Below are 133727 nucleotides of genomic sequence, written 5' to 3'. Positions count from 1 at the left end.
AGCTGTAATGTTACAATTTAGCCAGGATACAATTATCCCAACAGCTGACCAGCTGATGACAGGGCTGTTTCTTTTTTTTTTTTAAGATGCATAATTTAAAATGTAATGACATGCATTGCCTCTTCTGTTGTTTCAAACATTAGTACTTTTCATACTACTGAGTTGCTTTACGTCAATCCCATCAACAGCTGCGGTATGACGATACCACAGTGGCACACAGACTGCTTTTGTTTCTTCAGGAGAATAATTAATAATTTGAGAAAACGACTGGTATTTGCTAGTTACAAATTGGTTTTATTACTATTTAGATGGAAAGTAGTCTGACAGGCAATTTATTCAAGCTATAGTATTTTGGTCATTACAGCATTTTTCAAAGCACTGTTTTATAGTATTGTGATTTAAACATCTGCTTTGTTTAACTTCATTTGCACATTTCCACATCTGTATTTTTTTAGTCTGGGGCACCCGGAATATCTTTGCGTGATTCACAGTTCAAAAATAACTGTTTTAGCTCCTGTCTCTTTAAGGCCCCCCTCCCGATGAGCCCACTATGTTCTAATTGGTTATTTCCAAGAATACACTACAACTCTGAAAGCAAACTAGTCCGCAACTCGTGCACTCAGATTTTTATTTTACGTGTTTACGGGTTGTTTTCAAACTTGTAATCAGGCTGAAGCCAAAACTGGTGTACCATACCGCAGTTGTTGCTCTGGTCTACCACATTGTGTAACAAATGAAAGCAGGGGGCACCTCGTTTAACCTCAGACACACATGCTCTCTTGCTTTGTGTGTGTACATCCGCCATCCATCCCACTGACCTATCAGTCACACTCTTTCCATCCTCATCAACCCTGAGCTTGGCACATAATCTTTGGCTGATCACCCTCTTGCACTTCTAGTGTCATGGCTCTTCATTTGCAAAAGAGGTTTATGTCCTCATGTGAACTGTCTCCTAAACTATAACCGTCTTCTCTCTGCTGCTGAGAGTGTCACTGCCACACCGCTGAAACTAGGTAATTGGTGTTGTTTTGTACTTTAAGCATGTCTCAATTTCCTGTGATGTTATAGGCTTGATGCTGTGCTTCATATTAAAGCTTTACACTTCATTCACCTCACTGCGAACTGGCCTGACAGCAGCACAGAGCTGCCAGCTGTCTCAGCATAAAACTGAGTGTAAATATCAGCCGTCGTTGATATTTCTCAGTCTTTGTTTTTTGTTAATCTATCCACACATAACGTGCTGCACAGGATTAGCGGACGGCCAGAGATAAAGATCTGGATATAAATGGTCCAAATGATCAATACGGTCCGACAACTACATGTGTGAAGCCTTTTTTCGAATCGACCAATGAGCTCAGCTGGAGATAGAGCATGGGTGTGGCCTGAGAGGCATGATGTGAACCTGAAATCACAGCATCCAATTGGTGGTCTCAAGTCTCAGTTAATTCAAAACTGCAAAAGGAACGTTCAGTGTGTATTAATGTGACTTTTTTTTAATGGTTTCTTTGATACCTGATCATCATTACAGGCAAAACTGAAGTTGTTTTTTCATCTTTAAGGAAAGTAAACCAGACTGGTGGAAAATAACTGCAGTTTTATTGGTCAATAAATCATTTAGTGAAGTCGAAAAAATATTGACTAGCCTGAGGAGGTATAACACAACTTCCTTAATGCGATTATAAATGTTGCTGCTTATTCAGTAAAAAACACAAAAATCTGGCCATCAGTTTGAGGCTGTTTTGTTGAAGCAGCTGGGAGATGTCAGCAAAGTCACTTTGTGGGTGCATTGTCAACAGCAGATCTGCACAACTTGAGAATGATGAGCAGAAATTGAGAATATGGTTAGTAAGATGTCTCAGAAATTGGTACTATAATGGCCTGTATTTACTTGTGTGTGAAATTTGATTTTGATGTATCCACTGATAGCTTGTGATTTAGTGTAGGTTCACACTACAGTACTTGCAGTTTCAGAGAGAAGCATTTATGTCAAATTTGATGCAAAAACAGCCTAATGAAATGCAAAAGTAAAAAGAAATGTGTGGCGTTTTTATCTCTACATTATTGCTGTACAGAATACTGTATCAGGAACAGTCACTGTGTATTAGTACGACTTTTTGAACAGTTTCTTTGATGCCTGATTATCCATATAGGCGAACGTTTTTTTGTTAATTTGTTTTACACTTTAAGAAAAGTATAGAAGAGTGAAGAATTACACATTTAACCTTTATGGAAAATGTTGTTTTTTGCTGTGGCCTTATTTGCTAGTGGACCATGGTGCTTGAACATAGTTTCCCTTGAGCATGTATGGGTTTATTTATGTCTAATCATTTGTATGAAATCTGAAATTGCTTTCTTGCTGAGAGTTAGATGAGAGGATTGATACCCCTCTCTTGCCTGTAAATATCAAGCTAGCGCCAGAAGCCAGTTAACTTAGCATAACACAAAGACTGAAAATAGGGGGAAATAGCTAGCCTGGCTTGGTCCAATGGTAACAAAATCCAGCCCCTTTAAAACTCACTTATTAACAAGTTGTTTATCAATCTGTACAAAAACGAATTAATTGTTGTATGCTGAACTGTTCCTTGTCCAGGGTCAGTTGCCAGGCAACCAGAGGACAATCTGGTAAATTACTGGTCTTGGACAAGAAATAGTCCAGTACCTCTGTAAAATCTTCCGTAAAAAAAAATGCATGGTGTTTTTTGGCTACCTGCTGGCAATATCTTTATAGTTAGCATACGGACACACATGTGAGTGGTACCAATTGTGTCGTCTTAACTGTCAGCACTAAAACAAACTGCACTTTTCCCAAGGTGTTTCCATTAAGCCATATGCCACAGATAGACCTACCCCGGTCTTTACTACTGTATAAATAGGTATTCTGTATACCTAAGACAAAGTAGCTCATAAAAACCAAAACGACATCAAAATATTGTAAAGCCATCCAAAAGCTGTGAGAGGTTCAGAATATAAATCTTCATATTTTGTGTGGAGCAAAAACTTTCAAGTTTAATTAACTGGTGAATTAAGTAGTACTTTAATAGATTATACATTCACACAACACTAAAAATGATGAGTGCTTCCTAACAGCCAAAGCGCCTACTGAGTGAATGTTGTCAGCATTATGATACTTGTATGAGTGTGAACAGCTCATTTAACATTCACATGCAGCTCTCAGCCTGTAATAGCCTGTAACTTACACAGGCTTGTTTTACAAATTATCTTTTTATTTTAACATGTTTTCTGACTTTATACCAACTGTTTTTGTTATATGCAAAAAACAGATGTGTGTGTTCAAAATAAATGTCAGTCCTCAATATAGTGACAACATTGATGGATGGTTGGTTGGCTCAGTCGATGACGGGTTGACTGATCAATAGTTGATGGAGAAAAGCATTTAGGGCTAGTGTGTGTTTATCTTTCCTCTTGTTTTGGGGGGAGGGCGACAGACCTATAATCTTCTTGGAAACAAAAATCAGAAATAATCAACAAACAATTGACTTGGTCCCCAAAACTCCTTGATGGAACCTGCTAGGGTCACATACTGTATGAGTTCAGTGAAATTAGAGCTGCAACAATTAGTTGATTAATCAAGCAGTCATCAACAGAAAATTAATTAAAGGAAAATTGACTGACAGAGAATTTGTGGGTCTTCCACTACAGTAAGATGAAAACTTTGTGGTTTAGGATTCCTGGTCAGACAAGACATTTCAAGATGTTACATTGGGATTTAAGTAATAGGAATGGGCATTCCTCACTATTTTCTGCTATCTTATAGACAACAAACAATTTATCAATTAATCAAGGAAATAATCAGCAGTTTAATCGATTTTTGAAAATAATCAATTTGTTGCAGCCCTAAATGGAACACATTCATTTATTTAGTTTGGTTCGTGATGTAGGATGAAAGACTGTCTATGTAACCTCCTTTCACTTAATACTGGAGTAATTACATAATTTTTTCTTCAATAAAAAAAAGTGTAGGCCTACTGATAATCGAAATCACAGATGAAGTCAGACTAAACAGTTAACTTCATTCAAACCAATTAGGCGTTGTTTTGACTTAAGTGTCATGAGCATTAGGCAATTAGCCAGCATTAAACTGGCAGGACCATATGACGGGCGTATTCAAGCAACTCTTGAATAAGTTTCCTTCACTGACGTCACTGCATGCGCAGGTGCCAGGTAATCGCTGTCAGCTTTCAAACGGTGGTGAGAAAAAATATTGTCTAATTTCCTGCAGGGCTATGAGGTATTCGCTCCTCCGCAAACTCCAGAGCAGCTGACTACACCTCTAGAGACGCGAGAATACTTGATGCATTAGTTCAGGCGATGCACAATGCAAATGCAGCCCCCCTACCCACTTCCCCTCCCCCCAACCCACCTCCCTTCCAGACGCGCTGTCTGCGGACTCTGTACTTGTCTACCGTGTGAGCTACACATTCTCTATCCCTCCCACCTCCTGTCGACTGACGCACGCACACACACACACACACACACACACACACACACACACACACACACACACACACACACACAGAGACGCGCAAAACGCAGGGGAAGTTAAAAAGCATGGTGACAATATTCAGACTCAAGGCTTCATCCATTGTCCATAACATGCTGCGTCTTATTCTCCCTAATTAAGCTACACACACAAAAAGTTAGAGGAGAAAACAAGCACCCCGTGAATACTGTGACTTCAAATCATATGGAGCACTGTGCATGCATACTGTGACTACTGTGAGCAGCGATACTAGTGCTGGATTGCCGGGGGGTGGGGAGGGGGGGTAAAGGAGGTGTGGAGAGGTAGCGCGTTCCCAGGTAGCGTTGAAAGCTACCTGGGAACTTTCTATTGATGGACAAAAGGAGAATTGAGAGAAATAAGAAGATATTAAGAATAAAAAGGAAGCATTAACCTTCTCTGTCTTTACACAAGTGGAAAACTGTAATATCATTTTTTTCTAGTATATGTTTTTAGGATGATAATATGACAGCGGGTGAAATTAAAAGTTTCAGTTATACAGAGAGGCAACCGAAAGAGTCCGAGTCAAAAACAAGCGTGATCCTACTCTTACGCGCGGTGATGATTTCTTTCATTAACTGGCAGCATCAAGTTTAGCGCACACATTATTAACAGCTGATCCACAATGAACCATCGGCTTTTGGTTTAACGCGGTGCCCATCCGTATCAGCGCTGGCGTCCACTTATCAAATAAAGAAAAGATAAGATTGTTCCTGAGAAACTGAGAGCAGCTTGTAAAATCTTCATCCCGGCGTGCTGAAGCATATCAGGTCCAAGCACCGACGATTTTTAAAAGCGTTATGATTTTTTTTTTTCAAGTGTAGATCAAAATAGGTGGCTTTTGTCTGGACCCACTTATCTATGAGCACGGACGCCTATCTGCGGTACCAGCATATGGTCTGCAGTTGCACATTTTGAGGATATGCCGAAGAGCCATGCATGGTTCACCCGGCTATAACTTGATCCTATAAGAAGATGACATCCCAACTTTCACCAGACTTCTACAAAGTATGATCCCCCCACTCCATCCCACCCCTCCTCCCTCCCCTTCCATGTATCTGCATATTTGCAAACACGGGCCCGTTTTATTCGCACCTACCAAAGCAGATCCAAGCAGAGGGGAGGGCTCCCACAGTCCGAGCGGTCCGTCTCTCAGCCTGCCGTGCAGAATGGTGACAAAAAAAAAGAAAGGGGCAGGGGGGAAACAGCTTATTCTCCGAGAACACAATCCGACAGAGTGCCTGTCTGTTAGGAACAAATGTGAAAAGAAAAAAATCATTCACCGTCAGTTATTTGGGAAAAGCGTACTTTCTCAGAGGCTGAACGCGTGGGTTCCCCCAGCTTTCTCGGTCCTTGCAATCCCACCTCTACATCCCCGCTTGCAGAGAGGAACATGCAAACACATTTCATAGATTTTTGGAGCTTAGCGGAAAAACCGAACTGGACTTTTCTGCGGCGCGCGCACTTCAGCTGAAGCAATAATGAACTGAGAGAGGCCGTGCGGTTCACTGAGATATCAGGACAGCTGAGGAGAGAGGTGTTATTTCATAATGAAACTGGGCTGAAAGAGGATAACTGTAATCTACTTCTATGATAACTGACTGCATATATTAGTCTTTGACGTTGATAATGCAGTGGCACACGTGGTGATGATTTTTACCAGGAATACATTGTTGTTGAAGCGACAAAAAATACCTGGATGAGCTGTTGTGATTTTTAATAGTTCTACAATTACATGTAGAACAATAGACCTAAAGTATTTAAATGTTAGTATCTGCTATATCATGTTGTTGTTTTTAAGTGTGCCACCTTTCACACACAGGAGTAACCTTTGTATAAAGTGGGATGCTGGTTTAGGATAATCACGGATGAACTCACTTCACTCATCAATTTATTTAGAGAACAGAGGTTATCCACCACGAAAGGCTGTCAAAATCAACCCGATCCTTTAGTCGCTCCTCCCCTCGCTCAGCCTCAGAGTCCACTCCACCTCTTTGGACTGTCCTGTCTGCTGGCAGGCGTCCAACACAAGTGTGTGGAAATGACACCGCCAGGGCGGCAGAGATTTTCCTTCATTTCTCTCCTTCCCGATCGCGGACTGGCTGACATTGGCTAGAAAGTGGAGCAGCTCGTCAGGGACAATCAATGCGAATCGATCGAGCTGTGCGGTTGAGGCTCCAGTGCAGTAAAATATCGCGGCAGCTGAAGAGAGAGAGAGAGAGAGAGAGGAGAGAGAAAGAGAGAGAGAGGAGGGGGTGTTCTACCAACTCTGCCAGTAGCCAACCAACCTCCCTGTAAACAAATATGCTCTGACTCTCATAAACATGACACTCACTTAGTAAATACTTAAGCCAAAGAACCAACCAAAGGCGTAATTACGCACGGTATTTGTGTTCCAAATAAAGATATGCACCTAAAATAAAAAATCATTAAAAAAAAAAAAATTCAAATTTAGAATACAATCTCAAAATAAATCTGACAGTGGGAATCAATTAGGCCGTTTTAGTATCTGATTTGATGCCAGAAAGACTCAACAGCAATTGATATAAGATAACACACATTGTCTATATACATTAAGTTATTTTGCATTATTAATATTTATTTAGGCAAATGTTGCTACTTGAAGTTCATCATTAAAAAACTCAGTATAAAAAACATAATTGATTCTGTCTTTAAAATAGAAGAAAATGTCTTCAGATGACGTCTACTTTCAATATCAAGCAATAATGTGCTCTAAACGGTAATGTTTTCTTTCCATCAGTCAGTATAAAGAGTGGGTGACATTTATTAAAATGATCTCCTTTTAGAAACTTCATAGTTTCACAGATATTGTTCAAAATCTAAAATTAAATCATCCCCAAGATATGTTTGTACTTCAATATAACAGGCTTTGTTTTATTACACCTTTTCCATTTTAGGCTATTAAAGATTGTCTGAAATTCCTGCCAAGAACCACAAAGTGATCACCACAAGTTAGCAGACACGTAATCCAATGTGGACAAATCAATGGGGGCAGAGGGGTGTGGGGGTCATTAGAGGATGAGTAACACATTTCACTTGCTTTCATTTTTAATCCACAATAGATACTTCACATCCTCCCTTGAAAGTAGCACAAAGCATAGCATACAGTATTTCAGTTGTGGCCCATATCTCATTGTTGACACACATTAGCCTAATAAATTTAAATATATTTATGACATATATCCAATAACGTGCGTTTGCTCTGAGCATCAAACCTTTGATGGTTAGGAATCCTCAGATTATCACGATACACATGAACCACTGTTATACTTGTGTGTATATTCAAAGTACAGCAAGCGACTCATACTGTAGGATATGAAGAAAAAAACTGCTGAAATCAACAAGATTTTGATCCAACAGCCGTAAAACGCTTGTCATATCTGTTTTTGTCTGAAACTACATGCCACCTGGATGGAAATTGACATTCAATAAATTGTCATTAGAAACTGGCTTTTCAATGATTTGGAGATTTTAAGGTGACCTGTGGTTGTGGTCATCAGGGGACATTGTGCAGCAACAACAACAACAACAACAATGGAGGAAATCCATAAGAAAACAATTCCAGCAAAGCATAACCAGTTGCAGAAAAAAACTCATTCAGAACCAGTTTCAAAAAGCTACTTTCAGTACTCATTGTCCCCTGTGTGTTCCCTGTCTGCTATTTTCACACCTATGATGTTTCTTTTAGGAAATTGATGCCTTTAGAAAAGCACCTCACCAAAAAAGCAAAACATTTCAGGGTCTGACCTTAATTTAATGGCAATTCTAAGTGAGAGGTTGGAGGAAAATGACTGTCATCATGATGTCCCAAACATTAGGATATTGAGAATAAAATGATTTTCATGTCCATTAGAAAAATACATTTTGGGGGGAAAATAATGCTGTCAGGATTCAATTTTTAATTAACAAATCAGACAAGATGCTCATATTGTGCATATCTGTAAACATTTCTTTGACACTCAGTTCAAGTTCAGCAGGACAGTCCTGTTCCCTTGTGGATAAGGCATGTATAAAGTTACATAGGGGAAATTTAGGGGCATATGGTGGTTGTGGTTAAAGAATTGCATGACACTGGATACAATGACACTGTGATAGTGACGTTAACACCTAGATAAACCCTTTTCATACAGGAACTGTATATAGCTGCTTATAATCATCACACTGCATTGGTGCTTAATGTTGCCATTAAGTTGCATCATATGAACATAATTCATATGAGACAACCATGACTAGAATTGTGACTTTATTATGAAAGCTGTCTGGGCTTGCTATAGCATCTATAAAGGTTATCCTCAAGCGATTCAGAGCAGAGTTCCTGATGTTACCGAAGACTCTTGTACTCTCTGTTCATTCTTGTCTGGTGATTTTCTATATTGTTCTTACTGTCAGCTAATCTCATGCAGAGCCAAACCAACAAAGAACTCACCCTACTTACATGTATTGTGTGTGTATCCAAGACCGGATACATCTTATTTCTCTGTGCCATAGAGCTCTGTTGGTGTCCAAAAACATGTTTCAGCTTATAGAGCTTCTCTAGCTTGTTGTGCTATACATCACAACCTCTTAACTTTGTGCTAATTTCTCACAGAACCTCAGTACCAAGTCAAGAGGTTGTGTTCTGCAGCACAACAAACTATCGAAGTTCTGTAAAGAGAACCGTGTTCCTGGCCGTACAAGGAACTTCTCTCCTGAGGGTTACAATCTTATTACTGTTGTTACTCTTTGGAGCTCTTTTTAAACAAACTACAAAAGCCATTGCCTTCAGGGCTCAGGAACATGTCACCTAGTGTAGCGGTGTGGCTCAATGACGTGTCTTTAATCATTTTTGGACCACAACAGAAGTCTACAGCACAGAGGCGTACAATATATCAGACTTTGGATACACACAATACCTGCATGTAGAATTGATTCATTGTTGGTTTGGCTCTACACATTTGGTGACACTAAGAAAAATATAGAAATGCGCCAGCCTTGTCCCATAAAACTACTTTGCTCTATTTGGAGCATCAAGTTGCCCTTACGCCCCCCCCCCCCCCCCCGCCTCTTTTCAGAACTAGTTTACCCGGTGTCTCACCAGGCCAAAAAGTTGATATGGAAACACATGGACAGAGTAACCCTCAACACTAGTACCTAGACCAGATTATCTCTTTCTCTCAACATCTGTAATGGTTGACTCATTTTAGGGACATTGATTATAGTGTCACTTTTGTTTTATTCTTTTCTACATTCTCACTATTTTTCCACTCAGGGTTTTACACTATATATTATTTCATGATACTAATGTAGTTATATTGAATAATGTAAAACGAACAGGAATAATTCTGCCTCTATAAAACTCACTCTAACCGTATTCTTTTGCTCTTTTGTATGTGTCCTCCCTTTTGACCTTCTAAAGTCCTCTATCTCTGCTATGAAACAGAGGAATATTACATTGTAGTCTGCAATCGTCCATGTCTTTCACAGGTTGAAAAGAGGGTCAAAGAGAAAAAAGCATGAGTGAGGGGGAGAGTCATGCATGGATAGAAGGGTAGGAGGAAGCAGCAAGCTGTGACTCTTGGACATGTTCTGGTGGGTGCACTGAACCCCGGAGGCTGCAGCCACACTCAGCTCTTTGTTGTTTTCATTCTGCACAGGGAGGCAGGGTACTTTCCTGAGCTGGGGAGGAGGATTAGCATTGCATGGCCTCCATCCCCGGCTGCACACATGACCGGCACCGTAGGAAAGCCCCCGAAGACGGCCCAAAAAGAGGTACGAAAGGGATGAAGGCGAGACATGAACAACGACTTTCTCCAATACTGAGCAATGTTGCAAGCCCTGTAAACTGTCCAAATGATCACTGTAACACACTTTCAACATCCCCTTATTTCTGAGAAGCTGGATTCTTGTTCTGTTGCTTGTGTCTACAGTGTCTTCCCCCAGTTTTCACACAGCATTTTTTTCTTTCTTTCATTGCTCAGCTGCAAAAACACATCTATCTGACTTTTGTAAATTGTACAGTACAGAAAGGTGCCTGCTGTGATTTAGCTGAATCATCATATGTTCCCCTTCAGTCCTGGTGAACTATTTTTTGTTCATAATAATAATAATGATGTCAACAGTAAAATGACAAAAGAAAATGCAATTAAAGTTAAAGTTAACGTGTGCTATACAAAACCAAAACTTGTGACATTTGCAGGCAACAAACAAGGCCGCCCTCTCTTATTGGATGGTCTTTGATGCCAGATGATGTCATTTCCTATAAAATGCCACAGATTGCTTGTAACAGATGTCCTAGCGGTTGAAGTAGAGTTTCTCAGTTGATGTTTCTTTTCACAGTGAATGATTTGAATTGATTTTTAGACACAAATAAGCACCAAAATGTTACTTAGGAAAAAAGATCCTGGACAAGAATGATTCTTTATTTTTATAAAGTCTCTAAGCACTTGTGTCACATACTCTTACACTATCAGTTTTGAACAATCAGTGTAACCACTCCACCATGCTGGGTGACTTCATCATTTATTAGATTTGTTAATCTCAACTGGCTAAACAACCTGCTTGACAGATAATTGATAGCTAATAAACCAGAAGGGTGACAGATTTTCTTAATTATATTTGCTTGTGACTTGGCAGCTAAAGCCACCTGCTTAATGTTACAAAGAAGTCATCATGTTTGAATAACCACTGCTACAGTAAACTAGATGCTAAGCTCTGCCTCCACTGCCAATGTGCCATCTCCCTGACCTCATCACCTTTTCACTGTAGTATGCTGTATGAGCTGTATGAACATCACACAACTTAATGCATTTACATTGAATGTTGGTTGCTGATCAAAACTGCAGCCCATCAATACTCAAACATTACTTCTACAGCATTTTATAACCTTAACATTAAGGTTTACTTAGCATGATGTTCCATAGTAACAATACATCCTGCTCAGAGGATTTAGGCATATAACAATGACAAATTGTAAATACATTCTGACAAAAATATGCAAAAAAATAAAAAGATTTTAAATATACCTCCAGATGCCTGAACGGCCGCCCACATCTCTGGTTTATTTCACTGAAATGGCCATTCTAGTCTAAAAAACTTCACAAGCAAATTGTAGAAGTGTGAAAATCAGATACCAGTGATGCTCCACTGAAGCTACGCTGGAAAACAACCATATCAGCCGCAGTATACCAGCTACAAGCTGCCCTGTAAAGGTCACTTCTATATCAACAAGATGGTAAATTCAACAAGGACCTGATGAATATTCTGGTGTGATAAAAGATACTCTCTCATGAATCATGTTTTTTAATCAATAGAATCAATGAGGGAGTGTACAATGTGTAATCTGTGCTAACTATATCATGACTGCAGAACTACGGTTACTACTAAATGTTTTAATATTGTAATGTACACAAGTTTCATGAGCTTGTTTCCAGCTGGTGACATGACCACTAATAAGTAATCCAGAGGCCATTGCAGGGCTTTTGTAGCTCTTGGATGTTTGGCCAACATGATAAAACAACTCTGCTAAATTATTTGTGTATTTATGAATGTGCTACTTTCAGAAATAATTTGTAAGTGCAAGGTAAATACATTTATAAGATTAATTTGCTGTGGAACCCAGATACTTTGTGCCATCAAATAAAACAAACTAAATCCAGATGAGCTAATCTGAAAGTGAATATGTCCTAATTAATTCTTAAAACAGGTTGTCGGGGGCATGACATTTGATTAAGTAACAACAACTCAGACAATGGGCTGTCAGAGTACCATGAAAAGAAAGATTAATGCATTCATGTGCTAATATACTTGTGCATTGTTAGGATTCATGAGCCGAGATATTTTGCTTGTGATGTAATTGAATCACACGCAACATGGCTCGTGAGTTAATTAATGGTTCAGGCTTGTTGACGTGACTGCAAGTAAATAACTGTGAGTTAATTATGTGGAAACGTACAGCTGGATAAGCTACAGTGAATAATGTTGGAATTGGTTCTTTCTTCTGTGCACCATTTTCTCCTACCGTTGTGCCAAGAAAGCCTGCCAGTAAAAACAGTACTTAAAGGAGGGGTCAACAAATTTGGCTGCCAACAGGTAGACTTTTTTTATAAAAAGTAAATTCCCTTTAAAATTAGTTTGGCACATTTGCCTCTGTACTGTACATGTGACAGTCAGCACTTCAGACTCCAAAGACTTGTCATTTTGTGCCACAATCAATGCAAGACTCGATAGTTAGTCATCTTTTTGTCTTTAATACTAAATAAAATATAGTTATACAGAATATTTTTGGTAATTTGGTCTCAAAACTGACACAAAATCCAGTTTAGTTTCAGTCTGCTTTCATCACCACTCTCTCGTTTATCTGTCCCAGCAATATTGGTAACTTCAAGGACATACCACATGCACTTAGGACGGGTATTGGACACTGTGCTATCAATTGAGTCCCTAAAGTGTTATGGATTTTGTGGCGTGTTTTCCTGTCCCATTGAACAGGCCTGCGTCAGTCACACCTTTCGGGAGCCTTGCAGCTTCAAACTGCAGAGGCCTGCTGCCTTGTGAGCAACACTGGCTCAATTTCTGGAGAATTATTACTCATCCCGCCACAAATCACATGCTCAGCCTCATCTGTCAGGAAGCAAGTGCTTCTGTTGTCTTGACTGACAGTATGAGGACAAAAAAAAGCATGACAAAATTCCATCAGCAACTCTTTAGCATGTGCCACTGAATGAGTAGTGTCACTGCCTTCTTAAATGAGCATGCCTGTTATTGTAAAGCAGCAAACACTGCCCCACATGTAACAGTCCCAGCAGACCAGCTGTTGCTGCTGTTACTGTAAAAATCAGAGTTAGGGCGCCATCTAGTGGTAAGTTTTCACATAAACTGCCTGAGAAATTGCCTTAAAAAAATGTGAATAAAGAAAGAAAATATCAATGTTGTGCTATTTTTAAGTAATAAACATAGCCTATAAATCATATTTTTAGTAATATTGTGCAGAAGGCAAAATAAATATCCAACTCTCAGCTTAAGAAGTAAGAATTTACTCTGCAATGCTCTTTAAGATCCCTACAAGTAATAGGTTATAGGGTAAATCCTAACCAGTTTACCCTATAAATACTGAAATCACATCCTCTTGATTTCAGTATTACCCTGTTTTATTCTTCCTCTTTTGTAAGTCAAAAGAAGCTCATCGGGGCCATCACTGAGCTTCTTTCTTCCTTCTGTTTGAAAAGAGCTGATGTTGTGGTTACAAATTCAGTGAATGTGATAGGATCTGGTTGAGTGAAACTTTGCCTCAGCCAGAGATGGACACCAATGCTCCAAGATTCAAAATGCAATACATCTACAGAAATGCTCGAGTGAGAGATATCCACTTCTGGTTTCCAAGGGTGCAGATTCAGCTTCTAATACCCATGCATCAACACATTACATTTTAGTATTCTTAACATGTTCAAGATATTGTCATTATTTATTTATGTATGTATTTAATAACACAGCTTGCATTTGAGAGTCAATTTAAACCTTTTACACTGACAGTTGAACTCTTTTTTAACTTGTTTCTGTTGGTGTGTATTAAGAATGCCCATAGTACTTAATTGTACCTAGTAGTGCAACACAGCAGTGATGTTGGCTTACAGTGTATTAACATCGGGATGGTACGGACAGCAACCAACACATTATTTTGAACCATTAGAATCATTTGAGAATTATTTGAAAAGGACAAAAAACTCCATGAATTTGCTGCTATAGTGAAGCTAGTACCACATTAGATCCAATACTAATATTGGTAATTTTCTGCTTGTCAGTTTGTCTCACACTGTTTTGGTTCCATGTGATCTCCTGCACACATCTCCTGCTGTCTCTTAAGGTCATCAGTATGTGATCCCTGGGTCACATGAATGTTTAAGCACCAAGTCAATGAGGTCAAACTCCTCAAAACACAATCAATGTGCAAAAATCAATACTAAATAAGTCACTTGGCTGAGGTCCAGTTTGATAAAACTGATGAAAATTTTATTATCACAAAAAGTCATCACCATGCAAAGTAAAGGACTCCACAAAGAAAACAAAGAGCTGCTAACAAGAAAAGTGGTGCGAGCAAACCTTTTATTGCTAGGAGAAATTATTAAGGTCAAAAGTCAATGAGCATCACAAGCACTCAAACAAGTCATGCACATGTTCATCATTTGTCATGACTGTTGCTGATAACAACAGTATGATGACTGTAACACAATAATGTAATCCCAAACTTTAAAGATTCAGTTGACTCAAATTAAACCTGAAAAAATGTCTGCTTCATATGTAGCTGTAACAGGCCATAACAGATAAACTGAGCACTGCTAAGGTACTTCAATTTGACACAACTAAATAAGTGACATTTACTTTATTTTACGCCTGCAACAATTTCTACTTAACCTGTTGCTGAATATTTCATTTTTTTTGTAAACATTTGATCAGTGACTCATTAAAACAAACTTTGTGATAAGTGATTATAATTTTTTATGAAATGATTATAACATATTACACCTATGAGAATAATAATGCACTTTACAACAAATGTCAGCAAGTGACCAGCAATTATCAAGTATTATATGTGAGCTTATGTCATTATAAAAATGCTTATAATATGTTGTGTTGTAAAGCATTATACATACATAAATACTTACAATTATACAGTGCTATAGGCACATTATAACTCATTATAAGTATGTTTATAATGCATTATAGACAACAGCTTCATATAGTGTTACCTATTTTTCTTATAAAGATAATAAAGATAAAAGGATGTCTGACATGGAATGATCTATTTCAACATACAATTAGTGTATCATAAAAATTGAAATAGTGAGCCTATTTCTGTTCAAATGAGAAGAGCAGAGAGTAAATATTGCCTCTACTGGTGGTCTACAGAAACAGCAGCAGGCACATGGCTCTCTCTGGGTATATTTACAGATATATTACTACAAACGTTGTATCTTCTAAGTGAAAACATCATCACCCAAAATGCAATATAAGGCTTGACTCTTAATATTTTTCCATTGTTGGGTACATATCATGCCAAAAGTAACTTGATTTGTCAAATGAATATGGTGTTCCAAACCAGTAGATTAATTTGTTAAAATTAAAATAAATTAAGTATTGTGGCTTTAGTTTGTGTACTGAGTCACTCTCTGTGGGGAGATGATGAAGGAGGGGCCAGTCAAGCATCTGCCTTACAGTCTACAATCAAGGATGAAAAATCATTTTTACTAGACACTGTATTAGATTGCACGAACATAAATAGCATATTTATGTTTTTTAATTCCGCTGTGCATGTTATTTATCAACACTGAACCACATAGATTTAATTTACAAATGATTACCCTTTTAAAATCTTAATAATTCAGGTTTGAGTTTATTTTGATACAGGTGATGTATCACTCTGGCAGAAAATCAATAGGTCGGCCACATCATTTCTAAAAATGTAAATATTGTCTTGAATAAATTGTGCAAGAATTTGAGTTTACATTGCATAGGCTACACTAAGTGAAATGTCTCTTCTACTGTTTAATGACAATAATCCAGCTGTCTGTATAATAACGAAGCTGTCTTGTTATCTGAATCATTAAGACAAGTAACCTATACGCTCTCATATTCGGACGTACCAACATTTCGAGAATACCGAAACATGGCGTGCCGTGCGTGCGTGGGGGCAACCCCGTCTCAGCCTCCATCAGATGGCTGCATCAGGCAGTCCCGTGAAACATTTGCGTGGGAGTTCCCTTCACCGCCATGTCGGGATAGTGCACATCTCTCTCTCTCTCTCTCTCTCTCTCTCTCTCTCTCTCTCTCTCTCTCTCTCTCTCTCCCACTGTGCATCCTCCCCCACATTAACCAGCTTAGCACAGCAGCAGCAGCAGCAGCAGCTCCCTCCTGCAGCATCCAGCATCCAGCATCCATCCCTGCCTGGGGAGCAGCAGTCCTACCCGGCGCAGCACCAACGCACGGAGGGGGCGCATCATCTAAGTGATGCCATAGCATCAGCCGCATTTTGACAACAAACACTGAGAGTTCATCCTAAAGGAGGGAGAGAAAACGCTTCAGCCTCGAAGACAGCAACTGCCCATGAAGATGTCTAACGCTGACATCGTCTTAAACGCCACCGATCGGATGGTGAAATGTAAGTTAGCCTACATTTTGGCTGTGGATATTATATAACATGTCACATGTTTGACTCCCTGTGGTTTGGCCTTTATTTTCCTGTTGTGCATTCATGGTGAAGATGCAGCCATCAAGTTGTGTTCATGGTGATCGTGGGGAGCTTTGATGTTGACAAACAATCCGGGTTTCTTTGCTGCACAGCCCACACGTAGATGGGCATAACGCGTTTAGCAGCAGCAACTGTACAAGGAGATATGGGATATTTTTTTTAAACTGCACTAATTTATTTATGTTTCAGTCTTTGCTGTCAAGATTGGACTGTATCTTGGCTTTGGCCCGAGAAGGCATGAGAGCAGAGAGGGGAAAAATAGCTGAATTGCCGGGCTTGTGGTAGAAGCTGGGGCAGTGATGCAGCAGGATTTCACAGGCTTTGACAGGGCCAGGGGAAGAGGAAGAGGGCATGAAATTGACATTTAATGTGTTATTTTTTCTTTCTTTTTATTTTTTGAACCAGGAGTGAGTCATGTTTTAACTTGATAAGAAGGGGTCTATAAGGAATCCCAAAAGCCATATATTCAGTAGATTCACTAGTCTGCTCTGTCAGAGAATTACTGAGGATACAACTTGGATCAATGGAGGATGATGAAGTGCTCACAGTTGTGCCATAACTCATTTAGCCCTGCTTATTTTGAACATGGATCAACTCGCAGTCAGCACTGTGCCTGAAATATATTCAGTGTATTATTGCAATGGCTGAAAAGCTCAGTCAGCATCAACAACTTTGTCCTTTAAGCTGCAGAGTTGTAGAAACAAATAAACTGCACACTGAGACACACTTATATCACAATGAGTGTCACAATGTGGGCTGTTAGAATGTAATGAGCTTTATACTCAGTCCTTTCAGAAGCACCCAGTCATTTTAATGCTAACAAGTTGATCATCAGAGTGATATAATGGAAAAAGGGTACTGTCACTGAGTAGTTTCAGATCATAAACTGATATTGAAGTTTCACATAAAACAAGCTTACACGTTATCATACTGCTGCTGACACATTTCATTATATTTGCCCTCTCAGCAACTACAAGAACACTTCAGTTTATTATTTTATTAAAACATGCTTCATTTCATCCTGTATTGCATCTCATTGAGCTGAGCTGTTTGTTCCACAATGGGATAATAACCAACCAAACTCTGAGAATGTACAATAGTAAGTCAGTCTAAAACAAAACTGTTATTTGTTGTTGTGTATTTAAGCAAGAATTCACAATCCAGATTTAAAAAATGGTTTCTCTGGCAAAGCTTTGCCGACAGCCAGACATTGAAACATATGCTAAACAAAGGTTGTATCAACACTTGCAGCACATCCAAGAATTCTGACTCAGGTTTTTGCTTTTGTAACATGATCATGTAACATTCAGATTTGGCTACAGTTTTGCAATAGTTTCTTGAACCCTTTTTTCCTGTTTGAGCAAAGTTATATATAGATATTTGTTTCAGTTCAGGCATTTACTGGCCTCAGGTTATGTAACTCAGAAACCTTGCTTAATATATTCATCTATTACTTAGTTGTCTGGATTTTTTTTGCCTAAAAATATGCAATTCAAAGGTAGTTAAATATTTGAAACTGAACATGAACAAGGTAATTCAATCTTACTTTTCAATTACCCCTCAGCAATGTACAAATTCATCATCGTTTCACCAAACCCTCATTTGTCTTGTTTCTAACTGCTGTCATGCCAGAGATTGACATGTATGTTCAAACATATATTCCTTGTGTCACTTTTATCTGTTCTTCTATTCCTGTATTTCACTTTGAAGAAGTAGTACAAGGTAAGTTTCATCACCAATTCCCAAAAGGCTTGAACATGTAAAGAAAAAAGAAAAAAAAGAGATGACAGAAACTGAGTCACGCATCCTTCAGGGGATCAAAGGCAGCTATCAAGGCGCTGGTGATTTTGATGACTTGAGACTGACTTTTCTCATAGTTCTTGTACAGTATTTGGTACATGTAGCAAACTGCTGATACTACAAACTACTCAAAGTTATTTTTATCCCTACATTTCTAACTGAAACTGCAGCAAATTTCTCACCTGGTCTCTTTTCTCTTACACATTTTAACCTGACAGAACATACCTAAAGAAATACAGTAACTGCTGGTCCCTGCAGTTTGTTTTCCACAGCACTGTCACTACTGTGCTGTGGGCATCAAGAGGCAGATTCAGGTCAGTTATTTCAGGGATGAGGCCTTTGTTACACCTGTGCTCTACCTTACCTTATTACAATGCATAGCACCTTAGGATATACATTGCTTCATATTTTTGAAACTGCTACTTAAAATATTGTCTTTGACATTAAGAATATTTGCCCTGATTTCACAGTCAGAGTCTGTCAGGGATTTTCAGAGTCCTGTTATTCTGAAAAAAGATGCATTATGTAAATCTGTAACAGTTTTATCTATTGTTTGAAGTTATAAAAACGGTATATTTAAATAAATACATATGCAACAATATGAGAGGCATTGTACTGAGACATAATATGTCTTTACTTGTAACAAGCTCAAACATTCACTCCAGCTTTCACTCGCAAACATGCAACTTGGTTCCAGCAACACTTACTGACATTAATTATTTATTAATGGTTATGACACAGCAATAGTTGGGCTTTGGCAGAATAGCTCTGCTTTCATCTACCCATTCAACAATAGTTGGGAAGTCTATAATCCCTCAAACATCACATAAAGCAGATTGTAGCAGGGGTGCTGTGGAGGGTGTAGATGAAGGCTCTCATGACATTATGTTAAAATCTTAACACTTATGTCTGTGTATGTTAAGTGGATCTCTTATAAACTCACACGGTTAGTTAATCCAGTTCATAGACTATAGATAATAATGGACATAGCCACCATGACTTCACCCATTAAACTGTGAACTCAAGTTTTAATTGTAACTGTCGCCAATCTTGGATTTTTGGAGCCAGAAGTAACCATATTTGGATGAGAGGGTGGAGCTGACCCTATTGCTAGCTGCTAGCTTGGTTAGCACAATGATAAAACTGTGATAATGATTATTTAAATTAATAATTAATAATTTTCACTAGCAAAAACCTGCTTAAAACCGTTACGGCAAAATGTATTTAACAGCAAAAAACTGAACATCCAAGTCTTTATAGGGTCTTTTAGTGTAACCAAATGCTTAACAAGACTTTTTCAGGCAACCGAAATATTATAATTAACTTTCATTAACTGAAAACACATAATATCTAAGGTTACGGCTGTGCTTCTGCTGAATCTGGGGTTTCACAATTGTTATGTCACCTAAACAACGTTGTTGCCATTGTTGGAACTTGCCTGTGACGGCAACCACCTGTCACTCAAGCACTCAAATAATTATGCATAACTTTAAGGCTTAATGAAATTAAGACAGGTGAGTTTTTTTTATAAGAAATTCAGCCCCCCATACAGTTGTCATGAATGACGAAATTAGCTACAGAGACCAAACCTGTTTTTGCTGTAAACATGGTTATTTTTGCTGTAAATTATGCATTTTAATATGGGGGTCTATGGGGATTCATTTGCTTTTGGAACCAGCCTCAAGTGGCTATTCAAGGAACTGCAGTTTTTGGCACCTCCGCGATGGCTTCATTTTTCAGCCAGTAGTTTCCCACTCGGTCGAGATGAAGCCATCAGCGTTTCCTGATTGAACCCAGAGTTGCTCATTAGTACACAATATTTTTTCAAGCTTGCAGATTGGAGAAACCGTAAATTATGTTGTTTTGGTATAAAAAGGTGGACAATACAGTCTGGACATCATCCTGAGACTCCTCTATTCAATATAGAACATTTGACATGTCTACCATATGTGCATTTCCAACAGCATCTATGTGAACCTCCAATGCAAATTGCAGTTTTCCGTGGCGGCACTGGCTGTACTCCAACAGTCAGCGGCTGCTGCTGCTGCTGTTGCTCGGCAACATACAGTATTTCATAGTTCAACTCTGCTTGGGTGCTATGCAGAAGTCAGCTTTTCATCTCCCCGCCATACATGTATATAACTATGCTTATCTGTGCATACATATGTGTGTGTCAGTGAAATGGTGAAATGCATTGTTAAAGATCATTTGTGAAGTATTTGGGTTACTTTTTAAACAGTTCTTTGTTATTAGTGAGTTTAATCCTTTGTTGCTCCATTCTCTGTTAAAAAAAAAAGCTAAGTGTAATGTCCTTTTCAAAACATCTGCTTATGGCTCCGTTTCAGTTCATTCTTCCACTAAAATGTGCTGTCAATCTGTATTGTGTGCTCAAGACCAGTTACAGTGTTATTTGGGTTTCTGTATCACATTTACCTTTTGTTAAGTGGCAAAAACTTCTGGCTGTTTTAGGATATTTTTCAGTTTGTGTTATTCTAGGACTCATTCATTCAGTGAGATTAATTCATGTTGCATCATCATGTAATCAGGCTGTCACTGCACTGTTTGTGTTAAAAAAAAACAGAGAAATCACATTGCAAATTTATCAGTGCACAATGACAATAACCAAACTGAAACTTGAGAAAACTTGAGCGATGACTGTGCAGAGTTTGTGCTAGCTGCTAATGTGTCAAAGCACACATCGCCATCACAGATACACACTGCGCACTGTGAAAAATGTTACTCCTCTATTAAGAACACTCGCTGGGACTCGCCTCATTGTCCCAGGAGCAGCAACTTTGAGATTTCTCCAGTCAAGCATTTATTATTAAAAAGTATGTTGATCATGTTCAGTTTAAGCCTGAGCTTTCATACTCTTCCTTTGTATTCTCCTCATTTGGCTCTGCTTCAAGTGCCCCTGTTTGTTATACACTGCACAAATCTGGCAAACATACCCTCACTCCTGAAAATACTACTGTGTTGTGTACATTTGTAACTGTGTGAACCATGTTTTCTAAGAATCTTTGCAACTGGAGTTCATGTTTATCTGACTTATTTTTCCTTTCATCTGAATTATTTACAGCTCACGACACATAGAAGGAGTTTTCTGTGTTAAGCCAGATGATCTATAGATTAACATCAATACATGGACCCTGAAAGCACACAGAGATCACATGGAGCACACAGAGATCAGCGCCAGATCTAATAAATAACCTTAGCTGCCACTGAAGTAATGATCTGTAGTTGGATTTCACAGTTTCACAGGCAGTTTGTCGGGTAGGTGACTGGTATATTTTAATGGCCACATGCTTCAGCAATCCAGAGAGAGTGCTGGATGACTAGAGCGCTTAGATATTAGCTGAGTTTTATCCAGCACTCAGACCAAGTAACCACACATCTGTACTGCAATGACTGTTATTAACTGACAGGTTTTGTGTTAATCTATTCCAGCTGCTGATCTTTGCCTGCTGACATTTACACTTACACTATAGCTTACAATGTCATATTAGCAGGAAGTAAGATGCTTTTTTTCTGTCCTATTCTTTGTCACTTTGCACTATTAATGCTACATTCAGTATAATTTAGATCTAATAATACACACTGAAACTGATTTGCATCTCTGACCCAGCCTTGGATAAAAAAACCTCAAAAGATTTGTAAATATAAACATCTGTGAAGCATAACAGTGTCGGACATGCTTCTAAATGGTTTAATATAATTCTGTGTACTGTTTAATTTGAATCAGTGGGTGCCTTCTCCCACTTTATTGTCCCCCTGCATATTAAGGCCAAAGCTATGTTTGTAACAATGGTTTTCATGCCAAAGATGCACATATCATGTAAGTCAACAAAGATGGATGCAGCAGCAGCAGTAGCACAATAATGCCTGCAGGCGAAACATAGATGAGGTTTTCTCAAATAGGATTTCTGCATGAATTCCTTGATGGTCTTCTCGCTGTATCGTTCTTGCCACTATTCTCTCACAATAGAGGTATTCACAGTAGTTACTTTGATGCCCACACTGCGTAAATCACCATGTGTCTGTGCTTTGTCCTCAGCTGTCCCCTTCCCCCTGAGCCACCGCCTTACAATGAAGGAAGTGTTTGACTGCGAAGGGAAACCTCGTGTGGATCTCCTGAAGGCCCACCTAACCAAGGAGGGCCGTGTAGAGGAAGCTGTGGCGCTTCGAATCGTCAGTGAGGGAGCAGCTATTCTGCGTCAGGAGAAAACCATACTGGACATCGAGGCGCCAGTCACAGGTATTAAACCTTTTAGAGACATTTACTTGTCAGCTGCAGGATGCCACACCTGGAGTACGATACACCTTGATATGATAGTGAATTATACCGAAAGGTGTTTCTAATATTTTCTCCCCCACAGAAGGCTGAAGTGTCTCATCTATGGATTTGGACATTGTCTTACTTACTACTCCGAACCACTTGGCTACTAGGACACCTTTGATGATATATTTGATAAAGAGTAGTTTTTCACGTATCCTAAATAAAGTCAGGTCAGGTTGTTGTGCTGAGAGTTTCACACCATGACCTAATAGCACGTGAGCGCCTGACCATCACATTGCACGTTGTCTACACTGAATCTGGATCAGACTGGAGATGTAACCACTAAAGTAAAAGATGGGAGAGTACTTGCTCCACTTTGTTTGTACTTTTTAAATAGAAAACACATGTTTTATATTGTGATATTTAGTTTCTTTGCTGGAAAATAGCCAACAAGCAAGAACCTTCCAGCTCTTTGGCGATCTCTCTCCAGTCAGATGCCACCTCATTTAGGTTTTTGGAGTGAAATGAGGAGGTATCATAGAGATAATTCCTTCATTTTAATCAGCTTTTTCTCATCCATGATGCACTTTCAACACGCGGGAAATAGAAACAGGGTGTCTGATAAAAGTTGGGCTGAAAACAGCATGCTGCGTTGCCAGTTAGGACATTCCAACAGAAAACAAAGCAATCGAACTGTTTTTGTCTCTACTTTTTCAGAAATGTCTTATTTTCAGTGTTAGCATTATCAAAACTTGAAGGAATTGCACCAAATGGGAGACAGATAACATTAGCAAGTATTTGGTAAAGTAAGCTAATGACCCCAATATTTTTCTCAGAAGTGGATGAAAACCAAACACAGCTAAAACAAGAGTGAATATAAGCAATAATATGTCAGAATAGGGCTTTGGGCTTGTAGTAGAGTTATTCTACCCCTAAGTGCAACTAAAAATTTAGCTAATAATCAAAATGTAGTTATTTAGCCTGCGAGTAGCCTTATACTGCAAGCAAGCAAAACTTTAATTATATGGCACATTTCACACATGTATATCAACAGGTGAGTCAGAGAAGACCACTGGTCGACTACAGAAGAACAAACAATTCCCACAGTCTTCTTCACTTGGAATTTAAAAAAGATTGTTTTGGTACACAGGGTATTTAAATTATAAAATAAACCTGATGGTTTGAAATGCTGTTCCCAATTAGTTTTTTTAATTGGAGGTGAGGAAGACTGTGTGCGGGAGGTCTTTGGACATAAATATAAAGTATAACAACCTCAGCACCTCCGGTTATATCTCTTTTTTCTGGAGTAGCTGCAGTCGATTGAAATGCTTTTTAGGTATACCTGTCAGCAGGGTTTGACAGTAGTCTAGCAGACTGGAAATGAAATCATGAGTTTATCTGTGTCCTCTTGGGATAAAAATCACTTACCTTTGTGATATTTCTTAAATAATAAAATTTGGATTCAATTATGCTGCTAATGTTGAAAGGAGGTTTCTGACCTGTGTAACACTTTCCAGAGACAGTTGTGACAATTTAAAAGAGATTTTCAATCTGTTAGCCCCTGACCTGATAACCAGGAATTCTGTCTTGTTACTGTTTTACTGTAAAATTAAAAATAAAATATATATATCATATATCATTCTGATAGCATGTCAACAGGGCTCATGTTATTGGTGGACAGGGAAATATATAGTTGCACATCATCAGCATAATTATGGTAATGTACATTGTGTTTCTTGACAAGCTGATAATGTAAGACTAATGTAACATTTAAATATGCATGTTTATGCTCCTATTGTTACAAAATTGAGTTCAAAAGTGTTTCCATGTAACTAAGCAGGATAGTAGAACCCTGCTTGAGTAACATATTAACCATTGATAAATCTATGCCTGTTTTATGATTTTTGAGTTTATAGAAACATTTTTTGTTTAGAAATAGTCTAGATGAGAAGATGATAATAGTAGGAAAAGACACATGAGAATTAAGAGTGAGTGAGCAGATGTGGACTGACATTGTACTGTTAAAATAAACACCTGACCGGAGCACAAGCTGAGATGAAACACAGGTAACCAAGGAATCTACAGGAATCTGAATTCTTAAAGCAGAAAACTGTCACTTTCTGGAATAATCCCCATTATTTTGAGTAAAATAGTTGTGCAATACTTCAGGAACACTGTATCTATCTTTTTATGTCTTCACCAAAGCAAAGTAGCGTAGAGTACTGCATTGATTTGACTTTGATTTGGTTTATTGTTCTTCACTCCTTGCACAAAATCAACTACTTTCTGGCTCAATATAATCTTGATCAACTCACATACGGGTAAATCACCAGTTTGTAACAATAGTAGCAGGTGGATTTTAAAACAGTTTTTTAAGTTATAGAAAGGGTGTAACATTTTTATTTAAACCAGCAACGTAAATATAAGTAAAGGGCATCAAGAGAGAAAGGAAAAAAATCTGAATTGCTAAAATCTTGTGGTATTTGCATGTCAGCAAATAACATTTTTTTTACCCGTCAGTCTTTCCCTCTGATCAACCTGCAGTGTGTCCTAGTTATGTTCTAAACTGAACACACCTGAATCAGAAGTATTTTTATCCTGCCCTGTGTATTCAAACATAGTTTCCCATCAAGATGAATAATCAAGAGACTTTTTTCTCCCTCAGGCTCACTTTATTGAACTGAATAGAATATATTTAGTAAATTACTGTTTAACACATAAACTTGTGAATTCAGATGAAAACAAACTAAAAGGTGATGGTAGGGCTCAACTAAAGCTGCAACTATTGGTCATTTATTCAAGTAGTTGATCATCAGAAAATTAATTGGCAGCTATTTTAATCATCAAATGTCACTGTTTCAAGCAAAAGGCCAAACATTTGATGATTCCAGCCTTTCAGATATGGCAGTTCATTGAATATCTGTATAGTCTGAATAGTTGAGAAAACTCAGGTAAATTAACATTTGTTTGAATGTTGATTAATGCAACATAAATAAAATAAAGAAAAAATACTTCTCTATCAAAGTATTAAAAACTGTCAAACACTGAAAGTTGGTATCAAATACCTGGTCAGCCTTCTTCTTGATCAGATATTTTCTGATTTGAATCAAGATTTTGCCAATTTAAAACTATTTTATTAAGTACTTTTATGGCTGCTTTTGTGTCAACAACATTTAGGCCAAAATGAAAACGTTTGCTTCTTTTGTTAAATGAATAAGGTTTTGTTTTGTTTTTTGAAAACCAAATTCATATTTCTCAAAACTATGGTATTGAAAATGGTGTCAATTTGCTATTGGTACTGAAACTCAAAAGAAACAAAATGGTATCTATACCTAACAAAAGAGTGGGCTATGTGTGGAGCAGTTCAGATTGAGTCCTTAAAATCAAGCATCTGCTCAAATCAAAGTTACAATTTTGTGTTTGTTTTTTACATATTCATGAAATCCTACAAATCCTCTGCCCCATTTGATTTTATGGCTGATTCATAAGGCTACCCATGTGACCTGTTTACTTTAGCATGTCATTCAGCTTCACCTGACACTGGAAATCCATCAGCTTAATTTTCTTCCTTAAAAGCAAGTGCAGTGTTTAACAGAAACAAAGGTGGCAAATGGATGAAACGCACATTGACTTCAGGAGAAGTCCCAGGCTTCTTGTCTTGACTTGTGTAAGGAAAATGGAGGCTTTATGTATCTAGCATGAAATATGGATGATGAGCTGAGTATTGTGTACGGGCATTCGTGAGCATGGAGGTCTGTTTTCTATCTTCGTGAGCTTGAGCTGTGTTTTAATGTCTCTGCAGCTGTGTATTTGTGTGTGCATTCACATATTATGAGGCATTTATGCACTCGCAAATCTTAACTTGCATGGATGTGTTACATGGTTGTTGGTGTGTGCGTGCGCATGTTATGTGCGCGCGTGTGTTAGATTGCTTTAGTCACACAAGCAGTCTCCCACTCACATTGCTCTAAGCTTTGAGTGGGCGAAGGCCACTGTGGAGCTGATAGGGGAGACAGAAAAGGGAGAAGAGATGGAGGGCGAGTAGGAGAGAAGGAGACAGAGAGAGATGATAATGAAAAATTGAAGGCAGTGAGGAAATGAGATGTAGGTTTGCGCTCCAGAGCCATACTGTTCAATACGAAAAAGTATGTATCTCCCCAGGGGTTTGAGCTTTTTCAACCTCTTTGAGGTGAATGTCTCATTTCTCTGTGTAGGAAAGGGGCCTTTCAGCCAAAGACTACAGAAATATCTCAGTATGATCACGACTTGAGGACAGGAGGAACCATCACGCTATTATACTATTATATTCTCGAATCACTCTTAAAAGTTCTCAGAATACTTTCAATATTATTATTTTTTTTTTTATATTTTCAGTATGGCTTTAACTGTAGATAAAACATGTATTCTTCCTTTGGAAAAATAAAAATTATTTTCATCACTTACAGCCTCTTCTGCCGACAGTATTTAACTAAGTCAGTCCATCTCCCCAAACCACTGGTTTTTACTTGATGTGTCTTATAGACATTTGAGAAGGGCTACATATTATAATGAAGAACATGTTTTCTTTGTTGGGAGAGGGTTAGCCTGTAGCATCTCCACAGTTTCATGCCTGTTTGTCCGCCTGTTTGTCTATTTATAAAGCTAACCTGTGAGCGAAGAGGAAGAAAAATAAGGTATACTCTGGTCTCTCTGTACTGCGAGAGATCCTGCCAGAATCTTCTCTACTGCCTCTCTTGTTTTCTGTCTTCTAACCTCGAGAACCAATAAAAGAGAGAAGTGGATTTCCTGCTCTCCATACAAATTAAGGTGTTTCCACATCTACATGAACTCAGACACCAGCAATGTAGCTTGTGTGAGAAGTTCTCAGAGATCTTTTTTTTTTGGAGGAAAAACATTCTGGATTTTTAGCATCATGACAATACATTTACAACTGTTTGCAATTATTTTTCAGCAGGTTTCAGAAAGCTACAAGGTCTGTTGTAGTATTACAGTTGATTCCCTGAACTGAATTCAAGAAATATGGCCAAATGATCATGTAGACCTGTGCTATGAACATGAAGTCTGCATTTGTTCTCTATCACACATGCAAAACAACATGGATGCACACACATACACACGAAACACAAAGATGCAGAGGCACATATTCAAAGAGATTCTTTGATTCTGTAAGGTTTACTGTCCTCTGGTTGTTTTCCAGTGTGTGGGGACATCCATGGGCAATTCTTTGATCTTATGAAGCTGTTTGAAGTTGGAGGATCACCAGCCACAACGCGGTACCTGTTCCTCGGGGACTACGTTGACCGTGGCTACTTCAGTATTGAGGTAAACCCATCATAATATCATGAATATGTTAAGTGCATGTTCATATAAACTGATGCTTGTAACTTTTTGGTTGGAATAACACTTTCTTTACATACTTGTCTCAACAGTGTGTTTTATACCTCTGGTCGCTTAAAATGCTCTATCCAAAGACACTATTTTTACTTCGTGGAAATCATGAATGTAGACATTTGACAGAATATTTCACCTTCAAACAGGAATGTGAGTATCTTTCAGCGTTAACCATATTGTTTTTCTGTTTTTTACCTCTCTGTCTTGCTAATGTCATGCGTTGCCTGGAGCACCTTTGCTAGAGATTATAAGTAATGCACTTGTCTGTCAGGACTGTCAAGTCAATTCTGAAGGACAGCACAAATATGGGGGTTGCAGTTGTCTGTAAACAACTGAAATTTGATAGTAAAGTACATGCATGTATTCATACAAATGCACACAAATGTATTTTTGTATCATCATGTTAATATTATTTTATAAATGCTTTTGTTATAAATATGACCTCATATGCACACGTGTGTGTGTGTGCAAAATAAACTATTTGTTTTATTTAATATATTACTTTATTTCAGATATATATTAAATTGTTATTGTACGTGCTTACTTAACACATAACAAAAATAACATTTCTTACATTTTTTCTTAGCCATAATACCCCTTTACACACATCCTCAAAAAGATTATTTTTTTTCACATACATATTTTAGAACCAACAACACTGATGCAGCTGATTATATTTCTGTCCTCTGTCAGGTAAAATCAAGTACTCAGAGCAGGTGTATGACTCATGTATGGATGCATTTGACTGCCTTCCCCTGGCTGCGCTCATGAACCAACAGTTTCTGTGTGTCCACGGTGGACTCTCACCTGAAATACACACCTTAGACGACATTAAAAAGGTAACAACCCTCTGCAGTAACAGATTTTACATTAATTGTTTGTGAACATAATAACAACTTAAATTACATTTCTGCTTCTTCACTTGCAGTTGGATCGATTCAAGGAGCCGCCAGCTTTTGGGCCCATGTGTGACCTGCTGTGGGCTGATCCTTTAGAGGACTTTGGCAATGAGAAAACCCAGGAATATTTCAGCCACAACACAGTGCGAGGCTGCTCCTACTTCTACAGGTGAGCTGTCTCTTTTCCCTGAATTATTCTGGATTATTATCATTTGAATACTGCTGTCTCACTCATACTCAGATTATTAAGATCCAGATTTAGTAAAAGATGCAATACAGAAACATTGTGTTCATGCATCTTGCATTCTGAGCAATCTCCTATAACAAGTACATATCTGATTTCATTAGTTTGACCCATGTTGCATTCTTGTAGGTCTTCAATTACAGTTACAGGTGCAGTGTGGAGTTTTAAATGCAGTGTTTCTCACTCCAAATGCATTGTGTGTATCCATGTGGTCTGAAAAACATATTAAGTTCAGTACTTTCCTCATAAAAGTTCTCAGTTTAGTCTCCACTGAAGTGAAGTTCACTTCGATATATTTTATAAGATCCAAATGGAAATCCTAAACACTTCCTACTGGAGTGACGAATGCAGTAACAACACTCTGATGCAAATACACTGAAATGCAGTTTAGTGTAATTCTTTGTCATTTCAGTTAAGACCAAAACTCGAAATATTATAGATTTTAGAATTAACCAGCAGGGCTTTAAAAAAACATTCAAGTGAAGTTGGTTGATTGCAAACCAGATGACATCTCATCACCATCATACTGTTTCTGCTTCATTAGACTGAGCATTTAGGAGACAGCCGAGGATGCATCGAGGGTCAACAGCAAAAATTATCAGAGGTGATAATTTAATTACTTCAAATTTAATCTTTCAAGAGTTCTGAAGCCTAGCAACAAAACTCGTAATAGCAAACGTAAATGTTAAAGTACATATTATTAGATGTCTAACAGTTATTGCTACCTGAGCCAAACTCAAAAATACCAGAACAAACAACTTAGCCCCCTATGATGGTAGTAACATCGGAATAAGACTATTAAGTCATATTAAGGATATTGAGTGATTTGCTAAAGGAAAAAAACTAAAGAATGAACAGGTTAACACTGTTAAAGCTCATAGATTGTGTCTATGTCTTGTGGTTAACAACTGTTTCTCTTAAGTGGTAATTTTTTGACTTTAAGAACAGGTTTTTACAGACAAAGTCTTATCTGGGTGAAACTGGAGTCAAATAAAAATAGACAGAGGAAGGAGACATTTTGAACATAATTGCAATGCAAATTGGGAATCACTTTGTGATGCAATTATTAAACCTCTGTGGAGAAGCTTGTAAAAGGGGACGGAGTGAGCACTGTCCTAATATTGTTGTGAAAAGGAACAGAGCTGTGGAAGTAGGTGGTGGTGAGGATAAGAGATTAGGTGACAGTTACCCTAATGCAGGTTCAGAACAGCACAGACCCCCCATGTGGGAGCCTCAGTAGAGTAAAGTCACATAGAGTCACATAGAGAAGTCACATAGAGTAAAGTCAGGATGATTTATTCCCCTGCAGAAGAGGAAATGACATCCTGGACAGTGCGTGCAGAATTATTGCAATTCAGATTCACATTACAACCCAACTGCAAGTGTCAGAGATGCCAATTGCTTAAAATGAAAAAGTCCCACCAAAGTGCAAAAGTTTCAGTTGCAAACTATATTTCCACATGGGCGAGAGGATCAGCCTGTTACTTTGAGATCAAACTCAAAACCATCCTGCTAACTTCAACTGCATTACTGCTGACTTTTTACCGAAGAATGGCAGGTTTTCAGATTTTTGAATATATATATAAGCAAGAGCAAGAGTCCACTTGTAGAGACATGAAGAGATCCCCATCCCTTGAGATCCATAACACTAACCCTAACCCTAACCCTACTTCAAGCAAGGTCTATCTGAAAACGGTCTACTTTGAAACAATAAAAGCAAAAAATGCTAATTTTGATGGATTGTCTTTTATAAAGCAAGTTTTAATTAACCAAAAGTTGATTTTATTACCACCCTGAGATGAACTGGAACCAGTGGTTTTGGAAATGTATCAACCTAAAACGTACAGCATAGGGAAATATTCTTTAGACAATGAAAAGCAAAGTATTTACACTGTATACAGGGTTAAAATCAAGCATAACTGCACACAACACATGATTGACAATGATGATGAGATTCATGCTGTGTTGATTGAGTTTACCAGTACCAATGGAGAGTATCTGATAGAGCAAACAGCAGCAGGTTGATGGGTCTTAACCTCCTCTCTCACCTGCTGTTAAATGGTCCCTGATATGAAGCCATCTATTCACAGAGAGAGAGAGAGGGAGAGAGAGAGTGAGAGGAGCTTACTGAGGATTATTTGGTAGATGTGTGGAGGATGCTGCTATAATAGTCATTTATCTCCCCATGGCTTTTCTCTGTCTTCACTCTCAAACGTACCTCTCCATCATTACGAGTCTTGCCAACAGTATGTACACAGCGCAGAGAACCACGCTCTCCTGGGGTTGCTGGGAGATGCAAGAAAATCTGAAATAGAAGTAGATATAACACTTTGAGAAAATCAAATACAGTGCACTGTAGTTATTTCATTTCAAGCTGCATACTGTCAGTGTTGTTATACATGAACTGTCAACTCCTCAACATGCGTCCATTAAAATCAATACTGTACATTTTTCACAATTGCTTGTTTCTCAGATTTAAATAATTGTAGAAACAAAAATACAATACTTACAGAGGAGGTTTGTAAATGTCAAGCATGCCTGATTTTAGTTTTACTATGATATTAGTTTTTTTTTTTTTGGGGGGGGGGGGGGGGGGGGGGGGCATTGTTTAGCAAACACAAAATGAGTATTTTAAAGAGGCCTTTTTATATAGCTTTTGCCTATTAACCATCTTATGTGGAATAACTGCACAACTGCAGGCCTATCCATTTCAATAATGTGATGTAGTCACATTGTTATGCTTTAACATATTCTTTGTTAAGGGTTTATGTTAAGTCTATTGTAACATTGGCTACACTACTGTATATGTTAAGTCATATATTGCTTTTAACAAAATAACTCTTTGTGAGTGGGTCTATGGTTATAAACATTTTAATTTTGCTTGACTACACATTGCCATGTCTTATACTGGGGGAAATGAGTATGATGACCAGAAGCCCAACAGATGGATTTTCCTAAAGGGTGGGGGAAAAAAACCCTCTCACTTTCACACTTGCAACACACCACTTCCATCTCTCTCAGACTCTTCTCGCTCATACACAGTTGTCAGATTTCACGCTCTCCCTCAGTCGCAGGCTCACCGACACATAATTGTGTGTTTTTCGCAAAGGGGAGCGAAGGATTGCGAGCTGCAGGCAAGCAATGTGTGTGTGTGTGTACACTGTTTTCTCTGAGTAATCAATAGATACCGTTGGAGTGAACAAAAAATAAACAGACACATAGTTTATATTGGGAAATGTATTTGTATGTTGTTACATGACATTTGTGTACCAGGTGTAAGATTGTAAAGCTAAAATACTGCTTTGTAGCCATGATTAACATAATTTTTAAGAAAAGTGCGATGCAAAAATTGCCCTTATTTCTAAGTTAGAGATGCATTGTGTTTTTAATAGAAACTGTTATATAAGACTGGCACTTTGCAGTTGTATCATGGTGTACTGTCAGCCATAGTGAAAAGAGTTACAGCACATTCATGTTAGTGTCGAACAGAACTATTCCTGTAATTTATATATTGGCCACCAAGGGAGTATTAGCCATGTGACCTAGATATATGAGGATGGCATAGTTTCGCCAGGTACTCAGGGCACTGCAGTCTCCTTGTTTTTCTTCTGGCACAAACCTTTGAACATGTAAATATTTTAAACACTTCTAAAAGTTTGATGGGTCTGTGGATGCCAGTGACTGTAAGGAAAGTGCAGGAAGAGATTATTGTTGCTGGGGAGGATGTAATGGTTGTTGTTGTTGTTGTACTGTGAGTCTGGAAAGAACTGGAAAGAACTGGAAAGAAGAAGAAGTAGCTCGTGCTGAACAAAATTAATCGATTATTCAGTCAACTGAGACAAAATTAATCAGCGGTTCTGACAAGTGATTAGTCATTTCAGTCAGTTTATCACATTTGCAGCTTTTCTCTAGTTTATCACTGTTTATCACCTTGGGCTCTAGGAAATTGTGAATGCCATTTTCACTATTTTCTGACGTTCTTTATTAACTTAAAGCATAATAGATAATTCAAAGTAATAATTGGCAGATTATTTGATAACAAAAATCATTGTTTGTTGCAGCCTTGGGAGTGACATTTTAATTGGATTTTATCAAACACAGCAGATCCTGGTAATAATTGGTCATCTAGGTTTACACAGTCTTGCAATCTGTGCCTGAGTTACTGTGTGTCTGGTTTCCACTGTCAGTCATTGACTTTATGTAAATATGAACTCCACTCCACTTCCTGCCACTATGTTAAAGTAAAGCCAAAATATCTCCTTTTTTTTCTTTCCCAGGATGGCAAAATCATGACCGACTCTACTCTGCCTCTGTTTGGCTAGTATTGGTTGCCTTTGTTGTTTGGGTTGGTTAGGATTAAATATCAGGGTAAGAGTAAGATAGATCATGACTTTGTCAAAATACCACTTGCTTGTGTGATGTTTGGAGTCAGTCTGCTCAGTAGAGTTAGGCGGTGGGCGCTTGATAGAGGTTTGAGAGCTGCTGTAACAGCTGTCAATCAACTGTATTTCACAGTGTGGAGTCTGAATTTGAAAACAGTGAAAATTGATTATTGCAGACATTGATTAGCCGATTGAGACTAAGAGAGCTTTTACATCTAAATCAGTAAGTCACAACATTTGGACCCAACACAGTGAAGTCAATGATGTCAACACCTAATTTACACCTTACAATTGGCATTTTGGCTAATGCTTTACCCAGAACATCTTGAACAATAAGTTTTTTATTCATTGGTGCTTTATACAACTCTACTTTATAGGATGTGCAGCTGCTCATATGACGCATTCACTTGACTAATGGCAGTTCATTTTTTTTGTCAAGAATTATCAAAAACATTACAGAAGAAATTATTTATAAATATGGTCAACATGCAACAAATCAGATCACAAGTAAACCGTTTTCCAAATTTCAGCACCTACCACTGATGGATTTAATGAATGTAGCAGTTGGTAAAAATAAAGGAATCACAAAGGATTTTTCAGGATTCATGGCTGGTAGGAAAGTTAATCAAATTGCAATCTATCATCTTTTTTCTAACCCAGGAGATACAGTTAAAGGGAAAGATGCAGTCTCTGAATGACATAACACAACCTTCTAGGTATTACATAACAACTGTGGTGAGCTGCTAAATGGTAGGCTACATTCCCACAGCAGCTGGAGGTGTCCCAGTTCTGATTATTCGTCCCTCCGTGTGACACAGGTCTGATGTTCTTTGTGCAGTGTGCAGTCTGAGCTTCTCATTTATCCCACTGGAAAAATATCTACTGTATGGCCATGCAAGTGCAGTCTGAACTGTCATGTTGGGAGTCATGCAGTTTTTATATTCTTTCCCCGTGGGACAACTCACTGTCAATCTGGCTAGAAAACATGGAGGACAACTTCAGCATGCAACTAGTGGAGATAATTAGTCTTCAGGAAATTGTTCAGTCACAAGCAGCACTAGAGAGATCTTGTATTACAATAATTCATTAATCAGTGTTTGAAACAAGTAATATCAATAACAGACAGATGGGATGACACATGTTCATTTCAACATACTGTTGTTTTTTTCAAGATGGAGGTTAGTTCAAACTGATATTGATATGCCTTTATTGATATCTTTTGAAAGTGAATGGTAACAGTCAGACAAAAAGAGCTGAAGCTAAAGGATCAGAATTGAGCTTGTAAAAGTGCAGTGTGAGGTATCTGTGTAAGGTAGTTTGATATGGCATGTTGATTTTTTAGTCATGGATTGAATTGGAATTCATTTATTCCCAGTTTACCTATTTGTAACCCAAGAAACTGTGGAAAACTACAGGTAAATCATGTAATAAACATGTAATAACCAGTCAATATAAAGACTCATGAATAGGATTTTTAAAAGGTTACATAGAGTAGATAAAACAGATTAAACAAGAGAAACAAATTTCAGTGCAGCCACACTGCCCCACAGAGACCTAGTTTGTAGCGAGCCAAAATAACACAACACAGGGTGAAATATGTTGCAAAAACAATTCAGATGCTAACACTCAGAGCTCATATTAGTAGAACTGATCTTTCAATATTAGACTATATGCATAAAAAGCATGCTAGCATTATGTTTATACCACACAACATTGAAAAGATAAATAAGTCAATTCAATACAAGACATTAATTCTCTATTTATATGCAAATAGTACACAGAAGTAAATTACTGAAGCATAACAGCAGTCAGCAGACACCAAGACATCACGTATAAAGATAATATTGGCAGTCTCTCATCCCAACATTTCAAAGCCCACAAACACAACAAAACAGACCCAAGACATACATCTGCAACATAAAAGCAGCAAATACTTGTCAATGTGGTTCTAAACATACTCCATCTCTGGCTTGATGTGCACCTTTGGTTGTTGACCAAATGACCAATGAATGGGGCTGTGACATTTCAGTCAGCAGCAGAAGGGAACAAAGGTGCAAGTTATTCCTCCAAAAAGTTGTCCTGAGGCAACATAGGCAGACTGTTAGGAGCGCTTGCAAAAAAACAGTATGTTTGCTGGATATTAGAGCAAAATAATGGATGGAGCATTGGCAGATTAAATAGACCTTCTTATTGCAAGTGATGCATTGGATGTACAGTATGTTGCAGCTTACATTGTGATTGCCTGGCTAGCTCTTTTTTGCTCCCTCTCAGGCATATTTCCTGTCAGCTGCTACTTACTGAGTTAGTTGGTTTTGTACTGCAACAGGTAGCAGTTGAGTTGGTTTTTCAAGCACTTGCATCATCCTCAGCAAGGTTTTATTTATAAATGCATTCATGAGTGATAAATCGTTGTTGTTTCATTTGCTGGTGAGTGAAGCTATATAAAATTAGAGATGACATTCAGTTGTGTAGGTGGGAAAAACAAATTTTGTCAATTTATGATAAGATTGTATGCTTAATTGAGTTGATTTGTTCTCTGTCATAAGCTGATGCTCGCTCTACACTTTACAGTTTACTGTATTTAAAGCATGACATTTTTTCAGCGACACTGCTTTACCCAATTTTTATTTTATCTTTTCCAGTTATCCAGCTGTATGTGAGTTCCTACAGAGCAATAACCTATTATCAATTATCCGGGCGCATGAAGCACAAGATGCCGGGTATGTCATCCCTACAACATGCATTCACATAAAATGACACACACAAACAAAAATGTACTAGATACATATTTACATGTCTAGGAACAAGCTCTGCCCATTTCTGTCTTTGTTTGAAGCTACCGGATGTACCGCAAAAGTCAGACCACTGGATTCCCATCCCTCATTACCATCTTCTCAGCACCAAACTACCTGGATGTTTACAACAACAAAGGTCAGAGAATATCTTTTCTGAATCTCATTTTATTCTCGTCTTTGGTTCAGTTTTGTCAGTTTCTGCTTGCATCTATATCATATTTTTGCAAAGCAACAGTGTTTTTTTCTCAATGAATTTTGCCTGAATAATATTGAGCTATGTGAAATGAATATATTGGAATAAAATGAGTAATAGTGTACTTGTGAGTGAGGAATATATTATAAAAGGTATTTTTAATCTGTTTTTTTGTTTTTGTTTTCCAGTCATCATTATTCAGTGCAAAATCCTACACACAATAATCAGTTATTCTCATATATCATATTATGTGTATTGCTTTGTAAAGCAGGCAGGTCTTGAGAGAAAATAATTTACGGTAACATTTAATGCTAGAACTGTCAACTTGATGTACCTCTGGCCTTTTAACTGCATAGGTTATATTTTATTAAAAACAAATGGGTCATTTGCAATTTAGATCCGACAAAAGGCAGCTCTAACATCTGACAAAATGACTACCATGGGGTCTGACTTAATAAAATGGTTTAAACAGCATACACTGTGGCAATGTAGCTGCATTTAACTTGTGAACAGGCATAAGAATGCATTAGGGAGCCCCTGTTTGTTTGTATTCTCAGATCTGTGTCTTGGTTGCCATGGGCTATGGGAGATGGGGAGCGTGGGAGGGACTGTCGGCATCGCTGACTATCTCCATGTGGCTTTATCCCTCTTGATGTAACAGTGTCAGCAATCTCTGGCCTCAGCTAGGCCATCTAGTGGTTGACTTGTCTAATTTTCTGCTCTGTTTCTGTCCTCGTATACTGCATGTACAGAGGGAGCTGAGTGGAAAAACATAAAACTGAGCATCACCACTGAACTTGAATATATTTGAAGAGACCATAGTTGAAATGTAATTATGCATATGGCTATAAAAATGCCCTGCAAAGATACCGCACAGTGTACAGCATAAAATAAAATGACAGTCAGTTTGTGTGCTGTACAGTCTGCCGCTGCTCTGAGTGTTTTCTATCACGTAAGTATAGGTTCGGATAGAGAGATAGATCTAACCAAATTACAGCCTTTCTTTTTCCCTGGTGAATGTTCATAAAAACTAAATTGAATTGTTTTAGATATTGCTTTTGTAGCATAATTCTTGAGTAGGTTATTAACTAAAACTGCTTTGGTCATTCAGATTGTTTGAATGTACAGGAACAGCACCAGAGACATATTTAAAAGACAAGTGTGTAAGATTTAGGGGATCTATTGGCAGAACTGGAATATAATATTCATAGTTATTAATTTATTTAGTATATAATCATCTGAAAATGAAAACCGCATCGTGTACTTTGTGATGCCTTCATGTGCCAAGCAATAACAAGACAGACTCACTTTGGCTCTCTAGACCTTAAAATCGTCGTGTTTATCAGATACAGCTATGAAACACTGGATACAGAAATCCAGACTCACTTTTTGTATGTAAAAACTCTAACATAAACTTATAGAGTACATTAGATCTGTAACTACACCAACAGGATATCAAATTTTAAAGGTTTGAATAGAAAATGTTACTACACTGTCTCTCTTCTGCTTCCCCAACAGCTGCTGTACTGAAATATGAAAATAATGTCATGAACATCCGGCAGTTCAACTGCTCACCTCACCCCTACTGGCTGCCCAACTTCATGGATGTTTTCACCTGGTCTCTGCCATTTGTTGGAGAAAAAGGTATTTTTACAACAAAGTCTTTTGATACCAGTCAGGTGTTATTAATACGACATCACATCCTAATATAATTATCTGTTCTCTCTATGCTTAACTCTTTCCTACGCTCTGTTTCTTCCCCAGTCACAGAGATGCTGGTCAATGTGCTGAGCATCTGCTCTGATGATGAGCTCATGAATGATGAAGAGGAGATCTTTGATGGTAAGAAGTCTTCTTAGTAACTACTTTATAATGAATCATTTCTATTTAGGATTAGTTTATCGTGGGTTCAGTTCAGTCTGATCAGAGATCGGCACGCTTGAGCTGCTCATTTTCATATCTGAACTATTCAGAATAATGAGTTTGGGCCTCCTTTGGCTTTTCATGTGTTTCTACTGAGGCATCACCATTAAATTATGGCTTCAATTCATTGCTGTTACAATGCATGCTGTGAACTGTCACTTGATCTTGATAAGTTAATTAGGTGAAGCCCACCATAGCCTACTAAGACACTGTCTATTGCGTCAGAAAGGCAGATAAACACAGTTTCCTATTCATTACATAGGCCTGCGATGACAGAATGTACACTACAGTAAACAGTCATGTAGGCATATAATTACAGAACCAGACCATTTCTAATGCCGCACACAGGATGATAATGACAGTATCTATTGTATCATTATTACTTTTTTTCCCTCCTTTGCAGCCAATGCAGCAGCAGCGCGCAAGGAGGTGATCAAAAACAAGATCCGTGCTATTGGAAAAATGGCCAAAATGTTCTCAGTTCTCAGGTAGACTACAGTATGTTTGTGTGTGTTAACATATCAATTCCATATATAGTCCATATTATCTAATTGTGAGAGTGTATTAGGTGCACCTGTGGTTAGAGTGGGTGTGTGTCAGATGTGAATGTGTATAAACTGCTGTCCGAGTGGGAGCATTAAGTTTTATTCCAGTTTGATCAGGGTGCAGTGAATTCTTCTGACCTGTTTACCCGTGTCTGTGATTCCTGCAGAGAGGAGAGTGAAAATGTGTTGACGCTTAAGGGCCTGACGCCCACTGGCATGCTGCCGAGCGGGGTTCTCTCTGGGGGCAGACAGACACTGCAGAGCGGTGAGTATAAGACTCAGTATAAGCCTCTTCTCTGTCCTTTACTTTCTCTTTTTTTCTTCATCGCCAATATCTATCCTTCCTTTTCTCTTGGTTCTCTCTCAATCCTCTTCTGTGTCTTTAACATAGGGCGGCCAGCAAGCTTTTTTTGGAGCCTTTTAGTGGTTCTCTTATCACATTCAGGCTATGGAAGAGGTACCTAATGTTACTGCTGTCTGTCTGCAGTAACACATTTCATAAACCACAGAATATGGTGTCACACCTGCATCACAATCATCGCTACAGAGAAAATTAAAACTGTGAAACCATTTTACAATATCTAGTGCAAGACCAGTGCAAACAATTTCTATCCACTCCACTTCACATCTTTTACAATCTCAACCTTATATTTTTTCCTTCTCAATATATTTCTCTCTCTCTCTCTCTATTTGCATCTATCTGTTATTTTTCATGTGAATTTTCTAACCACTGACTGACACATTATTCTCTCAGTATTAACGCATGGTGCTCCTACGAGTTTGGTTCCATTGCCACTGAACATGTATATTTCATCTGGCCTAACGCGAACTGCCTTTTCGCTGGGGCTGCATTTTACATTTGCATGGCTTTATCAGGAGTAACCTGCTCCCCTCCTCCCCCCTCAGCCACCATTGAAGCCATTGAAGCCGTCGACACACATGATGAGGACGGAGAAGGTAAGCCTGTGCTACCCCCCCCATAACCCCCCATAACCCCTCCTGACATACTGTCATGGTTTCTTGCCATTGACATGTCCATGCACACAACAGCTCACACAATGAAATCTCCATCAAGCAACATCTCACGGAGAGGTCTGACGCTGGTAAGGCAGGCACTTGACTTTGCAGTACCAATTTTTTTTTTATGCATTTTTAATGTTAGAGATGGAATCCATTTAAAACTGATTACCATCAGTTAAAAATATTTATTTAGTCATTATGTACATTTTGTTCAGGAATTGAGGAGAAGACACATCTTTTAGCATCATTCAGAGATGCTCAATCTAACAATATTAGTAGTATTTGCTCGGTGGGGGATCTGAGGAGACAGCGAGTATCTTTTGTATTATTTAGTGGCAGGTTCTTCATGTGTATCAGTCTACCCCTAGCCCCATCCCCACTCACTGCCCAATTCAATGTAAAGAGACTTAGCATCAACAATGACTGCACACACTGGGAACTGGGTTAAAAGAAGGAAAAGGGTCATATATTTCTAAGGCATCGGGACATGTTCATGATAAATTTAGCAACTGCAAAGTCAAGTGTTGCCAGAGATGCATGACTAAAAAACATTGTATTGGGTTTGGCTTGTAAATGGCCTCATCTGGTTCTAAAAAGTGTTGCATGCACACGAACAAGAAAGAGACCGGGCATCAACATGAAATATGCATCTTGAAGCCTCAGTTCCTTGTGACATGTCTAAGGTAACCGTTGCTCACTAACCAAGAAGCTATAAGACATAAACTTACAGCACTAACATAAATATTACATTTTGTTTTTAATGATTTCAAATAAGTGACAGGATGGTTAACATTCACACTGATTATTTAGAAATGTATTTTTCCTTTTGTTGGGTTTTTTTTCCAGCTGCGGAAAGAAAACTGAAAAGCATATACTGTTAGTATGTAACCCTCAGACCAAAAATATGACATTTTAAAGGCCAATTTATACTTTACGTGTGGCTGCGAGGGTCTGTGTTGGTTTGCGTGACGTAAAATGTCGTCTTCTGCCCATGTCCGCGAGGGACCATGCAGCCCTTCTGTGGATGTTTGCGTGCAGCCCAAAATTTGACCCTGTGGACTGTAAGCAAGCATGTCATTTGTGCATGTGCTACAAAAGCAAACTTTAGGTTACTTGTGTGAACCTGGTTGTCTAAGTAACAGGACTGAAGTGAACAGTTATGCTTATCTCATCTACTGTATGTATCTACTATATTGATGTTCTTATTAAGATGTTGATTTCTTTTTTAGACTTTTTCTTGTTGTTCATCAACATACAGGAACTCCTGAAAACCTGTGTGTCCTGTGTAAAAGTATTGTTTAAAGTGAAAGTGAGACAATGAAATACAATCTAGCAAGTTCAGTTGGAGTAACATTATTGCTTTTAAAGGCTGAGCAGAAAAACACAGCACCCTAACCCTAACCCGTGGACACCGAATGCGGAAAGTATGAAAAGGCCTTTAAGCGTGACAGTCATAAAGTGTGTTTAGTGCACTTATCTATTATTGAAATAAGCTCCTTTGTTCCTAAATAAGACTGACACACAATGTGTTTTTTGGATAAAACACACGAGGAATCCCAACTGCATTTTAAATAATTGGGGGAAATCATTTTAGGAATATTCTGAGTTTATACCACTACAAGGTGAGTCTGATCCCTGTGTTTTCTTCATCACCTCTCCAGCTATCCGCGGGTTCTCCCCCCAGCACAAGATCACCAGCTTTGCGGAGGCTAAAGGACTGGACCGCATCAATGAGCGCATGCCACCTCGCAAGGATGGGGTGAACCACGTGGGTCAGTCCATGGGAAAGATGAATATGTCAGAGGCAAACGGCACGGATGACAACAGCAACATCCAGTGATGTGCTACCTGAGCCTCAGAGCCGTGCTGCTGTTGCGCTATGCAGCAAGACATTGCCAAATCGGAAATTCAGGCCTCAGGCCCACAGACAGAACATAAAATCTGCAGCAAATCTAAAACGAGCGAAAAAGGCCATTTATTTCATGACAGTATGTCACCGCACAGATGGGGGAGGGGGGTTAACAGCAGAGGGCAGGGATAAGGAGAGGCCAGCGGGCTGCAGCTTGACTGAAAGCGTGTGGTTTAAAGTTGTGTCTGCCTGTTGTTCCCTTTCTCAGTTCAATTACAGACTGCATTGACGGGGGTTGTGTTGTTCTGCGTGCTGACAGATGTCTGCTCCTTCATTACAGGGCCTGACAGACGACATAATTGCAGTATCCATGCCACACAAATTATTTTACTGTTTTTTAAAGTGTTTATTATGAATCACTCACAAATTCACTTCATGAGGAAAACAATCTTGTTTACCATCATGTTTTGCAAGTATTAACAAGCCACAACACTTTGTGTGAGCGCAAAAAGAAAGGAAGCAAAAATTAAAACGTGTATCTTGTAAATCTTGCAGTGCAATCTTACCAGTGGACTTTAATTTATTGATTTACCTTGTAGTAAGATGGCGTCATCCTGCAAGGAAAAGAGGACAGGATGCTCACGTGTGCTCTACACTAACCTCCATCAAACCTTACCTTACTCTCACCACTCTCCACTACTGCTCCTTTCCTCACCTCCCTCATTACCAGTCATCTCCTAGCAAGAAGTAACTTGGAGGGGTTGAGGGAAGATAGGGAGGGGATGAAAAGAGCTCACTGTAAGTACCTCAGCATCACAGATAAAACACCATCATTAACATCTGAAAATGTCCCTAAAAGGAACTTACTGTCCCATATGAAGATGCAACTTCTTATTAACGTCCATGTTAAGTGAACCTCAGAGGGTTATATTTTTTTCCAGACCATCCTCAAAGTTATTTTCTTCCTGTCTATTAATTGATAAAGCAGCTCATATCAGAGCAGCATGGCATTTGATCAAGCTATACCTCACACATGTTCAGATATCAGGCAATTCACTTTCCGGAAAGTGATCATCCTCCGCTGAAAGAGGGTTCGAATCATGGTTTCCGCATCACTTCGGCATTGCTAAGACTGCCAACAAAGTGGCACTAACACCCGTTGCTGGACTACAGAAAGAAAGAGGGATTTTGAACTTTTGGACCCGCCCTGCTGTCACACACTACCTGATTATTTCTCACCGGCTTTGTTGCTAAAGCAAAAGACAGTCACTCAAGTATATGTTAGCACCCTTTGAGTTTTTTGCACATTTTGCTGTGCTGCCAAGTCAATGAGGTTTCATGCCTAAGGTCTACAAAAAGTACTATCAGAGTGAGAAGGAAATTCTACAAATTTGTGAATGCTTGAATATATCCCCATTTTACCACACACATTTGTGTCATTTGGAATAAACAGGTTTAGATCCATCCTGAAATTAATTTAGGGGATTTGAATAATGGACAAAAAATGTGGATTATCTTAATTTAAAGTTGTCAGAAGCAATTCCTTAATGCAAACTGAGCACATTATGAACCAGATTTGTGATTTTGAATCCATCTGTATTTTATCTATATGTGTTAATCACCCTGCTTCAGTGTTTTTCAGTTAGTTGCTGTAATCCAATTATACAGTGGAATTCAGTGGAGAAACAGGCAGAAACATTTCACTGACAAGTGCAAACACACTATGATCCACATAAAACACAAATTTCATGTCCAAATATCATGTCAAAATAAAGTATAAATAGTGCATAATAATGCCCTTTGTATCCTAAAATGGAATGTTGCACTGCAGAGGTCTTTCTGACTGACAGAAAACACAAAATATTAAAACGAGAAACACTCTGGTTCTTGATTATATAATTTGGAAAATCCCACTGAAGCCACGAACTCAAGCAACACATAACATACATTTCTAGGATCTCCTTTCATACATGAATATTTTTTCTACTTTATATTCCATCTTTCTATTTAACAATGAAGTTATGTGAATTAAGGATGGACAGAAACAGTGATTTTTAACACAGCATCTATGGTACGGAACGCATCAATGCATGCAATTAAGTTCCTAATTGTAATGTGAGATTATAATTGTGATACTGTAGTTGTGTTTCGAATAGTAAACTTGAATTATTTTATTTTTGAATTCTATTTGTAGTTTCATTTGTCTTGTTTTATACATTTTATAAATAGGCTTCCTTTGATTGGTTTTGTCCATTTTTTTCATTCTGTTATTTATTACCACTGCTTTTAAATTTTATATTGATTTCTTGTATGCAGAGATGCCCTTCTAAGGTGTGAAGCCTTGTGTTTATTTTTCTGTTGTACTGATGTACAGAAAATGTTAAATAGTGTGAATGAATATAATCTCAGTGAAAAGCAACTTTTCAGGCTGCCAAAGCATGATAGCATGGTTTTCAGATGTAACTGAATCGGACACAAAGAAAATCATGTGTCACACTTACGTTTAACAGGCAACATTGTACTCTGGTTATATTTACGGCTGATATTATTACTGTTACAATTTAGCTTATGGTTATTTTCCTTACTCTGTTTCTGGTTCTTGTATGGTCTACATGCATATTTCAACAAACAAATATAATGGGTTTTATCTTGCAGCATTTTTTATTATCTCTGGAATATGTTTTGGCATTTGACTTCCTAAATGATACACACATTGTAAGCATGCCCTATGGGACAAATCACATTTTTTTACTCTTGAATAAAATATGCATGAACAAATGTGGGTTGTGTAGTTTCTCAAATACATAAATAAGTAGTGCTTACTACTGTACAATGTTGCCAACATTGATTCCTGCATTCAACAACAGCATCCTACATCCAACTAAAGCTGCCTTAATGTCTTATCAAAATGTATCTATTAATGTCAATGACCAGTTGTTACAGTGATGTTAGCCATTTTATAAATTGGTAAATTATAATCCAAATGACTAAATACATAGATTTGTTGGTTTGTTTTCACAAGGCTTTAGCCAATATTTTCAAATGACACACATACAAATCAAAAGCAGCAAGGTGCCACTTGTTTGGTGGGTATAAAAAAAAATCACCCACCAAAATAGTTTGATATATTATTGTCAAACAGAAGCACTTGAATGCATCACAGCCAGGCTCCGAAGGCGGCGTCATTCTCCATCCACCTGTTGATGTTACTTAACCTTATGGGTTTTTTTAAATGTTGTATTTATTTTACATCTCTTTAGGTTACAGACTAACCTGACGCACTAGGTGGTTTGTTACACAGAACCATCCGAGAAGTGTTTGATACAAAGCAGGCAGCTTGATTTGCAACGTTGATTTTTCCAAACCACCAAAGACTAAATATAATGGACGTAACCACCAGGACGTCATTCATTAGTTTGAGGACTCTCGTTTTTTGTTGCCCTGAGTTTAGCATTTAGACCGTCGCCATCTAGGATGTTTGGAGCTAGAAGCTCCAGAAAGAAATTATCTTTAAGAAGTTACCATATTTGGACAAGGGCGTGGCGCTAACCCTGACGCTAGCTTATAACTGTTAGCTTGGTTATTGTTAACTATGATAATGCTAATGCAAAAAAATAGGCTTAAGACCACTAAAACAAAACGTATTTACAGGAATAACAGAACATTCGAATCATTAGAGGGTCATTTAGTACATCCAGACACATGACTTTTTAGGTGACCAAAAAGTTACAAATAACTTTCATGAACTGAAAACAAGGGCTGTACCTGTATTCTTATTATGCGGTTCCACCATAGACTGTATATAAAATGGACGTAACATCCGTTACGTCACCCATTGGTTTGTGGACTGCTGCTCGGGAGCGAATAGTTTTGGATCTGGGTAGCGCCAGCTTGAAAATTTCCGGTGCATGCTGGGTAAAAAAAACCCACGGATTCTACTTATATTTTTTTTATTTCTCTCTCTTTCTATGTTTCTGTACTTTGCTTTTATTATTAGTGTGTGTGTGTGTGTGTGTGTTTGTGTGTGTGTGTGTGTGTGTGTGTTTGTGGGGGGGGGGGGGGGGGGGGTTTACTATGATTGGGTTTTATTTTTATTTCTCAAATTCAATTTTTTCTGTTAAATGTTTGTTTTATGTAAAGCACATTGAGTTGCCACTGTGTATGAAATGCGCTATATAAATAAAACTGCCTTGCGTTGCCTTGCCTTATATGGGCATCAGGAGGAGCATGAGGCGCCCTCCTGAACCTGTGAACCAATCAACCTGTCAATCACGACGTAGCCGCGCCCTAATGCATACCCTGCTTTATCCTCACATATAAAATCAGGGAGGCCAACATTTCCCAAATGAACATCATACTGCATTGAAGAAGGCTTTAAACTAGCGATTGAGACCATAAACACATTTTGAAAGCGTTTACTGAGGTTAGAAATCAAGTGAGAAGTTGGTGAATTCTCCATTGACTTGTATAGAGACGGAAGTCCTTTTGACACCAAAACGGTCGCCCCCTGGTGGCCTTTTGATAGAATGCAGCTTTAAATTACTTCCGCGTTGGCATCATTTCAGAGGACCAGAACTCCCCGCCTGGGTTCCACCCATAGGTTCCACCCATAGACATACTAAAGCATCTTTAGTATGTCTATCAGTGGCGGCTGGTGACAAAAATGTTTGGGGGGGCGCAGTTTGATGGTTGGTGGTCCTAGGGTTAGTGTCAAATAAGCCGTAGCACCACTTCATACCGCAGCAAAAAAATAAAAATAAGAAAGAAAAACGAATCTAAAAACAACACAACACACTATAATGTCCCCTGGTTTGTCCCAGTATAGTATCTCTGACCCACAGAGAGAGGAATAAAAAATTATAACCAGATATGATAAAATGCACATTTCACTCACATCACTTAAAGATACCAGCAGTTAAAGCAGAGTTACCAATAAGGTAATATGCTTAAAAAGAGACACCACCTATATTTTAGTTATTGTGTCTTCAGTCCTGATTTCACAGTAATCTGTTAGTTGTTGCAATACCTAAACATGACAATAGATGGCGCATTAAGCACTATACACTGCTGTGATTAGGCATAATTTATTTAACTTTAATAATGAAATGTACCCAAATCAACTGTAATAGTCAAAATTACTTCCATCACTTCTTATCCTGCATTTATGCATTTTAGTTTTTTACACTTCATAGTTATGTCTTTTATAAAGTATTTTTTAACACTTTACAATATTAATAACAGCAATGCAGCTACTACCTGATCTTTTATATGTCCTGTTGGAGCTGCTGGATGCAGCCACTGACTGAATCTATGTTCCTCTTCTGGAGCTTGGCATAGCGGAGGTCCACATGTGGCCAGATGTGGTGAAACAGCTGCAGAAAGAGCTCAGCAATGCTAAGTCTGCTAAAAACAACTTAGCTCCATGCTATTGTCTCGATGGCTGCAGCTTTCTGTTTGATTTTTTTCAGAGAGATGTTTTAGGTCTCGTTCCCCTGTCGTTGTCCACAACGCTTCGGTGCTGACACTTTGAAACAGCAAACAGATAAAGCAATAAAAGGAATAACTCACACTGCATCCAGCTAGCCAGCTCCGTTTATCATAACAGCAGCAGGAGAAACTCTCAGCTCCTCCATCACCTGCTGCTGCTTTATCCTCTTTCTCTCTTCTAGTTAAAGTCTTGTGAAATTATTTTTTTGTAGAGAAATTACAAAATAATCTTCTTTAATTTCCGCGGCTCCACTTTAACGTCATCTCCTGAACCTACCGTCAGCAGGAGTTTGGGTGACAGCAGCTGACGGGAGGGCGTGAATGACAGCCGGAACTGTCCAATCACAGTAGATTAAAAAACATGAAACAACAACAATTCGCTGCCAATAAAAGTGGGCGTGTCCGGGGCGCACTGAGCTGCGCCCCGTGGGAAACGTGACGCAGGCCAATGAGAGAGCAGATTCAGGTCACATGCTTGTCAAAAGTTTGAGGGCTTGCATTGACTTCCATTAGTCCGGCGCCCCACGTACAGGAAGTACATATAGAAATTAATAAAATACCATTTGGAATCGATTTATAATGAATGATGATAGGTGCTTAGAGGCTAACAGGACCATCTTGCAAACAAATACTATTTATTTCATAATTATTTAGCATTTTCTAATTCATTTATGTTTAATATGTTTAAGTAGATTTTGGCCAGATATTTGATGGGGGCGGCGCCCCAGCGCCCCGCATTGACCGGCCGCCACTGATGTCTATGGTTCCACCTACATCATGTTACGCCATGATTACGTTACCTAACCAACGTTGTCACCATAGTAGCGACTTGCCAATCACAATATAGCCACACTAAAAGCATACCCTACTTTATCGTCAAATTTAAATTAAATGGGGCCATGATTTACAAAATGAACATCATGCTGTATTGAAAAAGACTTGAAACTACTAGACTGAGACCATAAACTCATGAGGAAACCTTACTGAGAATATATTTCAAGTGAGAAGTAGGGTCATTTTTCTCATACAATTCCATACAATCAGGCTTCTTTTTGGATTAGTGGCGTCGCCCCTTGATGGGTCGTGCAGCACTCAACCACTCAACTACCAAGGTGTTCTGTTTAATGATGTATTATTGTTGAAGTTGTATTATTATTCCATTGAATTAGTTTCTCTTACTTTTGTATGTGTAACTCATTGTGCAAAGATGTAAGCTTGGATCAAAGGTTGACTTTCAATAGATCGCAGTGAGGGAGCTGACAATATAAATAGATTTCTTAAAAAAGTCAAGGCATATTTTGGTTTCTACCACAGACTATAAAAAACAGGGATGAATCAAATACATTTTTATGATGTATCTTGCTCATGTGGACATATATTTACCTAATGTGTCATTGGGTCATTTATAAACTAACTTAATTCTACTGGTGTTGTTGTGTGCTGCTAGTTTGAATTAAAGTCTGTAATGAGAGTCATTCCTCCAAAAAGGGGCAGGGACGTTTTACAAGCTGAAGTCCCGGATGTGTGACGTATTGCCGGCCTGATGTATATAATACGCTGGCCCTTTAAACACTGCTAAAACCCAGACAGCTTTAGACTGTGCATTTTTTTAGACTTTCAAGCTTAAAAATGGCCCAGCTGCAGGCCTGTTTGCAGCCTGACAACAACCGCCATCGTCCGCTGACCGGATAGTGCGAAGGAGTTGAGTGACTGTCTAACCTTACGCAGCGGCTGTCTGTCAACGAGGCTAACAGGCTATCTAGCTGTAGCTTTGCCATATGATATAGACGTACATTGCACAGGGACACACTTCTGCAGACAGCTATAGGATCGGCGAAATAACCCCGCAACGCTGAAATGGACAAAGACGAAGCGGACCGGATGATAGAGAGGGCGAAGCAGTGTTTACGAGCAGGACATAAAGACCGGGCGTTGCAGCTGCTGTATGAAGCCCAGAATATTTACCCCAGCACCCGGGCCAGAGGTATAATTACCGTAGCTGACGCACATTTAAGCAATGGCAGCCCGACGAGCTAACGTTAATGTTAAGTAACTAGCTACTTCATCTCAGCCTATGCAGTTTAGAAGATGTGTTTTTAGATTATAGGATGAATGGAAAGGTATAGCTAGTATTGCTTTTTTGCAGACAGGGGCAGAAATTAGCTATTTAGCTTTAATACTTAATGTCTGCTGAGGCTGCATGCTGAAATGCAGGACTCCCTCCCCCCGCACAGTTCTGACAGCAGCTGAAACTGTGCTTAAATCTGATTGTGTGCAGTTGCTTTTACCCAGTCTAATTGCTTTTGCAGTAGTGGCAGGATAATGAAGTTGTCATAGATTACTTTTTAGCTTTTTGAACACAAAGTGCATAATGCAGATAAGTGCTACGTGGTCTGCAGCTGTTTGTATTATATTTCACACATTGTGCAAGGGCCTGGCACTGAAAAAACTTTTTAAAGGGCTTAAACTGTCAGTGTCACTTTACTCATGCAGAGATGGGTGACAGCTGAAAGAAAAACCCTTAATAAATGAGTGGTGTCATATAATGAATGCAAATGGTTCCACACAGGCCACAATTAATCACTGAATTATTAGAGGAGTTTGAAAGTGATGTGAATCTTATACTGTGGGTTCCACATTCACCAGATCACAATACATTTAAGTACCTATGGGAGACTTTGGACATTTTGTCAATTTTCCCTTCTGATTTGTCATGTTCAGGACCTGTCAGGATGTAGTATGTACCATGCTGATTTGTGTTGGCTGTTATCTTTAATTTCCAGTGTCATTTTGACTGTCGTCATTACTTTTACAGTGCAGGCTTTCTTCATCTTCTTCCTGTAGTAGTCCCACCTGAGTTCTCTGTTGACCTCAGACACTGTGTTCTTGTAGTGCTGATAGATGCCATAACCAGGAACGGAGGCACTGCTGCTCCAGAAGCAAACCACGTGCCCCCACCGACAGGCTGGAGAGACGAGGACATCGGAAACAACCAAACAAGTCATGCGAGTGGTGATGAAAAGAAAACCTACACAGAGGATCAACGCCAGGGTGTTCTCAGGTGCACACTGACTCTTTTCATATATATATGTTTTTTTCACACTGTTACAGAGTGACAGTCTGACATTGTTGTCCACTATGTAACTGTGGCTATGTCCAATGCTCTGACTGACCTGACTATTGATAATACACTAGTTTAGGGCTGTAACTAACCTTTATTTTCATTATTTATTAATCTGCCTATAAAAAAATAATTAGAAGAATGCTCGTTATAATTTCAGAGAGTTAATGTAATGTCTTTTAAATGTTATTTTGAATGACCAACCGTCCAAAATCATAGCTAATCATAGTAAATGTAAGCACTGCTCACCAGCATTTAATATTTGAAATTGAAGTGTGTTTGTGTTTATTCAAAAGTGAAGGCAGTGCAGTAACAAAACAAAACACTTGCCTGTCATTGGAGTTTCAAGTGTTTTTCTTCTTGTCCAGTATGATAACTGGTCCAGTTCAGAATAGAATAGAATAGAATTTGGGACACTGGAACCCATCAACACAATTAGGACAATACAATAATTTGGTGTGTAATCAAAGGTCTATTCCTATGTAACATCATTGAGAACAACTGTTACCTCAGTTTCTTTGCTGCAGCAGCAATATCCAGTGGTTTATTCACTGTATTTGATAAACAAACAGATGTGTGCATGGATCAATCACAACCATCCCACACCACATATCAGAAAGGAAAAAGTCTGTTTAAACTCAAAATTTTGCTTTGACATCTTAATCTCAAGACAACTGCAAATGCACTAAGTGTTTATAGCCAGAATGAAGCAGTCATGTTAACCAGTTGCATCTTAACCTGTTCATCCTAATTCATTATATTTATATGAATTGATTACATGTTTATTACATTAAAATCTGTTTGAAGAGAATACACCTGCTTGACTAATAAGGTTAAATTGGCTCCGGAGAGAGTCATCCTTTTCCTTTTTGAAGTTCTGACTTGTATTCATACATCCATTGTCCTTTGTTTCTGCAGGATAAAGAATTGCAAGGACTTTTATGAGATTCTCAGTGTTCCCAAAAATGCTAGCGATGACGATTTGAAGAAGGCATACAGGAAGTTGGCCCTCAAGTTCCATCCCGACAAGAACTTTGCCCCAGGGGCCACAGATGCATTCAAAGGTATGAGTTTTTGTAAAAAAAAAAAAACAGACATTTTTTTATTTGGTGACAGAATCTGTTTCAAAGCATTGTGTCTGAAAAAGAAAAAAAAAACAGTGCACCAAAGCTGAGGGCTTCTCTACCATATTGATAATACTGATCCCACAGAGCAAACAGTTCTCAATTACCAGCTCTCAGCAAAGTCTGAGGTCACAGTCAGTTAAAGAACAGATCCTATGGGCTGGTAGTGTCTGTTTATACAATAATCAGCAGAGACTTGAAGCTGGGTCACCCAGTTTAACCAGTTTCAATTCATTCCTGAAACCCTGTTTTTAATTCCTTTGTGTCAACTGCTAACACCTGCACTTACTGAGTTTAAGGGATAGCTTCCAACATCATCAATGTCTCCCCCCCTCTCCTAACAGCAATAGGCAATGCATACGCAGTGCTGAGCAATCCAGAGAAAAGGCAGCAGTATGATCAATATGGAGATCAGTCAACAGCTGCAAATGCACCCCAACAGTCCAGCCACAGTCGCTATGCACACTACCGAAGCTTCCACCGAGACTTTGAGGCTGACATTTCCCCCGAGGAGCTCTTCAACATTTTCTTTGGAGGAAGGTTTCCCACAGGTGAGCAGTCGTGAACTACAAGGACTAGTTGAGATGATGATGCAATTCGTCAGACTCCAGAAGTTTGAAACTACTTTTTTTAAAAGTGGCAATGCAGCATTAAATAAATTCGTAGCCTAATATTTCTGAAACATCTGGCATGTTTTCTCAGTAAATACTTTAACTGACATACAGCACTAACAGCTCTTTTGAATAATGAGACTGAAGATTTACTGATTTTAAAATGCTTAATGGATATGTTCAGTCATTTAGGAATACAATCTACTGTAAGTATCTGTTTCATTGTGGAAGTGTAGGTGCTACAGAACTGTGTCTGTCTCTCTGCAGGAAATATTCACGTGTATACTAACCAGGGAGCCTCCTACTCTCAGTTCTATCAGCCTCGTCGTCGACGTGCTTATGAGAGGCGCGAGGAGGTGGTGGAGGACAACCAGAGTCAAGTCAGTGACTCACAAACCATAAAGACAAATCCCTGTTAAACATCCACACATATGTAATCTTCTTTGTGGAAATAGGGCATTATTCTAATCATTACCAGGCACTGGATAGCCATAGCAACACCGTACTTTGGGTAGTCTTATGGGTGCCTAACCCTAACCCTCTTTCTTTTAAAGATTTACTTTATGTCGCTCATTTACTTTTGTCATAAATGAAGTGCAGTTATTGCTTTGGAAGAGCGTGGTTTACTTCAAAGACACAAAAGTACTGTGCTGGCATGACTATGCAGTGTATCATTGCAGCCTACATATAGTACAGTATTCTTTCTAATCTGCTGATTTTATCTTCCCACAGAACACCTTCACAGCTCTCCTGCAGCTTCTCCCTGTACTGGTGTTAATCCTCATATCAGTGTTTACGCAGATGATGGCCACTAACCCGCCCTACAGTCTCTTCTATAAGCCGTGAGTCAGTCACATCATCAACCAAACTACTGTACTGACATTATAGTAAATCTCATGGTCCTTTCCCTGGGTAAATCTGAGTTATGTTTGGGTTTCAGGTCCATGGGGTTGGTGGTGTCCAGGGAAACGCAGCACATGGGTGTGCCATACTACGTGGATAAAAGTTTTGAGAAGGAATATCGTGGAGCTGCGCTGGAGGAACTAGAGAAAACCATAGAGACTGACTATATTGAACACCTGCAGAACAGCTGCTGGAAGGAGAAACAGCAAAGTAAGCAAGCAGCGCACATGGCTTAAACAGGGATAATCTGTTTTGGTTACAGTGCAGGTATCACTCATCAATCTCAAATTCTTGTTTATATAAAAATATTAGATTTTTTATCTTGTTTCCTGTAACATTAGCAGGTTACACATTGTGTAGAAAGCTATTATAAATATATGTGATACACCTTCCTCTTCTTCTCTTTTTCAGAATCAGACTTGGCAAATCTCGGACAGCTGTACCGAGATGAACGTTTAAAGCAGAAGGCAGAATCGATGAGGCTGGACAACTGTGAGAAATTGAATCGATTGGTCGGGCGTCAGAGGGGCAAATGAGGAGTTAATGTCTCTTTACAGACTCATCTTGAACTATACAAATAATAAGTTTTATTGAGGTGTGTAATTTATCCAATCTGGCCACTTTGTAGGAAAATCTCTTTGGGTACAGCACAGTGGGAGATGTTGCCACTGGAAACAATGTGCCTTCTCTCCTCTTGGATGGTAAAAAATAGAGTTCTGCATGTTAGCTGCCAAACCTGGCTATTGGTGGTAGCAGTGTAAAGTGCAAACTCACCGTGGAAGTGTTATATGATGTCTCTGCGCCTTTAAACTTTCTTATAGAAATGGCATGACATACGGGGTCTCCCTTTGGGGTTATGAAGGCAGTTGTATGTTCACATACACATTTTATTTGTTTAGGTTTTGTAGTTGACCTGTATTTATTTTCTTGTTTTGTGTCTTCGCTGAAACTTTTGGTGTATTTATTTAATAGTTAATAGAGTGAATGTTACTTGAGCATCTTGGCTCATCTTTTATCTGTAGGAGGTATTTAATTACAGTGACTTAAATAATACTGTAGTCTCTAAACAAATCTGAGAGCATCTGTACTGTGAAATGACAGAGGACCTTCTATTTATGATCAAAACAGACAAATCAGACATGAAGAAGGACTATAACATCTACTGTATACTGAGGTTTATCAGGCAGTTTTACCTATGTCACTACAGCTGTAGCAGCTATAGACACTTTACAAAACATGACCACTGTTTTTGAATTAAGTTGCTTATTTTACAAGGTTGTACTTGCCAAACATCAGCAGTCTTTACAGTAGATCTTCCCACTCCCTGTCTGTCACTCACCTGCTTGCATAGGTGTTTATTCCTCCGATCATAAAGCTTCAGCCCTTCAGGTACCAGAGTTTGTGTGTTGTGCACGTTTTGAAGAAGTAGCTTTGATTTGTAATAAGCACAGAGTCCAGTTCAACCAAATCCACCTCTCAGTCCTGCTCAGTGTTCCTGGTGTCCCTGGTGAATATGCAAAGCTCATTTGTGAGCTTTTCGGCCCAAATTTTATAAATGTTTTATAAACCCTGCACCTTTTAATTCATACAGATGTTTTGTAAAGAAGACAGATTTTGTTTTCTAAACTTAAACTGAGTATGCAGCTTTGTTAAATGTCTGTGGATGTGATCAACATTCTCCCACAGTTAGGAACTGGAGTTGTGACTTTTACTTGTCAGGTTTTGTCGTGAGGAGGAAACTTGTGCAGTCGTTATCTTGAATTCTTTATATTTTACCAACCCTAAATCATTACAATTCTTGTCGCTGTGCACTAAGACTGCCAAACTGCCTTAGCTGGTCTCAAACTTGTGAAATGTTCAGGTTCATCTCAAGCACTTTTAAGTTATTATTTAACCCTGTGTTCTTCATTGTTGCATGCACCCTAGTGAGAGGCCCAAGTGTTTTATTAGTTACATATTTATTTTTTGGCAAACACATCTTCACAACTACTGACGCACTAAATGTTAATTAATTCGAAAATTCAGGTACACACACAGTAATTCACAAAATATGGAAAACCTTTACTGTGATAAACACAATTCAGGTTTGGCATCGGTTTAGTTTGGTAGTACACGTGAGCAATATAACACTGGAGTTTCAACTTTCAGCCAAAAATACCAGAAAATTAAAGATCTAATGAGGATTATGTTTTGGCTGTCTCATTCATTCATTTGTGATTTCATGGTGCTTTGACTCTCGACTGAATGCTTCATTTTTGGGTGATATTCTTCTTCCAGGAAAGGGGCAGATGACACCTGCATGTGAAAGTCCACATATTTTCATATTAGAAAGCTACACATTATCCTGCATGAGGTTTAATGTTGATTTAGGCTTCTCGCAATGTATAGCTGGGCTATCAGTCAATCATTAGTCTCTTTATTTGAAGATGACTACATTGGGAACGTGCAATCAGAATTTCTAAATCCTGTTAAATATTACACAGCTTTGACCGAACATGCACAACATTACACATACAGTAAATGATTCTGTACATTTGCCTTCTGGCCTTTATCCGATCCATCCAATTGCTTCCTTGAAGATGAGAGTTGCTCTAAAGTTTTGATGGTGTTTGGCTTACTCCACAGATCAAGTATGACGACACACAGCATTTAAACTGTCATTCACTTGTAATGATGCCTATCAGACTTCTGAATCTGAGAGTAATAGACAAATGTGTTTCCTTTCACTTTGCAAAGTCAGCAGTCATTGTCATAATGAAAATATGAACACAGTATGACTTTCAGAAACACCAACTGTTTAAATCCCCCCTGGGAGGATCAAGCCTTTTCTCTATTATCCACATAATCCCTCCATCAAAGTTTTTGATAAGACAAGGTTATATTTGAAAGAGAGAGGGAGCACATCAACATTTGTTGCATTTTGTGTTGATATTGTGTGGGAACAAAGTTCAGGACAAACATAGTAGGTTGAGGGCTCTTTATAAAGTTGTATTGTTTTAAGTCCACAAAACAGATAATTAATGTGACAATTTCTCAAAAACACTGAAAATAAGTCAGAATATCTTTTTTAGTACAGTTTCACTGGAGGAGTAGCCTAGATAGATATAATCAATTCATCACAAACAATACAGTCATATTTTAAAAAAATGATCTGAGTAGTTAAATAAGAAAACATAAAAATCAAATGATTTTATACGAGCAATTAAAATGTTTTTGTTTGAAATAAGTATGTTCCCCTCAGTTTTTGGGATCAGACTTTTATAGGTTAATCAGACTCTTTGGCCTCTGGTTTTACATATTGTCACAGACATAGTGTAATTCTCAAAACCAACCACACTAATCTGGAGTTCAACCAGGCTCCCTGTAGGCTTAATTTCAGTCCATTTTTAGGCTAGGAGTGACTCACATCTTCACTTCTATGAGCTGATGTGATTCAGTGCAGGCTAACTCTGGATGATCTGCTGCTACGTCTATGAAAGGTTTGACCTAGTCCTCCTGAATGCCCCCTTGTAATCTGGGATTACATGTAATCCATGTCTGTATTGCTGTCTCAGAAGATATGATCTTCTCCACATTACAGTCTACCCATTTAAAATAGAGTGCAAGTAAAGGATTACATTGCAAATTATGCAGAGTGAGACTCTGTGCAACTGACAGAGGATAAATTCAGTCTTGTAGTATTACACCTTTCACTTGAACTCAGGGATACTGTCAGACAACATTTTCATACTGTTCATTCACTTCTTCATCTTGAGGTCAGCTTCTATGGCACAACGGCGCCCTCTGGTGCCTCCGTCCTACAGGCAGAGAAAGGAAGAAACCACCTATTAGACTTCATTTAGTTGTCACTCTTAACTGGCAACATTATAATTGTTATATTTGTTCTGTTCCGGTTTACAGGTCTTGCAACTTACATGACTGTATGTTTTGCTTTCATGCATATATATGCAACAACTGTCATTTTTATTTTAGGCTTGCTTCAGGGGAAAAAAGACAAGAAAGAGACAGCTTTAAAGTCTGTAGGATGGGTACTTACAAAAAGAGAAAGAAGAAAGGCAGGAGAGGACATGGAGACAGTGTCCTGTGAGAGGAAAAAGTTGCACATCAGAGCTGGGACTCAAAAGTGCTTTGAAAGACTTAAGAAAAGGAAAATAATGCTTTTTTTTTTTTTAAAGGGTTGATATGTGCTTTATAGCTTGATATCCATAAATCACTATATTGCAGGCTACTTCAAATATTTACTGTTTACGTCCTTGCTGCACTGCAATCACGCTAGTTATCCAGACCAACTATTTTTGAAAGACCATGCCACGTGGTTTAGGCTGTTTTAGCTCATGAACTACATACAACACACACTTTGCATTCTTGCAACCATTTTTCAAAGCATAAAATTACACTTAAATGGCCTCCTGCCTTCCAGTCAACCACTATGTTTAACATCAGTTTGCTTATCAGCATGCAACACTTGCAACTTATCATCTACCAACAAATATTTAGTCAGTTTTGGCACATTTATATTTTGTGGTACGGTAATGAAGCTGTATTCAATATATTTTTAACATGTTTCTATATTCAGGTTCTGGTAGAAATCTGCATCATCAGACATCTGACAGTAAAGCTTCCAATGCAGGAAACTACCAGATTTACATGATACTTTTCACAGTGTCCAATTTTTGATAATTTCATTAGTTTTGTTTTTTATAAGTTTTATTTATAGACACCACATAATATAATCTTCAAAGTCATAGTTTCTAAGGAGCTTGTAGACATGCTCGTAGACAATGACCGACCTGAAGAATTTTTTAAAACTTAATGAATCTTTGACAAAAAAGTGACTAAATATTTATTGTGTTAGATTCTTCTTGCAATTCTCTTGAATTGCCAGTTGATTTTCATACTGTCATGAAATTAATGGAAAACTCTCTTAAAGTTTAAATATAAATGCCACAACTTGAAGTATGCTTTGGGAAAAAGTTGTCTTTAATGTTCTCTACATTACTGCATTATTATTACATTATTGCCTACCATTTTCCAAAGCAGACATGTTTTTAAAAAAAATTAAATAAAAAATGTCTTGCCTTACAGCCAACCACTGGTTTGAAACTTGTTTGAGATGCATAATCACCACTGTGAACGCTGTATTATCTTTTTTAATCTGCGTATCGTGATGGATTCAAAGATAATCTGACAACCAAGATAAGAGTTAGCAGCAAGACAGTATTGCATCCACTGTGTCTGAATAGAAAAATAAACAATAAGGATATTGTGAAAAGGACAATGTAAATTTGGCAATGTGATTGTTGCAATAAAAAATATTGACATTTGACAAAAAGGTTTTCACTGTGACGGATTAGCTACCACAGGAAAGTTTTGAAGTAGTGAAACCAATGGTTCCCTGAAAGAAAAGTTATCAAAAATCTCGTTACGCTTTGGAAAATGGCCCGCAGATCTAGTTCAGCATCACTTGCTTCTACCTTAGAGTCAGCCTGTTGTCTCACCCTTGTCTCTTCTTCTGTACTCTCTGCTTTTGTCAAAATTCTAGTGAAGCACCTTGTCAGTAGAGTCCTGTTTGCGCGTGCTCTCACGGCCCCTCAGGCTCTTGGCGCTGATACCAGACTCTGATGTCTCCATGATGAGCTGGGTTGCTAGAAACTGCTGGATCTGCTCCAGGACATCGCGCTGCATCTCCAGAGCCATGTGGTACACGTCATGATCCAGGCTGTTGTACATGACCGCATTCTGAAACATCAGCATGATGTCCCGCTGGAACTCAGCGGTGGTCCGTATCAAACCAGTCTCGATGTTCTTTTTTATGGTGGCCAGGTCCATGGGCCTGTAGAGGAGAGAAGAGTCAATGAGCTGATGAGGGTTCCCAAAGGTTCCTGTTAACTTGATATTTTTGTGATAGAAGATTTTCACTACACACAAACAATACCACAAGTAACCTCTATAAAAACTATAAGTGAGATTAAAATGAGCATACAATAATCTCCCTTGTTTACCTGTGTACAATACTGTGATATCCAGGTGCAATTTCATCAGTTACAGGCTGCAGGAAGACATTTGCATACCTGCAACAGGTTCACATAAAAAACATGTGTTTCAGTATTGATGCAAAGAACTAAAAAAGGGGGATCATGCTACGTCTCTGGCTGAGCATCAGTGGCTAGTGTTACTGTTACAGAGTCATATTTTGACCTGTGATTGGCCGCTGCACGCCACACCAGCATAATGGCTTTCTTCCAGATCTTGTGAGCCTGTAGAGCTTCCAGGTCCTCACTGCATACAGAACTGCACAATGAAAGTATGTGAGAATAAGAAAAGGAAGTCAAAGTCATGAGGACAGTATTATCAAGCAGAACCTGATCTGCAGCGTGACGCAGCATTTAGTTCATGTTGTCAGATGACAGAAATGAAAAGAAAATCTGCTTAGACAACATCATTAGCACCATCTAGGGATCAACTTCAACACCACCATTTCTCACATCAGAATTTTTTTCCCTTCCTGTGTGTGCCTGAGTGTGTTTCACTCACAACTGCGATGAGGCAGGGCTGCTGGGGATGGAGTCTGCGGTTGTGTGCAGCTGCAGAGACGAGGAGGCGGTATGGAGGCTGTATCCATCCTCGCTCTCGCTGGCTGCAGGCTCTAGCTCTGTCTCCCCGTCGGCCTCTGACAAGAATCCCTCCACCCCATCTCCATCTTCTTCTCCACACACTTCTGGCCCGTTGACCTCATTGTCCACTTTAGTCCCTGAGGCATTCTCTCCTCTCCCAACTCTTACTCCATCCTCTGCCCTCATCTCCTGCAAAGATGCAGAAAGATGCAGAGATATTTAAACAGAGCTTAGAGTGCAGGAATACTGTGGAGCTTTGCACACTGCATTTCAGTACAGCAATTACAAGCATCATGTGCACTCTGTCCTCGTTGGGTGCTATACCTTGGGACGCCTTTCTGTCAGTGGGCTATCTTCTAATACTGAGTCTGCCAAGATAGTAAAGATGAATAATAAGAAGGAAATGGTTATGCAAAATGCATAGTTGCATGCAAACTGCATGTTATGAAGCAAGTGAATACTACTATTTATGCATGGGTGTGCATACCTCCATGGGGTTTATCAGGTCTTTGCTGTGCCCACTTGTCATTCTCACATTTTATGGTAACGTCCAATGAAATTTGGCTTTTCTGGTGCGTGAACTCTCCAGTCTCTCTCATTGCCTCAGGCTGTGGAGGTGCTCCAGTGTGGCAGTGCACCAAACTCCTTGAGTTGCATGAGGATAAGGAGGTAGGAGGAAGGCCCCTCAGTCCCATGGGGAGTGCTGCAAGACAGTTATCTTGACTACTGCACAGAGAGGAGAGTGGAGCTGAAGTCCCGCCCTGAACCTCTAACACTTCTGTCTTCCCTGCCAGGCTACTGTGAAGAGATGAGGACAGTGGGACCCCTGTGGGCACTGCGGAGTGAGACTCATGGGGCTGGAAAGGCCCAGCTTCCCAGGCGCCAGACAGAGCGTGGCCATTCTCTTCACACAGGGACAGAGCAGCCTCAACTGCAGCTGCATCCAAAGCCTCTGCAGTCTCATCTGCCTGTAGAAGGAGAGATCTGACTCTAAAATCCTTAAAGCATAAATTTTTGAATAACATTGGTCTTATTTTTATTGTTCGCCATGTCTAGTGACACTACCATTTCCCCAAATCTCATCAGTAACATTTGTGACTAAACTGTGGGTTTAAAAACATAATAAAAATACCCATTATAAAACAGGTATTGTGAAATGACTTTCTTCACACTTAATAACACCTTAAACATGATATTCACAATCCACAACTCATGTAATTGTTATGTTTTTCTCCTTTTTGCACCTTGTCCTCAATGATGGCGATTATGTCCCCCACTGTTTTCAGATCCAACTCATCTCCCATGTAGGACACAGTGACATCCTCTTCACTGAGCTCTGATGCTTTATCCCCTGCAGAGGCAGGCTGGCATCCAGTGGGAACAGACGGCACCATCACATCCACCTCTGCACACAGACAACAAGTGACACCACTAATCTTTCAGAATTTGCTCAAATGTTTTTTTTTGTGCACACAATGGTTAAAATCGAGCCCTCTCAATGCATTCAATTGATACAGTTTGATGAATACATTTAACAGAGTTATAACATGACATTACATCTTTGCTTGCACTAAAAGAAATGGCCAACACAGTGAATGAAATTAAAGTATAAAACTACAAAGCAGGTAAAATTAAGGATTTGGGGATGTTTAGCCTGCGGATTGAATGCCAAGTGGTTTGGATCTGGGTCAAAATGGACAGACCTGTGCATGCTGAGGCAGTAGAGTCCGCAGGAACAGGAGTGGCAGCAGAGAGAGGAGCACTGGAGGCAGAATCTGGACTGACCATGAAACCTAACTGGGCTGAAAATTGGGTGGGACCTGCCTCCAGGAGACGAGACAACATCGGTGCACCTGCCATGCAAGCATCCCCACACACATTAACACACAAAGTGCAGACAAGGCAGTGGATGCTTTTAGCTAAATAACGTAAGAGCAAACACACTAGACAATAGTAGACATATTCAGAAAGTAAAGATACATTTAGGGTTTCAAGGGTAAAAACTAACATAGAAATATGTTCCTACAAATAAAGATATAAGGCTTATAAACAGTATTCCTCTCTTTGACTTTTTCATGTTTTATTGTTTTGCAACACTAATTCAGGGTGGATGTAATTAGGCTTTTCTGATAGTGATGAACATAAAAAAAATGCTTTTTTCAAGCGACAACAACAATTTTGATTCCTGAAGTGGCCATGTCTGAGTCCATACCATGGCAGAGCTTGAGTAGTTTTATATGAAAGAATGGGGAAAAAACTTCAGTGTGCAGATGTGAAAAGCTGATACAGAACTATCTCCATCAAGGCACAACGTTAATACTGTCTTGAATGAAATGACTTCTTATGCAATCAGTTATCTGGTGAGACGTGTTTTTACGTTGACATTGAATTTCTGTTGATCACTGACAGGTGAACTAAATAACTAAGTGTTATGAAAGCTTAAAACACGAAACACTCATGGGGTGAATACATTGTACGTTAACTGTCAGTCATGAATACAAATCAAACACAGTGTCTGTACCTGTTGCCTGAGAGAGAGGCTGACAAGGTGGAGCCAGCTGCAGGTCATGTGCTCCTGTCATACTACCAGTGGAGCCATCACTTTCCCCAATCTGGGATACAAACACATATATGCACATTTGCTGTTTTTTTCTGATCACAAAGAGCCTGTATTTAAAAAACAAACAAACAACAACGGTTATATTTGTTTGTAAGAAGCCTGAGAAACTTAACAGGCAAAATATTGAGGAGTGAAATGGAGAAAAAAAAACATTAAAATTTCAGCTATAATACAAAAAAGAATGAAACGAGGCAACACTTCTTCCTGACCGAACCTACTGTTTGGACCTTTATGGACAGAAACATAACTCCTTTTTCCAGATACAGGAAACTTATTTAAATGATGATAATGAGATGAAGATGAGAAGCTCTGCAGACTTTACACTGTTGGCATAATTCCCTCAACAACATACCAGTCTGGAATTTGTGGCCAAGATACTGCCTTTCTTCAGTAACTCTGATAAAAGTGGAGATGGTGGTGGTGTGCCTTTCTGGCCCAGGAGCTTCTTTTGGGTGGGGTCATCCAGAAGTGACCCATGGCTGATGTCGTCACTACCAGATCCAGGCGACTCAGCGAATGACATTAACCTGGCTGATCCTGAAGCCTGGTGACACAGAGAGGGAGAAATGTGAAATCAACTCTTTCATGTCACTGCCAGACAAATCCAGAAATGTTTTTATTAACCAATGTGCGCACAACTCTCTTCAGTGTCACTAATGTGTTTCTATCTCTTTTTGAATAGTCTGAATTTCCTAGAGATAATGTCTGTTTACTTTATGTCTGTTTTAATGGTCTGTAGTGTAAGAGTCTATGTCAGAAAGTGCACCGTGGCCACAGCACAAAGTTTCTGGTGTTTTTACAGTGAAAAGAAAATAGCAAGGTAATAAAGCAAATCTGAACATGTGGCACACAAGATTCAGCTCAGAGAAGACAACTACCTGGTCTGCAGTTCTCTTCACAGAAACACTTTAAAAACCTGCTAGAAATACCAACATACATTTCTAAATATTCCAAGAAGTGGTGTGATTATTAAAAAGTAGGACAGATCTTTGAAAGCTTGGTGACTTACATTCTTTGCGGATACATGATCCAGTGTCAAGCACTCGAGTGGGTCACCTGGTGGGAACTCCTGGCCTGGAGAGCTGCAGTCTGAGGGCGAATGCATGGTGACGCCGGGCACTCGCTTAGGTGTGTTCTTTGCCACCTGTCTGGCTGGAAGAGGGAGGGACGGCATAGAGAGGATATTCTTATCAGTCACACAAAAGCTGATGTTCAACCCGTCTCATTCTTTACAAGAAAATTGGTGCCATGATGCGCCTGCAGTTTGGCTTCACAATTGTTCAGTCCAAAACTTGAGTGAAATATCTCCACAACTACTGAACTGATAGCTACCACATTTCACAGTCCCCAGAGGGTGAATCCTAATGACTTCTGATTTTTCATCTAGTGCCACCAATTGCTTAATTCTTCCACTTGCTCAACACTTCAGTTCATGAGACAATACATTTAAAACTACTACTTCTACTAATGTGTACAGGTCAATAGATTGTGGGTGGATTTTTAAATTGAACATTTCTACTTAATTTTAGTTGTTTTCCAGCATTTATCACATAAAACAAAGTAACTTAACATATTCTGTGTTGGTGTTTTCCCCCAAAAGATCCCTTTTAAAAGTGAAGGAGATACCCTGATAAGCAGCATCTGTAGTCTTTCTTTTCAATTCTGATTCCTCCTCTTCCAGTCTCTTCTTCCTGTGAGACACACAGAGGAATATTTAATTTTGTTTCTCATTCAAGTGTCTAATGTCTAAAAGACAAAGAAAGAAGCGTATAATTGTGTCAACAAGTCAGACAGACAGTTTGTTGCTTCTTACTGCAGGATTTCCTCCCATAACTCTTCTAGTTTGGAATCCAGATGGCCTGCTTGAATCAGTTCAGACTCTCTCTTCAGTTTCCTAAAGTATGAAATCAGCGAAATGTCAACCCATTATGGAGTTTATTTACTACAATGTTGTACAAACAACTACAGTGATGAGTCAAAGCAGTTGAAAGCTATGCTTGTTAACCTGTGCTTCTCTTGTGTTTCTTTGATCAACTTTTTTAGCTCATCAATCCTCTCAGCAGTAAGTCTGCGTACTATCACGTCCTCCACCGTCTCCACCACTTCACCCTTCTCACCACGCTTCCGCCTGAAAAGAACAAATGCACAATGACACTTCTCAGTTCAGGTGTCATACTATATATGTGATCTATTTTAACCTGCAAGTCTACAAAAGCATGCTCGGGGTAAGTCAATTATGTGCTCACTTTGGGGCTTCTGTTGTTTCCAGGAGCTCAGAGTACTTGGAGGCACAGTGCTGTATGGAACCGAAGGACGAGAGAGAACAACTTTGTGAAAGGAACATGTAATAAAGCAAAGCTGCAGAAATCATAGATTTGGTCTTTGTGTTCTGCAGTAGTTGGAGCTCTTTGTAATACCTTTTGAGAGAACCAGTCAGGTGGGCGCCCAGGTTCTGCAAATGGTTTGATGGCTCGACTGACAGATACCCTGTTGAATTAAGGAGATTTACTAATCTGAGATGTAATACACATTGAAGAATTGGAGCCCACAACAGCTGGCTATTCCTGTCCTGGTTTATCTTAAAACCATTCTTTTTCATCCCAGTCTAAATTTTTCAAAATCTATTTTATTACTTTTTGAAAAGTCTTGTAGTCTTTTTCAATTGAAAACGCATACATTAAACAGAATATTCTCATACATTTAAAGTTATCACAAATTGACAGTAACCTTATTCATATTCTTTAGCACATCCATCATCATGGTGGGCTAAAAGCCATCCCAACATACACTGAGCAACACCATAGACAGCATGCCAGTCCATCACAGGTTAAATACAGATTACAGAGCAACTACTTTACAAGCACACTTAAGGTTAATTCATCTTACCTGCATGTCCTTGCACTGTCACAACCGACTACAACAAACACACTTGCTAGCACACAGATGTGCATCAGTGCAATCAACAGAGCCACCCTTATTGACAATGAGTTCTTGAGAAATGTCTGCTCTTAAATAACAGGATAGATGGCATACAGCATGCAACCTCTGAGAACATTTCCATGCAGGATTGCACTACTATACAACTCCTTATGATTATTATAGTGCTATGACACCTAACATTTGACATTGTACACACAATTATTGGCAAAATGGAAGTTGTGCTGGTACAGTACCAGTTCTGGTCGCCACTCTTCATGACAGATGTGGCCAAACACAGCTTCTCCCTCAGTGACCATGGCTCTGTTGGTCCAATGACAAGCAGCTTGTGTTCTGCAGATGTTAGAGAGAGGGAAAGGGGCATAAATAAGTGTATATATAGTTGAACAAAGCCTGCATATTCTGCATGTTCAAATGCCAGCCTCAGGCCTAGTATGCACGTTGTTAATCTCTTGATCTTGATTTCATTTGTATGCCACCTAAAGCTGCACATCACTCCAGCAGCTCACTCTGAACACATGGGATGAGCCCAGAACAAAAGCGTGTCGTTTATACTGGGAATCCACCACTAGTGTAAACGGAGCTGTCAACCCGTCATGAACCAGCTATTAATCCTTGCAGGGGACTGCCATGCAGGGAAGTTGTCGGTGACTGATCAAATTAACATTTCGACACGCACTCACTCACCGCTAAAACGGACAGATAGCATGTCATGACATCTGCTATGCACCGACGTTTACTCACTTCCAACCCCGTTTGCCATCTTCCTGTCATCCCGACATCCCACACATCCTCGTAGACAGAAGCCCAGCAATTAATAACGCTGGTGAGATCCGAAACCGATGTCTGGAATAAAATGATGGACGCTAACATGGATTTTTAGGCTTTTCACAGATTTATCTCTCTAACGTTAGCTTGCACGGTTGTCCGTCAAACACACCACAGTCTTGTGTGTCTTAGCTAGCGTTATTGGTAATTTAAGGATTAACCAGCTAGCTCCAAAACTGTATTTTCTTTTCTCTGCAAAGTGTCGCAACAACAGCTTAGTTTCGCGTTTACCTGGAAAAAGTCTATGCTACCAACTAATAGCCAGAGGAGGAAAATTTAGCTTACTGATGCCATTATGATTTTAAGCGAGCTAGCAGCGTCCTGTACAGTTGGTACACGCCCACCACAGCAATGATGGTTCAACCAGCCCCGGCCTCCTAACGCAGCTTAACTAACCTTACACTAGTTGGTTCTCACTGAGTTTTTATGCAAAACGCCCAGTTTCTTGTGGCTGTAGTAAAATTTTTATAATGAGAATACATGTAAAAAAAAATAAATAAAAAAAAAATTCGCCCCCCTTTGAGGCAAAAATATATGGAGGAAACATGATGCCACTTCTGTGGTTAAACAAAACATACTGTGGAGTGGAAAACCTACAGTGATTTAAACATTGCATTAACAGTGAATAATAATATAGTCGATGGATCCTTCACAGGGAATTGTTTGGTTTATAGCAGCTACATCCACACTTAACGTCACATAGAAACACATCACTTACTTAATGGGGGAAAAAACTACTTATTACTGAAAATACCCCAAAGCTGTAGGCTATTAATAAAACATATGTATACATATATTGTATTGCACTTTTAATTTACAGTGAATCTCAAAGTGCTACAGTGTTAAAAATAAATAAATAACATATAACATAAAAATATAACATAAAGAGAAAAAACAAGCGTTAATGTGAAAAAGCCTGTTTTAAAATACGCTAGGGTCTGTGCTGGCACCAGATGCCAACTGTATAGAAGATTTAAATGTCTTTGATTTAAACAAAGAAATTGAGTGAAAAACAATAAACATCTTTACATGCATTTCTTTTTATGTATGCATTTACTGTGCCAATTCAATACAAAACAAAAAGGTCAATTATAAATTGTTTTCTCTATTATAGGCTACCCAAAATTGTTTCATAAATCTGAACCAGTAAACTGCAATGATGTTTAACAGCTGTGCATAAGATGTTTCCTACATCACTGAAAATTCCATTACCAGAACCTTCAAGTTTCCACATCATATTGTGATATTGTTACAGTATACTACTGATATAGGTTATAGTATTATGTTTATTAATTGTGTTTAACAACTGTGGTAAAGAGAGGAAATAAAGTGTGGCTACAGACAAATGTCTTAAAGATAAGAGGTATGCAAAGCTGGCCTAGACCATTGTTGGGATATGAGGACAGTTTTCCCTCTGATTATATCTTCTGTTATAAATGAACAATAAGAGCAAATATTTGGTTGGCTGACTGGATGGATGGTTATGTTAGTTGTGAAGCAAAGGCAACAGAATTAAGTTCTTACTAGCAGGACCACATAATCTGAACATTCTCATCTTGGATTATGCAACAAAGCACTGGGCAAATTATATTTTTGGCCCTCAGTGTGACACAGGCTGGATAGGTGAAACAGCAGCTATTTCTTCTCATATGGTCCCACGTTTTCCACAGAGAGAGACCAATTACTACAGGGAAACAAATGTTAATGATGCACTTGACATTTAACGCCACAACACTGCCACTTTGCACCCTGCTGCTGTGTGGAATAACTGTCAGCTTTACAGGAAAGCCTCGTAGAGAAGATAACAACTGCATCAGACACAGTTCTCTCACACCCTGACAAAAACTCAACTCATTTGCCCTAGAGGGCCCCTATACTTCTGGTTAAACTATATAAGCTGAAACTATATACATTGCTCACCATTGTTATAGTGTGAATCTGTACAATGCACATACTGAAACATCCAAAAGTTACATTTCATTAAACATATTATACAAAAAGTATAACATGTTGGAAAAAGAAGCACTGCCAGATAAATAAATAAATAATAAATGGCAGAATAATGTGACACACTGTAAAAGCTTATTCATTTAAAAGCATTTAGTGTTCTTGAGAATACCATTACACAAGCCAAATGAATATATAATATAATAAATGTATATCAAATGATTTACCTATTATTGAATTCCAAATAGGAAAATTAATTAAAGTCATGAAAAACAACCTTGCCTACCCTCCTGAGAGCTTCCTTATTACAGTCTAATGATTTCAATGTTGTTTTCTGGCGTTAGGAGAAAACGTGTTTTTTCATGTTAGTATAGTATATACTCTATTAACTATTTACACCTAATTCTGATTTAGTCTTTCAAAAAAGTGTTTCATATTTCCACCTCAGCACATTAGACCCTGTATTATCTCAGGTAGGCGAGTAGAGACTCAAGAGATGAAGGTCGCACCACATGTTGCCTTTAACTGTTGCACTGAGCCCATCCTGGGGGCAGAACCACAGCTAATTATTTGAAGGAGGGAACCTATTGAAGCCTTCCTCCTCATCTTCGCCATTAATCTCCCTTCATTTGATGCTGTAAACTGGTGCGGAGGACTTTGTTGAAGACAAGGGGACATTCAATTCAGGAGCCCAACGATTGCTGTCCGTCTTGTGGTGAGTGACGTTGTGAATTATTATAAATTAGGATAAATCTTTTTTCAGTTACTTTTTTAATCTAATTTTGCAAGAAAAAACTTGATCAGATCTCATATATCTGCATATCTATGTGTGTGTGCTGGCAGCATATTTCACAAGTGTGAATTATACTGAAAAATGTGTAGACATTATTAGTACTTATCATGTTTTTTAATGAACTTCACATTCACAGACACAGCAAAAAGATAAGAAAATTCTGTTTAGTGAGTGATGATGTACTGACCTCAACAGGGTTAGATTAAGATGCAAAATATTAATCTTTTGCATCAGTTGACCAACATAATAGTAGCTGTGTAGAAGGAACAGTGTGGTAATAGCACTGATAGCAACTCTCTGCTTCTGCAGTTTATCACAGATATATTCCACAACATGTTAATGTTAGGTATATTTACATTCTCAGCTAACGGATGCCTCCCCCTGGGGAAGCTGCTCTACCTCCCCTGCCCTTCTCCTTTGAGACCCTCCCTGTGCCACTTGCAGCTGAGACCCAGGGAGCAAAATTAACAAGCAAATTGAAACAGACTCTAACCATGGCAGAAATACCTTCAATAATTTGTAACCCACTGTGTATGTTCGTAGTGTGTACTTTAGAGGTGTAATATTTTTTTTTTCCCGCTCCTTCTACTTGATTTCTTTATCCGCGATGCATATTGTTATTTCTTGTCTAATAACTAAACATTTGATGGTTTGATGCAGGCTGGCTGCCTTGAGTGAGAAGGAACAGCATGTCAAACAACATGGCCAAGATTGCAGATGCTCGAAAGACAGTAGAACAACTGAAACTGGAGGTCAACATAGAGAGGATGATGGTGAGTCAGCACAATGTGGAACAACAAAGTCAACTTTGGAAAACACATCGCTTTAGATTGTTAAGAATATGAACATGTCTTATGTTTTCATATAGAGCATTAAAGTGAAAATGAAATTTAAAAAGCCTTTCTCATGCAGTTTATTTTTGACATTTACCAGCAAACACGAGTAAAAATTCCAGCCAATACAATCACAATTTTGAACTATCGACCACTCAAAATAAACTTAATTTACACAAGTGATAATATTTACGTTGTTGACTGACCGTTTTAAGAGAAAATACATGAAAGTAAGATTATACATATATTATTTAAAGGTCTTCTTCCCCTCCCCTGTTTGACACACTAACACCACTCTTTTTGCACAGATATCCAAAGCAGCAGCTGAATTGATGTCTTACTGTGAAGCTCATGCTAAAGAGGACCCCCTGGTGGCCCCACTACCATCTTCAGAGAACCCGTTTAGAGAGAAGAAATTATTCTGTGTAATACTGTAACCCCCACATGTACATCAACGCATCAATTCAATGCCAACTTTAATGACATAGCCTACTCAATCAGAAAACCTTTTTTTTTTTTTTTTTTTTTTTACAACTTTCAACTTTGTCTGTAATTTATGTAGCTAACAGGTGACTAACGTTACCTGAAGAACTGTTCTCCTTTGAACATGATAATGATGGCAATAAAGAGTTTTTTTAAAATGGGTGCAAAGTTCATTGAACCAGGCCAATGCTGCTGCCTCTCCTTGTGCACACAGTCTGTATCTGAGCTTATTTATTAACTCAAGTTGTCACGTGTGCTTATATTATGGCACTGATGTAATAATTTTGTCATATTCAATTTGTGTGCAGTCAAACCAGGTAAACACATATATATTTGCTCACCATCATGTTTACACAGCATGAAACATAAGCTCAACATTTAAGATGACAAAGACACATGTTGAAGTAATTCTTTTTGTTTCAATTAATACTGTACAAACAACTTGATTATCAAGTTTTGTTTATATGCCTGGATGTCAAAGCTGTTTTTCAGGAGGATGTCCCTTGGTCACAGAAACCAATGCAAATGTTGGGCGGGGCTTTTGTGATGATGTCAATACAGGTTAGAGGTTGGAGAGACAACAGGTGTGCACAGTTTACACAGACCAGGGAGCTCTCACACTGTGATAGCTGCCAAGGTACACAGATCTCTCGATTTTTTTGGGAATTAGCAGCAGAAAATAAGGTATGTACCTTTCTATTGGCCACCTAACATAACTGTAATAGGAAAAGCTAATTTTCCAATTTTAGCATTTGTGAAGGAACTGCATCAGCTTAAGCAGGAACTTTGCTGAAATGACATTTGGACCTCTCTTCAACATGTGAAATCTCAACAATGAAACTTGTGAGGCTTGTCGTCAGAGCTCTTAATGTATATTGTATGGCACTTCAAGACAAGCAGGGATGAGCAAGAAAAACTTGTCTGACATGCGGACCTTGAACACACCTGTGCCTCATATAACAACTGACAGGGAAGACAATAAGTGACAGAAACTTTAAAAGTCATGAGCAAGAAAAAAGCCCAAAGCTAAATTACATAAATAGTATAGTATAAAATATTTAACATGATATATTGATATATATTATTTTATTGTGCAGCACTGCATTTTGTAATCACCAACACTTAAGTGAGGGGAACCAGACTTATGTGGCAAACATGTTCATTTACAAACAGCCCTTATGATTTGAATTTTATTTTGCAAGAGAAATGAGCAGATCAAAGGCCGCCTTCTACTGTACATCCTGGCCTGATTAGATAGAGAGAGGATATAGTGCCATTGTGTTGTGGACATTTGCAGACATTGACTCTCATTTAGTGTGATTAATATGACATGACACTTACAAGTATAAGACAGCTCTAATGTTTTGGCTCAAAATGAACTATCTCTTTGTACATGTGAGACTTTCATTTGAGAATATTTCCTGCTGTTTTGTTCACCCTTCAGATAAATATCTGGCATGATTACACTATATTCATGAATTGAAAATATTTGAAAATACAGTGACACCTCATAGGGTACAAATTATACTATAACTTAACTAATGCATCTAATGTATCGTGAATTGCTGTTGCCATTAAAAAATGATCAAGTCACTATGACTTTATGTGTTTAGTTCACACTCAAAAGATAATCAGTTAAGGAATTTTAGTGAGAATAGACCCAGTGGTATTAGCATATTTTCAACATAGGGGGTGGAATGTGAATTGCTGCTGTTAATTTTTTTAAATTGTGTTTGTGCTGTTGAAAGCAGTGAAGTGTGGTAGAGAAAATGCACTAAAACCAAAATCAATCTAGCAGATACCAGTTGACAAATTGGAGGATGATCAGACATGTTTAAGCTCAACAGAGGTGCCATACACCTACCCAATAAACTGACAACTGAGTGTAAAAGGCGCATGAAGTGTTCATCATTACTTTATCATTACTTCACACAAGTTTACCTATACTATACTTTACTGCATGTAAAGTAAGACCAGTAACAAAACGTCAGCAAACACATATATTTCAGTGTCAACGGAAGTTTTTTTTTTTTTAACAGTAACAGTTTTTTCTCACCAACATTTTTAAATACTTTGAAAAGAGGTCTTTTCTCATACAAATAGGAACTATTACACTTACTTGTGTGTGTGTGTTCATAGGCTACTTTTGGGGACACATTACAAACTTTGGATCAGTTAATTGGGGACTTTTTTCTTTCTTTCAATTGTTGTTGCTGTGCAGTGCTGGTAGATGGGTTAGGTGAATGTCCTGTATCATCTTATGTATATTACTTATATTTCTTTGAGCTTAAATGATGAAACACTATAAAAAATAAAGTTTGAAAAGAGAGAGAGAATAAAGTACCTACATGATGATGTTAACTTGCAATAACCTTTATGTGAGGCACAGACATTCCCTGACTGTAGGCGTGATACCTTTTTTGCTTGTAATAATCACATGACATATCATAAAATAAAGCTATCTGCCTGAACTTTAATCTTAAAGCTGAGTCAGTTAACATTTAAAGGATATGTTTTTCAATTTAGCTAAAGAAATACCCATCTTATTTCTCTAAAATGTATGAATATTGATTATAATGGTTTATTTCTTGTGTTTTTAGGCCCAACGATGGCCAACTTTGGAGGACATGCCATCCCTGGCACTTTTTTCCTGTTCTATGGCTTTTGGCTGGCAGTGAAACACACTCTGCAGCACTACTGGAGGACAAATCAGCCTAAAGGAAGACAGATTGTGCCCCCTTCCTTTAAAAGAATGGACTATATTGAGGGAGGACTCAAAATCTTTGCTGCATTTGTTGGTAAGTGTTACTTTCAGTCATCTCCATTATCAAAACACTCTAAACTTGTTCTCGTCTTGTCTCATTTGTCTGATGTTGTCCTGATATTGTCCTGTCACAGGTATTATGGTTGAACAGTTTGTGGTAGATGGGCCACATGCCCGCCTCTATGACACAGAAAATAAGTCGTGGGTCAAGCTGATGAACTGGCAGCACGGCACAATGTATCTATTCTTTGGGATCTCCGGAATAGCACTGGTTGCCAGTAATGCTTCCAAAATGGTGCCAGTTGGTGTTGACCGCCTTGCTCTTTCCTTGGCTCTTTTTGTTGAAGGTAAGCTGTGTAGGAAGTGAGGTTTCAGTGATATATTTTTTCTTCATACGTGACATCATATACGTATTGCTGATGTGTATTTGAGCTATGTTTTGTTTTTGTCTCTCTGATATCTTGCAGGGTTTCTATTCTATTTCCATGTGCACAATCGGCCCCCGCTTGACGCTCACATCCACACCCTGCTGCTAGTGGCAGTGTTTGGTGGATCAGCCAGCACCATGTTGGAGGTGTTCATGAGAGACAACATTGTTTTAGAGCTACTCAGGGCATGCCTCTTCATCTTGCAGGGCTCATGGTTCTACCAGGTAATTAGCAAAATGCAATGGCCCATGAACTATAAACTGTGTTTGCATTATTTTCCTTATTCTATCCAACCAATGGATGTCATTAATTTCTGTAAGCAGTTCTAGTATCAAATTGGTTTGATTCATGAGTATTCATAGAGACTTAAAAACTGCTTTGATACCCAGACCTCAAACCCTCCTCATCAAACAAAGTGTTTGACGCTTCGCTCCTTTATGATACTTTGTCATTTCAGATTGGATTTGTACTTTACCCATTAAGTGGACCAGAGTGGGATTTGACAAAGCATAACAACATCATGTTCGTCACTATGTGCTTCTGCTGGCATATGGCTGTGGCCCTGCTTTCAGTCGCAGGAACCTTTGCTGTGGTGTTGTTGTAAGTATCAATGTGTAACACAGAACATGGTTAATCCATCATACAAAAAAGTGAAATGAAATTAAAATGATACATCACCATGTTGTCCACCTGATACGTACATGAGCATTAAATTCAACTGAAACTGAATTGATTTTCAAAAGCAGGCACTTAATATTTAATGTAAAAGGTCAAAAAGGGCTATATGATTATTTTACCCGGTATATGTTGCGTTTTTATGTTATTATACAGGGGAAACTATTATTTATCACAACATATTCTAGGTAATGGTGGCTGGGTTATAACGACTTAAAGCTAACTATGTCTGATTTTTCTGAACTACGCACTTGCTTGATGACCTGTGTTTACAGGTACCCTTATAAGTTTTTATAGTCAGCATGTTTTTGTTTACACTCAACATTCCTGCCCATAATGCATTATGTCTTTAAAGCCTGCTGAACATGTTGACTGTTAAAACATTTAGTAAGCATAAGTCCTTTCTTTTAAACTTGCATTATTTACATCTACTTGCTGTCTTTTTCTCTTCTTTTTTTGGTTCATTGCTACTTTCAGAGTGCTCAGCAGTCACCAGAAATGTGTAACAGATTACCCTTATACTTGCTTATACATCCATGTGCACATACTGGTAGAACGTGAGAACTAACAGAGGTCAAAATTTAGGACAGCATTACGATCTATTTTGAATATTTTAGATATTTGGCTTCCCTTGCCAGATATGGAGCACTCATTAAATGACAATTTCAGCAACTGGTTAACTGTGAGTAGACGGAGACAGAAAGCTAATTGTGGCCGTCTAATCCTTTTGTATCCATGTTTTTCTTGTTCAAACAGCACAGTGAAGCGACTCTCAGGAAAGGGACACGACATAGAGATTGGAATGCGAAAAACATCCTCCAGTTCAAACTACCAGAAAGCTTTGCTCGAACAGTCGGATGAAGAGTGAATCCTTTGTTGTGTTTTCTTTGCAAATTTAACAATGATTTAAAATCTGCTTTTCTGTGTCAGCTGTTTTGTACAATGCACTTTTATAATCTTTTGTATTAAAAAAAAAACAACACAACTCAATTTCAAAGTTGTTTCAAATGATCTGTTATAGTATTTTCACATATGTACCAGTTTTATGAATTGTAACCTGAAATGTATGACTTGTGTATGACCTGTTAACAAATGAAATAAACACCCGAAAAGAAAACTATAGTAATAATATATTAAGACAAATCAACAAGGAACAATATTTAAATAAAACTGACTTATGTCACACTAGTATGACATTTCCCATTACTGTATAACATCAAACAGTCGTATAAAAAAACTGAATTAATTTAATATGAATTGACTTCAGGTTATGTTTAGGTGAAATATCCTGTTTTTAAAGTCTGTCAACCACTGAAAGAAAAAATAAAGTGTGCAGAATTTCTATGAAAAAGATGCAGGCTGAGTGAATGTGACTGTAGTTGTCAGCCTAGTGAGCAGTAATCATAACTTACTTTTCATTATACATCATGTAGAATTCAATTCAGGAAAATCAAATTTAGTTGAGGAATAATCATTTTCAACATGCGCTGATGCTACTTTGCAGATATCAACCAACAGATCATCATCCAACAGATAAATTGTAAAAACAACAAGCCAATAGCATTATACAGAAGATCTGTGTCTGGCATCTATGGGGATTATCCAAATTGAAAATAAATAAAAGTGTATTACACACTGTAATGGCAATGTTGCAAAAAAACTTGAACTTACAGGAAATAAGTCAAAAGACTTTGGAAAAGCTTGAGAACAAAGATACTCAAATGAATTAATACAGGCAGTAATACTGTGCACTAGACCTATGATTTGTTGCTGGCTGATGGATAATATCACTTTTGAGGTGCAGGAGGGGGATCAGGTGCACATTTTGGTGAAGGTGCTGTTGTGACTACAACTGTGGAGACAGATTTCGGGGAGCCAGTTGCCATGTGCTGCTGAAGCTGCTGCGCTGGAACCGTCTGGATCCGAACCTTAATGAAGATAGACAGACAGTTAGCAGTGAAGAGACTTATTTAAGGTGATCATATAGCTCAGTATCAGTGCAGTCATAAGAGATCGTATAAGAAAGATTATTCATTCTCAAACACGTGACACGTTTTTTTCATAGATTTTGGTGACTAATGACAATTACTGTTGTCTTTACATGCTTTACAGTGGTTTATACTGTACTGTAACCCACATATTAAAAATCCATTTGGAAGTAGTAAATTGAATGGATGTTATGAAAAGCATTTTTTCTTTTCTTGGAAATACTTTCTCATTTGTGACTTGAAAAAACTGACATTCAAACTAACCTGTGTGGCTTGTCCTTGTTGCTGAAGCTGCTGGAACTGTTGTGCAGTGACAAAGCTGACTGGTTTGTTCCCTGCGATCAGCTTTGTACCAGCAGGCATGGTGGTCAGGATGATGTTCCTTCCCAGACTGCTGATACTGCTCAACAGAGGAAAACAGAGGAATAGGACAAAAACATATCAGTCTACAAGCCAAAGTCATAGCTGTGGAGGTGGACCCTGTAAAGAATAATGGATGATATCTATAAATATAAATGTATTTAAGAAACTCCAAAATAACCACTTCTGTAGCTAAAGTAAAAACAAAATATACAAAAAATACCCCACAGAAATAAATATCATCTCAGTGCAATGAATGTGACAACACATTATAATAAATAGTGGAAATCCGTTTCCAACAGTTTGAGTTTCATTTACTCTTTCAGCCAGAAAGTCAGAAAAATGTCTTAAGAGAAATATTTTCAATAAAAAGACAAAGGGAAAGAAAACAATGCAGGTGATGAGACTTACTTTTGATTAAGGCTTCCTTTCACAATAGGTGTGGTCACTACACTTTTACTCTTAAGTGGTTGGTTGAGGACAGAGAGGGGCACTGTGATCCGTGCAGGTAACTTCCCCTATAATGTGGGCGAAGGAGAGGATTATTCCAGAGTCACGTGAGTATCAAAAGGTGTGGTATGTACTGAGACATGGTTGAGGGGAGTTTCTTAAATAAACAGTGCAGATATATCTGCTGCGTGTATAGAGGCTAGACCTTGCTGTTAAGTAATAGCAAGGTCTAAATTCCCATAATTGTGAAAATACTTTAGGGAGTTATTATCTCATTATATCTTATATTCAGATACTTAGATTCAGATTGTGTCTATAGCCAGCTGAAACAGACTGCAAATAGATCACTTATGACATAATTATCATTTTAATACATAAAAAGAATGTTGATGACAATGTCTGTCAAATGTAAATGCTGAAGATTTCCAGTGTACTTCAGCTGTAAAGTACATGACTAAACCAAAGGGAATGATGGACAAAAGTTACATTTAAAATATGCAAAGGAAGTGAGGAGCTCTCTTACTGTTTGTGTGGTGACCACTGTAGCAGGAACCTGCCGCACAGTAGCTGTAGCTGTTCCTAGTGTCAGAGGTGAGCCTGAGACTCCGGGGGCCACTGTGATTCCCTTCGCACCAGCCACTACACTGGCAGCCATGGTCACTACATTAGCACATGTGGACACTGTGAGCGGTTTACTGCCAGAAGTGGTCGTCATTGTGATGGTCTGACCCTGTTTCTGTGGAATGACACCGAGGCCAGGCATTATACGAATTGTGGCGCCACTCTTGTCAGGGGAGGAGACGGTGGTGAAGGTCCTTGATTTTTGGTCAGCCATAGTGACAGCTAATGTTGGCATCAGACGTATGGCTGTGTCTCCTGCAGCCTTCAACAAGGTGGAGGTAACGGGGCCTGTTTTAGTGGTCTGTGCATCCCCTGTACAGGATGTAGCACTGGAGACAGAGGAAGGCGAATGGTGGGGTGGTGTCACATGGAGAGTGGCTGATATGCTCTTGCTGCCTGTGGCACCAGTGCCCAGGAAGTCAGGGGTGAGTTTGACTGTTGCAACTGGGGATTTGGCAAGAGTTGCCATCATGTCCGGGGTGATCCGAAGCACCGTCTGACCTTTAGCATCTGTGGTGATGGAGGATGGTGGAAGACGTAGGACATCTTTACCCTGGATTCGTAGGTTTGTTGCAGTTATTGGAATTCCTGCTCCTCCTGAAGTCTTCATTCCTAATTGGCCTGTGATGGACACCTTTACAAAAAAAAGAAAGTAATACACCCATATATAAATCGTATAATCATTAATATGGCAAATTCAGATTTCCTGCACTTCCTTATCAAAGTTGATGCAATTATTGTTAGATTTTTTAATATTTTGATTACATTTTCATCTAGCTAACTGTTTTAAACATTTTTGCTATTTTTGTGAAAATTCCTGATGATCATTTTTACTTATTTAAAGAAATGAAATGTCCTCTATTATGGTCAGCTTCATAACCTGAAGACCTTTTTCTGTTGAAATCGGAGAGAGGCATAATTTTCCTACGACCGTAGGTTGAATTTAATGAGTATTAAGTTTTACACTTGGGTATTTGTTTGAGGACAAAGCTCCTACACTGACTTTCTAACTAACCAAACTAATCAGCCAAGTGGAGACATTCTAGATCAACTAGCTGCTCAAATATCTCAGTTAAAATAAATTAGTTCACCTGTTTGATGTTAGAGCTGGCGACTCCTTGCAGCACAGCAGGTGAGGTAGGGTTATTAGCTGGGCTACCAGGTGATCCTGTTTGAGGTTTGGTCACAGTTACAGTAGAGACAGACAGGGTGGGTGGCACCTGAACTGGACTACTAGAAGACTGACTCCTCAGAGGCACTGAAACCACGGTCTATTTATACACACACACGCAAACACAGAAAGAAGCAGTTATACATATGTAATGTGCAATGTAAACTATTAACACGGCTCATTGCTTTCTTTTTTAGGTGTCAGTTTTTCTGGTTACCTGTGAAATGCCCTTGGCTGCCACTGAGACTGGCATCCTGATCTGGTGAGGCGTCTGGTGTACAAGCGTGGCCTGCTGACTTCCTGCTGCAGCACCCAGACCTGACTGAGCAGAAACAACCCGTACTTGAGGGAGGGAGCCTGCCGCCAAGTGGCTCACAATACGAGCTGCATGTTGGGACGTGACTGGCTGTGATACTGGTGGACCAGTCTGAGTGGTGGGTAAGATGGTTCCCAGCTGGGGTAAAGAGGGAGGGGACACAAGGAGAACACTGGGAGAGAAGAAGCAGTGGACAAAAGCAGAGACAATTACAAACTGAACAAATATAACATTCATGCAGTACCAGTTAAAAGTTTGGACACACTTTCTAATTCAAGTGAAAGGGAAAGTGTGTCCAACTTTTGACTGGAATTGTATGTATTTTTAAAACACGGATAAGAACAAAAGATTTTGCGTCACACTGACCCTGGGCTGGTTTTTATTGCATCTTGGACTACAGTCTTCGTTGGTGTGGTGGTTGTGAAGGGTAAGGGTGACTTAGGGGTTCCAGGTGTGTTTGGGGTGGGTGTTGAAGGGGTTGGTGACATTGGATTGGAGCCTATATCCTGTCCTGCCTCCAGACATCCAGGTGTTTTACTGACTCCGTCTTTACTTCCGGACTTCTAAAAAATAAACCAGACTTAAAGATCACAACAAAATTTGGTTCTGTGACACTGATAAATAACCTAAAACTCCATGCAGGAAAGCAATACTTACAATAATAGTAGCACAACTTCAGTAGTGTATTCCATACAGTGAAAAACAAATGGAGCTAGGTGTTATATTTTTCTGCAGTAAAATAGAGACAGAGCACTCACAGGCTTTGATGCAGGTTTAGGTTTCTGCTGTAGAGCTTTTCGTGCTTTTGCGGCAGCAGCTTGAGCCTGGTGAATCCTCTCTGGATGGGACAGATAAAACATGAAAATGAAGAGATTTCCATAGTACCCTTAGTGGTCTTCAAGAGCAAAATAATATGTTGTGAGACACTTTGTTCATGTTCTACATGTACGTACACTTAAAAAAAAAAAAAAAAAAAAAAGGGGGGGGAGATGAAGCGGCAGCAGGATGATGAAACCAAAGCTGGAAATTTTCAAATTCTACACACTGTGGTTATAAAAACTACAAAAGTATTAAAATACATACAGTTCTAGTATAAGATTTGGAGGAAACTTTCTAATTCACATAAATAAGAAAGTGTGTCAAAACTTTTGACTGCTACTGTATGTGTCAAGCAGAGCTACAAGGGGTTAAATAAACAAGTCTGGTCTTCAGACAGTGGTGGATAATGAAACTACACGGCTGCATTTACAGGATTAGAGATTAGATTTTCCCTTTTGATCAAACGTTAAGGCTGGGCAGTAAATGTCTCAGTATTTGTTTTTAATGTAACATTTTGTAATCAGAAAAAGAAAACCCTGCTATCATCACATTCTTCCTTACCAAACTCTTCTTGAGTCCTATTGCGGTGCAGGTAAATCCATAGTTTGCGGCCAATGTCATACTTCACACAGGGGTCTTTCTCATAGTGAAGTCTATCCAGGGCTCCACTGACAACCGTGTTCACCTAAAAGGCAAAGAAAGCCTCTTAAACACAGGGAATGTCACCGTAAGACAACAGCTTACAGCAGACCAAACTAAACAATCTAGAAAGCTAAATGTATCACACCTGTGCACTAGTGACATCCGGAGCGAGAAACTGTGAGTCTTTCAGCAGTTCACAGATCTCTGCCCTGGTTCCCTCTCCGTTGGGTAACCTGGCTGCTGCATCCCGCACTAAGGAAGAAAGAGAGTAGAAGGCAAAATGAATATGACACATACTTAAAGCACCCCTAAAACATGTCAGTTCCCCACACCCTGACAATGAAGTCTTGAGTAAAACAGAACGTCTAACCCAGAGAGAGAATGGTGACGTATGGTGGCCGGTCTGAACGGAGCAGTGTGTGCTCCCTGGCCTTGTTGAGAGACATCTCCTTATCAAACACCCCTTTAACAGGCCCCACCACAGATTCAAAACCGTGCATCCTGAATGTGAAGGCTTTATGTGGTTGGTTGTATCTTTGCTGCTCCTAATAAACACACATACACACACGCACAAAAAAAAGTATGTTGGCTGAGAGAGTTCAATTTGTAATTCTTAAGGATAAAAAAAATGACTGCTATTCAGGACAGAAATTGTCAAAGGAACTGAACACAGATGATCAAAATGAGAAATCACAGAGCCTAAACAAACCTGGATTTGAAACACCTGTCTCTCATTTCCAGTGCTGGGCCGCACCACGTAATCAGTCGAACTGTTTGGTTAGAGATATTACACTGTTTACTTCAACAGTCTTAATACTGCAACTTAAACATGTTAATGCAAGGATATAAACATTTTATTTTCATGTAGAATAAAGCTAAATGTTTTACTCAATTGAGCAATTAACTATTTGGTATTTAAAAAACACAAAATTACAATTGATATATGAAAAAGGCATGCTTAGTCTGACCAGCAACTCCCCATAAAAAACAATTCAAAAACAAAAACAAATTTTCTGTCAATCAACTGACTTCTTACATATTTTCTCAGCATTATGTAATATTTGAAATGATTGATTAATAACTGAATCTTACACTCTCGGTGTGGGAGAAGTCATCTCCATGAGTTCTTCATTTTCAGTCTGGGGATGACATATATATAAATAAATAAATAAATACAGTATAATGTAACCATAGTAGCACAGTCATTTGGAATCTGTAGTGTTAATACTAAAGCTTTGTTGGTGATATGAATAATATTTTAGATTTGTGATACCTTGACAACTAAATCTTTTGAGTCCAGCCACAGCTGAAAGAGAGCACTGAGATCTTTCTCTGTATCCTGAGTGGGACCTAAAATAAGCAACGGACATTAACCTCACAGAATAGAATCAGCATGAACACCAAGCAATCCACTTATCAGGAAGTGTAGTAGTCTATCCCTCTCACCAATCCATCTCCACTGCTGAGATTCTTCTGAAAATTCCACAAATGGGGAAAAGCCACTCGGCAGTGCCATCATGCCATCTGATTGTCACCGGGTTGGAAAAAAAAAAAAAATGAATATCTTGCAGTGGAAAAAAAAAGAAGCCGGACCATTGTAGTGTACATGACTGTGACTACTTACCTTTAGTCTCTCCTGCAAGAAACTGCAGAGCTTGAAGAACCAAGTCGGACCAACATGAGGCAGAGGAAAACCACACATTGAGGGAACTGGCTGGAGAGGATTGCCACATTTGAACTTTCTCCTCTATCTGGGAACAGATCAAAGTTTAATTGTTAAAATGATTGGTCGGGCCTGTGCTTCAACTTACAGTATAAAATGCATGTGAGAATCTGTGATGAGTAAATACCATTAAAGTACTGGCGAGGAGTTCTGCCCTCACGATAGTCTCCAACAAGCTGAAGAAACTGACAGCTATTTCCTCAACCATAACCGGGCTGCTCTGAGACTCCTCCACCATTCTGTAATATCGAAGGTTATTTACATTAGTCTTAGATTACAGAAGACCCATTTCATATCTGGATAATACTATCTGGACACAGTGACAACAGTATGACACTAAACTCACTCTTCCTTGATGTTGGGCAGTGGAGTAGATGGTTTATCTGGCAGGGAGTTGATGATGTTTGCTGGTGGAGCTGAGGGGGTGTCTAAAGGTGTGAGAGTTTCACAGGGATCCTCAGATTCCACTTTTATTGTCCTCATTTTCTTCTTCCTTCTCTCATCTCTTATCTTTTTTTTGGGCAGAGACAGATCAAAGAGTGCTGCAAGATAAAAAGACAGAAACATGGCAACTTTTTTGTCATAAAATTTCAGGCAAGCAAGACATTGGTGTAGGGTTAATTTCATTTAATTGGTTTACTCACGCATAGTCCCCTTCCGACCAATATTTGCTCTTGAGAGAATGTCTCCGAGGTGGATATCAGAAGTCATCAAGTCTGGATGGTCCTGAGGAAATAAATCATCAGTGATATATTGTACAACAAAGATTAAAACATATCTGTTTTTCCCCTCCAGCAATCACTTACTGGCTGTCGCTTTCTCTTTTCTCGATGGTTTTGCAGCATGTTTTTTAAATCTCGCTCTCCTAGTTCCATTTTCTCTGTAAGAAATTCAAATATTTTAAGACATTGTATCCACTGTGCTAAAACATAAAGACAATGTCAGCTGGGTATTGCAAGAATCACTAACCAGTGGTCTTCATGTCTTGGGTGGAAAGGCTGGGCAAAACTCTCAGCGAGACAGTGGGTGTCGGAGAAGAAGGTGATTGTGGTGCTGGTGTCCATAATGATATGTCTACAAGGTTACACAATAAGACATGCAAAAGCACTATTAATGTCAGCTTTATACATTTGCTTTTCTTCACTTGAATTTCATTCTAATAATTTTTAAACCCATCTTCATTTTACATTTCCCTCTTTTAAAAAAATGTGTACAATTTGTTTTGTCTCCACATCTACTAATGGTTGTTTTGCTACAACCTAAATAAGCTTGTGAACTTTTCCAATAGAAAAGTACTTTAAAAATGAAAAAAAAACTAATATTATAAGCTGTGATACTAATGAAGAACAGACTGACCATCATCATCGGATGAAGCATTGCTGTCACCACACTCTGTTTTGACCTCCTTTAAAATGCGACTCAGTCTTCTTCTGACCCTTGGCTCCCGCATTTCAGCATGAGTCTTGTTCGGTAGCTTTTTTTTTGGTGGAAAGTCCAGACCATTGTGAACTGCATACTCCAGCAACTCCTACAACAAGGAGACACATTAAGAACAGCTGCAGAGAGGGGGAGGGGAGGGGGGGGGGGGCTATGTACTTCAAACTTTTACAAAAATACCTTTCTTGAGACAAGGATCTGTTTCAACAGCCTGTGGTAATACTGCTGAAAGGAGTACAACTGTCGCTTCCTCTGGGACTTGGCACACAGTTGTCTGTATTTGACCACCTCAGGATTGAAGTAACCATCTGGTTAGAAATAATAAGGGTCATGATGAGAAAATGCTTCAAAAATGCAGTCAGCATAATATAGTTTTGTGTTGATCCGTAAATGAATGCTGCGATTACCTCTGAATAGCTTCTGTGCAAGATGAAGGGGATTTCCAAAATTAAAATTTCTGTTGTTAAATAGGTCGCTGATGGTACTGTCCTGCTCTGCAACCTTGTTGTCGGGAAACTGTGGCAAGAACTGACGAAGGTGCTGCCTCTGGGAATCTGACAGTACTTCAGTCCATGTGCTTTCACTCATCACAGAGAAGAAAATTTCAGGCTGTTGACATAAAAGGTAAACAGTGAATATTGATGCATCACCTGCACTTTGTATTATTATGGTAAACAATCCAACAAAGCAAGAGAGAGCAACTCACATCTTCAAGTAGGTCCTCTGGGAGGCTCACTCTACAGTTCCCCAGCATGCACTCCTCAGTGATTTGTCCATCGTTTTCTTCTTTCGGATCAAGAGGGTCTGTAAGCATATGGGTGAGCGCATCCATCCTTGTCCTCTGTCCCAACCTTAATGTGTTCACACCGAAAGCACAAACGATTACAAAGGCGCGTATAACCTCGTTTAAATCTGCAGACTGATGCCTTTATTTCTCGTCCTTCGACTTGCACACGCTGTTTGGTGTATGTTAAAGGAAGAGCTTGATAGTGAAGTACTAACAACGACAGAGTATCATTAGAAAGCATTCACCAATGTCAAAACACTAGCCACTAACGCACTGCTGTTAGCGAGCTATGCTACCAGCTAAGTTAGCAAGAGGGCCAGTTGTAGTTTGCATTACTGTTTCGGTCTTCAACGCAAACATACTAATAATGTATGGCATATGTGCGTATGCTCACGTTAAAGTTTCTGGTTAAAGTATGCTAATAACACTTACCTTACACTGTTTTGTGTTTTGGAAATGAACGAGGGAAGACTTTTACCGACGTACCGTCTTCTTCTTCTACTGACACTGGATGTTACTGCGCTCATATTGATGCATTACTGCCCTCTTCTGGAGTCAATTTACTCCTACAGCGTCCTCATTGTTAGCTTCTAACAACCATAGACTGTATGCTAACAACGCTGTCTATCGTTTTTCCAACCCACTTAAGTTATCTGATAAGATAGAGTAAGCTAGAGCAATTCTTAGTTAACACATAAGTTATTAACATTATAACACAAAATAATGCAGCTGTAAGAGGTAGAGTCATTAGTTACAATTAATTTTATTTATTCTGCTTGTTTTACGACTACTTCTCAACATTTTTGTGAATTAGCCGTCGTTTTTCACATTTATATATTCTTAACAGAGAACGTAGAGGCTAGTAAAGCAGCAGACAGGTGAGCTAACCCGTAAAGTGGAAAAGGATCAAAATGGCAGACATAAAGGCAGGCATCTTGACCTCTGACAGGAAGTCAGGTTGTTTAACAAATTGTTATTTGTTTTCTTTAATAAATTGATTTAAAACATTACATGACATTTAAAAGAATTAGAAACTTTCCAAGACTTAGTGAATTAACTTTATGTTTGCCCATTTTAATTGCTAACTTTTGACATACTGTATAAAGTCTTTAAAAGTCTTTAAAATTGTCAATTGACTAAATATATATGTGAAATTTTGTTTTAAATCCATCTGCTACGTCACGGGGACAAAACACACAAAGAAGATCAATGTTGAAGTAAGTCCCCGTCAACTGCGGCCAAATTACGTAACAAAGAAGACGGACATCTGCATCTGAAAAAGCAGTGGACAGAATTGATCAAAACGTGTGTTAGCTCCGGAGGGAAATTTTAACCAGAATCTGAAGCGCAATATTGATCGGTACAAGTGGGCGTGGTCTATAACATATTTGCACATAATCAAGAGGCCTTTAACAATCCTGATTAAACCCACTGGAGTCATCCCTTGATATCTCCTGAACACATACAGTACACTGAGTTTTCTTCAAATCACTCTGGGGGGGGGGGGGGGGGGGGGTGTCACTCTGTCTTTAAAATCTGCTTCTTTTTAACACACTTTTTCTGATTTAACATTTTTAGTGCAGTTATTTATAATATGCAACATAGTTTAAAACGGGTCCAGATACCATCATTTAGGCCCATTTGAATTGCTGGTCTAACTTTGTCAGCTTGCTCCTCCTCTTTTTGATGCTGTAGTGAACAAGAGTGAACAGTCAATCCCTCACAGCCAGAGAGAGGCACAGGACTCCCATTGCCCTCCAGAAATCTTTACCAACATTGCCCTGCCTATGTGGTGGGCACACAGGCCCTAGGAGTTCCAGAACTGAGAGACTACCATTTCTCTTGGTTTTTCTTTTAATGCCTAAGGAGAATGGCAGAGGGTGCAGATGAAGAAGAGATCCAGTTCCTGCGTACCGTAAGTGATGCTATCTGCCTCTTCTCAAATAGTTTACAACTAGTTAGTGAATGTATTCAGTCAATGATGTACATTAATAAGCCTTTTTCTATAGGTCATTATCACTTTTTAACACATTGTAGACAAAGATTTACTTCGGGTAACTTTCTTTGCACGGTTGGACCACAGATTGACAAGGACAGTTGCCATTGTCATCTATTTATATCCCAGTGGATACTTGATGCTTTACTGCTTTGTCACTGAGAAGAAAACTATTGGTGCCAGGCAACAGTTGACACATAGACATATTTAGTTTGTGAAAAGTAATTAGATACAGTCACACAAAAGTATTTTATCATTTTGATGCTGAGTCCACAGTTTTCATTTTGGTGCCAAATAGGAAAAATAGGACAATAGGACAACATCATCTACATTTTCTGTAGTTTGTAGGTGGGTCACTTTAGGGCTTTAAGCAGAATATTGCACCGGTGTCAAAGTCAGGTATCAAGATCACAATGGCTTCACAGAAAAAAACCCAAAGTTGTGCAAAATACAGTCAAAGACAAAATTCAGTTTTGATTTTTAGATGTAAGTTGTGTGAGATTCAGTGTAGTCTAGATTTGTGAATTCAAACAGATCCATCCTAAAGCAAGACTGGATGCAGTCAGACTGATTTTGATGACAAATGCTGCAACTAACAGTCGATTAATAGTAGTGTGTTAACTACTGTACTACACTCAATTGTACCATGCCTGGTGGTTTTATGGGCGTATGGATGCTTTTTTCTTGGTTTGTGGTTTAAAGATCTATAACAGAATGAAGCCGATGTGGTCAATATGTTAGAGTTTGTCCTTTTATCATTCTTGCTTTTGGAGGGAATGAAAATAAGAGCAACTGAAGTATTATGTAGTGTGTCGTCATTGGTTTTTGTATAAAAAATACATGTTGGTACATACCAATTATCCCATACAATAGTTGTGATGCAGTGACCTTATCTCACAAGTAATAACGACACATTTCCATCCACCTTTATCCTCTGTGACACATGACAGACTAGAGGGACCTACATTAAATTGTTACTTTCATAGCGTCAGATAAATGTACTTGACAAACCTGGCCTGGCCTGGCACATCGGTGAGTGATGACTGAAGCACTTATTTGCCCAGATATCATGTAATATGTACTTTTGCTGTCACTTTGAAATAAATGGCTGTTAGGGAGGTGGAGGTCACATCTTGAGAAGTACTCATTCTCTGCTGTTTACAATACAGCTCTGTGTGTCACCATTTGTCAGCCATACATTATTAGTGACCGTGTCACCCAAATGTAACATGGATGCATGGGGTGAATCCAATGGATGTTTAGTTTTGAGGTTTATGTTCTGCTGCTCCCCAATATATGATTTTCATAACAAGCATATTTTAAAAATCTAAATCTTGCTTTGGGAGGACTCAGATACAATAAAGCCCCACAGAGGGACCAACATATATAATAATATACAAAGAAATGCACATAACAATACAGTTATAAGATACCAAATGTATTCTGAAGTTTTACTTTAAAGGTTAGAAATGTTCCCTTAATCGATTACACACTATATGTTATAAAAAATGTTTAGCTTAAATTAGTTTATTTTTGTTGCATTACTCACCACTGAGGTATCCTATTTCCTTTTTGGATCTCTGTGCCAAAGCTGGCAGAAGGACACAGTGGCCTTGCAAGTTGTCTAGTGTAACACTCTGTTTGGATATTCAGTGGTAATACTAGATAGATAGATGTTCAAAAAAATGTCACTTGATTTTCTCTAGACCTCAGTAAATCTAACCCTGATATTAGTGTAACCTGCACACTGGCTATCTATAAGCCGATTTTCATGTTATGAGTACACCTTAAAACTCAGTTCCTTATAGCCTGTTGATTAGAAGTTTTGTATCCTGAGTGTGTGACTTTAGTCTTTTGACTTAAATCAATACTTACCTTATATTTTGATGAAGAACAGTGTGTGTTTTAAGTGCTTTAATGTACTTAATCTTGCAGCTACATAAATAAACACATTTTCAGTTTCATTTTTTCATGGCTTGAAACAGTGCTTGAGTAAAGTATGTAACAATATGTCATAAAGTTACTGTCAGTCTGTAGCTGTTCAACCCTGAACTCAGCTCAGTTCTATATTTACTGTGTGAGGATTAGCAAGTTCAAAGCTTGGCCCATTTCAACACCTGTTTACTTCAGTCCGTGCAGAAACTTAGCCGGTAAAGTAGTGCCAGCGATCGTCACTGTCAGATGCTGGTTTCAAAACATTTTGTAATATTGTAGTTATAGCATGGCTAATTCTTAACTTTTTGAGAACAGACTAGTGTTTTCATACTGTCCTGCTGCCCGGCTGTCTGTCAGTCTGTTAGCCTGCAGACACATTCTTTTGCACACAGTGAGAGAAATGTGATACTTACTTCTGTGAAATGCTGTGGGAGGACTTTTAATGAGTCCAGTGGATTGTGCTGAATTGCCTTTAAGGTGCATGAACTGTTGACAGATGTAACTTTTTTGATGGCTGATATTATTAGCAGACTACTGACTTGTTAAGTCTGCTGCGTAGGGTAGGGGTGTCATTGTTATTATTAGATAAGATAGAGTCGTTTATGTGTTCAAGACATGAGATTGATGAAGAGGAAACAATGAATGACAATGTGACTGTTACACAGGCAAAAATACAAATTCTCTCAAACTCATGCTTAAGTTCTGTAGTCTAGCCAGAAAAACTTGTCATAATGGCAGATTTGCACTTGGACTGCACCTTCAACTTGAAAACAAAAGCCACCATGTCCACGCACGTTACCTAAGGTGTGTTATGTTGTGAATAATGAATAGCAAAAAATCTTGGGTTGGTCCACAACCCTGGTCTTTTTGTCTGCAGTTTGCATACTTTCATCATCTTTGCGTGTGTTTCTGTTCTAAATGGGTCAGTCTGAATTTTCACGAGATTAATTTAAACATATTAGCAACCTGTTTATGCCAGTGTAGATCCTGAGTGACTGTACTATGCAGTAGAGTCATGGTGCAAGACATACAGTTTCATATAATAAGGAACACAATAAGTTGAAATTGCATATGAATTGACACACTATTAGGAACTATGTTGAACTCTTTTCACTACAGTTACATGTGTTGGTGAATGGTTTGTAATATTTTGCAGATAAAAACACAACCAGTCGATGATGGATTTCAGAGCTGAGAGGATTCAAAGTGATGTTTTGAATATCCCACTCCTCAGCAAACTGACTAATTGTATTATTGAAGCAGTGCAATGTGGGCCAATCTCTCCTGGCCGTCAAATGCAAAATATCTGGTGCTTTCCAAAACGGGGATGTGTGAACAGCAGGTGCAGCGGCTTGAAATAGAGAGCTTGTGGGGGAGTAGCTGGTGTCATGGAGCCAGAGAGGTGGAGAGATTAGAGTTGGGACAGGGACATGCACAGCGAAAAACACTAAAAGAGGGAAGAGAAGGTTAGGAAGGAGAGTAGTTAAATGTAAAGGAACAGCTGTTTTTAAAGTGTATTTTATGTGTGTCATTCCTGTTATGTTGGCCCCAGTGTTGTCTGTATTGGTGGCCACAAATAAAAAAAGCTCTCATCTATGTGCTGAGATTCAGTCAGACGTTACTATATGTCTTCCTCTGTTAATTGCTCCCATGGTACTTAGACACCTCTAAATTAGTTGTGCTTGTAAAACCACCCCTTGTAAATATAGTCTAGGTCATATGAAATTGACCAGAGTCATGAATAGTAGGTTTAATATGCCAACTTGTAAAATGTAAAAGACGTCATGTAATTGAAACAGTGCAAAATGCATATTCATTAAAGTCGGGACCCGTTAGTATGTGCAGTTTTGCTTTTGAACATTGCAATACCCACAGTCAGATTTCCTATAGCGAACTAGTATAGGGAGTTTAATTTGATGTATTGTTTCACTTACATGGTTATTTTCCTTGAGAGTAATCTAAAATCCATACTCTTTGTCCATGTTTCCTGCAGGCTATCGAACATAGGCACAGCCAATTAACCTCTCTCCTTTATTGTGAACTTCTTTTGTCTTTGTAGGATGATCAAGTGGTACTGCAGTGTACTGCCTCTATTCTTAAAGAACAGATCAAATTGTGTCTGTCTTGTGAAGGATTTGGAAATCGTCTCTGTTTCCTCGAAACCACGTCAAACGCTCAGGTACTGAAAGGAAACAGTGATTCATGCCTTTTACCTAATTTGTTTATTTAAAAATGTTTACTGATTGGAAGTCATGTATTTCAGAATGTCCCTCCAGACCTGGCTATCTGCTGCTTCATATTGGAGCAGTCCTTGTCGGTGCGGGCATTGCAGGAAATGTTGTCCAATACTTCTGTGGATGAGGTAATCAGAGCGAAATTAGTGCTGTTTGGTTAAAGGGTGCCTCTTTGTCATGTGATGCTTCCGTTATATAGTAAATACATGTAGTGTATTGTTCATGCAGCAATTGGATCTCACTCTTTTTCCTCTCTGACTTCATTCCCCATGCTCCTTCACTCTCCTACCTGCCAATCAAAGGCCGTCGATTTGGACAAATGGGTATGTTTGTTCATTTTTAACCTGTCATTGGTCCTTGAAATCTCTGTCCTCACTTTCACAACTTAATTTACAACTTTACAAATTCATGTTTGTAGCCTGTAGGGGTCTAGAGGTGTTTCTTGACTATAGCTAAATCATTTTACCTTTTTTACTCTGCTACTACCTCCGTCTGCCAGTCTTCACAGGGTGGGGGTCACCGAACACTGCTGTATGGACATGCCATCCTCCTGAAACACACTCATTCCAGCATGGTGAGCACATTTACATTCAAATATGAGCCTACTGCTGCTGTATCCCATCTTACATTGTTCTAAGAGTGTAGTGGTTCTCCTTACAATTTGCTATTCTCTTCATTTGAAACAGATGCCATCTCATGATGATCTAACTTGTTATTCCTCTCTTTATGCTGCAGTACTTGTGCTGCTTGACTACTTCGCGCTCACTGACTGACAAATTGGCTTTTGATGTGGGCTTACAAGAGGACTCCACAGGTGGCTATGAATGAACTGTACTACCTATTATGTACCCCACACAGAATGATGCAGGTTTTCTATATTCTAAATCTGGTTGTCTTTCACAGGTGAGGCCTGCTGGTGGACCATCCATCCAGCCTCCAAGCAAAGGTCTGAAGGCGAGAAGGTCAGGGTGGGAGATGACCTCATTCTTGTCAGTGTTTCTTCAGAGCGATACCTGGTAAACATGATTTTATTTATTTGCATTATAACTGATTATTTGCAGTCCACTCATCTTACAGTTATAATCACCTCCATTCTATTCAGCATCTCTCCTATGCCAGCGGTGACTTGATGGTAGACGCTTCCTTCATGCAGACACTGTGGACAATGACCCCAGTGATGTCTGGGTGTGAGCTAGCTGAAGGTATGTTTTGTGTTGTTGTTGTTGATGTTGTTGCTTTTGTCCATAAACATGCCTGCTCTCTCTTAGAAAAGTGTCTCTTGTTCTCTAGGTTTTCTGACTGGAGGTTATGTGCTCAGGCTGTTTCATGGTCACATGGATGAATGTTTGGCAATCCCAGGAGCTGACCAAGGAGACGAGCGCAGGTGATCAACACTTATCATTGCTGTACATGCCTTCAAATATTAAAACACTTGAACAGTAATGGGTTGTGTTAGTTAGTTTCAAACATATACATTTCTCAACCATTTTCCAATGCCTACCATAGATGTTTTGGTACGTTTCCTACATTATAAACACACCTCTGATGTTGTGTGTTTTGTAACATATGATGATGCAGAGACTGTCTTGAATGCAGAGACTGTCTTGAAAATGCTTCCACACCTGAGACCTGTGGTTGGCTGCCAAACAGCGAACCTTTAAATACACTAGACTAGACTGCTGCTTATCCTTATCATGTAGTGTTTGCCCCTTTTTATTTTTTTTATTTACTCGTTGGTTAGGCTTTCTTGGGAACATTGCCTGTGAATGTCTTTCAGTTGCAAATTCTTTCAATTATGTCCTTAAATGCACTAAGTTGTCAGAGTAGTACCTGCTTGTATTACTGCATAGTGATAAAATAACTGATAAATGCTTATTGCAATGTATTACCTATCTTGAGAAAGTTATGAGTATTTATCTGCAAGTAAATTATCTCACTGGCCTGAGCTGATACCATTAGCCTTCTGGTAGGCTGGCAATCAAGCTAAATATTGTGGTGTGCTTAAGAACTTGTTGACCTTACATTTCCTGATAGATGCCATACATCAATGACTTGACAATGGCATTGTTTTTTTCAGAGTTGCCCATTATGAGGGAGGGGCTGTTTGCAGTCATGCTCGATCCTTATGGAGACTTGAGCCATTACGCATTGGGTGAGTTTTTTAATTCCTTGTATTTGACAGCATGTGTTACAAACATGCTCTTTTAGTGGTTTTAAAGTGCACTGATGTTCATTCTTATGTGTGTCTCGGTACTGTAGATGGAGCGGTAGTCACATTAAATGGGGCCAGTCCTTCAGGATACGTCACATAACAACAGGCAGATACCTTTGCCTTGACGAAGAGAAAGGACTGCTGTTGGTGGACCCGGAGAAGGCAAATTCCAAAATGTCAGCCTTCTGCTTCAGAATATCAAAGGTAATTATCACGTAAAGTCAACTGAGCCAGAAAACACTGAAGAAAAACTGCCATGTCTCTGTGGCTCTGCGGTGCTGTAAAGAGATTCTTAACAGCCTTCATGAATAACATACTTTTTATTTAATCTACAGGAAAAAATTGAAGTCACCCAGAAGCGAGATGTGGAAGGCATGGGCATACCTGAAATTAAGTATGGAGAGTCCATGTGCTTTGTACAACATGTTTCAACTGGTCTCTGGCTAACATATGCTGCTGTTGATGCCAAATCTGCTCGTCTGGGTCCTCTGAAGAGAAAGGTAAAGCCAAATTATCCAGCAAGATGTAGAGTAAATCAGTAAATCAGCAATCACAAATGGGTGCTGAAGTAATATTGACACCTTCTACACATATTTAGGTCAGAATGTATAGTACCAGTCAAAGGTTTGAACACACTTTCTCATTCAAGTGTGGGAAGGTGTGCCCTAACTTTTGACTGGTAGTGTATGTATTAGTGTTTAGTATATACTTGTGTTTTAAGGACCCCTTTGTTCAATTCTTAGGCCATACTCCATAAAGAAGGTCACATGGATGATGCTCTCACAGTGGCTCGATCCCAGACTGAAGAGTCACAAGCTGCCAGAATGATTCACAGCACAACAGGCCTCTTCAACCAGTTCATCAAGTAGCACCACTTCATTGTTATTCAAATCCCTGCTAATAGACATGTTTCCGTTCTTATGTATTGTTCGAAGTGGTATTCTCAGTATGTTCTTTTCATGTCTCCAGAGGTCTAGATGCTCTGAGTGGAAAAAACAAGTCAGCCAATCCCCCATCTCTGCCTGTGGACACAGTGGTGCTTTCCCTGCAGGACCTAATTTTCTACTTCCGACCCCCTGAGGAGGAGCTGGAGCATGAGGACAAACAATTCAAGCTTCGTTCCCTCAAGAACAGACAGAACCTCTTTCAAGAGGAGGTTGGTCTACCTTTATGAGGAATGACTGTTCATGAAAACATCTAACAGCTGCACGTTCAGATGTAAAATTAGTTTGGGAGATTTATGTCAATTCATTATTTTTCTTATTCCTGCCTTTATAAATCTTTATTGTTCCTAATAGGGAATGATTACTCTTGTTCTGGACTGTGTTGATCGGCTCAATGTCTACAACACAGCAGCCCACTTCTCAGAGTATGCTGGGGAGGAAGCTGCAGAGTCATGGAAGGAGATAGTAAATTTACTGTATGAATTGCTAGGTATGTCCACCTAGTGATTTGTCCTATTGATTAATGGTTATTTATGTTTTATAATTTATATATCAATCTGACCACCTTTCTTATTTGTGAATGTGATGTATTAACAACCTTTCCTGCCTCTTTTCTTTTCTGAAGCTTCTTTGATCAGAGGTAATCGTTCTAACTGTGCTCTGTTCTGCGATAACCTGGACTGGCTGGTCAGTAAATTGGATCGTTTGGAGGCATCTTCAGGTATTTGAGATCCACAAAATACTCATTTATATTGCTTATGGTTTATTATCTGTTATTAGATTGTTATGTTGCATTTGATTGCATGCTATTTTAAGTGTGTTCCTTTCAGATGTGTATTTTATTGTATTGTGCTTTTCAACCATACGAAATACACATGCACCGCCAAAGTGTGTATGTTCATATATTGTGACATTGTTATCTCAGGAATCCTTGAGGTGTTGTATTGTGTTCTGATTGAGAGTCCAGAGGTGCTGAATATCATCCAGGAGAATCACATCAAATCAATCATCTCCCTGCTGGATAAACATGGGCGCAATCATAAGGTCAGGAACATGTAACACTATATGCTAAGCATGTTGGAAAAATTGGAACTGCGGAGTTTATGTATAAAATATAGTTTTATATATCAAATGTTGAGCTGAGCAGTCATTGATTTCTGCCTCACTGTCTTCTCCAGGTCTTGGATGTGCTCTGTTCTCTCTGTGTATGTAACGGGGTAGCTGTGAGATCAAACCAGAATCTCATCACAGAGAATCTGCTTCCAGGTCGTGACCTCCTACTTCAAACAAACATTATCAATTATGTAACCAGGTAGGTCAATTTTGAGTGAGCACACTTCAGTTCAGTCTGAAAATGCTTTGTGCTCTTTTATTTGTACTGAAGGAGTTATTTGTTTTGTCATCCTCCTTTAGCATGAGACCCAACATTTTCCTTGGAACATGTGAAGGATCCACTCAGTATAAAAAGTGGTATTTTGAAGTGATGGTGGACCATGTGGATCCATTCCTGACAGCTCAGCCATATACCTTGCGTGTGGGTTGGGCTCTGACAGAGGGCTACAGTCCATACCCTGGTGGAGGGGAGGGCTGGGGGGGCAATGGTGTCGGGGATGACCTCTACTCTTACGGTTTTGATGGGATTCACCTCTGGTCAGGTAAACAAGTAAACTTGATATGATTTAGAAGTAGTCTTTTGCACCAGCAGTATTTGGACATCTTTAAAGACATTTACCATTTGAATTTTAAGTACAAGATATAAGTTGACTTACTGTATGTTTCGGCAGGACGTGTTCCGCGTCATGTTGCCACACCCAATCAGCACATCCTAGCAGGAGAGGACGTGGTCAGCTGCTGTTTGGATCTGAGTGTGCCCAGTATTTCCTTCCGTATCAATGGGCATCCTGTTCAGGGCATGTTTGAGAACTTCAACCTGGACGGCCTCTTCTTCCCCGTTGTCAGCTTCTCTGCAGGCGTCAAGTAGGACATTTTAAATTCTAAAGTGAAATATTATGAACTTCTCTGTTGTAAGTGACATAGGTTTATTTTGATTGACATATAAGATTAATGCCAATTTTCCACTGTTGACTACTAGGTTGAGATTTCTTCTCGGAGGTCGACATGGAGATTTCAAGTTCCTACCACCCCCAGGCTATGCTCCATGTTACGAGGCAGTGCTGCCCAGGGATCGTTTGCGAATTGAGCCCATCAAGGAGTATAAGCACGATTTCAATGGCGTCCGCAACCTGTTGGGTCCAACACAGTCCCTCTCACATACTGCTTTCACTCCTTGCCCTGTGGACACTATACAGGTAAAATCCTGTTTAAACTCTTTTTCATCTTCATCCTCCTCATTACTGAACTCAATTTATCATCCTTTCAGATTGTACTTCCTCCTCATTTGGAGCGCATTCGAGAGAAGCTAGCAGAAAATAGCCATGAGTTATGGGCTGTTACCCGCATTGAACAAGGGTGGACCTACGGACCAGTGAGTGCTTTTAGTTTCAGTCATCTTTCTCATAACAAATGTTGTTGTGTACAGTAACAATTTCCTTAAAACTATTTGCACTTTCTTTTATATCAAGTTTCGTGATGACAACAAGAAGCTTCACCCCTGCCTGGTAGATTTCCAGAGTTTGCCTGAACCAGAGAAAAACTACAATTTAGCAATGTCAGGAGAAACACTCAAGTAAGTCAGTGCCTTCATTTAATTAACAGCCCTGTACGTTTATCTCTTTGTATCACTAATTCCTTTTGTCATTAATTTCAAGGACTCTGCTGGCACTGGGCTGTCATGTAGGAATGGGAGATGAGAAAGCTGAGGAGAATCTGAAAAGGACCAAGCTTCCCAAAACGTGAGTTGCAAGGCATTCATATATTTTAACTGATTTTCTGACATTGCTTCTTCTTTTATTATGTATTACAGTATGTTGATGGCCTTGTAAAGGGACATATTCTGATCACAAACCATTGTTCCTTAGTTTCATGCAGAGTAATGGTTATAAGCCAGCCCCTCTGGACCTCAACCATGTCAAGCTGACTCCTAATCAGAACACTCTAGTGGAGAGACTGGCAGAAAACGGACACAATGTATGGGCAAGAGACCGTGTTCGCCAGGGCTGGACATATAGTATTGTGCAGGTATCTTCCATCACACCACTCCTGCAAAGAGGATGTCCCTTTGAAAATAATGATAATTAATGCAGATATTTTGCATTCTGCATGATTTTTTAAAATTCCATTACAGTTACACCTATAATATTATTTTCTTTTATAGGATATTATGAACAAGCGCAATCCCCGTCTGGTTCCTTACAACCTCCTTGATGAAAAGACCAAAAAGACCAACAGAGACACAGTTTGTGCAGCTGTTCGCACTCTCATCGGCTATGGTTACAACATAGAACCACCTGACCAGGAGAGCAGTACGTTTACACTGCTATGTTCAAGCTGGATTTTTGTCTTACAAGATTTCTTATTATTTATTATTAAGATACAGGCATGTTATTGAATGTACAATCTTTTCTGTTAATGCAGGCGGACATGGTCCAGGCAGCGGCCGTGGAGACAAAATCAGAGTGTTCAGAGCAGAGAAGTGTTATGGTGTCACGCAGGGGAAGTGGTACTTCGAGTTTGAAGCTGTGACAGTCGGGGAGATGAGAGTGGGCTGGGCCAGGCCCAGTGTTCGTGCCGACACTGAACTTGGTGCAGATGAATTGGCGTATGTCTTCAATGGCTTCAAGGTGAGAGTGACGCCTGGATTGCTTGCTTATAAAGGTTACCACAGTCTCTGTGATGCTAAACTCTAAAATTAACCATTTTTATTTTCAGGCCCAACGTTGGCATGTGGGAAATGAGCCATTTGGTCGTCAGTGGCTATCTGGTGATGTGGTGGGCTGTATGATTGACCTCACAGAGATGAACATCATGTTCACACTCAATGGGGAAATGTTGATCAGTGACTCAGGCTCGGAGATGGCCTTTAAGGATATTGAGATAGGAGAGGGTAAGTACATTGTCAACACGGTGATGGATACATGATATGAGCAAATGTTGGTTTGTGTTTATGATGCACATTCATGCATGTATTGAACCTCCCCAGGCTTTATACCTGTGTGCAGTCTGGGCTTATCCCAGGTAGGCAGGATCAACTTAGGTCAGAACGTCAGCAGTCTCCGTTACTTCACCATCTGTGGCCTGCAGGAGGGATTTGAACCATTTGCTATCAATATGAAAAGAGACATTACCATGTGGTTCAGCAAGAGCCTCCCTCAGTTCATCGCTGTGCCCACTGAACATCCTCACATTGAGGTATGCTGCATTACCTGATGAAGTGTTTTAGTGGAATATTACATTTTCCACATTACAAAATAATTAAACATTTTCTAGATTACCACCCTCTTTTATTTATACTCTAGGTTTCCCGTGTGGATGGGACAGTAGAAACTGCTCCTTGTATAAAAGTGACCCACAAGACATTTGGATCTCAGAACGCCAACACAGATCTGCTGTTCTTCAGGCTCAGCATGCCAGTTGAGTTTCATGAGACTTTCAAAGTCCCAGCAGGGACCACCCTCCTCACTCGTCCCCTGACCATCCCTGAGGATGAAGTGGTAGAGGTTGACCCAGACTCTGACTTTGAAATACTCAAGAAGTCAGCGAGTCGCAAAGAGCAGGAAGAGGAGAAGAAAGAATCCTCTGTGCCTAAAGAGAGCCTTTCCACCAAAAATGGAGAGAATGAGAAGGATGCCTCAACTGAGAAAAGCAAGAAGAAGGGGTTCGTATGGATTCATTCACAATGGCACAGTGACTTGAGAAGGACTTTATGGGGTTTGGGAAGGCTATAGTTGGGATACAGTACTTACATTTTCATATGCATGAAGTGATTGCTCCTGTTTTTAACAGATTCCTGTTCAAGGCCAAAAAGGCTGCATTAATATCTTCACCTCCTGTTGTTCCCACAATGCCTCGCTTAATGGAGGATGTGGTGCCAGATGACAGAGATGACGTTGACATCATCCACAACACTACTACAGTATGACTGTCTCTGTTGATCATTATATTCAGAAATATATAACATCCATGCACAGTTTGCCAGTTTTTGGTTAACAGTAATTACCTTACAATATACACCACCTCACTATTATCATTATTATTATTGTTATTATTGTCAGTAGAATTACTTTAATAGTACTTAATACGTTTGGAATTCTATCTTAACCTGAAACTGTACAAATGTTTCTTTTCCTCCCACATCCCTCCTTTACCAGTACTATTATTCTGTGCGAGTGTTTGCGGGCCAGGAGCCTGGTGGTGTGTGGGTGGGCTGGATCACACCTGACTATCACCAATACGATCCACATTTTGACCTCAGCAAAGTGAGAAATGTAACAGTCACTGTAGGTGATGATAAAGGCAATATACATGACAGGTATGTTACTCTTGTAGACATAGAACGCAAAAAAATGTGTCTTTATTTAAAAATTGACAAACATTCACTAAATAATGGTTTCTGTTTTTTTCATGTCTTCCTCAGCATAAAACGCAGTAACTGCTACATGGTGTGGGGAGGAGAGTTCAGCAGCTCTCAGCAGACCCGAGTCAGTCAGGAAGATTTTGTGATCGGCTGTCTCCTTGATTTGGACACGGGACTCATGACTTTCACTGCTAATGGAAAAGAGATTAACACATTTTACCAGGTCAAATAAGCTTTAACTGGTATTCATACAGTTTGTTATCAAGTCTCAGTTATTTAATGCAACCATTTTATATTCCCTTCTTTCAGGTGGAGCCCTCCACAAAACTGTTCCCAGCTGTCTTTGTCCTGCCTTCAAGTCAAAATATGATTCAGTTTGACCTCGGCAAGCTTAAGGTCAGTAACAAAGAATCACTGCATTCAGTATGTGCTGAACCCCCAAAACGAGACCACAATTACACACTGCCAACCACTTTTATGTAACTATCTTTTCTTATCCATAATTTGTCTTCCTTCACTTGTCTTGCCAGAACATTATGCCGATCTCAGCTGCTATGTTCCGAAGTGAACGCAAGAACCCTGTCCCCCAGTGCCCTCCCAGACTGGATGTCCAAATGTTAACACCAGTCATCTGGAGCCGCATGCCAAACGACTTCCTGGCCCTAGAAACAGGACGTGTTAGTGAAAGACTGGGTTGGATGGTGCTGTGCCAGGAGCCACTCACCATGATGGCCCTTCACATCCCAGAGGAGAACAAGTAAGAGCTACATTTATTTGTTGTATTGTCAGAAGTTACAAAGATGTGTTGCTGTTTTTTTTGGCAAAATTAACCTCTTTGCATCTTCTAGGTGCATTGACATCCTGGAGTTGTCTGAACGAATGGACTTGCTGAAGTTTCACTATCATACTCTGAAGCTGTACGGCTCAGTGTGCGCTCTAGGAAACAACCGCGTGGCTCACGCTCTGTGCAGCCATGTGGATGAATCGCAGCTCTTCTATGCCATAGAGAACACCTACCTACCCGGGCCAATGAGGAGCGGCTTCTATGACTTGCTCATCAGCATGCACCTGGAGTCGGCTAAGAGGAACCGCCTGGGAACCAATAAGGAATTCATAGTTCCAATGACAGACCAAACACGCAGTATCACCTTGTACTCTGAGAAATCGCATGCTTTACCTGGGGTTGGCCTCACAACATGTCTGCGCCCCAAACTCCATTTTTCCTCTGTTGGGTTTGTGGGAACAGATCCAGACATCTACACCCTGAGTCCAGTCGTCCCCTTACAGGTGAGCTGGAACATGCTTCGACATTTTTTGGAACTCTTGTCTTGTGTCACTAATAATCATACATTTGCTTGTATTTCAAGGTGCTGAAGACCAAGGCCCTAAACATGCTGATAGAGGCCGTGCAAGATGGAAGTCAAGCCATGAGAGATCCTGTTGGGGGCAGCGTTGAATTTCATTTTGTTCCAATCCTGAAACTCATTAGCACCCTCCTCATCATGGGTGTGTTTGATGATGAAGATGTCACACACATCCTGGAGATGCTTGAACCCACAGTCTTCAGTGGTAAGATAGAGGAGCCTGCCGAGGAGATCCTCAAGTTGAAGGAAGAGAAGGAACAAAAAGCACCCACTAAAGTAATATCGGTGAAGGAAGAAGAGCAGGTAGCTGTGGAGGAGGAAGAGGAAGAATTTGAGGATGATGGCCTGGGTGAAGAGGAGGAGGAGGAAGAACTGGAGGAAGAGGAAGAATTAGAAGAGATAGATTCTGACACGGCACATGAAGTAATGGTGGATGAGACAGAGCAAGTAAATGGCGAAAAAGGAGCTGAGGAAACAGAGAAAGAGACAAAACCTGGAGAGACGAGTGGTGAGACTAAAGAAGAACATCCAGAGCAAGGACTTTTTCAGATGAAGCTACCAGAGTCTGTCAAACTGCAGGTATTGATGGTTTCCTAAGAGAATACTGTAAAATGACAGCTTTTCAATGATATTATCAATACAATAGTTAGTAATTCACTTGGCTTTTGTTCTTCAGATGTGTACTCTACTGCAGTATTTCTGTGACTGTGAGTTACGTCACAGAGTGGAGGCCATAACTGCCTTTTCAGACCAGTTTGTCAACCAAATACAGTCCAACCAGAGGCATCGCTACAATGAACTCATGCTGGCTTTCACCATGAGTGCTGCCGAGACTGCCCGCAAGACCCGTGAATTCCGCTCCCCACCTCAGGAGCAGGTACACTCAGACAAATACATATTAAAGAGTACATTTGAGTAAGAAAAACTCATAGAAGGACTTTACCTTGAATATCTGCGCCATGTTTATTGATGTTTTTTTGTCCCAGTAGAAAACTTGCCAAATGTAGATGATATAATATTAATATAACCGATTATATCCATACTGGTTTGTACCTTTGCATGGGGTTGTGTAGGTCAACATGCTCATGAACTTCAAGAACTGTGCAGAGGATGAGGAGTGCCCCATTCCAGACGAGGTCCGCGAATCTCTGCTGATTTTTCACAATGCTCTGCTGGCACACTGTGGTCAGTTTTTATCTATCACATTTACTGACAGCAGTATTTAAAATGAACACTATGAATAGCAGGTTTAAATATAAGTTCTTATCTTATTTAAAAACTCAACATCAGGTGTTCATATCGAGGAAGAGGAGCAAGAGGAAGAAGTGGATAATTCTGTCCGTGGACGACTGCGCCGTTTGCTGGAAAAGGTGAAAACTTTCCGTGAGAAGAAGGTAGAGGTGGAACCTGAGCCACAGGAGGATAAAAAACCAAGTGAGCCTCCAATCTTTTGCATGTTACATGAAACTGCAATAGGTAACTTTTATAAATCAGTATGTACATTTATCTGGAGGAAGAGGTACTAATTCAATTTAAGTGACTACAGACAAAGATTATCAGATTACAATCTTAAAACATTGGTAGCCACTTAGCGCTCCATTTCTCATTTCAAAGTGAAATGTATTGAAACCCACGGTGAACATACCAGTAACTAACTAAAAATCCCCTCAGCAACTTTATTATCAGTACTTTCAGCGTAGCGAATTGAATTTTTGCCACGCTATATCTGAAATCTCTTCTGCCGTCACTTTGATATCAACAAAGTTTATTTTGTGTTATAAATGAACTCTTTGTACTCTGTTCACCAGGCACCTTGCAGGAGTTGATTTCACATACTATGATCCATTGGGCCCAGGAGTCATTTATTCAGAACCCTGAGCTAGTGCGTATGATGTTCAGCCTCCTTCACAGACAGTATGATGGGCTAGGTGAGCTTATACGTGCCGTTCCCAAAGCCTACACCATCAACGCAGTCTCAATTCAGGACACTATGGACCTGCTGGAGTGCTTAGGCCAGATCCGCTCCCTGCTTATTGTCCAGATGGGTCCAGAAGAGGAAAGGCTTATGATTCAAAGCATCGGGTTCGTACAAAATTGTCTTGAAATTAATTGTTGAATAATCGCATGTGACTAAAACTATACAACAACTTTATTTTTGTCATCTGTAGGAACATCATGAGTAACAAAGTTTTCTATCAACACCCCAACTTGATGCGAGCTTTGGGCATGCATGAAACTGTCATGGAGGTCATGGTTAATGTACTAGGTGGCGGGGACTCAAAGGTACATTTTTTATTCCACTCAACTGGATTATAACAATGCTCGGTTTGCAGATAGACCTGGCTTTAAATTACCACCAGATAATACACAAATGTAGTGAATCCTACCCTTAATAGTAACTTTGTGATATGTTTTTTTGGCCAACAGGAGATCAGATTCCCCCGAGTGGTGACAAATTGCTGCCGTTTTCTCTGTTATTTCTGTCGTATCAGTCGTCAAAACCAGCGTTCTATGTTCGACCACCTCAGCTACCTGTTGCAGAACAGCGGCATCGGCCTTGGTGATTGTCTTTGTTGAGTTCTGGTTGGTTTGTTTTAAAAACAGTATGTGCATGTGAACTGAGATAAAGCTGGATATTATGTGCTGCTCTGTAGGAATGCGCGGCTCTACCCCCTTGGATGTGGCTGCAGCCTCTTGCATTGACAACAATGAGCTGGCATTAGCTCTGCAAGAGCAAGACTTAGAAATGGTAAAGTACAGTCAATATAGAGAGTACAAAAACTTTTATCAAAATTAGGCAGTACTTGAGTACACTGATGTCTTTCTAGGTGGTGAAGTATTTGGCTGGATGTGGTCTTCAGAGCTGTCCAATGCTCTTAGCTAAAGGCTACCCTGACATCGGCTGGAACCCTTGTGGTGGAGAGAAATACCTTGACTTTCTTCGTTTTGCTGTATTCGTCAATGGTATGATTTTAAATTTGTTACAAATTTCAATATGTAATTCAAATGGCCATATTGTGTCTGTTTCTATTATTGATATTATTATTATTATCATATTATATTATAATTAAGACTAACATTAAGACTAACTATGTGTTTGCCTTCTCTTCCTGTAGGAGAGAGTGTAGAAGAAAACGCCAATGTGGTGGTACGCCTTCTCATTCGCAGACCAGAATGCTTTGGTCCAGCTCTGAGAGGGGAGGGTGGTAATGGTCTGCTGTCTGCCATCGAGGAGGCTATTAAAATATCAGAAGACCCTGCAAGAGATGGCCCTAGTGTTAAGAAAGACAGACGTTTTCCCATGTAAGAGCCCTCAGCTTGGAATGGAGGACCCTCTGACTGTATTAAATGAGGCACCAGACAGTGCATAATCTACTCCAGTCTTAAGCTGCTATCTTTCTTTGTGGTAGGTTTGGAGGAGAGGAGCAGCATGAAGAGAACAAGGTGCACCTGGGAAATGCCATCATGTCCTTCTACTCTGCCCTTATTGACCTGCTCGGACGCTGTGCTCCAGAGATGCATGTAAGCTGTTTAGGAGTGAAAATACCAGACTTATATATCATGTTTAGAGTAAAGAAAAAGGAATAGGAAATCTAGTTGAAAATAAAGGTAACCAAGCGTTTGTCTCCTTCAGTTAATCCAAGCCGGAAAGGGTGAGGCTTTGAGGATCAGGGCTATCCTGAGGTCTCTGGTCCCTCTTGAGGATCTGGTGGGAGTCATCAGCCTTCCTGTTCAGATTCCTTGTTTTGGAAAAGGTAACCACTGAGGAAACCAACTCATCTTCTGCCATCAGTGCTCTCATGAATTATTAAATGAGGCTACATAACTGCATTTTATAAAATGTTTTGATTCACTGACTATTTAAAAAAAAGGTACTCTAATGAATCCTGTATGTCTTTAATTCTGTTTTTTTTTCTTCAATATTTTTCCATATGTCATATGTAGACAATAGCATCATTGAACCAAAGATGTCAGCTAGTTTTGTGCCAGATCACAAGGCTCCCATGGTGCTGTTCCTGGACAGAGTGTATGGTATTGACAACCAAGATTTCCTGCTCCATGTGTTGGAGGTGGGCTTCCTGCCTGACATGAGGGCCGCTGCCTCTCTTGACACGGTGAGACCCAAGCAGTTTACAAAGACTTCTCTGTAGTCCTAGGAGAGACAAACAATCATGTTACTACACTTAACTCACTGTTGAAATTTCTCTCCATCAGACTGCTTTCTGCACCACAGAGATGGCCCTCGCTTTGAACCGTTACCTGTGTTCTGCTGTGTTGCCACTCATAACCAAGTGTGCCCCACTCTTTGCTGGCAGTGACCACCGAGCCATAATGATTGACTCCATGTTGCACACAATTTATCGTCTGTCTCGAGGACGAGCCTTCACAAAGGCCCAAAGAGACATCATTGAAGAGTGCCTCATGGCCTTGTGCAAGTGAGTTTAACTTCATGACAACCTTTTTATGTCATTTACTGCCATGTTAATAAAAAGTTATATTTGTTTTTCTTTCTTTCAGACATCTACGCCCATCCATGCTTCAGCACCTGCTACGACGACTGGTGTTTGATGTGCCCATTCTTAATGAGTATGCCAAAATGCCTCTGAAGGTATGAGGATATTTTAATAGTGTTAAAACTGTTCAGAACATGATTGCCCTCCGGATGTTCCTCTAGTATTATTTTTTCACTTGCGCTTTTATGTTTTCGTGTTCGTGTACAGCTTTTGACCAATCACTATGAACGTTGTTGGAAATATTATTGCCTCCCAAATGGCTGGGCCAACTTTGGAATTGCATCAGAAGAGGAGCTGCATCTGACCCGCAAACTGTTTTGGGGGATCTTTGAGTCCCTTGCACACAAGGTGGAGCTGCTGAAATACAAGATCATTCATTTTAATAACATAGATAGTGTGGGCATATTGTAATATTTGTTTTTATTGTCATTTCAGAAATTTGATCCTGAGATTTTTAAAATTTCAATGCCATGCATCTGTGCTATTGCTGGAGCCATTCCTCCAGACTATGTTGATGCCAGCTACTCCTCCAAAACAGAGAAAAAGGCATCAGTAGATGCAGAGGGAAACTTTGATCCTAAACCGGTGGAGACCACAAAGTGAGAGGATTTATTTTAATACACATAATACAGTATGTCTTCAACATGAAGCTAAATGTACTGACTCTGTCTCCAACCACAGCACTATTATCCCTGAGAGACTGGATCCCTTTATCAACAGATATGCTGAATATACACATGATAAATGGGCTTTTGAAAAGGTAGAACGTTTATTTTCACTTACTGTAATCACTCTGAATAATTGAATACCAGCCTTTATATCTGTATACATAAATGACAACTGTTATGTATGTGGTGTATTTGCATGTATGTTTCAGATTCAGAATAACTGGTCATATGGTGAAGTGCTGGATGAAAATGCAAAAACTCATCCCATGCTCAGACCATACAAAACCTTCTCAGAGAAGGTAAGTGTGTTCAGTGTCCCTGTACTTTTACTTACTCTCTCTGCCTCTGAACATACTGACTTTGCTTCTCATAGGACAAAGAAATCTACCGCTGGCCGATCAAAGAGTCAATGAAAGCCATGCTTGCATGGGAGTGGACCTTGGATAAAGCTAGAGAAGAAGAAGAGTCAGAGAAGAAGAAGGCAGTGGCAAGAAAAATCTCACAGACTGCTCAGGTATAGAGCAGTTAGATTGATGCATTAATACTTAACAATATCATCAGAGTAATATTACTTATTGCACATCATGATAACTCTTCCTGTTCTAGGCAACCTATGACCCTAGCCACGGTTACAGTCCACAGCCTATTGACGTCTCACATATGGCTCTTTCAAGAGACCTGCAGGTATGGCAGTTTATCCTTGAACCTTCTTTTCTTCTGTAATCTTAGCATCTGATCAATATTAATGCTATATATATATATGTATTAAGCTTTTTTCTGTTTACAGTCTATGGCAGAGCAACTGGCAGAAAATTACCATAACACCTGGGGACGAAAGAAAAAGTTGGAGATGCAGTCTAAAGGTAAAATATTTTTTAAATGAGGGAACCTGGACATTTGGAAAATGTGAGATTTGTCTTTGCCAGTTTTCCTCAAGAGTTTTGATTTTGCATTTGTTTTGTGTAGGAGGTGGGGCGCATCCTCTTCTGGTGCCCTACGATACCCTGACAGCCAAAGAAAAGGCACGAGATAGAGAGAAGGCTTACGAGTTGCTCAAATTCCTGCAGCTTAATGGATATGCTGTCACAAGGTAATAATGCAGTTGATCATCTAAATATAATATTTAGCAGTGTATGGTGTTTGTTGTTTTAATACAAATTTGTTTTAATTTATTTTGGTAACTTCTATTTAATATTTTCATTGTTTTACTTTTACACTGATCAAATTGAATCAAAATGAGCTGGTGCATGTAGTTATGCAATTCTCATAACAATGAGTTAAACTCTGTTTCACTTCAGGGGCCTGAAAGATATGGAGTCGGACATTTCCTCCATCGAGAAGAGATTTGCATATGGTTTCCTGCAGAAGCTGCTGAAATGGATGGAAATTGCCCAGGAATTTATTGCTCATCTTGGTACTATGGGGCAAAGATAGAGAATAAATTCTGTAATGTGATAGAATAGTATCCGTAGTATCATGTAGTTTTTTTTGGACAAGGTTAATGTGATGATATAATTCTTTGGGATATGTTTTGCAGAGGCTGTGGTAAGCAGTGGTCGTGTGGAAAAGTCTCCTCATGAGCAAGAAATCAAATTCTTTGCCAAGGTGAGACTCTTGTTTGAAGCTAAAGTGGTCAAAATTTTGAAGGCCCATCTTGTCTTCATCATTGTACTAAGTGTAAGAACTCTTTCTAGATCCTGATGCCCCTAATCAACCAGTATTTCAAAAACCACTGCCTCTACTTCTTGTCAACACCTGCAAAAGTTCTGGGTAGTGGTGGCCATTCTTCCAATAAGGAGAAGGAGATGATTGCAAGGTGATCTCTCTTATATATAACACACACGGATGTTATGCCACATATTGTTTTCATAAATCACTTTCCCCCTCACTTTTTTTTATCAACTTTTTCTTGAATTTTCCTTTCCTTCCTTTTCCCTACTTCTCATCATAGTATCTTCTGTAAAATGTCTGCTCTGGTGAGACACAGAGTTTCTCTCTTTGGTAAGCTGTCAGTTTCTCCTCATCTTTCTGAAGGTTTTCACTCTTTTCTATGCTGTATGTATTTCTCAGTCACACAGCAAGTGAAGTTGTTCTTATTATACAGCTGCTAGACATGAGCATAAAATATGTGGTGATGCAGAACTGTCTTTTTATGTGTAGGAACGGACGCTTCAGCAATTGTTAACTGTCTTCACATTCTGGCACGATCACTGGATGCAAGGTTTAGTATTTTTTTAAATTGTCTCACAAGATGCATGATGCCATTAAGATGAATACAGTTCTCCATGTTTTTTTAGGAGATTTTTTGTTGACTTTGTTTTAGTTTTTCATTATAATCTTTCTTACTTGCTTTATCAGGACAGTCATGAAGTCGGGGCCTGAGATTGTGAAAGCAGGGCTGCGGTCATTCTTTGAGAGTGCTGCTGATGATATAGAGAAGATGGTAGAGAACCTCAAACTGGGCAAAGTATCTAAAGGCAATCAGGTAATTGAAGTACACAATATTTGACTTGGCTTGACTGTTGCAAATGAATCTGCTAAACACGGCTTCTTTCCTTTAAAGCAAGTGAAAGGTGTGTCCCAGAACATTAACTACACAACCATTGCCCTGCTGCCAGTGCTTACCTCCCTGTTTGATCACGTTGCTCAGCACCAGTTTGGAGATGATGTCATGTGTGAGTGCTTTCACATCACTACTACTTTTGATTTTACATGGTGTTTGTTTACTGATTTATCCTAACATTATGGCACCTGTCTCTGTTGCTTGCACACAGTGGATGATCTACAGATGTCGTGCTATCGCATTATGTGTAGCATCTACTCACTGGGGACTGTCAAGAATCCACACGTTGAGAGGTAACTTTAGATCCGCATTCTTTAGAATCTCTATAGCAATTCCTAATTTGACTCATTGTAGGATTTTTATGACATGTCATTTACATTTACAGACAGAGACCAGCTCTTGGAGAGTGTTTGGCTCACCTTGCAGCAGCTATGCCAGTGGCTTATTTAGAGCCCCAACTAAATGAGTTCAATGCTTTCTCTGTCTACACCACAAAGACACCCAGGGAGAGAGCCAGTGAGTGTGTTACCCTCTCCTTCGATTTCTTTTCTGTTTAATAAAGTAATTGTCCTGAATTTTCTTTCTTTCACTCCCTCTCTCATGAATGCCTAAGTCTTGGGTCTTCCCAATGAGGTCCAGGAATTATGTTCAGATATTCCAGAGCTGGATGCTTTGTTAAAGGAGATTGGGGACTTGGCAGAGTCAGGGGCTCGTTATACTGAGATGCCTCATGTGATTGAAATCACTTTGCCCATGCTATGTAACTACCTGCCTCGCTGGTGGGAGAGAGGAGCTGAGACCTCCCCTGAGATGGAGGGCCGACTCTGCACTGATGTCACCTCAGAACATCTTAATCAGCTGCTGGGCAGCATCATGAAAATTGTTGTCAACAACTTGGGTATAGATGAGGCTTCCTGGATGAAGAGGTTGGCTGGTGAGCAGTGTTTTTAGTTCTGTTAACACGTCACAGTGTACACCCAAAACGTTTTTTTTGTATAAGTGAGATGACACCAGTTGTTTTCTCTTTTAGTGTTCTCACAGCCTATCGTGAGCAGGGCAAAACCAGAAATGCTCAAATCCCACTTTATCCCAACAATGGAGAAGCTGAAGAAACGCACTTCAAAGGTGGTGGCTGAAGAGGACCATCTGCGGATGGAGGGGAAATCGGAAGGTGATGAGGAAGACGGTACTATACGTGACGAGTTTGCTGTCCTCTGCAGAGACTTGTATGCCCTCTACCCTCTCCTCATCCGCTATGTGGACAACAACAGGTACAATAAAGTTACAAACACAGATGGATCTTGAATTTTGAACTGTGGACCTTTTCTGGTACTGTCAGAATTGCAACGTAATGCAGATATCTTTTCATGTTTTTACATTGTTCGGTAGCTAAACCTGTTGTGTCTTTGGGATGCCTTTGAGTAATTTGTTGTGCTTTAGGGCGAGGTGGCTGACATGCCCAGACCCAGATGCTGAAGAGCTCTTCCGAATGGTTGGAGAAGTCTTCATATTTTGGTCCAAATCTCATGTGAGTGTTTATGTGGCCTTTGAATGCAGCCATTTGTAGCAACTTATCATTTACTGTGTCATTTACTCTTTTTCTCTCTATTGCAGAACTTCAAGCGAGAGGAACAGAACTTTGTGGTGATGAATGAGATCAATAACATGTCATTTCTCACTGCTGACAGCAAGAGCAAAATGAGCAAGGTGAGCTGATGAAAGGCAGAGGCAGTACAGCAGTGCAGCTGGTATAGTGTCAGATCTCAAATACGACAGAAGATCCATAACATTAAGGCTCATATTTCTGGCATATTGTGTACCTTCAGTAAATGTCTTAATTTCAAAATAGTGTTATTTACTTTACCAACAATTTCAGCCACTTATAAACGGTAATTTAAGAATATTACATGAACTTAGTATAGCTTTATGAAAATTAAAATATGTTATCATGGATTATAATATAACAGAGGAATCCAAGGTAGACTTATTCACCATCATTAACAGGTACAGCATTTTAAACGATGTCTATCAATTTTTTTCCAAGTTTAGGTTTTTTGGTAGTTTATGATTTTTTTTTATGTGTCCTGCTTTTTAATGTCCTTGTTCGGGTTTATCGTTTATCGGTTTGATTTTAATGCGCAATTTGAGAGCGATAGCAGTTTTGTTAACGATATTCTCTCTTTGGCTGTCCCTTGTCCTCTTCTTTTGGGTTGCGGCTGGGTTTCCAGGGCGGGGAGTCAGAGGTTAGACTTTGTTCCTGCACGACCGCTGTGCTGACCGCATGGCACCTCACTTTGGGGGAGCTTTTCATCAACCTCTCCAGCACACTGGCACATTTGATCCATATACACTCCAACACATACACACATTACACACTTGTGTACACACACATACAGAGACATGCACATTCCACCCAGAGAGACATGATCTGACGCAGCTAATTCAGTACTGGTGACAAATACTTTTTCTGTACATGCAGCTGTATCTACTGAGCCATGAATACTTTGCAGTCTATTATGAATGGAACAAAACTCAGTTGAGAATTTGTCATTGCTATAAATATATAGTTATTTATATTAATAGAATATTAAAATCCTAGCTAGACGTTTCTTCTAAGGAGCAACAGATGGAGTGTGGATCCACTTACACCATCCTCATGTAAACTGACATACAGTCTTAGATTGGAGCACTCCATGTCTTAAACAAAAAAAGAACTGATTCATATACCTTAAACTAGAGCAAAATTACACATAAGGAAAAATATACACATGGACAAACTGTAATGAATATGCAACATGGAAGGACACTTACACTGTTCTCATAAAGGATCACTGGACAATAGGGCAGGCCCCATCTGTGGGCCACCCCTAGTCCTGCCAGTGTGTGAGGGGGGGAGTCTGGAGGCGCTTGATGAAAGTACTCAGCTGTAGAGTTGGGCTCATGGCACTGGACTTTACACCAAGCCCAAGGTGGCAGTGAGAGCACAGTGCCATCATCCTGTCACTGAGTTTGCTCTTTTTTGATCATAGATGAGTTGGAGTCTTCTAGTATGTCTTTTGTTTCTTTTCCTTGAAGGTTGGTTGACCTGTAGCTTTTGTAATGCAGCTTTTGTGCCACTAGGGGATGATATTAGTCTTCTCTGTGCTCTTTCTTCTCTCCTCACTGGAAATGCCATGGTACATCATGGTTTAGTTTCCTTTACACCCCCTAGTATCCAAACCCACTAACACATGACTTGATGCTTAACATCACTGAAGCGGGTTTATGGAGAAATTTGTTGGGTTTCCCACTTTACAATGTGCTCAAAATGACCATGGATTTAACCAATACATTAATTCACACTTATTATCTAAAGTATTCCCCAAAATGCTTTGCACCCTGTTTCCTCTAAACTAGTCTTCCATAACACACGTGCATCTGGCAATGAATTAAGGAAGTGATTGATGCGCTGAGTTAGTACCTCTCGCACTGATAGTGGGGGTGTAGGGCATCTGGGACTAAGTTAATTCTACATGTCTGTAACACCCCAACAAGACTAGAGTGACAGCCAGTAACTGGCTTCTTTTGTCTGTTTTTCATTTCAGCATTAATGTATGTGTGAATGTAATGTGACTATCTGGTTCCAGGCAATTAATGAACAGACTTAATTGTAACATATATTATTTTCACAAGTCAATATAAGGGTCTACAAGACTGTAAAACAGACTTCTCCAGGTTGTGAAGTTCAGTAGACCATATTAGGTGCTTCTTATTATTTGTAAGAATTCATATATTGTAAGCTCTCACATACATTTGCACATCTAGGGAGGCTCCAGAAAGAGCAGATAACAGAAGGAATTAAATTCCCCCAGAAACAGGACAGGAGTGCAGGAGGCGAGCACAGGGACAAATCCTTTAGACAGTTTGTTTTAGATGTGTGCTTTTAACAACCTGCAACTAATACGTCTAACTCAAATTAAACAAGTTAATGTAAAGAGTTTTGTTGTGTAACATCATCTAATATCTTAATCTTTCACCAGGGGCTGTATTTGTTACAAAATGTAATCAACAAGTAGAGAAAAACACATGAAATGGATTAAATTATTCATCTTGTTCATGGAATGCTGGATTGTCACTTGGATGGAAAATGTTTTTTGTTGCATGTTTTGTCAAAGCAATTTCACTGATTTACTTTCTTATTAGACCCATTCCTTCAAGCTTCCCTTTCCCAAAGCCAGTTATATCCCTACTTTGCCCCCACATTTTCACAATACCCTCTACTTACCAGTCTGAGCTCAGAGAAATAATTCTATTTTTGTATTAGTGGAATCACAGGAATCCTTTTTATTTACACGTTGTGACAGTAATATGTTTAATAAGAGTCCTTTAGTGAATGTAGCTGGGTATTTCTACATGGAGAGATCTGTTGTTATATATAATATTGTATATTATATATTAGTGATTGACCATCACTAAAAGGTAGGATGGTGTACAACAGGAAAATATGTGATCAGTTGGAACAACATCAATCACCTACATCAGGTTTGTCATGAATTGTTATGAACGCTGAACGTGTTGACAAACTTATTTTATATTTTCTTTGTGATGTATATACATACATGCATTTTTTCTACAGTGGTGTTGCAGGTATTCCTGGCATTATGGAATAGATGGATAATTATTTAAAAGGGCTTCTATTCATGAAAGTAATTGTCATTCATAAAATCAGGGCTGCAATGTGTTTGATACAAAGCAGTGTTAACTCATTTAGCATTTTATGAGATATTGTGAATGCTTTTTGGTTCTTTGTCCCTTTTCTTAGGGTGGCAGCTCAGATACTGAACGTACCAAGAAGAAGAGACGGGGAGATCGTTACTCTGTGCAGACTTCACTCATCGTGGCTGCCTTGAAAAAGATGCTTCCCATAGGCCTCAATATGTGCTCTCCCGCCGATCAGGAGCTTATCAACTTGGCCAAGATCCGATATTCTTTGGTAGAGTCATGAAATAGATTAGGACAAACAAACAACTAACCAAAAATTAGCAACCCTAATTATTCTGCAGAGGACTGATTGATAAAAGTTATTTTTACCTTACAGAGAGACACTGATGAAGAAGTAAGAGAGTTCCTTCAGAACAACCTTCATCTTCAGGGAAAGGTATCATTCTATGAAGTATTTATGTTATTTGAACTGGTTTCTGATGATGGATAATCAGTCGAGATATATTTCAAAAAATTCTGTGTCCCTGTGCTGCTTAAAGGTGGACAATCCATCCATGCGCTGGCAGATGGCCTTGTACAAGGAAATGGCAGGGAAGGCTGAAGATGCTGACGCACCAATGAAAGTTGTTAAGAGGGTGCAGGAGGTGTCTGCTGTCCTCTACCACCTTGAAGTGGTGAGCAACTATACTCACTTGGACTTTAAAACAAGACCCAAGAGTTCAAAATACTAATTTGCTGCAAATGTTTAAATATGAACAACAATGGCTTGAAAGTGTTTTAGGGCTTTCCTTTTGTAAATAAAGAGTTATGATTGGAACTGTCCACTTCCTGTTATATAGACAGAGCATCCGTTCAAATCCAAGAAGATGGTGTGGCACAAACTTTTGTCTAAGCAGAGACGCAGGGCTGTGGTCGCTTGCTTTAGGATGACACCACTATACAACATTCCACGGTGAGAAAACTCTATCTCTTCACAAAATAACTACCAGGTAAACAAAAATCCTAACACAAGTTGTTTTTTGTTTTGTTTTTTACATTGTAGGCACAGAGCTTCAAACATGTTCCTTGAGGGATACAAACGCAACTGGCTTCATACTGAGGGCTACTCATTTGAGGACAGGATGATTGATGACTTGTCTGTGAGTGTCATCTCACATCTTATTTTCATCAGGGAATTACTTTGTACTGTTACTCAGGCTCTCTTTATGTATTGCAGAAAGCCATGGAGCAAGAGGAAGGAGATGAAGAGGAGGAGAGAGAAACAAAGCCAGATCCCCTCCACCAACTTATTCTGCATTTCAGTCGCACTGCTCTAACAGAAAAGAGGTTTGATAGATCTTCACTGTTACAATAACAGTGAAATGCAGAAATCTGGCACAAACACAGGGGACCATGTTATTTATCAGTTGTCTTCTTTTGTCCCATTACAGTAAACTTGACACAGATCATCTTTATATGGCATATGCAGATATTATGGCAAAGGTGAGTCTTTGCAGACAGTTTGAGATATAAGATTTGAATTGATGCTAAATATAATATGAAACACTCATTTTTCTACTTTTCCCCTGCATTCTTTAGAGTTGCCATATTGGTGAGGAAGAAGAAGGGGGAGATGAAATGGTGGAGAATGCTGAGGATGAGATGCCCTTTGAGGTGCGACAGTCAGAACTGGTAATGGGCGGCCAAGGGGGCTGGGGACCAGGAACACAGTGGAGCGGTAGCTCTCAACGCATTGAGTGACCTCATCATTGGAGCATTACTTCACAACCATATTTCTCTCTGTCTTCATTGTGTCTAATGACCTCTGTCTGTTCTGTTTGTCCCCTGTGTCCTCTGTTTGTATGTTATGCTTTCTTCATTGTGAGTTGCTCTATTTGGAAATATGACAAAGCCCCAGTCCAGATGTATTTGACCATATTTTGTGAGTTTCACAATTTTAAAATTCCACTACAACAAGGACAAAAAATATTGTTCTCCATGTGTGGCAAGGAGTGCCTTTATTACACTTTGTTATTCCTTAAATCTGGACTGGGTCATTAAATTAAATACAATTAATGTACATTAACAACAACAATAATAATAATCATACTAATGATGTATGTAAAGTATATATATATATATACATATATCAATTATCAGCTCAGTTTGATGGGACATTTTGGGTGAATTTTTGAAAATCATTGTGTAAGCATACAGCCACTACACTCTTCATTACTGGAGGTACTTCCATTCCAAACTAGCTTCCTAGTTTGACTGTACAGCTCATGGAAAGGGAGTGGGTGAGGCTTTTTTTGTACTATATGGCATACTTTGAAAGGCAACACCAGCTGCCACTGTGTAGGCCTTTACCACATTCCTTGTCTCAAGTTTATTAGTCTCAGACACTCTACTCATTGATATACTTACATGGTGTCTTCACTGTTAGGAGCAACTGGAGATGAACTATTAAAGACTCCACTCAGAACTTTATTTGTTAGATCAGAAACACTTTTTGTGCTGTACACTGTATTGTTGCTTTAAACGACTAAAAAGTATTTATAAATTCAAAAATGCCTTCAAATGCCTTTTGCTTATATCAAACTGGGGAGTTGGACATACTACAAGGCCTGCAGGAGCTATTGGAAGTGTTATTTGAGGCAAAGTGAAATCTCTACAGAAAATGATTATGAATGTGATTTAACACATCTCAGTGATGTCATTCCTCCCAGTTTATATAGCTGTCCCATTTGTCTTTTCTCTCTCTGTCTTTCTCCATCACTCCATGTAATCCTGCTCAACCTCATAACACTACCCTTATACTAACTGAATGCTACTAATCAATGTCCCTTTCCCCCACTCACATAGCTTACTGACTGACTACAGTGAAAGCCAGTGTAGAAAATACAGCGTTAAAAGCAATACATTCATACACATAGTCACAGTTTTAATAATCAAGTCACATACACAGTATAGTGCATAGCTCATAATCAAGTTTCATCAGAGAGTCAGAGACTGCAGTGTAAGTTTGAGGTCCAACTGCACAACACATAGTGGGTAAATCATGGCCAGGCATACGTGGGTGGGAGGGTGGTTTTGGGTGGCAGGGAGGGACGCGTGGGAGGGTGGGTGGTGTTATGGGTGAGGACGGGGGATGTTACAAGTTGATTTGTGATGTGGCTGAACAGAGGAATGTCAATTTGTACTCTGAATTCAGAGATATTCATTGAATTGCCATTTCCTTTCTACAAATGGCATTTCCTTCCCAGTTGGCTGTGTACAATAAATACAAAATAGTGCATCAGCACAAGTAGAGATTAAAGGCCATGTAAAGCCAGAGTGATGTTTTCATTTCCTCTATTTTGCTTGAATATTTCAAACCATTTCTTCCATAAAGGCACACAATTATGAAATGGCAAAGAAATATCTCCGATACAGAGGGACTACAGCTTTTGTCAAGACTGTCTTTATTGTAGCAGCTCTGCAAGACAGTTTGGTCAAGAGCTGTAATCTGTATGGCTGAAATGTTAGGCCATTTAGGCTGTTTCCTGTAGTCTAACGCTTGCTCCAGCCAGCAAACGTGAAGAAGTAGTGCAACAACTCCATGACTAATAAAGTGAGTGAAAGAATGTGTGCAAGAGTCAGACAGGCACTTTAAATGGACAGTAACAATAATAATTTATAATGCATATTATTTTAAAATAGGTATTACTGAAAAGAAATTAAAGGGGACCTACTATGCTTTTCCTTATTTTCTGTTGTATAATGTTATAATGTCATATGTTCAAATTAAACATGGCCAAAGTTTCAAATAATGAGCTAAACATATGTAAAAGTAATCCCTGTGAGATGAAAGCTCAGGCTTGAGACTGCTCTGACTGCTAGGTTGCCAATGTCTTTTTCTACTTTAGAGACGAGCTGACAGATTTCTTTATATGGCCATCTGCTCCAGTCACAACATGAACGGTGCAGGGAGATACAGTCGTTTAGTGACAGCAGAACTACGTTTTACTAGCTTTGTTACCTTGTTTACTTTCTGAAAAAGCATTTTCAACTTCACTCTTCAGCGCATATCCCACAACTTTTTAAAAAGTACTACTAGGCACTGACAAATAAATCTTCAAATTAAACAGCCACTCAGTAGTAAATCATTCATCATCAATCTACCAGCCACTTTTATTATTTTACCATCTTTTTGGCTGGTGGCTGATGCCAATTTCTCACACATAACTTACACTGTTATGTCACACGATAAACAGGTAATGACAGAGGCTGAACTGTGGTGCTGCATAAAGAGCCAGTATAAGATAAATAAGGATTCTTTTGAACTGTGAATCATGCAAAGCTACTCTAGTGCAGTCCCTGAATAATAAATACAGAGCTGGAGATGAGCTTAATAGGTCTCCTTTAACATAAACTGAATGTGATATGACATTTTGATATATATCAAAAATATCTTATCCCATTAATATATATCAATTAATGGTACATACTGTTACAGTTATGGACCATTTGATAAAAACTGGTAAGTGGATTAGACAGCATTAAGGTGAAAAGTGTAGGGATTTGAGTGAAAGGAGAGTGATTGTGAATTATAATCAAGAATATAAATAGATAGAATGGACTTTTTATTTGTTAATTGAAAACTGAATGTTTTATCAGATATCTGACCTGAAAATATCCATTCTGTCTATTTAAATTCTCAGTTTGAAATATGACAGTGGCAGATGCTCATAATATTAATGTCTGCCACAGGAAAAAGAAATGGAGAAACAGAGACTTCTGTACCAGCAGGCCAGACTTCATAATCGTGGTACTGCGGAGATGGTCCTGCAAATGATCAGTGCTTGCAAAGGTAGCTCCTTATCTTTTGTCAACACTTTTAACATGCAAACCTGCCTGCACTGTGAGTTTTCACCTTGATAACTTTTTGAATGTACTTTTTCCCTGTAGGTGAGACTGGCCCAATGGTGACTACAACCCTCAAGTTGGGTATCTCTATTCTTAATGGAGGAAACTGTGAGGTTCAGCAGGTATGTCCTCTGAAAACTAACCATTTAGATTATGTAATTTATGTCAAATGGATCACTTTTTGTGGGACTACATCTCTTTTTTTCAGAAAATGTTGGAGTACCTGAGGGATAAAAAGGATGTTGGCTTCTTTTTGAGTGTCCAATCATTGATGCAAACATGCAGGTCAGTTTTCAATCAATTAACACTTTTTTAAATACAAAACCACTGAGACATATTCATTTGAAAAATTTGCAGATTAGATCTAAATTCTGGTTCATGTTCTCCACAGTGTCCTGGATCTGAATGCTTTTGAGAGGCAGAACAAGGCAGAGGGTCTGGGCATGGTATCAGAGGAGGGCACCAGTAAGTCTTCATACTCTTTTCTTCAGCATCACTTTTCAGTGTGAATAGGGACTTTCAATCAAACCCCTACTCCACAGTTTTTGTTAAAGTTGTGTAATAGATTATCTGCATTGTTAGAAGATGCAGATTACAACGGTGAGTTTACTACACCCATCTCATTACAGTTACTGTGCACAATCACCAGGGGGATACAAGTGTTGATACTACACATTTTGTCTGAGTGAGGAATCAAACACTGTTTTTGCTGTTCCTAGTATGTCATATTTGCAACACATCTTAAAGGTCTTTAGAAATAATTTGCAGAAAGAAAATCAATTACTCCAATTTATAGTCATTCATTGTACATGGAAAGCATATAATGGCCACTCCAGGACACAACACTGCTAAGTCTAAGTAGACTTGTGCAACCCTTTTTGCATCTGTAATAATGACCTGTAAAAACTATTTTAAGTAGTTATGATTAATTTCACTTAGCAGTACAATATTTGACTTAAGATTGCCAATTTTGCGCAGCATAAGCACACTAAAATAATGCTTTTTGAAAAATAAGTTTAATAAATCTGTGTGTCTTCACTTGACTTGAGTATTGTATGTGTCCAAAATACCCCTAATACCGTAAGTACATTCTTTTGATAGTAGATTTAAAAACAATTTACAACTAAAACAACAAGGAATTTTTATATATACAGTATATATTGAGCAATATCATGTATTACATTCCATATATTTGTCTCATCATTATTAACATACAGTAGGGATTCAGTGAATCAGTCCATATAGACATTCTGAGCATCTATTAATTCATCTTCCTCTAAATGTTTTCCATCTGTGGCATTTACTGTACAACATTGAATTTAATTGAATGATTACTTTCCTAACCTGAAATATTATTAACACTAGGATAACTGCTAAAGGATTAAATTTAAGTATTAAAGTATTTTTTTCTCAGTATGTCTGGTAGTTTGACTTGTTGTCGGTCTTCACCTACTGTTTTGCCAACTTCTGTCATCTAATTCTGGTAGTTCACTGGGAATTCTAGCTGAATGAATTTGCCATGGAATGTTGTTAATCTCCCCCTCCTCATCTCTTAGTCCTCTACTGTTGTCAACACACTGATCCTCTCTCCCTTCCCCACGATCACTGCCACCTCTCCCTTGTCCCTCCTTTCATGGTCCTCAGACTTGAACCTAGGACGGGGTAAATCATGTTTCTGTCCATCTGCCTCTCTGCTCACTGATTCCTCGCTCTCTCCCCCTGCCCCTTTCGCTCCATCTCTTCTATTTCTAACACTAAAATTCCACCAAGAGAGGATTGGATGCCTCTGTCCATCTTTCATGTTCATAGCTCGCACCCCTCCTCATATTTCCTATTCATTTCAAAAGGCAATGGATGGGATCTGGTCTCCTCTGCTTACTAAAACTGTGGGTGAAACCGTAATAAAAAAACATTTGTCATGAATAGTAATGGACTTTATCATTTGAGAACTTTAATAACTTCTTGCACATTTTCAGTCATATCATTTGTAGTGAGGCTGTTCTTGTTTAAAAATATGCTAACAACGACTGGCAGATGAACTTAAAGGTAGAGTCAGCAATTTTTATCTCATACTCTTTTAGTCAAATTCAGTGAATATCTCCTCACAGTCCGCTAGCTGTCTGTTCTGTGTGTGCTAGAAAAAAAATGTGGACTTCATACACAGCACTGGCTCTGTAAGCGGGCGTGTAAACACAGTGGCTCCGAGCGAGCCACACAACACTACTCTAGCCAATCAGCAGCAGAGGGTGTTCATGCTTGTGCACAGGACTGGGAGAAGTCATCAGAGCAGCTGTCTGTGTGAGGTCTCCCATCTCCAACACCTGCTGAATATTGGGGGAGGGCTGGCGAACTGGAGAGAGAGAGAGGCCATGGCTAATTCACATAGAAAGTGTTTTCTCACAGAACTGATACACTTCCATTAATGTACCAATCCACACTGAATCTGAGACCGTGTCATGGAGACCCGCCTGCATTGTTTTACTTCATGTCTTAAATTTAAATAATTAAATAATCTCATGGCACATTCAAGTGCAACTTTGTTGGAAGTCATTAACTGAATTCTACTCAAACTGTCATTTTAATGTATGACTAAAGAATGTGCAATCCCTCTCTCGACTGTATTATATCACGCACTGGATTCCCTTCAGAAATTGGATGGACAATGCCCCAATCTCTCTGACATTTAACTCTGCTGTATTAGAGCAAAGTTGATGTGCACTGCATGATTCTGTGTCTGTGTGTGTGTGCGTTTGTGTCTTCAGTGGTGGACTGGGATTTAAAACAGCAAGTAATATTGGACATATACAGTAGCCTGTTTTTATAGAATATTTAAAATGCTTCTGTGAGTTTACTCTTTATATGATATGAAATGTGATTCATAATCCTGCTTTTCCTTTTATTTACAACTTTTTTGTACATAATTTATAAAAAAGTAAAAAATTTAAAATCAGCACACCAGTTAAACTCTAGATGACCAGTTCACCCCTGAATACTGCAATGTTTTAACTTTAATACTGTCTGTATAACAATGCATTGTAATTATCTATGTATTTACATGTTGTTCATATGAATGTACGTCTTATATGTTACTGTGTTCATTTTTCACTGCAACTTGTTTTTACGTTTACTGAAAGCATGTGATTCCTCCTGTATGTTGTTTGGCATTTGGTTTTATGTCAGACCATTGCACAGTCATTACTATTTCATTTATCAAATTTTATTTATACTCTTTAGTGTGACTCACTTTTTAATTTTTATTTAAAAAAACAAAATCAAAACACTTGGTCAGAGGTGGTCATTGCAGTGTCTGATACTAAAAACCATTGAGGAAGATGGTAAGTTAAGAAATGAATCTTTATTTTACTGTCACACTGCTTAAAATTGTTTCAGTAGTAAAAAAAACGGTGGCTTTTTACTGTTGTGTGTATGATGTCAGCCTGAGTTTAGGATGTAATTTAAACATTTCATTTGTTCTATTTTTTTTTTTTTAGATGAAAAAGTCATGTCAGACGACGAGTTTACCTGTGACCTCTTCCGTTTCTTGCAGCTGCTTTGTGAGGGTCACAATAACGGTGAGAATGAATCATAGTTCCAATGAGAGTCTATTTTAATTCAAACTAAATTATACAGTTCCATTAAAGTATATTGTATATGGCAAATGTTACTAAAACTTGACTAAAAATATCCCTATTTTGCTGCAGATTTTCAAAACTACTTGCGGACGCAGACAGGCAGCACAACTACCATCAACATCATCATCTGTACGGTAGATTACCTACTCCGACTGCAGGTAAAGATTTAAGAGTAAAGTTTGAAAGTTCGTAATGTGAGTAATATTGCCACAAAACTATATGGGTAACTGGATGTGCTATTGAATGTGTCTGGTTGGTTTGCTCAACAACTTTGCCTTCAATTATGGATTTTAGTCATTTTGTAGCTCAGATAATCAAGGAAGTCATATGATGAGGACACAGTAAGTACTTTGTTTGTAGTATCTTGAATTAAATTGAATAATAAGGAATTTGTTTGCTGGAAAACATCCCTTTGCCCTGATAAAAAAAGTTTTTTACACATAGACATATTTTTTGATATAAAATACTCTTATTTTTCATTTTTCTCTCTCAAGGAGTCTATCAGTGATTTCTACTGGTATTACTCCGGCAAGGATATCATCGATGAACCAGGCAAGAAGAATTTTTCCAAAGCCATGACAGTGGCAAAGCAGATTTTCAACAGTCTAACTGAATACATCCAGGTAAACAAACAAATCAAGAAAATCAGGCCATGATCAGATGTTTTGTTTATGTGTGTTACTGACAGCCTCTCTCTTCAGGGACCCTGCACCGGCAACCAGCAGTCTCTGGCCCACAGCAGGCTGTGGGACGCTATTGTTGGGTTCCTTCATGTCTTTGCCCACATGATGATGAAGTTGGCACAGGTACGCACATACTGCATGTATTCTTGAGTTGAGCTCCCTGACCTAATGATCAGTTTGGACAGAGTAAATCAGCTGTACAACTTTCATCTCATTATTATTTTATTTTCAGGGAGTTATAGGAATGATGATGGTCTTTAGAGCCAAGTTGTACCCCTAATGTGGAATGTTTTGAAACAGCATTTTCTGTTTTGGCTTTCTGTAATTGTCATCAAGAATTAAGGTCAACATCACACTCATCATGCATTCTGTTAGTGGAAGGTCACAAAATCAACATTTAACAACCATCAGTTTAGATCACACAACAGCTCTTAACATATGCATGGAAAAAATCTATGTTGTCACAAGCCTAATAGATGTGCTTGCAAACCTTTGTTTAATATGTGGCCAGTATACACTGCATACATTACCTTACTGCCTGAAAATGACATTTAGAGACTAAAGTCATTTTGGATCTCTTGATTCTAAAAGTATTTCTACCATTTATTTGTATGTCCAGTATGACTGGTTTTAAAAGGATTCCACACATTCACATTCATTCTGAATAAAGGCCTTTTAGACAAGACAGTTTGACATGTCACAGTAGGAAAAGCACAGGTATATAAAAATAAAAAAAGGTTATGTAGTTATGCTTTAGTTTCAGGGTCCTGGTTATTGTGCATGCTTGCGCCTGAATATGGAGAGCCATTGTTACCCTACCTGGGCTTATCCCGCTATGAATAGTCAAAATGTCTACTGTCAAAAATTCCAATAACATCTAATGTAATACACTTTATCAAATACATCTTTCCATACAATTCTATATTGTTTACTGAATTTTATGAAAATGTGATTAAATATGAAAGTGTAAAATGTCCATAAAAGTGAGGAATCACAGTAATTGATTTACTGCTACAAATGAAAGGTCGAAATACTTTGAGGGAAATCTTGTGATTTTTTTCAGTCTATTCAGTGCAGTCATCCTCTGTAGATGACAGAGGCTAATCGCACACCCTCATTATTAGCACATACTTGTATTTTGCATGCATAACCTTTTAATCATACATTCATCATAGTTTAGAGATGAGCCATATATCTTAAGTCATAAGTCCCCAGCTAAGTCATATAAAAACATATATGACTAACACATAAGATGCACCTAACAAAGTTATTTTACTCTGTGCTTCTTAGCCTGATATTCACACAATTATCAGTTTCACAATCATAATATTTGAGATATTATGGTACACCAGTAAAGAGATGTTTTAAATGTGTAATTCCAAAATGAAAACTGTAATCATAGTATGTTATGAACTGGTGTGGAAATCAAATTATTGTCATAGTGAAAGAATATATTTGCCCAAACATTAATGTTTTACTGTCAATCGAAAAAAAGTATTTGTCATGCACAAGAGTGTTTGAAAATGTTTTCAACTGTTCAAAACTGAATAATTTATTGACTATCTAAACTGTCTTCCACATGGTCAATGCAGGGTAAAGTATGTATTCATTTTATTTATCTATTGATGTGATATTGTGTTTACTAGTTTGGAATTTATTCAATGTTGGTTTCCCTTATAAGGGTTGTTTTATACTCACCTGCTTTTTAAAAAGAAGTATCAGTACTTGATTTGAAATCGCTTGACTTGGGGGAAATGTTTGCAATACTCAGTGAGTGCTTGTTACTTACTGCTGAGACTAATCTCTTTGCAAACAAAAATTAGCACAGGGTAGACTGTGAGTTTTGCTTTAAAAGTATACTATGCAGGATTTTCCTAAAAACAATGCATGGATTCATACAAAAGTAATCCCTCTCAATCATTAGTTTTGATGCACTAGAAATATTAAGTCTGTTTGTTCGGGATGCTTCTGGGCATCAACATTTGGGTAGTGGGTGTGTAGCCCCCAGACAATAGAAGCACGCAGGGTGTGAGGTGGGGACTCGTAGCGTAGTTATGAGTCTATGTCTTTCTCCTCTGCTCAGCTCTGCTCTCTGTCTCTGTGTCATGGATAAATGAAGAGCTGCAGGTCTGTGTGTCTCTGCCTGACCAAGGGTGGGGCTGAGTTACACACACGAAGAGTAGAGAAGTCCCATCGAACAGGATGAAGCTCTGCATTCATGCAAAATCCAGCAACGCAGCACCATCCGTTCTCATCTCTCTCTCTCTCTCCCTCTCTCTCTCACTCTCACGCGCTCATTGAGCCAGGAAGGAAGAGCCAACTTTACAAACACCAACCGACAAATCCTGCATAGTATACCTTTCAATAGTAGATACTTAAGATACTTCAGCACCTTGACTTATCGTGAAGCTACAACAACACTTATGTCTTATATGTCTTTTTCAACAAACACAAAGCTTTATATTATAGTATTTTGATCAAATACAATTATTTTCCCCCCTGAAGCTAGTTTTTTTCTTTTTTTAAAGCAGATAAACATTCATTTGTGTTTCCGAACTTAACACAACAATAGGAACCTATTTTTTTCTTTGTATCTGTGGTTATACATTAAACTGCAAGGCACACCAAATAAGTGCATATTTTAAGTGCAAAAGTCAATTCATAATAGTGAGATATTGTTACTCAAAAACACACACAAGACAGATCCTAAGTGACTGTTTGGATGAAGGTATGATCACACTGTAGCAAAAATAGATCAATATCAGATCAGTTCCACTTTTTCTTAAAACATAAAACCAAGATTATCACAATTAAGAACAAAATATGTTTTATACAGACTTTTCTGAATGAATGCATTTATAACAAAGAAGCAGGTGACTTTAAAACTTCCTGAAAAAAGGGATTGACATTTAACCCCCACTGTTGGGAGTATACAATTTAATATGAGATTATTTTGTGTTGGAATATACATTTTAATGTGACATCCACTCTGTGTGCACACATTTAACTGGGGTTACAGTTCTTTTGCCATTTTCATTCACTAATAATTAACCTTAAAGGAAAATGCTTTTCATTTGTGGTGTGTCTTTGTGTCTCATGTGTTGCTTTGGCTATAACACTATTTGAACATCAACATAACCTTTAGCATATATGATATTTTGAATTTTATTTCACAGAATAACTATATTTATCTAAAATTATATTATCGTGACTGCAATTCATGAATTAAATTAATTATGTGATATGTCCAAACACAAACTGCACTGGGAAAATAAGGTCAGTTCAGCCTCTATCTTTGATCATTTGGTTTCATTATCCGTAGGTGCTCAAGCTTTACGATAAAGATATTTTTCACTGCGGACATTTGGTTAAAAGTATTCAACAAAAAATGTTGCTGGAGATTTTAATGTATTTTATAATATTTATTTCTCTTTTTAAATCTGTAACAATGGATCTAATTTCACATAAATTATAAAACAGCAGCTTAACAGGACAATCCACAAATATATTTACATATCAGCAGTGGCAAGCATTTAAGGCCAAACTTTAACAAGCAAGAAAAAATATATTTGTGGCCAGACTTAGCAGACATTCAACATGAATAGGTACAGTCACTACTAATAGTCACCTATGGTCTTGCAGACAGTAATTCTAAGTCCATTCAAATACTATACTGATTTTACAACTTATTTTTTGTTTCTCTGAATGCATGAAAGTGAATACTGAAATAACAGGTGGTGTAGGGTTTGTTAACAATGAAAATTGTACAGGTGTAGACATCAGTGGTCTAAATCGAACGTTCATTGACAGATTGTTATATGCCAACACATGATGCTGTGTCACAAAAGCTTCAACTATTAAATCTAATGCTCACTGACATTGTTTTAATCAGTATTCACACACTCTAGGAACAGCTGACACTAAACGTATGTTTGCATTTCACAACAGACATGTTAAAACCAGAATTTACATAAAGCTGGAGGATATTGGTCAAATTTACATTTTTCCTGGACCATTTTTTTAATCTTACTTTTTGACAAACTCTCTGAGCATGAGGGGTTGGTTACTTAACTTCTTTTTGCAGCACCTTTTTTGTTGTGAATGTGAGTGTATTGAACACACAATATCTTCAACATACAACTCATATAACCAGTACTTGGATTACGAAATGTTAAAATAATTCTGTGTGACTGTTGACACTTTTCACTTGTGTTTTCCACTTCACCAATGATCACAGCATCTCTATAAATATATGTGAACCCCTAATATTTAAAAATGATATTAATCTGTTGTCATTACTGTAAGGTTTTGTGCATCTTTTTATGGTCATAGGACTCCAGCCAGATTGGTCTGCTGAAGGAGCTGCTTGACCTACAGAAAGACATGGTTGTTATGTTGCTCTCACTGTTAGAGGGTAAAATAGTTTTTTCCTCTTAGTTTTCAACCGTTTTGATCTCCTTTCCTTTTTAAACTGCTGTTTAAGTGTGACTTTGTATTATTCAGGAAATGTGGTGAATGGTACAATTGCCCGCCAGATGGTGGACATGTTGGTGGAGTCCTCCAGCAATGTAGAGATGATCCTCAAGTTCTTTGACATGTTCCTCAAACTGAAAGACATTGTGGCTTCAGATGCTTTCCGTGATTACGTCACAGACCCTCGAGGGCTCATCTCCAAGAAGGACTTCCAGAAGGCCATGGACAGTCAGAAACAGTACTCCCCTTCCGAGATCCAGTTTCTCTTGTCTTGCTCCGAAGCAGATGAAAATGACATGATCAATTATGAGGAGTTTGCCAATCGCTTCCAAGAACCAGCCAAGGACATCGGCTTCAACATCGCAGTACTGCTCACCAACCTGTCTGAACATGTCCCCCATGACACAAGGCTCCAGAACTTCCTTGGACAAGCAGAAAGTGTGTTGAACTACTTCCGTCCCTTCCTGGGCCGTATCGAAATTATGGGTGCCAGCAGAAAGATTGAGCGTATCTACTTTGAAATCAGTGAAGTCAACCGCAGACAGTGGGAGATGCCCCAGGTCAGAGAGTCCAAACGCCAGTTTATCTTTGATGTTGTCAATGAGGGCGGTGAATCGGAGAAGATGGAGATGTTTGTCAACTTCTGTGAGGACACCATCTTTGAGATGAATATAGCTTCACAAATATCAGAGCAGGAAGAAGAGGAAAAGGGGGAAGAAGATGATGAAGGAGATGAAGGTGGAGGTGAGGCAAGTCCAGGAGGGGCAGCAACTGGAGGAGGTGATGAGGACACTAATGGAGAGGAAGTGCAACCTGAATCAAGTTCTGCTTTTGCAGACTTCATAAACAGCATGTTAAGCTTCTTCAGCATCTTCACCTTCCGTAACCTTCGCAGACAATATCGCAGGGTGAGAAAGATGACCTTCAAGGAGATTGTGGTGGCTTTGTCCACTTTTTTCTTGACCATCATTATGAGTATACTACACTTCATTTACAATGTGTGCAAAGGCTTCTTTATGATAATCTGGCAAACGCTGTTTGGAGGTGGCTTAGTGGAGGGAGCTAAAAATATCACTGTGACTGAAATTCTGGCAAGCATGCCAGATCCCACCCAGGATGATGTACATGGTGATGGGCCAGGGGAGCCAAGGACAGGGGAGGAACAAGACACTGGAGGAGTGACGGACACTGGAGAGACTGGAAGTGGAGAGGAGGAGGAGGAGGATACTCAGGAAAAAGAGGGTGGGAGGATACCAGGTAGTGATGCTCCAGGTGGACTTGGAGATATGGGGGTTGAGGCAACTGTTGAACCTCCAACTCCTGAAGGAACACCCATAACAAAGAGAAAAATGGTGAGTTTTATGCACTTCTTGTGTATCATTTATGTAAATATTAGCTCATTTATAGGGTGGTGAGCGATTCACTTTTCAATTTACACTTTTCTCCCAAAAAAATAAGACAGTATATCTGTTTAAAACGTTTTTTGGCTGTTGTGTTGTTTTTGTTCCATTACAGCCAACAGAAGAGGCTGATGCAAGCCAGAAACCTCCTGAACCTGTCCCTGTAGAAGAACCTGTTCCAGAGCCTGAAAAGGCAGAGTACGAGTCTCCAGTTGTTTTCTTGTGTCTACATTAATTTTCTCACAACACCTTGTCGCTGTGTCATGGCTCAAGATTACAAACCTATAAGAGAATATTAAGAAGAGAATATTTCACTTAGACAATTTGTGATGGTTTGATGTTTGCGTTGCAGCTTTGGCACAAATTATTTCCATGCAGCAATGTCTTGTGCAAAATGCCAAAATACTTCACGATCAGAATTACTACCAGTATATTGTGTACAATTTTAGTAATACTATACAGTATAGATTTTTTAATGTTGATGGATCACAGAAATAAAAAATCAACCCTATTGTGTTTGGTTTTCAGTGTTGAAACTGGAGAGAAAGCAGAGAAAGAACCTGAGACCACAGAAACAGAAAAGCCAGAAGCACCAAAGAAATCAGCAAAGAAAAAAGAAAAGAAGCCGAGAGGGCCAGAAGGTTTCCAAATCTGGACTGAGCTGGAAACCCAAAGAAATAAGTTTATGGTGACAGTCGCTAGTGTTTATTTCACAAGTGGTTTTTCTGACATTATTTTAATTTTACTCTTTATTTACAAACTCACTAATCAGCAGAAAAATATTCATCTCTCTTTTGTAGAACTACCTCTCCAGAAACTTCTACAACCTGCGGTTTTTGGCTCTGTTCCTAGCATTTGCCCTGAACTTCATTCTGCTGTTCTACAAGGTGAAGAGATAATTGTAGATTACATCAACATATTATAAAACAATTAAAATAAAACACATTGAAGTGTATTTAAAAAAGTAGGAAGAATACAATCTCATAATCTACTCAGTACAGTCTGAAGTTCTACTGTACCAGGCTGTGTTATCTCTAAATTGGTCTGTTCTGTGTAGGTGTCTGACACCCCTCCTGAGGGTGACGAGATGGAAGGATCTGGGATGTCAGAAGGAAGCGGGATGTTCGAAGGCTCTGGGTGGTTTGAAGGCTCAGGGGAAGAGGCTGAAGGATCTGGAATGAGTGAAGATGATGAAGATGAGGAAGATATGCCGGTTTATTTCTATTTAGAGGAGAGCACTGGCTACATGCAGCCCACGCTGTCCTTCGTTGCCTTACTGCACACAGTCATCTCATTCATCTGTATTATTGGATACAATTGCCTCAAGGTAAGATGCAGGGCAAAACAGTACTGCATGTAATAATGGATCCTTTTGCCTCAAAAATATAGACGTAACCATTCTTGAAGTGCTACATGAGAAATTCAGTCCAAAAACTTGAATACTTAATAAAGACTGTTTGCGATTTGTCAGATTCCTCTGGTAATCTTTAAAAGGGAGAAAGAACTTGCAAGAAAGCTGGAATTTGATGGCCTCTACATCACTGAGCAGCCTGAAGACGACGATATTAAGGGCCAGTGGGACAGACTGGTCCTGAATACACCGTATGTGGACAAAGAAAAAATCATTTTTCTCCTGTCAGATGCTTCTGAGTAGAGTCAAGATTAAGGAAAACTGTTTCATATACCAAAAGGTTTTCTTTTTTAATACCATTACTAAATAATTTCCACTTTTTCACAGTTCTTTCCCAAACAACTATTGGGATAAATTTGTCAAACGAAAGGTGAGTTTGATTTGCATTTTAGTGGGTTTGAAATGGCTTTTGTAGAGAACATGTATGTGTAATATAAAATCTGTGTCCAGGTTCTGGATAAATACGGAGACATTTATGGCAGAGAAAGAATTGCTGAACTCCTGGGAGTCGATTTAGCCTCCCTGGATGTGAGTCAACAGCATGAGAAGAAACAGGAAGAACCAGACAACTCTGTGTTTGCATTGTAAGTACCAGTTTAACCAACAAACACATGTATTTGACATTTTGATCTGAATAATAATAATATTCTAAAACAAATTAAATTAAATTGAATGCTGTAATCTAATGCTGTGTCTTTTCAGGGCGACTGCCATCGACATCAAGTACCAGATCTGGAAATTTGGTGTTGTGTTCACAGATGGTGTAAGCAAAAGCTAAATTTAAAAGAAAATTCAAAAGAAAAATTTGAATATTACATAAATGTACTATAAAAGACACAATACTATAATATTCTATACTATACTATGTCGACAAGAGCACATAATAGAGTAATAACTCATGACTTAAATTGATCTAATTACTAATTTTACAGTCAAGAAGGAATTTACATGAATTGCTCAGGATTGCTTAAAAAACAACAAAAGTTATAATACTTATGACTGAGCACTTTTTTACCCAACATTAGTTTGACATTATTGATCGCTGTTCATATATGTCTTCTTTTAGGTTTTGTATCCCACTGAGCTGTTTTCCCTTCTTTATCTCTCTCAGACCTTCCTTTATCTGTGTTGGTACCTGATCATGTCTTTGCTCGGACATTATAACAACTTCTTCTACGCGTGTCACTTGCTGGATATCGCCATGGGTGTCAAGACACTGCGCACTATTCTGTCTTCAGTCACACACAATGGGAAACAGGCAAGTGTAGAAAAAGACCTCCACAGTATTTTATATTCATTTATTTTTATTTTGTATGACTAGATTAACTCTGTTCCCTTCTTTCTGGCAGCTTATGATGACAGTGGGCTTGTTGGCAGTAGTGGTGTACCTGTACACTGTAGTTGCCTTCAATTTCTTCCGCAAGTTTTACAACAAGAGTGAGGATGAAGATGAACCTGATATGAAATGTGATGACATGATGACTGTAAGTTATTGTTGATCTAAAAAAAAAGTGCACTTGTCACATCGGTATCTGCTCCCCCTCCCATATTATATGTGTTCACTTAACTTTGCAGTGTTACCTGTTCCACATGTACGTGGGTGTGCGTGCTGGCGGAGGCATTGGAGACGAGATCGAGGATCCTGCTGGAGATGAATATGAGTTATATCGAGTGGTCTTTGATATAACTTTCTTCTTCTTTGTCATTGTCATCCTGCTGGCCATTATTCAGGGTAAAGACAATGCTGGTCTGCAAGACACTTTTCATATGTTATGAAATTTCATTGGAAATTATATATGAGTGAAGTAACAAAATGAGGAGCTTTTGGAGACCCAGGGGGTGCCCAAGGGATTTCCAGGTATGCTTGACACGTACTAGATTTTATAACCGCCTCTGACGTTAATATTTCTGCACATATACTGCAGGTCTGATCATTGACGCCTTTGGAGAACTCAGAGACCAACAAGAGCAGGTCAAGGAAGACATGGAGGTATAATATAAACTGGGTCTATTGTCAGACTTTTTTTAACCTGCTGAATGTGCAATGTGGCCTTAATGCTCATCACTTTTTTTGTGCAGACAAAATGCTTCATATGTGGCATTGGAAGTGACTACTTTGATACTACACCACACGGCTTTGAGACACACACTTTTGATGAACACAACCTGGCCAATTACATGTGAGTGTCCCTCCTCTGTGTTACAGTGTGTGCATGTATGTGTGCAAATTAGAAAACATTAACACGCAAGTCTTTTTCAGGTTCTTCTTAATGTACCTTATCAACAAAGACGAGACAGAGCACACCGGACAGGTCAGTCTGATTCATTTTATTCTTTTTCTTAAGGTTTCCATTGACTGAAGGTACAGGGTCTGCTCCTTTCAGTTTCTTGTCTCATGCTGCATCCTCTGAAATGTTGTACTTACATCTTCTGTTTTAGGAGTCATACGTCTGGAAGATGTACCAGGAGCGTTGCTGGGACTTCTTTCCTGCTGGAGACTGTTTCAGAAAGCAATATGAGGATCAGCTTTCTTAGCCAACAAGTGCTTCACAAATACCGAGGGAAAATGACAACTATTGAACTTTTTGTATTCCTACAAAACGAGAAAAAAAACTTTGAAATGGATTTTGTCATGAAAAATTTAAAATAAAGATTAAGAGCATGAACATTGGAAATACTAGAACTACCAAGTAATTTTCAGAAATGTGGCAAGAAATGTTTATTGTCCTATGGAAATGTTTATCTTATAGGAAAATGCCAGTGAAGAAAGGTCATTTTTTATATGAAAAGGGAATTCACACCAAGTTTATTTAAGTGAAGTCACTTATCTAATCAAATATCAAAGTGCATAGAAATGTTGCCTTTTCAATAATACAAGTCAATAAGAGACATTATGGGTTTCCATAAATTACTTCCATAAATGTGTTTTTTGAGATAATAAAACCTCTTTTTATGTGAGAATTTGATAAGTGCCTGAGGAGTAATACAAGTTGCATCAACTAGCACATACAGTACAGTAACAGAAGCTGTAGCTGCTAGGAAGTGATGTGTTAGCTTGCAGTTTTACTCAAATTCATCATATATTTTCTTTGTGATTATGTCACTTTTGCTCTATTATATTTATTTGTCTAAATAGAATTTCTTTCTCTGCTAGTGGAGTTCAAATGTTTGACATTAAATTATTCTATTTCATGTTTTTCAAGACAACTTTAAGTCTGTGATAAAAAATAAATTCTTCATTGTAATGTGACGTCAATTTGATCTTGTGCTAATTAGCATCATACTGTATGTATAATGTATGGATGTGATCAGGAGTGACAGCCACAGTGTGGGTCCTAATCTGCAACATTTACATTATTAATTCAATTATTGTTCAATATACAAATAAATACATTTTGTTGAATTATATAAGTGGTGATCAAAAGGTATTTCAATTTAGATTGTCAGCTGACACCTTTGCAAAGTCACTGAAGGTTATCTAACTTACATTCAAAAATCTTACATTTTTACAATTCAGTGTATTTTCCCTTCGAGTTAGGTAAGTTATAATAATTGTTTGCGTTAATAGTTCACAATGTTGGGTAGACATATACCATTTAATAACTCATGTGGAACTGTTAAAGAAAGATAAATGTCAAAGATAAATAAGAACTATAGATTTAAGAGTTTTTTGGGGCCATAGTGGTCTTCCTGCTAGTGTTGACTTCGTTGGCGCGATGGATTGATATCTTTACCAATTAAAGCAAAAAGTCTCAGCAGTTAATTTCTGTGCCATTTGGATTTGGATGAGAAGGAGAGCGGTTTAGTGAAACTGATTTAAATTTTTTATTCTAAAACCGAATTGATATTCAAGATAAATATTTTTAAAATAGTTGAATCATGCTGTTTGTCTTTTTTATAGTAATTATAATCATAAACTTCACCTATTATAACACCTTTTATACACAAAACGCAGCTCAAAAGTGATAAACAAATCAAAAAACAGCAAACCACTTAAAGCACAGTTAAAATTTTAAAATGAGGAAGCAAAATATTTTGTGTATCAACGTTTGTTCAAAAAGTTTTTCAGAGTCTCAAA

The 133727-nt window shown here is 38.9% G+C and overlaps 7 protein-coding genes across 13 annotated transcripts; 5 read left to right on the top strand and 2 right to left on the bottom strand.

The window, feature by feature from the left end:
- The first annotated feature begins 16615 nt into the window (after positions 1–16615).
- On the top strand, positions 16616–44387 carry ppp3ca (protein phosphatase 3, catalytic subunit, alpha isozyme). 6 transcript variants are annotated; one of them, XM_062432802.1, is made up of 15 exons: positions 16616–16670; positions 22615–22815; positions 28034–28158; positions 28266–28377; positions 28921–29066; positions 29156–29295; positions 36395–36472; positions 36589–36683; positions 38259–38384; positions 38505–38582; positions 39076–39151; positions 39376–39473; positions 40115–40137; positions 41672–41678; positions 41890–44387. In XM_062432802.1, exons 1-15 carry the CDS (start codon positions 16616–16618, stop codon positions 42066–42068), a joined length of 1539 nt encoding a protein of 512 aa, XP_062288786.1. In that variant the 3' UTR covers positions 42069–44387. The 6 variants fall into 6 exon arrangements, with proteins under 6 accessions (XP_062288786.1, XP_062288784.1, XP_062288783.1 ...); XM_062432800.1 differs by lacking the exon at positions 41672–41678 and adding an exon at positions 41039–41042 and having other exon boundaries at positions 39067–39151; XM_062432799.1 differs by lacking the exon at positions 41672–41678 and having other exon boundaries at positions 39067–39151; positions 40115–40165.
- Positions 44388–49161: 4774 nt separating this feature from the next.
- dnajc18 (DnaJ (Hsp40) homolog, subfamily C, member 18) lies at positions 49162–55500 on the top strand. Its single transcript, XM_062433873.1, has 8 exons — positions 49162–49548; positions 50457–50625; positions 51604–51749; positions 52154–52360; positions 52688–52800; positions 53153–53262; positions 53361–53533; positions 53735–55500. The coding sequence occupies exons 1-8, from the start codon at positions 49422–49424 to the stop codon at positions 53857–53859; spliced, it is 1170 nt and encodes a 389-aa protein (XP_062289857.1). The 5' UTR covers positions 49162–49421; the 3' UTR covers positions 53860–55500.
- Positions 55501–56686: 1186 nt separating this feature from the next.
- Positions 56687–66257, bottom strand: brd8a (bromodomain containing 8a). The gene is made up of 20 exons (XM_062433668.1): positions 66239–66257; positions 65731–65827; positions 64975–65044; positions 64804–64853; positions 64563–64685; positions 64371–64451; positions 64184–64248; positions 63567–63709; positions 62910–63101; positions 62459–62549; positions 61641–61790; positions 61182–61342; positions 60425–60905; positions 60262–60305; positions 59858–60126; positions 59522–59614; positions 59326–59394; positions 58874–59156; positions 57360–57404; positions 56687–57120 (listed from the first exon to the last, which is right to left on the bottom strand). Exons 1-20 carry the CDS (start codon positions 66255–66257, stop codon positions 57061–57063), a joined length of 2586 nt encoding a protein of 861 aa, XP_062289652.1. The 3' UTR covers positions 56687–57060.
- Positions 66258–69742: 3485 nt separating this feature from the next.
- On the top strand, positions 69743–70332 carry gng8 (guanine nucleotide binding protein (G protein), gamma 8). The gene is made up of 2 exons (XM_062433403.1): positions 69743–69835; positions 70204–70332. The coding sequence occupies exons 1-2, from the start codon at positions 69752–69754 to the stop codon at positions 70330–70332; spliced, it is 213 nt and encodes a 70-aa protein (XP_062289387.1). The 5' UTR covers positions 69743–69751.
- A 618-nt stretch (positions 70333–70950) lies between these two features.
- On the top strand, positions 70951–75782 carry tmem45b (transmembrane protein 45B). Its single transcript, XM_062433392.1, has 6 exons — positions 70951–71062; positions 72979–73176; positions 73277–73489; positions 73610–73794; positions 74028–74170; positions 75002–75782. The coding sequence occupies exons 2-6, from the start codon at positions 72987–72989 to the stop codon at positions 75111–75113; spliced, it is 843 nt and encodes a 280-aa protein (XP_062289376.1). The 5' UTR covers positions 70951–71062; positions 72979–72986; the 3' UTR covers positions 75114–75782.
- Positions 75783–75975: 193 nt separating this feature from the next.
- Positions 75976–84604, bottom strand: nfrkb (nuclear factor related to kappaB binding protein). 2 transcript variants are annotated; one of them, XM_062433390.1, is made up of 25 exons: positions 84479–84604; positions 84180–84381; positions 83953–84080; positions 83692–83863; positions 83305–83409; positions 83142–83215; positions 82980–83061; positions 82682–82907; positions 82463–82574; positions 82237–82363; positions 82059–82136; positions 81886–81962; positions 81705–81751; positions 81322–81382; positions 80983–81157; positions 80758–80864; positions 80532–80655; positions 79910–79989; positions 79518–79714; positions 79053–79323; positions 78756–78935; positions 77567–78298; positions 77005–77111; positions 76498–76633; positions 75976–76173 (listed from the first exon to the last, which is right to left on the bottom strand). In XM_062433390.1, exons 1-25 carry the CDS (start codon positions 84602–84604, stop codon positions 76033–76035), a joined length of 3867 nt encoding a protein of 1288 aa, XP_062289374.1. In that variant the 3' UTR covers positions 75976–76032. The 2 variants fall into 2 exon arrangements, with proteins under 2 accessions (XP_062289374.1, XP_062289375.1); XM_062433391.1 differs by having other exon boundaries at positions 82682–82877.
- Positions 84605–86429: 1825 nt separating this feature from the next.
- Positions 86430–132799, top strand: LOC133994415 (ryanodine receptor 1-like). Its single transcript, XM_062433667.1, has 106 exons — positions 86430–86474; positions 90550–90669; positions 90754–90861; positions 91224–91298; positions 91460–91538; positions 91628–91740; positions 91827–91926; positions 92015–92108; positions 92802–92876; positions 92984–93140; positions 93272–93436; positions 93680–93801; positions 93906–94092; positions 94235–94370; positions 94506–94601; positions 94806–94924; positions 95059–95192; positions 95294–95535; positions 95665–95857; positions 95973–96189; positions 96261–96365; positions 96463–96566; positions 96649–96732; positions 96859–97018; positions 97155–97299; positions 97415–97620; positions 97709–97883; positions 97980–98188; positions 98296–98654; positions 98783–98912; positions 99148–99308; positions 99414–99576; positions 99663–99749; positions 99884–100110; positions 100202–100640; positions 100721–100919; positions 101025–101164; positions 101198–101296; positions 101394–101594; positions 101791–101902; positions 102008–102151; positions 102526–102799; positions 102886–103000; positions 103145–103277; positions 103372–103466; positions 103546–103681; positions 103834–104020; positions 104128–104239; positions 104352–104472; positions 104663–104832; positions 104933–105153; positions 105236–105326; positions 105439–105579; positions 105667–105830; positions 105913–105991; positions 106109–106198; positions 106273–106413; positions 106506–106583; positions 106687–106762; positions 106866–106989; positions 107198–107313; positions 107437–107504; positions 107594–107715; positions 107851–107900; positions 108060–108120; positions 108258–108384; positions 108463–108574; positions 108674–108755; positions 108848–108978; positions 109076–109396; positions 109493–109733; positions 109903–109990; positions 110077–110169; positions 113264–113434; positions 113540–113599; positions 113703–113837; positions 114003–114115; positions 114206–114302; positions 114380–114489; positions 114594–114645; positions 114742–114816; positions 117895–117994; positions 118093–118172; positions 118259–118335; positions 118442–118515; positions 121542–121622; positions 121752–121840; positions 122177–122305; positions 122384–122488; positions 126698–126779; positions 126869–128190; positions 128354–128436; positions 128767–128926; positions 129039–129125; positions 129296–129565; positions 129710–129840; positions 129977–130019; positions 130100–130233; positions 130352–130412; positions 130761–130907; positions 130999–131133; positions 131225–131381; positions 131575–131639; positions 131729–131829; positions 131910–131961; positions 132089–132799. Exons 1-106 carry the CDS (start codon positions 86430–86432, stop codon positions 132182–132184), a joined length of 15060 nt encoding a protein of 5019 aa, XP_062289651.1. The 3' UTR covers positions 132185–132799.
- The last annotated feature ends 928 nt before the right edge of the window (positions 132800–133727 follow it).

Source organism: Scomber scombrus, chromosome 14 (assembly GCF_963691925.1).
Source record: "Scomber scombrus chromosome 14, fScoSco1.1, whole genome shotgun sequence".
Lineage (NCBI taxonomy): Eukaryota > Metazoa > Chordata > Actinopteri > Scombriformes > Scombridae > Scomber > Scomber scombrus.
Note: the sequence above shows the minus strand (reverse complement) of the source record. Positions and strands in the feature narration are given on the sequence as shown.

What these genes read in the sequence shown, in the direction of transcription:
- ppp3ca (XM_062432799.1), top strand. Translation starts at nt 16,616, where the DNA reads ATGAAGATGTCTAACGCTGACATCGTCTTAAACGCCACCGATCGGATG. An exon ending in GGATGTTTACAACAACAAAG is followed by an intron (nt 36,684 to 38,258) that starts GTCAGAGAATAT and finishes CTTCCCCAACAG; the next exon opens with CTGCTGTACTGAAATATGAA. An exon ending in CAGACAGACACTGCAGAGCG is followed by an intron (nt 39,474 to 40,114) that starts GTGAGTATAAGA and finishes CTCCCCCCTCAG; the next exon opens with CCACCATTGAAGCCATTGAA.
- dnajc18 (XM_062433873.1), top strand. Translation starts at nt 49,422, where the DNA reads ATGGACAAAGACGAAGCGGACCGGATGATAGAGAGGGCGAAGCAGTGT. An exon ending in CCCCAGCACCCGGGCCAGAG is followed by an intron (nt 49,549 to 50,456) that starts GTATAATTACCG and finishes GTGTTCTTGTAG; the next exon opens with TGCTGATAGATGCCATAACC. An exon ending in CTGGAAGGAGAAACAGCAAA is followed by an intron (nt 53,534 to 53,734) that starts GTAAGCAAGCAG and finishes TCTCTTTTTCAG; the next exon opens with AATCAGACTTGGCAAATCTC.
- brd8a (XM_062433668.1), bottom strand. An exon ending in TACAGATGCTGCTTATCAGG is followed by an intron (nt 63,710 to 64,183) that starts GTATCTCCTTCA and finishes TCCCTCTTCCAG; the next exon opens with CCAGACAGGTGGCAAAGAAC. An exon ending in GCCTCTCTCTCAGGCAACAG is followed by an intron (nt 61,791 to 62,458) that starts GTACAGACACTG and finishes CTTGCATGGCAG; the next exon opens with GTGCACCGATGTTGTCTCGT.
- gng8 (XM_062433403.1), top strand. Translation starts at nt 69,752, where the DNA reads ATGTCAAACAACATGGCCAAGATTGCAGATGCTCGAAAGACAGTAGAA. An exon ending in TCAACATAGAGAGGATGATG is followed by an intron (nt 69,836 to 70,203) that starts GTGAGTCAGCAC and finishes CTTTTTGCACAG; the next exon opens with ATATCCAAAGCAGCAGCTGA.
- tmem45b (XM_062433392.1), top strand. Translation starts at nt 72,987, where the DNA reads ATGGCCAACTTTGGAGGACATGCCATCCCTGGCACTTTTTTCCTGTTC. An exon ending in AATCTTTGCTGCATTTGTTG is followed by an intron (nt 73,177 to 73,276) that starts GTAAGTGTTACT and finishes GTCCTGTCACAG; the next exon opens with GTATTATGGTTGAACAGTTT. An exon ending in CTTGGCTCTTTTTGTTGAAG is followed by an intron (nt 73,490 to 73,609) that starts GTAAGCTGTGTA and finishes GATATCTTGCAG; the next exon opens with GGTTTCTATTCTATTTCCAT.
- nfrkb (XM_062433390.1), bottom strand. Translation starts at nt 84,604, where the DNA reads ATGGATGCGCTCACCCATATGCTTACAGACCCTCTTGATCCGAAAGAA. An exon ending in AAAGGAAGCCTTAATCAAAA is followed by an intron (nt 76,634 to 77,004) that starts GTAAGTCTCATC and finishes TCTGTTGAGCAG; the next exon opens with TATCAGCAGTCTGGGAAGGA. An exon ending in AACAAGGACAAGCCACACAG is followed by an intron (nt 76,174 to 76,497) that starts GTTAGTTTGAAT and finishes ATCTTCATTAAG; the next exon opens with GTTCGGATCCAGACGGTTCC.
- LOC133994415 (XM_062433667.1), top strand. Translation starts at nt 86,430, where the DNA reads ATGGCAGAGGGTGCAGATGAAGAAGAGATCCAGTTCCTGCGTACC. An exon ending in CTTGAGCCATTACGCATTGG is followed by an intron (nt 92,877 to 92,983) that starts GTGAGTTTTTTA and finishes TCGGTACTGTAG; the next exon opens with ATGGAGCGGTAGTCACATTA. An exon ending in ACCTTCATCTTCAGGGAAAG is followed by an intron (nt 113,600 to 113,702) that starts GTATCATTCTAT and finishes TGCTGCTTAAAG; the next exon opens with GTGGACAATCCATCCATGCG.